The sequence below is a fragment of the Xenopus laevis genome, chromosome 9_10S, assembly GCF_017654675.1.
Source record: "Xenopus laevis strain J_2021 chromosome 9_10S, Xenopus_laevis_v10.1, whole genome shotgun sequence".
NCBI classification, from domain to species: domain Eukaryota; kingdom Metazoa; phylum Chordata; class Amphibia; order Anura; family Pipidae; genus Xenopus; species Xenopus laevis.
The window spans coordinates 96,451,486-96,595,664 of NC_054388.1; the positions used below are offsets into that span (position 1 = coordinate 96,451,486).

The 144,179-nt window shown below is 38.9% G+C and overlaps 8 protein-coding genes across 11 annotated transcripts in view; all 8 read left to right on the forward strand.

Moving 5' to 3' along the window:
• Positions 1–6,022: 6,022 nt before the first annotated feature.
• On the forward strand, positions 6,023–9,609 carry ocm3.S (oncomodulin 3 S homeolog). Its single transcript, NM_001112856.1, is given in 5 exon segments — positions 6,023–6,049; positions 7,017–7,081; positions 7,662–7,794; positions 8,061–8,170; positions 9,277–9,609. Coding segments are annotated over 4 exon segments (330 nt in total). The 5' UTR covers positions 6,023–6,049; positions 7,017–7,020; the 3' UTR covers positions 9,303–9,609.
• Positions 9,610–42,647: 33,038 nt separating this feature from the next.
• On the forward strand, positions 42,648–89,179 carry ocm4.1.S (oncomodulin 4 gene 1 S homeolog). 2 transcript variants are annotated; one of them, XM_041578488.1, is made up of 5 exons: positions 42,648–42,709; positions 44,063–44,130; positions 45,004–45,136; positions 45,914–46,023; positions 88,724–89,179. In XM_041578488.1, the coding sequence occupies exons 2-5, from the start codon at positions 44,070–44,072 to the stop codon at positions 88,747–88,749; spliced, it is 330 nt and encodes a 109-aa protein (XP_041434422.1). In that variant the 5' UTR covers positions 42,648–42,709; positions 44,063–44,069; the 3' UTR covers positions 88,750–89,179. The 2 variants fall into 2 exon arrangements, with proteins under 2 accessions (XP_041434422.1, XP_018094664.1); XM_018239175.2 differs by lacking the exon at positions 88,724–89,179 and adding an exon at positions 46,974–47,410.
• Positions 58,878–63,172, forward strand: ocm4.2.S (oncomodulin 4 gene 2 S homeolog). Its single transcript, NM_001092132.1, is given in 5 exon segments — positions 58,878–58,925; positions 60,100–60,167; positions 61,775–61,907; positions 62,149–62,258; positions 62,822–63,172. Coding segments are annotated over 4 exon segments (330 nt in total). The 5' UTR covers positions 58,878–58,925; positions 60,100–60,106; the 3' UTR covers positions 62,848–63,172.
• Positions 66,877–74,975, forward strand: ocm4.3.S (oncomodulin 4 gene 3 S homeolog). The gene is given in 5 exon segments (NM_001085937.1): positions 66,877–66,920; positions 68,073–68,140; positions 72,966–73,098; positions 73,411–73,520; positions 74,574–74,975. Coding segments are annotated over 4 exon segments (330 nt in total). The 5' UTR covers positions 66,877–66,920; positions 68,073–68,079; the 3' UTR covers positions 74,600–74,975.
• ocm4.4.S (oncomodulin 4 gene 4 S homeolog) lies at positions 84,818–89,179 on the forward strand. 3 transcript variants are annotated; one of them, XM_018237423.2, is made up of 5 exons: positions 84,819–84,924; positions 85,660–85,727; positions 86,581–86,713; positions 87,824–87,933; positions 88,724–89,179. In XM_018237423.2, exons 2-5 carry the CDS (start codon positions 85,667–85,669, stop codon positions 88,747–88,749), a joined length of 330 nt encoding a protein of 109 aa, XP_018092912.1. In that variant the 5' UTR covers positions 84,819–84,924; positions 85,660–85,666; the 3' UTR covers positions 88,750–89,179.
• Positions 89,180–99,903: 10,724 nt separating this feature from the next.
• Positions 99,904–104,651, forward strand: ocm4.5.S (oncomodulin 4 gene 5 S homeolog). The gene is given in 5 exon segments (NM_001086050.2): positions 99,904–99,949; positions 100,693–100,760; positions 102,319–102,451; positions 103,749–103,858; positions 104,245–104,651. Coding segments are annotated over 4 exon segments (330 nt in total). The 5' UTR covers positions 99,904–99,949; positions 100,693–100,699; the 3' UTR covers positions 104,271–104,651.
• An 8,368-nt stretch (positions 104,652–113,019) lies between these two features.
• Positions 113,020–119,156, forward strand: ocm4.6.S (oncomodulin 4 gene 6 S homeolog). Its single transcript, NM_001097114.1, has 5 exons — positions 113,020–113,064; positions 116,058–116,125; positions 117,523–117,655; positions 117,791–117,900; positions 118,709–119,156. Exons 2-5 carry the CDS (start codon positions 116,065–116,067, stop codon positions 118,732–118,734), a joined length of 330 nt encoding a protein of 109 aa, NP_001090583.1. The 5' UTR covers positions 113,020–113,064; positions 116,058–116,064; the 3' UTR covers positions 118,735–119,156.
• Positions 119,157–141,300: 22,144 nt separating this feature from the next.
• Positions 141,301–144,179, forward strand: part of ocm1.S (oncomodulin 2 S homeolog) — an 11,996-nt gene continuing 9,117 nt past the window's right edge. Inside the window, exon 1 of the mRNA XM_018239177.2 lies at positions 141,301–141,347. The gene's annotated coding sequence lies outside the window, so the exon portion shown is untranslated. The remainder of the gene's footprint in view (positions 141,348–144,179) is intronic.

Below are 144,179 nucleotides of genomic sequence, written 5' to 3' on the forward strand. Positions count from 1 at the left end.
GGGTTGACGGACTAAAGAGCAATGATACCATGAGCAGCAGCTGTAATACTTGGCAACCAGTTCTATTTATTTGTATTTTCCCTTTGCAGTGTAAGTGTATAACCATTTACATCCGACGGCATGTTTAATGGGACTTTCTACTTCATAAACCCACTCAAAAAAAGAACCAAAATATTCAGAAGGTCACTGGGGCTACAATCTGGGAAGAAATTCCCTGACTGTAATAATAACAGTAAAGAATACCAGCTGGGAGTCAGTTATTGTACATTCATCTAGTGATTATTACTTCTCTTTCCACTTTTCTACTCTGCCACATTTGTGTCCAAACTCCTTATAGCTTCCTTTGTTGTGCAGCACAGATTACTTAAAGGACTATTACATGAGAATTGGCATGACAACTATTTCTGTTCATTACACAATGCTGCCAATTCCAATCCCATTGCCAATTGCAAATTATAATTCTTGTGTAACCCAAGCCTCTGGCCTTTTGTCTCTAGCTTCCCATAAGGCTCCACATAATACATTGTACATATTCTTGATAAGATCATCAGGAGCCCCATAAACTTGACAAGCATACTCAGAATTAACAGATAATAGTAATACTAGATGTCTGCAATGCTGATAGCGTGTCAGCCAGTTGGTGTTTTTAATTTTTATTCTAGTTCCCTTATAATGAGGCTCTCGAATGCTACCCTTGGTGACATTGGGGCACACGCTACATAAATAACATTGGTATTATTGTATTAGTGTATACATGTGCAGAGGTTAGGGAACGCTGCTTGCTAAATGTAGTTTGTGAGCGATTAGCCCTGCAATGTGATATCATAGAAATGTGATATCATAGTAGGACATGGTATGGATAACTGTGTCAAATTTCATTTCAAAGAGGATTTTAAAAGAAAGACTTTGACCTGCAATCGACTACAGAATTCGCTTCTCCGGCAGTGTTCTCCAGAAACTCGTGTGACCAGTTATATAGAACAAGAATGAGATCAACTTTTATTGAAACAGAATTCAATTATTAAGATCCTTATTTCTGCAGAATTGCTGTTAAACCATTCGGCCTTATTAATGCTGTAAGTGCAAATGGACAGAAAACTGAGCACACATTACCGCCATGCACAACAGTATCTTCATCCAAAAGGTTTGGGAATTGCATCCATGCCAACTTGTGAGCAATTTGCCAAACTGATGCATCACATTCAAATAATAAAGGGCAAAAGATGGTGTTTGGCATCCAAACTTTGCGAATTGCACCATACATGTGGGAAAAGTGGTGTTAAATTGGTGGTGTATTTGTAAATGTGTATATTTTATATAATGCTGCCCAATTGCAGTATTTTACACCGATGACTCCATTATATTCCATAATATTCCATAATACCAGTCAGATCTTGTTTAAGCCATTTATGTCAATGGGGAAAAATACAGACAATTTGTAAATTCCAAGTTGAGAAAATACTATATTTTGTATGTAATCAGATCTGAGATACAGACCTCAACATCTGGGGCAAATACTAGGACATTATTGTCACATTTGACACCTGTACCCTTTTAAGTTACTTAGTTCTTAGGTTTCTGAGTTCTTAAATGGAGCCAGTGGCTGGGCATCGTCGCAGGGATGGATTATATGAACTTTCCCCATTCTCGAGGAAGGGAGAAAATAAATAATTTCGGATTTGTTGCTGAAAACTGTGACTTTTTCAGATTTGATGCCTGAAACCACTAAATCTTCGGATTATTGTACAAAACTCAGCACAGATCAGGATATCTTCAAAATGTCAACAAGATATTTGTCATTGACTTCTACATGAACTTGGCAGGTCTGAGTTGGAGTATTTTTTATTCAGACTTTTAACACCATCGGGGTCTAATAAATCACAAAAAAAATTTGGGTTTTTTTCCCATTAAAAAGTCAGACCAGAAAAAAATCGGATTTAAATGACTCCCTAAATTTCTTTATTCTGCATTTTTATTTTTACTGTGATTTTACTGTGGTAAAACTGATTTGTTTGCTTTAGTGACTCTATTATAGTATATATAGATATATATATATATAAACAAGCTGACGAGTAGCTGTGGAGGCAGCCATTCAACCTGGAAAAAAAAAGAGAAAAGGCACAGGATACACAGCTGATAACAAATAATCTCTGTAGTATACAATGCAATTTTATTATTGTTATCTACTATTTGTCTTGTGCTTAAATGACTGCCACCATGGCTACACCACAGCTTGTTTATATAAACTCTGATAGTCTTTCTGAAGCAAACACACCAGTTTTACTAGTGCAGTGCGACACTACATTATTTATTCATGACTTTAAAACACTTTTGTTTTTTTATGTTACTGTTCCTTTAAATGGGTGGGAAAATGTCAGAAATTTTGTCTGCGAATTTCTTTGAGCAATCACAACATTCTTCTTTACTGACACATTTTAGAATTCTTACTGAATAATCCACTAGCACACCCTGGCCTTGCTCAGAATACGTTTCATGCATGGTGTGCTAGGGATTGGCTCCCTTCCATAATTCAGTAGATAAGGAGATGCCATAGAGAGTTTTAGGCTCCAGTAGGAGCAGTAAGTGTCAGGAAACATTCTGTAATAGTTCACTATAGGAGTGAGAGTCCACTCTGCACCAGCCTGTTGTTTTCTATTATCCATAGTTTGTGGGTTTAGTATCCCACAGTGTCATCTCTATATCCCTGACATCCAGTGTCAGGGATAGAGAGACCCGTTGAAGAGCATCACTGTGAATAACCCTCCATGCTGAGGACTAGTTCATACACAGTAGGGCCAGGCTTATCATGGGCCAGTTAAGCTGCCTGCAGGGTTCTGGAAAGTATCCGGAGACTCAGCACAAGCCCGGACATAGGGAGATTATACAGTAAACGGACTTATTATATAACAATAAAAACTACAAATTGTTTTTCAGAATCCACTAAAAATCTGTTTACACTCCAACATCTGCACAAGCCCGGATATAGGGGCAAATTTACTAACCGGTGAAAATTCGCAGCCATTGCAACACTTTTCCAGGCGAAACTTTGCTCAGACAACGTTAATTTACTAAAATGCGTAGTTTCGTCCTGGGCGTCAGATGCTGGCGAATTTTCGTTCAATTCTGTCTAGCGCACCTTCCCTAGAGGTCTTGTGCTCAGGCTAATTTGCATTTTCAATTTAGGGGCAAATTCATCAAGGGTCGAATATCGAGGGTTAATTAACCCTCGATATTCGACTGGGAATTAAAATCCTTCGACTTCGAATAACGAAGCCGAAGGATTTTTGCGCAAATAGTTTGATCGAACAATCGAAGGAATAATCGTACGATTAAATCCTTCGAATCCAACGATCGAAGGATTATCCTTCGACCAAAAAAACTTAGCCAAGCCTATGGGGACCTTTCCCCATAGGCTAACATTGGGTTCGGTAGCTTTTAGGTGGCGAACTAGGGGGTCGAAGTTTTTTCTTAAAGAGACAGTACTTCGACTATCGAATAGTCGAACGTTTTTTAGTTCGACTCCTTCGATTCGAGGTCAAAGTAGCCCATTCGATGGTCGAAGTAGCACAAAAAACACATCGAAATTCGAAGTTTTTTTACTTCGAATCCTTCGCTCGAGCTTGGTGAATGGGCCCCTTAAAGTTGAATGGACCTCTTTATGTTACATGCTGCATCTAATACATTTCATATTACTACACATGCCAAGGGAACCCTAATAAAGTCAATTAAATTGTTATAATGCCTTACACATGAGCCCAGTGTAAAATAATGTTCCCATATGTCATAAAATGCATGAGGGAACCGGTTACACAAAAAATAATTTTGAACACTTTTGCAGCCTTTCACCCTGAAAAAAGTTTAAGACGCTAGCGTTTTTTGGACTTAGAAGTTTTTCCACTCAAAAAATATGATGTAAGTAACTGAAGATTGAGGAAGTTCTATGCACTCCATTGCACTTGGCCTGGTCTGAGCTGGTGAAGGCAAGTCTGGTGAAAGAGGTAACGTTTAGTAAAATCCGCATTTTAGTGAATTTGCGGAGTAACGTCCATTCACCAGAGCTAAAAGTCTCCTGGCGTTAGAGTGCGAATCACTGCTAGCGTCTGTCTCCTTCGCTAGCGAAATGACGCCTGTGCCTGTTAATAAATCAGAGAAGTCCCTGAAAGCAGTAACGCTGGCGAATCGTCGCCAGCGTTAGTCACTTGGCACCTATAGTAAATCTGCCCTATAGGGAGAATATATGGTAAACTGACTTATTATATTACAATAAAAACTACAATTTGGTTTTCAGAACCCACTAAAAATCTGTTTCAACGCTTCCTTTTCTACATCTGCAGAAAAACCTAACAAGAGCGCTTGCAAGAGCAACAAGGTATGAGGCAGCAAAAAACAGACTGCTAGTCGTTAATCTGCATTGCAGTTTCCGAGCTGAACAGCAATAGCTGGGTAATGTTTGGTATTTATAGAGGTTATGCTAGTCATAACCTGCCCTAGGCTGCTTCTCGTCTAACCCTTGCCCCGTAATGCAAACTGATCTGCTCTGGTGTCTGATAGGCTTGCTTCTTAGTGTTAGGCAAGCATTCTGAGTTACTGATCCACTGACTTTTTGCACTATGAAACAAACTGGCGTTATGTGAACACTATGGAAAATCTTAAAATGTAACCACATCTCTTATTCTAGACCTCTGATTTCTTCATAAGAAACCCATCCTCACTGATCACCCTTAGCAGTCACATTAATTATAATTTTCTGTATTTAATCCCTTTATAGGGAAAAGTCATTGGAATATGTAGAATTAACGGTTGCACCGGCCTATATTAGGTATTTGACACTAAGTTCATTTTAGGCCCTTGTTGGAATACGTGGGGTGAAGTAACTGTACTGCATCAGTCTGGCTATAACCCATGACTTTTGAAAGGGAATAAGTGAACACATGTAATACAAGATTTGATTGCAAGTGGAGGCTAAAGATCAGCACATTTAGCTGGCTGCCTCCGCTCATGCTCTCTCAACAACGGGGACTTGTTAACCCCTTTGGTAAAAGCTATAGCCACTTCCAAAGCAGATATTAAACTTCTATTAACCAAGGTGATTAGATCTGCACTAACACTCCAGTGAAAATAATGCATAAGAAAACATAATTTACTATAAAAGATACACCGTGGTTACATTTGCATTTTCAAAGAACCCCCCCTGTATCAGCTGTTACCCACAACCAGTATAAATGAGACCTTACGCTATTGGGTTTGAAAACAATATCCTCAATAATGAAATGAGTTATTCCATGATCCAATGCATTCCCATGTATCTGACCTAAAAAAATATTTCTCCCCAAAAGGCTAAGTGACTATAACAGTTTCTCATTGCCCTTAATGGATTGAATTGGCAACTACATTTCTGTGTTAACTACCTATAATATGTGCAAGATATGCTGCATATGCCATGTAAAGTATCTGATCCTTATCTTAGTCTTTTGGGCAATAAACCACCCCAGGTACATTAACCCTTTTATTTTACATATCTTGGGTCTTACTCTTAAGACATTTTCCCGTTGCTTTAAATACATAATTCTAATGAGATTATGAGCTGTTGCCAAGATGCAAAATAAATACATAATGTTTAGGTTTAATCTATGAGAAGCATTTGCTGTATTTAGTATTTAGATGTGTAAAAGAGATATTCTGTTGGTCCCGTAGTTGCAAAAGGAATGATAATTAAAATCAATTGCAGACTTCTTTTGAAGGAGAAAATAAAATTCAAATTTGTTGTTAAATTCAACATCAATGTTCAGAATGCAAACCTCTTATTACATATTCAGCTTCTTATCTTGTTTTATTTAATTTGCAAATATCATATGTATTCTCTTCAGATAAAAATAGGGCTAGATGATTAGTTAGGCAAGGTCATTTGACACCATTCCCTCTCCGTGACGCTAAAATCTGTATATGGTATACATCTTAAAGTATATATAAACGGGGCAAGCCCTTGGGGAGACACTCAGCAAGCGAAGCACTGCCCGTTACCTTCCTGACGAGTCAAGCACATCACAAGGTAAGACAACAAACATGGACAGAAGGGGAGATAGCAGGACAAGTGGATTGCAAGAGGCTAAAAAGCAAATAACAGAAGTGGAATAAGGATCTTTGCTAAAGCAACTGCTTTAAGGAAATATAATTTGAGTTTCCAAGCAATGAAGAGCAAATTATATTTTTTTAAACAGAATTTCTTTATTTATTGCATTAAAAATGTATATATTTTTTCTTAACAAAATTACATTTTCATTCAGGTGTGATTACACTTAACCAAAATTATTTGTTTAATTCATGTTTCGTTAATACAGTTCTAATAACCAATGTCGGCTTCTGGGCGTGTATTGCTTTATAATATCTTCTAAGCTTTTTAATGCAACTGAATATCTCAATTGAGCTAAACATATCTTAGACTGAATAAACAGAGAAGTGTAAATGCCCTGTAAGAGGATAGAAAGAAAGAAAGAAAGAAAGAAAGAAAGAAAGAAAGAAAGAAAGAAAGAAAGAAAGAAAGAAAGAGAAAGAAAGAAATATAGATGGATAGATAGAAATATAGATATATAGATAGATACATAGAAAGATAGATAGAAGGAAAGAAAGAAATATAGATGATAGATAGATAGATAGATAGATAGATACATAGAAAAGAAAGAAAGAAATATAGAAAGAAAGAAAGAAAGAAAGAAAGAAAGAAAGAAAGAAAGAAAGAGAAATATAGATGGATAGATAGAAATATAGATAGATAGAAATATAGATAGATAGATAGATAGATAGATGATAGATAGATAGAAATATAGAAATATAGATATATACATAGAAAGATAGATAGAAGGAAAGAAATATAGATGATAGATAGATACATACATAGATATAAAGATAGATAGATACATAAATACATAGAAAGGTAGATAGAAAGAAAGAAATATAGATGGATAGATAGATATATAGATGATATAACATTTGCTTATGCAGACTTATATCTCTTACAGCATCATGTCTATCACTGACATCCTCTCTGCAAAGGACATTGACGCTGCTCTGAGCAGTGTTTCAGGTGAGCTTTACTGACTTTAAATGATGGCACACAAACGCAATGCAAATATTTTCATCTCAATAAGCCTCAAGTACCCATAACATACATAGGAAATGGTGCTTTACATAAGATCCCAATGAAATATTTTAAAAATAAAATACTACTACTAATTCTTTTTTAAATTTCACTTCTATAAGGAGTGATTTATGTTTGGGGGGGAGAATATAAATAATTTTGATGATATATCTGAAAACGTTAACAAATATCCAGTCCTATTATCTATTTGATTCCAATGGCTTTGCATTCATTTGCTGATCATTTAATCAAGACATAATTATATCCAAAGATTGAATAATATAAAATGAAGGATTTGAGAAAGCATACTGGAGCTGGATAAAAGTGCAGGATTTATTGTACATGCCCCATTACATAAGATGTGAATGGTCTCACCCAATCACAGCCAACCATATACTGACCTTTCATTTCTAAATGTCGGTTCTAGTAAGTAGTCTTGAGGTACGAGTAGTGAGACTTTATCTTTCAGACTCCGAATCTGACCTAATGTTGGAGGAAAAACATGGATGTCTTGTTTCTTTTTTAGCTGCCGAGTCATTTCAGCACAAGACCTTCTTCAGCAAAGTTGGTCTGGCAGGCAAAACCAATGATCAAGTCAAGAAGGTCTTTGAAATCATTGACAGAGACAAGAGTGGATTTATTGAGGAGGATGAACTCCAGTAAGGACACTTTCTCTTTTTCTAAACCTGATAATCTTCGTCCAAAATAGATTTGGAGAAAACAATATAGTAGTATATCAGATGACAGAGAGACATGTTTTTTTATGGAGGAACCATCTCAAAGTGTCTTCTGCAAGTAACTGAGCTAAGGAGAACATCATGCTAACAGAGTTGGTTGGAGAACCCTGCAACTAACACTGTACATATTATATTGCTTGTGGCAAGTGTAAACACATTCAGTAACATCATACTCTGTAACCTTACAGGCTCTTCCTGCAGAACTTTAAGTCTAATGCCAGAGCTCTCAGTGCTGCAGAGACCAAGGCTTTTCTGAAAGCTGGTGACTCTGATGGTGATGGCAAGATCGGAGTCGATGGTAAGTTCCCATAAATGTTACCTTTTTATTGTTCAAATTTAATGATTTGAGGGACCTCTGGATGATAGCATCATATACATGTAGAAAAATAAAAAGTCGCCAATGCTAGTTACTGTAGATAGAAGATAGAATATGTTACAGATGCTGTATTCACACTTAGGAATGTGCCATAGCAGCAAATTCTAAAGCAACGACCCATAACTTGTAATAAGATTTAATAGTCTGCCATATATAGCTCATTTGGAGCTTAACACTCTGAGCATAATTTACAAAATGGTAGGAATTATTTTACAGGTATTTTCAGGAATGCATATATCCTATTATGAAAAATTGACTCACTTATTTTGAAATGAATTATTTGCTTAATGTAAGACACAGAGATGTGTCAATTTAAGTAGATGATAGATAAAGAGAGAGAGAGAGAGAGAGAGAGAGAGAGTAGATAGATAGATAGATAGATAGATAGATAGATAGATAGATAGATAGATAGATAGATAGATAGATAGATAGATAGATAGATAGATACACAGATACACAGATAGATAGATAGATAGATAGATAGATAGATAGATAGACAGACATATAGATAGATAGATAGATAGATAGATAGATAGATAGATAGATAGATAGATTAGATAGATAGATAGATAGATAGATAGATAGATAGATATATAGATAGATGATAGATAGATAGATAGATAGATAGATAGATAGATAGATAGATAGATAGATAGATAGATAGAGAGATAAATGATAGATAGATAGACAGACAGATAGATGATAGATAGATAGATAGATAGATAGATAGATAGATAGATAGATGATAGATAGATAGATAGATAGATAGATAGATGATAGATAGATAGATAGATAGATAGATAGATAGATAGATGATGATAGATAGATAGATAGATGATAGATAGATAGATAGATAGATAGATAGATAGATACAGTAGATAGATAGATAGATAGATAGATAGATAGATAGATGATAGATAGATAGATAGATAGATATTATCGTGATAAAAGTCTTTCCTGAAGAATAAGAGAATGGTATATTTTTACATGCTGATGCAAATGTTTTCAATTCAAATTGTACTCTACAGAATTCCAGGCTCTGGTAAAGGCATAAACAGCCCAAGACCAAAGACAACCAAGGACTGAACTCTCATTTCTCACCCAAAAGGCACCTCATCCACGGCTGGCACTTTTTCGTGCATTTTTATACTGTCTCACGGCATTGGTAAAAAAAAAAGCCTGTGTGTTAACTCATTTCAGGACTATTCAAAATCTCATTCAACATCCAGGGATTCTGCCCATTTACTGTTACGTCTTAAGTGTTTTATCGATGGCGTTGTGAGTTTGACCAATAACCAATAATGTTGAAGATGCGGCTGGAAAATAGTAAAAAGAAAAATAAATGACAACCTTTAAATAAATTTCTACTTTTTTTTGTCTCTTTCTAAACGTTTATGCAGAAGCAATTGCATTAGCTTGCAAAAGTCCATATTTATTTTAGGTGCTTTGGAAAAGAATACATTAAGGGGCAGATTTATCAAGGGTCGGATTTAGAGTTCATGAGAGTTTGTAAAAACTCCCATAAACACAAAATTCGAATTAAAAACGACCAATCAAAATTTATCAAAAAAAAATCTAATTTTTCAAACTTGGGTGAATGGGATCGACCCTCAAACTCGAATTCGAATAGAAAAAACTTGAATGTCAGGAAGCCAGCAAGCAACTCCAAATTGATCCTAGGATGTCCCCCATAGATTAAAACAGCAATTAGGCAGGTTTAAGGTGGCGAATAGTCAAATTCAAATTCTTAAAACGATAGTACATGATAAATTTCGAAAACGGAATTCAAATTTTTTTTAAAAACTCGAATCGAATTTTAACTATTCCCTAATTGAATTTCACTCAATTAAACTCAAAAATTCAAATTTTGAAATTTGAATTTTCACTTCAACCCTTAGGGGCCGATTCACCAAGGGTCGAATATCGAGGGTTAATTAACCCTCGATATTCGACTAGGAATTAAAATCCTTCGACTTCGAATATCGAAGTCTAAGGATTTTAGCGCAAATTGTTCGATCGTTCGATCGAAGGAATAATCCTTCAATCGAACGATTAAATCCTTCGAAACGAACGATTAAATCCTTCGAATCGAACGATTAAATCCTTCGAATCGAACGATTAAATCCTTCGAATCGAACAATTCGAAGGATTTAAATCCAACGATCGAAGGATTATCCTTTGACCAAAAAAACTTAGGCAAGCCTATGGGGACCTTCCCCATAGGCTAACATTGAGTTCGGTAGGTTTTAGATGGCGAACTAGGGGGTCAAAGTTTTTTCTTAAAGAGATAGTACTTCGACTATCGAATGGTCGAATAGTCGAACGATTTTTAGTTCGAATCCTTCGATTCAAAGTCGTAGTCAAAGTCGAAGGTTGAAGTAGCCCATTCGATGGTTGAAGTAGCCCAAAAAACACTTCAAAATTCAAATTTTTTTTACTTCGAATCCTTCCCTCCTTCACTCGAAGTTAGTGAATTGGCCCCTTAATAAATCTTTTCTGAACGGATGGAAAAGATATAAAACATATTTTAGATAAGCTACATTTTTGCCCTGTAATTATATTAAAAAAAAATCAGCATGAAAGTTCACATTCTATTTTGCTGTTAGATTCAATTACAACTCATCTCGGTCTCTCATTGGTTTCAGTTACTGCAGGATATCAGATAAACATGCTTTTAAATCCCAGAGGCATGTGTTGCAGCTTCCAGTAATAATCACCCGCCAGCTCTGCCCTCAAAAAAGTGGCTGAAAATAATTGACAAAGCAATAGCAATTATTTCAGGTAGAGGTCGGGGGACTTGTGCAAGTGCTAATAATGCTCACCAATTGAAGTGTGACAGTGTATTTGAGAGATGCAATGAACCCGAAACAGCTCCTTCCTTAAATAGTTCCCTGTACTAATTTAAAGGATTTTTTTTTTTTTAAATTAAGGATGTAGAATTGCAAAATAAATAAATCAATAAGAATAAAATAGTTTTACCAGACTTTTTTTTAACTTTTAGCAGCATTTTATTTCTATATCTCCTTAGATGGTGGATGATTTAATTTTGATTTTATATCAAATTTATTAGGTCATTAGTACTTTAAATAATTACTTCTGGGAACTCTGAGTGGGTCTTAAGTTGCAGGTCATATTACATTTTCAATCCTGGCACGCAGCTGAGACGTTTGGCATATAAACCCAACGACCGCAATGTAAAATATCAGGATGAAGCCCTATCCACTGCCAGGCGGACATACCTAGGAGTCAGCAAAGGAGGATTTTGGGTCAGGGCTGTTGTTCAGTATGTACTACTAATGAAGGAAACAATGGACAAATATAATACAAAGTCAAACTCTACAAGTTATTACTGATATTGTGCTGACAGATTCCACAATGCTTTACAGATATTTTAATCATCAGTTATTTTCTTAGCTAGTGCAGTTACCCCTTCCAATCAATCAACAATGACTTTTAAATCAGTCCAGTGCAAGTTACACAAAGAATGCAAATGTGGTGTCAAATGAATGATAAACAGCAGTTTAGTGGACTCAAGTCAACCGCTTGTAGCCTTGGGAAACTCATTTAATATCAGTCCCCCACAGCCAGTAAACTGACAGCTGGTACCGACTGTACATACTTTGCAGGGCTATAAATGAACAAGATATAACACTCATGAAGCCTTGTAGTAGACTACAACATAGAATTAAACAAGTAAATCTAGAACAGTTGTGAATTCAGGGTTCAATTCTGAACAAAGAGTCCTGGTATTTCTCCCCATATTTGCTGGGCATATATTCCCTTCATCTTCCCCAGTTCCTTCCACAGTTCCCAAATGATAGATCATCAGCCTCATATGAAGCCGGTGCTTGTGGCAGGGAAAATAGACTGTAAGCTCCACTGGTGCACAGACTAATATGAATGGTTAAAAAAGGCAGAATATTTGTTTTCTACTTTCCTTCTTGAGTGTCCCATACTTACAGAATAAGAACTCAGATTGTTTAACTTTCTTTCATTTGTATGACTATATTGCTGAGTGCACATAAGGAGGTGGAATAAAGATTGAATTCATTTGTAAATAGTTTGGGCTATATTACAGCTCAGCCAGCAAATGGTGTAAACCCTTAGGCTGAGGGCACACGGAGCATTGACATGGAGCCTGTGTATTTTCTGGTGAACATTTCAGTGCAGAGAAACTTTGGAGCTTTGGAATGTAGTGGATCCACTTTCTTTTTGGCCTAGAAAAATCAAGCAGACAGGATTGAAGACTGAAGGACTGAAGTTGTGGCCAGACCAGGTGGGAGGCTGATAATTAGGGCTAGTAAGTGGATAGTAGTGAGGTGTGAGGTTGGAGCAGGAGTGAGAGATAGAGAGGTTTAGTCAGCAAGGATAGCATGTTATCCCAACAAGGAGAGAGTGTTTTCGGGTAGAAACCTGGACAAGTGTGTGCCAGTTAGGGAATTGGAGTGTTCAGGTGTAGGGGCCATGATGAGACAGCTCAGGGAAATCTTGTGCACTGTATGTTGCACACACCGCTGGAGTAGTGGGAAGGCACCCTCATTGGCTAATGGCACTCTGATTTGTGGCGAGGCCACAAAGGGGGGGTTTAGTTCTCCTTTAAGGCTAAAGCCAGACATGCTCACCTCTGTTACATGATGTTTTTGCACCTGGAGGCACAGCGGACTGGGCGTAGACACACGCAGCAGATTTCTGTGCCAAAATGCATTCTCAAGCACTCGCAGGCCGACACTTTTATTCATAGAATGAGAATTAGCCACGTCTGGTTTAGCCTTAGCCTGATCTAATTGTGGGAAGGGGTAAGTACCAATGATGTTGTAGTCACTATAGCTTTAAAGGGGAACTATCGCGAAAATGAAAATTTAATATAAGTTTCAGCTTCAGCATACTGAAATAAGAAACTTTGAAAATACAATCAATTAAAAATACTGCACTGTTCCTGAAATAATCAAGTCTATCTTCACTATTCCTCTCTCAGCATCTGTTTCTCTTCATTCTCTCTTCATGCAGCAGTTGGGTGTCAGATAATCATTGACAGTTAGATCCAATATATCTTATAGGGGGGTTTCCTTTCCTAGCAGATGTATTAGAGCTCACTCAAATAACTGATTCCAGTACTAACAAAATCTAACAAAATAACTGCCTCTGCAGAGGATTTCTGTGAGAAGACAGAATGAAGAGAAACAGATGCTGAGAGAGGAATAGTGAAGATAAACTTGATTATTTCAGAAACAATGCAGAATTTTTAATTAATTGTATTTTCAAAGTTTCAGTATGAGGAATCGGAAACTTATATTAAATTTTCATTTTCGCGATAGTTCTTTAAAGTTATAGTGACTTGATTGTATTTTCAAAGTTTCTTATTTCAGTATGCTGAAGTTTATATTAAATTTTCATTTTCCCGATCGTTCCCCTTTAACAGAGGTGGATGGGAAACTGGGCTCAAGAGAAAAAACATACAGTAAACTAGTAACCCACATAAGCAGGTGGTATTTATGAGTCACCTGCTGAAAGCAAAGTTTAAATGATTCTATGGATTAAAGGGGACCCGTCACCCAAACAAATTATTTTTATTTTATCACATCAGTCAAGCAAAATGAACTTTAATTAGCATCAGCTTAGAATCTCGTTTGTGCACCAGAATGGGGGACCCGATGTCCATCCCCATGCCCTGGTTACACAATTAAATGATGAAGAGAACAGGGGAATGTGGGGAGAGCAGCAATTTCTAGGAAGTGCTAAATGGAAAGTGAAAGTAATTATATGCCCCTCCTCTATGCCCAGGGCATAGAGGAGGGGCAGACGATATTTGATTGACAGCCGAGATGTTTAAAAGAGCTTACAACAGCTATGAATGCTTTAATAAAAAATAGAAATAGAATTTCATGTTTAATTTGAAAAGGACTTTTATTATACAGCTTTTTGTGTCTGGGTGACAGGTCCCCTTTAATATAAGCCATACCAAATTTACATCTATAATTGCATGAACTCTTTTATAGAGTATGGGGCAAGGGGCATTGCCGCACATACAAGAAGGGGTGAATGAAACCATACCAACTGGTATTTCACGATGCACCATCATTTTTATCATGCATTTAAAAAGCATTAATATATTTGGCAATACTGTACGTTACAAAGGATTATCAATCAGGCTAACAAATTACATACAAAGGCTGACAATACAAGAGATGAAGACGGACCTCAGTGGAGCTCACAAAATAAATAGAGATGCTGGTATGAGACACATGATGTCACAATGGGTAAGATCAGGAGCAGCAGATTGAAAGATGTGGTATTGCGTAGGGATGCACCGAATCCAGGATTCGGTTCGGGATTCGGCCAGGATTCGGCCTTTTTCAGCAGGATTCGGATTCGGCCGATTCCTTCTGCCTGGCCGAACCGAATCCGAATCCTAATTTGCATATGCAAATTAGGGACAGGGAGGGAAATCACGTGACATTTTGTCAGAAAACAAGGAAGTAAAAAATGTTTTCCCTTCCCACCCCTAATTTGCATATGCAAATTAGGGTTCGGATTCGGTTCGGTATTCGGCCGAATCTTTCACAAAGGATTCGGGGGTTCGGCCGAATCCCAAAAAGTGGATTCGGTGCATCCCTAGTATTGGGTATGGCACTTACCAGGTGGAAGCAGCAAATAGTGTATATGGAAGGAATGCATTTTATATAATATAAACCTGTGGATGTGGTTAAACAATCTATTAATCTCTCTTAAATAGTGAAAACATTTGTATAGCGTCATCTGCTGGTTCTAGCAGGAAACACAATGTAGCCATACAGTTAGTGCCAGAATAGTACCTGTAACGTATACAGTACGTTCCTTTGAGTGTGGTATTTTATTACTTTTGCTAAAAAATGGTTAGGAAAAAAAATAGTAACATGTATTGCAGTATAATCAGTTTGTGGCTGATAATTCAATGAATAAAGGTTTTGCGGAAGCACTCGTGTTACCGTAGGTTAAGGGCGCCCTCTGGTGTATTTTTACATGCAATACTTTTTTAAAAAAAAAACATTGCTTTTTACTGGTTTTCATTCAATAAACAAAACAAAAGCAAAAGGGGGGGGGAGGAAAAGGAGGGGGGAGGGGTAATGGTCCCGCTTGGGGGTCTCCAGTATTTACCAGGATATATATACTTTTCTCAAACTAGCACATACATTTCAACTTTTAAGTTCAGAAATCCAGTAAGGTTAGACCTTCAGCCTCAGTCCATGGCTGCCAAATTTTCTCAAATCTTTAGGGACAACCCTGTGCCAGGTATGTAAGTTTAATCATTGGTAGAATATTATTCATTTGTTGTTGCCACATTTTCAGTGTGGGTGCTCCAGGCCCCATCTGTCTCAGAATGATACACTTTTTTGCGTAATATAGTAGTCCTCTAGTGAGAAGGGTCATGTGCTTGCCCATAACAACTTAAAGTGGACCTGTCAACCAGGCATAAAAAGTTGTATAATAAAAATCCTTTTCAAATTAAACATGAAATCCAAATATTTTTTTTTTAATTAAAGCATTCATAGCTGTTGTAAACTCATTTCAAAATCTCAGCTGTCAATCAATATTGCCTGCCCCTCCTCTATGTCTTAGGCACTTCCCACATTCCCCATCTGTGTTTACCATTTAATTGTGTAACCAGTGCATAGGGATGGGCAACAGGTCCCTCATTCTGGTGCACAAACAAGATTCTGAGATGATACAAGGCTTGTCTTAATAACAGTGTCCACAAAATGGCTCCTGCCTGCTTGTTATAATTATGCATTTCCAGATTGAAGGAAACAAGATGCAAATAGTTTATATAGTGTAATTAAAGTTTATTTTGCTTAACTAAAATAGAAATTAGAGTGATTTTTTCAGGTGACAGGTCCCCTTTAAGTCCCTTTGTAAAATGTATAATGAAGCAATTGAATTCTTAATGAATCAGATGAAAATTAAGCGTAGGACTGGCCAGATATGGGATGACTTTGACGTAGTTGGCCATCTTAAATATATTGCAATATATGGACAAACAATCCCTGTTTTGTTTAAAGGGTAAGGTATTTTTCAGTAGCAGTATGCACAAAATGTCTCAATGTCTTAAATATATTGATAATGGGTTGAGTGCAGAGGACTCTTGTATTTGTCTATATGTATTTTGTGGTCACAGCCTCATTGCACCCCCGCCTAATGGTTTTAAAAATTAGTGGTGAGCACAACTTTCCCTTGTTTGTTATAGTTATACAGGAGCAGTGACCAGCTCTATGTTGTAGCTCCCACCCCCTCCAACTATAGTCAAGTGATCCCACTAGTGTCTAATAAAAGGGCAGCCAAGTTTGGGAGTTTTACTTTGAACGCAGCTAGTAAGTTGCAGGTAAAACTTAGTCCCTGTGTAAAATGTATAATGAAGCAATATAATTCTTAAAGGGATACTGTCATGGGAAAAATTTTTTTTTTAAAAATGAATCAGTTAATAGTGCTGCTCCAGCAGAATTCTGCACTGAAATCCATTTCTCAAAAGAGCAAACAGATTTTTTTATATTCAATTCTGAAATCTGACATGGGGCTAGACATTTTGTCAATTTCCCAGCTGCCCCATGTCATGTGACTTGTGCCTGCACTTCAGGAGAGAAATGCTTTCTGGCAGGCTGCTGTTTTTCCTTCTCAATGTAACTGAATGTGTCTCAGTGAGACATGGGTTTTTACTATTGAGTGTTGTTCTTAGATCTACCAGGGAGCTGTTATCTTGTGTTAGGGAGCTGCTACCTGGTTACCTTCCCATTGTTCTGTTGTTTGGCTGCTGGGGGGAAAAAGGGAGGGGTGTGATATCACTCCAACTTGCAGTACAGCAGTAAAGAGTGATTGAAGTTTATCAGAGCACAAGTCACATGACATGGGGCAGCTGGGAAATTGACAAAATGTCTAGCCCCATGTCAGATTTCAAAATTGAATATAAAAAAATCTGTTTGCTCTTTTGAGAAATGGATTTCAGTGCAGAATTCTGCTGGAGCATCACTATTAACTGATTCATTTTGAAAAATTTTTTTTTCCAATGACAGTATCCCTTTAATGAATCAGATGAAAATTAAGCATAGGACTGGCCAGATATGGGATGACTTTGATGTAGTTGGCCAGCTTAAATATATTGCAATATATGGACAAACAATCCCTGTTTTGTTTAAAGGGTAAGGCATTTTTCAGTAGCAGTATGCACAAAATGTCTCTGTATATATTGATAATGGGTTGAGTGCAGAGGACTCTTGTATTTGTCTATATGTATTTTGTGGTCACAGCCTCATTGCACCCCACCTAATGGTTTTAAAAATGAGTGGTGAGCACATCTTTCCCTTGCTTGCCCATAACAACTCCATCAAGCACTCCCAACAAACAGCAGTAAGGGGACAGCAGTGGAGGGAGGGCCAGTTGCGTTGAAAGATATGCTGTAACTGCTCTCCAAAAGTTTTGTGTGTGAGGACATTGGCAAGTCATGTGTAGGAAGTCTGCCTGGTCAGTCTGACACCTGTGACAGTTACTGTTGTCCCTTCTACCAAATCCATGCAGTTTGGTGGGTGTCAGGTAGACCTGGTACAGAAATTTGTATTGTATCAGTCTATCCCGGGAGGATACCAAAAAGTGTTACATGCAATACTTGATTGTAAAATATGTATTACAGGGTATGGGAGATAGCTCATAGTACAAGTTGATCCAGGGACTGGTCCGATTCAGCATCTGCCCTATAAACTACCTATATATAGCTAATGGCAGGGCCAGATCCAGGGGTAGGCAGAAGAGGCATCTGCTCATAATGGATACAATGCCTACAAGTCAGTAAGGGTGAAATTTGAGGTGCCAGGTCCGGGGCGGATGGCACCCGGGCCATGAAACGGGAATGGTGAGCGGATCCCATATATATTATTAATATTAAGTTACCAGGAATTGGCCTAATAGATGCGGGATTTACCTGGGGACCCCTAGTGGAGCGCTGAATTATTATGATGACATTTGAGGTGAACTTGTTATTAAATATAGCAGTGGTTTTCATTTATCTGTAACCCTGAGAGGGGTTAAAGGGGTTGTTCATCTTCAAACAACTAGTTGTTTTCAGATAGATCACCAGAAATAACGACATATGTATAGCGTGTCAGAGGTTTTCTAATATTGAAGTGTAAAGAGTAATTTTGCACCTTCTAAAGTAGCTCTGGGGGGGTCGCCGACCCTGTAAACTGTATCAACTAAATGTTGCAAAATTGTAACGGGGGGTCACCGACCCTGTAAACTGTATCAACTAAATGTAGCAAATTGTAACAGTTTAGAAACACTAGAGACAGGAACATTAAACTTTAAACTTAGATTTTGGAAAAACAATAAAAAATGAATAATGGAAGTTAATTGGTAGAAAGTCTTTATGTCTGGGGAACAATTTGAAAACAACTGAACTGAAAAAAGTGTTTGGAAGGTCAACAACTGCTTTAACTGGGCTGATTAAGTTTTGGACCTAACAATAGGGTAACACAATTTTTTGAGGAGGGTAACCTTTCTATCCACGCTTTCTCTTTCTGCCTTACTGATAACATTTATATTAGAAATCAGTATTATAGACAAGCAAACCCTAACCTCAAAAGGAGTTGGAACCAAAGCAGTTTGCAAACCCCTGACTTAAAGGGAAACTAAATCCATAAAGCTGTCCCACTGCACCCCCTTGTTCTCAATAGACGTTGACAAAAAAACAATTACACTATAAAACACAACTCACTATTAAGAATTCTACTGACCATTGTACTGTAACATCACCAAACTTGATTACAAGCATTTTAGGCATCTTGATGTTATGTTTCACCCCGTGTAATTGTATTCATAATATTACACTGTAATCAGATATGGGGTTAAAGGACAGACTTGGGAAACGGTGCTTATTGCTTCCAACTACAAATGCAGGTACAAAGGACTTGGAGTCGGATTTACACAGGTCTGGTGGGATTCTCATTGGAGGATTATTTTACAATTTAATGCAGGCGCTGGTTCTGGAGAGCTGGGGAAACATTATAGTAATTTCTCTTTCATTTTATAACTATTGCTGGACTAAAGTTCCCAGCAAGCCTTTATGTTACAATATTTTGAGATGTGTAGTGCAGCAACAACGGAGTAAAGTGTGGCTGAGCAGTGCAGTACATTAGGGGTTTAGTGTCCCTTTAAATGATGAGAACCAATAGTCCATGTGTTTTTGCTGTATATTATATGGTGGTATCAGCAACAGTGACAGTTACAGTAATGATTGCAGAACCTGTAAGCTCCAAATAAAAAAAAAAAATATATATATATATATATATATATATATATATATATATATATATATATATATATATATATATATATATATATATATAAATATACAGGTATGGGACCTGTTATCCAGAATGCTCGGGACCTGGGGTTTTCCAGATCACAGATTTTTTCGTAATTTGGATCTTTATAGCTTAAGTCTAATAGAAAAGCATGTAAACATTAAATAAACCCAATATGCTGTTTTTTAATTATATCTTAGTTGGGATCCAGTACAAGGTACTGTGTTATTATTACAGAGTAATGGAAATCATTTTTAAAAAGTTGGATTGTTTGATTATAATGGAGTCTATGGGAGACAGCCTTCCGTAATTTACAGTTTTCTAGATAACGAATCCCATACCTGTGTGTGTGTATGTATATATATATATATATATATATATATATATATATATATATGTATATATATATATATATATATATATATATATATATATAATCACCCTTAACAGTACAGTGTTAATACACATTTATTATATGTTTAGTAACCCCACACCAGGAGATGTGCTGGGGGAGGCCCATGGGTCAGTGAGGTCCCAAAAGTGAGGGGGGGGGACTCAGTAAATCTTAATGCTGGGAGAACAAGAGACTCTAAGGGGCAGATTTATTAAGGGTCGAAGTGAAAATTCTAATTTTCGTTTTTTTTCCCAAAACTCTCAAATTCAAATTGTGAATTATCCAAAACTCAATTTGAGTTTAAATTCGAATTTCGAGATATATCATACTCTAGCCCAGTGGTCCCCAACCAGTAGCTCGTGAGCAACATGTTGCTCTCCAACCCCTTGGATGTTGCTCTCAGTGGCCTCAAAGCAGGAGCTTATTTTTGAATTCCAGGCTTGGAGACAAGTTTTGGTTGTATAAAAACCAGATGTACTGTCAAACAGAGCCTCAATGTAGGCTGACAATCCACATAAGGGCTACTAAATGGCCAATCACAGCACTTATTTGGCACCCCAAGAACATTTTTCATGCTAGTGTTGCTCCCCAACTCCTTTTACTTCTGAATGTTGCTCACAAGTTGAAAAGGTTGGGGATCCCTGCTCTAGCCCTTTAAGAACTTGAATTAGACTATTCGCCACCTTAAACCTGCTGAATTACTGTATAAGTCAATGGGAGAGGTTCAAGGATCAGTTTGGTGATGTTTGCAGCCTTCCTGACATCCAAGGTTTTTTTTGAGGAAAAACCTCCAATCAAGTTTTTTAAATTTGATTCGAGTTTTTTTTAATTCCAATCAAATTTGATTCGAGTGTTCGGGTCAATTCGTCTTAAAAAAAATTTTGAAAAATTTTAAAAAATTAATTTCGATTGGTCAAATTTAGACTTTATGGGAGTTTAGGGGAGTTTAAAAAAACTCACATGAATTTTGAAATTCGACCCTTGATAGATGTGGCTTTTGGGGGCAGATTTATCAAGGGTCGAATTTCGAAGTAAAAAATACTTCGAAATTCGACCATCAAATTTAAATACTTCGAATTCGAATATCGAATTCAAACTTTTTTTCATGAAATTTGGGTTTTCTGCGGTCGAAGTAAAATCGTTCGATCGAACGATTAAATCCTTCGAATGGAACGGTTGGAACGATTTTATCATACGATCGAACGATTTTACTTCGACTTCAAAAAACTTAGAAAAATGCTGTAGAAGGTCCCCATAGGCTAACATAGCACTTCGGCTGGTTTAATTTGGCAAAGTTGAAGTTTTTTTTAAAGAGACAGTACTTAGATTATCGAATGGTCGAATATTCAAACAATTTTACTTTGAATCGAAGTCGAAGTCGTATTTTTTTACTTGGAAAATTCCCTCAAATTCACTTCGACCCATGGTAAATCTGCCCCTAAAGCTGGCCATAGACGCACAGATCCTATCGTACGAATCCTCGATTTTCAGATCGTGTGTGGAGAGTGCTGACATCTTTCGTCCGGCGGAGATCGGTCGTTTGGTTGATCAGACAGGTTTGATTTTGACCCGGCCGGTCCCGCCAGAACCCATAGCACATCATAACCGGATTGCTCGGCCGTACGGCCGAACGTTCAGATTACCCCCGATATATCCATGCTCGTTAATGGCATATCGGGGAAAGATCCGATTGTTTGGCGAAACAAGCGGATCTTTGCGTCTATGGCCACCTTAAGTCTTTGCATCTGACCATGTTACTGTGCAGGTCAGTGTAGGTAAGAGCCCCTACTCTGGAACAAATAAAATAAAATTTTGATACACAAGATTTTGGTGTGCTGGTCCCCCTTCAAGTATTATATATGATTTATTGACCAAGCACCCTCAAACGGAAAACGGAGAAAGAATGCAGGTACTTTTATATAGCACCTATTCCACAACTGCTTTCACTAAAATACCTGTAGATGGCAACCTTGGAACTGAATTCAGTGATGGCTTGTTCCTCCTCTTTCGTATCTCTAAGGCAATGGCAAGTAGCACATAAATATTTTACTTGAGTGTGCAGTTGTCCCATTTACATTACATCATTGTCAAATATTTGTTGGGGGAGTGTAGCGCAAGTATGCTTTTGGGGTCGCTGTGTTATTAAGGGCCTAATCAGACAAATAAAGGTTCTCTGTCTTCTACAAGCAACCCACGCAAATAACTTCGGATGGAATAGGTTGAATGTTTCTTTTGCAAAGGTGACAGCTGTAGGATAGGATAAATGTATAGAAAATTAAGGCTACCAACATGATCATGGGACCATGCAAAAGTGGAGCTTACACTCTAAGGTCCCTGTTAGAAACTATGGTAAATTTTATCGGGAGCCAATTAACCTGCCTGAAGGTTTCTGGAGTGTTGAAGGAAACCAGAGAACCCAAGAGCAAACACAGGACAAACACAAGAACATAAAATGTCTTGTAGATAGTCAACCTAGGAGAGTCAGTTTGGATAATCGCGGAGACGATTTGTCTAAAATACTTACCAAGAGAGAAGTCTTCTGGATCTACCTAAACACAAGGATACCACTGGGCATGAACTCAGACGTTTCATGTTACTATTGATATAAAATATGCTAAAAACTTAATGTTCTTATATCATGTGCATTTTCTCGCTGTAATCATGCATTCTCTGTTTTTATGGAATATCTTTACTGACATTTTGGATTTTTTATTTTCTTTTAACTGTGTTTGTAATGCTTTTTCCGTTTTTGATTGGTTGTTCATTGTAGAAAGATCCATGATTAAGTACCTTATGGATACGAAACGCATAGGGCCTATGGAGATGTATGTATACTTTTTACTTTGACTAATGAAGTCCCATTTTTTAACTTATTCTTTTGGCCCTGTGGAGTGCCGGATAGCCCTGTTTTTTTCTGCTGTTATTTCGTTAAACCTAGGACCCCAGAAGCAATGCTAACCATGCTGGCCCAAATTTAGTAAGAGACATACTTAAAAAGCTACACTTTCTTCTTAATGCCCATTCTGAACACATTATTGAAGTAAACACGTTGCTAAAGTTCCTTCAGTACATGTCCTAGGGTGAGTAATTGGAAATGGCTTTACATGCTGAGTCTGGTTTTCCACAACATGTAGTCCAGGCAGGTCTGTCACAAATGTCCCCAGCACAAGCCCTGGTAGAAGAGGAACTACTTCCCCCCCCAATACATTATGCAGGTACAGCAGTTGCTACAACCCTACAGGCAAACCAGCAGTTAAAGGACCAGTAACATCAAAAAATGTAATTGTTTTAAAGTAATAAAAATATAATGCAGTGTTGCCCTGCATTAGTAAAACTGCTGTGTTTGCTTCAGAAAAATTACTATTGTTTATTTAAACAAGCTGCTGTGTAGCAATGGGGGCAGCCATTCAAAGGAGAAAAGGCTCAAGTTACACAACAGATAGCAGATAAGCTCTGTAGAACATAATGGTGTTATCTGTTATCCATTATTTATCCTGTGCCATATAGCCGTTTTTCAATTTCCGCCATTGCTACTCACCAGCTTGTTTATATGAACTATAGTAGAGTTTCTGAAGCAAACACATCAGTTTTACCAGCGAAGGGCAATACTACATGATATTTTCATTACTTTAAAACACTTTCAGTTTTTTGTGTTACTGTTCCTTTAATAACCTACCAACACATCACAAGAGAGGGGGTTCTGACCCCTGCAACACATTGTCCAGTCAAAATAGCTGGTAATTACATTACTGACATCAAAATATATCACTGGTAGCATAGCTGGTAATGTGTCCCATAAGCATGTTACCTAAGAAGTCTGGCTACTTGCCATCAGTATGGATGCCAAGCAGAAAAGCCCCTGATGCGCTTCTCCCTACACAGCACATTATACATGCACAACAGCTGTTACTGATCCATTAGCACATTTTACAGTCAGGTCAGATCTGGTAACTCAGCACACGGTATTACCCATGCAAAGGCTGTTGACCTACCAACCAGTACCTCTTCCATGCAGAGAAGTAGTTACTTCCATTTATTTAAGTGCAAGAGTAGTTAATGTGACTCCACATCGTTCACTAGCAACACAGAAGAGTGGTGAATCGCTCCACCGCATTGTCCAGGCATTACAATGGACACTACTCTTCTTTAAAAGAGAAGCAGTAAACCCCACACTCTCCGGAATTCCCAAAATTGATTTTAAATAATTATAAAGTGCCAAAGTTTTTTTTAAAGTGCCAATACAATCTTGTGCATAAATCCCAATCAATTTTGTGCCAGCACAACAATCAATTAATTAATTAATTAATTCAAATGAATTCAATTCATTAAGGGGCAAATTCATCATGGGTCGAATATCGAGGGTTAATTAACCCTTGATATTTGACTGGGGAATGAAAATCCTTCGACTTCGATATTCGAAGTCAAAGGATTTTGCGCAAAAAGTTCAAACGAACAATCGAAGGAATAATCGTTCGATCAAACGATTAAATCCTTCGAATCGAACGATTCGAAGGATTTTAATCCAACGATCGAAGGATTATCCTTCGACCAAAAAAAATTAGGCAAGCCTATTGGGACCTTCCCCATAGGCTAACATTGGGTTCGGTAGCTTTTAGGTGGCAAACTAGGGGGTCGAAGTTTTTTCTTAAAGAGACAGTACTTCCGCTATCGAATAGTCGAACGATTTTTAGTTCGAATCCTTCGATTCAAAGTCGAAATCGTAGTCGAAGGTCGAAGTAGCCCATTCGATGGTCGAAGTAGCCAAAAAAACACTTTGAAATTTAAAGTTTTTTTACTTCGAATCCTTCACTCGAACTTGGTGAATGGGCCCCTAAGTGTATAATGAATTAATTAAGTAGAGTATGTAGTATGTTTCCATTCTTTAACTAGTGAATTGCTGGAACCGTTTTTAATTCATATAATCACTTTTTTAATATTTAACATTTTAAGTGGCCAGGAAGTAAGGGGGCTAATATTCCATCAGTACTCTTTACCCATGCTACATAGACTATATCAAGGTGGTAAGGGGCAAATGACAAGGGGGGCAAGGGATGTTCTGTCTTTGTTCTTTTAGGCGTTGTACTCCATATTTCAGCATTGTGACATCCCAACAGATTGCTGGGAGTCCAGTGGTTGGATAGTAGGGTCCATTCATCATGGTAGACACAGCATCAAATGCCATAAAAGCAGAAATGGGCAAAGTCTTCAGTCCTTCCATGCAGATATAGCACCCACTCATGGGATATCAGCACATTCATGACTTTAGGACAGGCTTGTCTTGTTGAAACCTGTCCCTGTTTCTGCCCCACTGAATTCTCCCTTGCTAAACTCCACCTGGTTAAAATTAATGTTTGTCACAGCCATCTTCAGTGACTTCAGGTTTCATGTGTACAGGTAGTGGTAGTTGACTTGGCTTCTTGCTGTCCTTTATGGCTTGGCTTTTTGCTATCCTTCAGATATGCTGTCTGATGGGTAAAAAGTAAAGCACAAGGTTTTGAAGGCATAGTGGTATACTGCCCAGTCATACTTTATGTTATGCAATGAAGTTCACTCAGGCTTGGTATCTAATTATAAATAGTGATGGGTGAATTTATTTGGCAGGCGCGAATTTGCAGCTAATTTGTGCAATTCACCGCCGACGAATAAATTCACAAAACGGCATGAAATTTGCCAGTGTCCGTTTTTTGGACGCTGGCGCATTTTCGTCCAAAGAAAATGAATTTGTGCCGTTTAGTTTCGCCAAAAAATGCGAGAATTTCTGCCGAAATTTGTGAAACGGCGCAGTCTCGTTTTTGATGCCGGCATCCGTTTTGCAAATTTTTTGCTGTTTCGCAAATTTTTGCGGGAAATGCGCGGATTTTTCAGCAAAGCGAAACAGCGGGGGTGTTATTTCTCCTTTAAGAGGAATGTAATTTACCTCGATGTATATATGATATAGTAAAAAGAAAACAACTGAATCCTTGCCGAGTAAGCTGGGCTCTTTATATCTCCAGATATATCCAAATTTTGTGACCTTTTACCAGTGTGGTTCTAAGAACATCAAAGCTGATGCCTTGTTGAGGTTCATTTCTCCCCTAAATGCATTGTAGTGCCTGTAGTTCTTCCCTTTTCCAAGTCCTTAAGGACTGTTACATCCTCTGAATGTCCTCACTCTATGATTTCTTAGGTTGTTATGTGGCCTTATTCATCTAAGATCACTGGTCATCTTGGTTTCAAGAATCTCAATTTATTCTACATAATTCTGATGGCCATCTTTTATCCAAGATGCTTCCTAACATGTTTCCTTCTGTGTGTGTGCTCAGCAAAAGACCACCCAAACTTTGCTTTGTGGTGTTCTTCAACCTTTGCAGGTACGTTATCAACCTTGGTCTGGCATTACCATGAATTTTCCAATATGACCAAAATTTTAGTGATGGTAGAGAGATTCTCAGGATAAAATTAGGATAACTGGTCCCATTGGTCAAGTTCAAGCACAATAACCTGAATAACATGAATCCTTGGACTTGATGTCCTTGCAGCTGAATCTGTGGTTTGACTTTAAAGCTATCGGACTCTGGTTAAGTCTTCTGCCTATCAGAATGCTGATGATGACAGACAACCTTGCCCTGGTCCTACGTATCAGGTTTGAGACTCTGTTTGCTTTCTGCTAAGAACATAAGCGACATTATTAACTTAGGTTTGTGAAGCGAAACCTTCCTCCTTGCACAATATTTTTTGGCTGATTATGAATCATATTGATGGGATGATATTTTTAGTTACTGTGTTTAATCTAGAGATTCCTCATTAATACACCAAGTTAGTAAACGGTTATGATCATATGTTCTCAATTTATAACATTTTCAGGGTATAATTTAACACATCCATTTTCTGTTCAGTGAATCTGCTGTTTCACACGTTTGGGAGATCTATTAGTATTAAACAATACTGTGATTATTTGGGTAATGCTAAGCGCCATAAAACTCTCCAGTACCTCCAATCAGCTCTGCATAATGCAGAATCTTTGACTCATTATTCTGTCTTCGATGTGTGTGACAATTAGCTTTCAATATTTGTCTTCTAATACCAAGGGGCCGATTCACTAAGGGTCGAATATCGAGGGTTAACCCTCGATATTCGACTAGTAATTAAAATCCTTCGACTTCGAATATCGAAGTCGAAGGATTTAGTGCAGATAGTTCGATCGAACGATCGAAGGATAATTCCTTCGATCGAACGATAAAATCATTCGAATCGAACGATTCGAAGGATTTTAATCCAACGATCGAAGGAATATCCTTCGATCAAAAAAAGTTAGCCAAGCCTATGGGGACCTTCCCCATAGGCTAACATTGACTTCGGTAGCTTTTAGATGACGAACTAGGGGGTCAAAGTTTTTTTTAAAGAGACAGTACTTCGACTATCGAATGGTCCAATAGTCGAATGGTTTTTACTATAAATCCTTCGATTCAAAGTCGTAGTCGTAGTCGAAGGTCGAAGTAGCCTATTCGATGGTCGAAGTAGCCCAAAAAAAACTTCGAAATTCGAAGTTTTTTACCTTCAAATCCTTCACTCGAAGTTAGTGAATCGGCCCCCTAATGTAACCATGAAAAACTTTTTGCAGTAATACAACAAATACACATCAGATCTAATTTGACTCTGCTCTCCTATTGCCTACAGTTCAGCCAGCTTGGAACCTTCTCATGTCCATTATGTATACAACTTCTAATGGAAGGCATGATTGCAGAATGGCTAGGAAATCGATTCATACATTTATTTAAACATTGTATGTAAAGGACTGAGACAAAACGGAGTCAGGTCTAGAAGTAAGGGCAGCTGTTCCTTCAAAATTACGTTTTGAAAAAATAGACGAATTATCCCAGAGAAAAAAGGAATGAAACCAATACACATAAAGCATGATTGTGGATGACACTGTGAGATCATCCTACAGGAAGGTTTCCTTAATTGTATGATTGGGCCTTGAGGCTGTGGACTTTATGATGGAGGCTGATAACATTTGCTGTTCAAGTGGTGACCCCAGGAACAGATGCTCTGAATATCTTGGCACAACAGCAAGGTAAACCTTGACATCTTATAACTTTTGCAGCTTCTGGGCCAATAACTTTTTTGGCAGTTTGCTATGGCTTGTAGTATTGTAAATCAGTCATTTGAAGGAGTGACGATAGTTTTCTCTGCAACCACCCTCAGTTACCTCTCCTGCCAATGCAGATGTCTGTGCAGTGTCCCGAGTGTGTTTTGGACATGAGCCCAGAGGCTTTTAATTCTTGAGTAGCCAAAGTAGGATCTGAACCGCCAAAATAGAAGGCGAAGCAGGAGCAGAAGCCGTAAAAAAGAGCCAAACCCAACATAGGGAGCTGAAGAAGGTAAGGAAACTTGAAAGGTAAGTTCCACTGAACACCATTGGTCTTTATTTATTATTATTATTTTTTTAACCCTTGCTCACCAATTTATTTTTATGAGGGGACTCTAGCCATAAATTCTTTTTAAACTTTTTATGGGAGACCTGGTCACCAACATTTTATTAAAAACTTGTGGGAGGGGCTCCTGGCCACCAATGGGTTGTGGGGGTTTTTTTATTTGTAGAGGGGGTCCCAGAAAATTTTGCCTCGTGAATACTGATGGCGGGCCTGTCTGGCACCCTCTGTAACCCCACAATTTTTTCTTATGATCTACTTTATATGAGTTATGCTGCATGAAGAATCCTGGGGAAACGGGTGTACCTATAAATTGGTAAAACTTTGTATATCATTTTTTCTTATTCATTTGGAAGGAACTGAAAATCGACCTACTTTATATACAGGGTCGGACTGGGCCTCCCCTGGTCTGCTGGCCCAAATAACAGGAAAAAAAACTGTGGCACAGCGCGCGGCATTCGCACATGCATGTGGATGGCCCCCAATGTCCAGTCTGACCCTGTTTATATATTATCATAACATATTACTAGTAAAGTCGATGTTATTTAATACTATCCCACTGAGTATGTTCTACAAGGAGAGATCAAACACTCTATAACTGTTCTACGAAAAATTTTCTGATTGTCCATTGTGATATTTTGTAGTTTTGTTTAACCTACCGCTAACCCTGCCTACTACTGTTTACTACTTCTATCATGTCTAGAACTAAGGTGTCACATTGAAATTAAAGTAGACCATGACATTATTGGCACACTAGGGGGCACATTTACCTAGGGTAGAATATCGAGGGTTAATTAACCCTCGATATTCGACCGTCGAAGTAAAATCCTTCGACTTCGAATATCGAAGTTGAAGGATTTTGCATAATTCCTACGATCGAACGGATCGGATGGATTTTAATCCATCGATCGAAGGATATTCCTTCGATCAGAAAATTGTTAGGAAGCCAATGGGGACCTTCCCCATAGGCTAACATTGACCTCGGTAGGTTTTAAGTGGCGAACTAGGGGGTCAAAGAATTTTTTAAAGAGACAGTACTTCGACTATCGAATGGTCCAATAGTCGAACGATTTTTAGTTCGAATCCTTCAATTCAAAGTCGAAGGTCGAAGTAGCCCATTCGATGGTCGAAGTACCCAAAAAAAACATTCGAAATTCGAACTATTTTTCCTCTATTCCTTCACTCGAACTAAGTAAATGGGCCCCTAGGAGTTAAAAGATGGGCAAGGGTTAAACCTAGATTTAAAACTGTCAGCTGAGTTATTCATGCTTGAGCTCCCTCTTAAATCTACAGAGTATCTGTTAGCAGTCTATGCAGTGTCTATGCTGGTTCTTCAGTGAGGATCAAGTGTTTTGCCTACTTCTAGCATATCAACACAGATATCTGACTGCACATCTACTGAAGGATTTCTTTTCGACTGGTGCGGAGTAAAAATACCCCTTGCTTGCTACCACAATTCAAGTCAACACAGCCTTATACAGTATGTCGAAGGCTTATTAATATATCCCCTCTTTTGCCGTGCATTTTGTTTTTAGTGCTTGGGTCAGGGGCCTGCTAAAGACACTTACATCATTTCCAGTAGTCATTTAACTGTCTCCTGTATTATGACATGAAGCACTGTGAGGGTTGGGGTCAACGCTATTATACTGGCATACTGGGCCTGGGAAAGATCACGTGTTAGATTCTATTGCATTATAGGCCTGAAATTAAAAAAATCAGTAAAACCAAAATGTGAACATTTTTTATACCCAGTTATACACAGTAGACTCTCCTGTCCAAAAAACTGTAATATTAAACAATAAACAGCTGCGATGGAGGTCTACTTCCTTTATAGAGGGGGTCGCAGATGAATCATTCATCTGGTGCGTGGGTGTCCCATAATTTAGGTGGGAGCACAGGGGTCCAGAATTTTTTTCCAGGGGGGCCAGGGTCTACTTCCTCTAGAGAGGGGTCTGGGTGGATTTTGTGTGCGGGGGTCAGCTGGGTGTCAAATTATTTTTTTCTTGGGGGGCACAAAAGGTTTGGGCACCGTTTGAAAAAAAGGAGGTCAACATCAATAACAGAACTATAGCCGCCAGGGCCTGAGTGCTTGCAGAGCAGCTGCCACCTCCCCCTCTGGACCTAGCTTTTAGCATGCATTCAAATGTCCGGAGGGCCCCAAGGGGGTGCAAGCCCTAGGTGCAATTGAACCCCCCCCTGCACCCCTGGTAGTTCCACCCCTGGTCCACATGGTTTTGCTTCAATCCCCGTTGCTGATCTCCCTGGGGGTGGGGTGGGTGGCAGAGGCCCCTGTACGGGGGTGTGGGGGCATGACAGGGGCCCCTAGGGTGGTGAGAGGGTCCCAGGGGTGGCAGTCCTGGTGGGACCTGAGCTGGAGTCCTGCGTAGAACCAATTTCCTGTAACCCGAACCACAACCCGCTAATTTTCCCACTTTGATCCGCTACCCGACCCGCAACTGCCTTATCCGCAACCCGCCGACCACCATCAAACAGGTGATGGTGATGAAACCCGGAAGTGATGTCATCAAAAGTGGGCAGGGACGGAAACATGTTTTGTAAAACTTTAGAAGGAGTAAAATATAGACAATTTAACATGAGATAAGAAATTTAGATGAGACCCACTACCCGCAGACCTGTGGCTATACCCGCACCTGAAAATCCTCCTCTCATTCCGCAAGGTGCCCACTTTTTTTGTGGGTAACCCGCGGGTACCCGACCTGCTTCAGGACTCTACCCTGCGCCCACCAGTTCTCTGTACTACATAGTAAGTTAGGTTGACAAAAGACACACCTCCATCAAGAGTAGGGTGTAACTTGTAGGGCCTGGCATAGTGTGAAAATCTGAATATTGTGCTCAGTAACTTTAATTTCTATATAGTTAGAGAACTTGTGTGTGGTTTCATAACCCTATGAAATCTGCCATCAGTAGAGGTACTGTGACGCTGCCAAATCAAACCCCCAACCTCCCAATGGCAGGAACTCTGCAATACGGCAGGAGTGTGACATCAGACTTGAAAGTGTCAAAAAGGCTACACATACAGATGCTATATTTGTGCCTTCAGTGAGATTGTTCTGCAGCAACTGAACCGCCGTGAAACCAGCACAGAGACAGGTCTAAAGTTGCAGAGCCATAAATACAACTCATAGACTCCCAGCTTTTAACTCATCAGCACAAGGTCCTGAGAGTCTCCTGCAACACTTTTTCCTGTACGTGACTAAAGCCCTTGCCTGTAAAATATTAAAAATGCTATTGATTTATTACAGATTATCTTATGTTAAAATGCCAATACCGGGAAACAACGGTACAAGTATAGGATCTGTTATCAAGAAACCCATTATCCATAAAATTCTGAACTATGGGAAGGCCATCTCCCATAGACAAAAAAGATAAAATAGTTACTTGTACTTGATCCCAACTAAAATATAATTAATCTTTATTGTAGGCAAACCAAGCCTATTGGGTTTAATTAAGGTTTAAATAATTTTTTAGCAAACTTAAGGAATGAAGATCCAAATTATAGAAAGACCTGTTATCCAGAAAACCCCTGTTCCCAAGCATTCTCCATAAAAGGTCTCAAACCTGTATTCCTATCTTTTTCTATACATACTGACAAAGTGCAAATCCACACTCCACAAGGATCAGGGACATTCAGCACTTGGATGTTATAAACACCCCCAGCAATTGCATCAGCACTTTTTTAGATTTCATGCAGCAAATCTCTAAAAAAAAAAAAAGCAAATTGTGGAAAAGTGCCCACACTTAATACAGTTGCTCTTAACCAATGGGTCAGGATACAAAGTTAAGTTCCCATTATTAAAGTGACCCACTTGAATAATAAAATGAAATGTTCTGTTACAACAAGCAATACTAAACGGTTATTAATCTGAAATCACTACTTTTGGTGAAAAGCCCACATTGACTTTGGATCCCTTTGAAAACGGTTAAGAAACCTTGTCTTACTATGTTCTGCATGTATCTTCTTTCCATCCACAGGTTCACGTTAATAGGCCAACATATGTCCTTCATACAAAAAAAGATAATAATGCCATGAGAGCCATGAGTTTTTTGTTGAGCATCCAAAAGGAGATATAATATGATTATAGCATATATATATATTACATAATGCTTTTGTATAGATAATATATTCATGGAAAAATGTATTAATTGGTTTGTCAGCCAAGCTGGCAAGGTGCTTTGGTTTTGTGTAGCAATAATATAATTATTTTAATAGCTTCTGAGCAATTCTTTTTCCTTTACAGTTAAATCTGAAGGGTGTTTTAACTCTAAACTCCTAAATGTTCGTCTACCAAATCCATTCCTTGAGCTGACGAGATCTAGCAAAATGGAAACAGATGGAAAATCAGAGACTGATATTTTAAGGTATTGATGGGTGTACCAATATACCCAATATATATACCCAAAGATATTCAATCTGAGGCATAACTGGTAAATTAGATCACCTGGTATTAGCAATGCTCTTCACTTTTAGCAAACCCAAAATAAGGTGGGGGGGGGGTTGGAATCTACAAGTGAATGGAACCACAATCAAAGGGGGTTATTTGTTAAAGTCCAAATGCCAAAAACTCAAAGAATGCAAGTTTTTTTTACTATAAAATCCGAATCTTTAGTGGAAATTTTTTTTTTCGAGATTTATTATACCCCGAGGATGGAAAAAGTCAGAATCTGAAAATCCGGCATCTCAGACCTGCCGAAGTTGTAGATATGTCAATGGGAGAGGTCCTTATCCTATTTGGAAGTTTCTGAGGTCTGTGCGGGAATTAGCCTAAAAATACAATTATTATTATTATATCCAATATATTTCGGACTTTTCGGGCAAAAATCCAAAAAATGTGGGCATTTTCTGAAAAAATTAGTGCTTTCTATATTAGGGGCCAGATTCAACTGGAGAGAAAAAGGTTTATCATGTGAAAAGTCATGGATAAGATTCAATTGGAGATGCAATTCAATTCGGAAAAACGTATCTCAGCGTTTATCACGTGACAGCTCCTTTTGAGTCTATAGGAAAAAACTGGAACTGAATTTGGAGAAAAGTCTTTTCCCATGATAGAACATGAGATAACTTTTTCTCACTGGCCCAATGGCCGGTAGTAACTGCCAGTTTATTTCCTCCACCTCAAATTCCTATGTGCTTGTATATTTGTTTGTCTCTCTACCCTGCACCCATTATTTCACCCTACTCACATCTGTTGTCCTGATTCTTCAGTGGCGCCTTTTTTTAAACTCCTATATTTCACTCCTAGTAAATGTCAATCACTATCTCTATATACCCGTCAGAGTAGACTAAAATAACATGTCACTCTTGCTAACTGGAGAAGTAGCCATTAAAATCTGTAATTATGTAACAAATGCTGCACAGGGTGTATTCTAGGCTGGGTTGGGTACTGACGTTGCCTCTTTCTTATACTTGCCATCCTACGGGGGGGGGGGAGTTCTTCTGTTCCTGTGTCCAATCTTTTTACTTGTACCCTTTAATGTCCCATTTTCTTAATTTTATTACCACCCCATGTTTCTGCATAATAGTTTTGGATGTTAGCGCTAGGCAGTCATGATGGTATGGGGGGAAGGTACGTGGCGGTTTGTGGCAGGGGTTGGAGAGCCTCAGTAGCTGGAGATTACTGGGGGCTCATATACCTGTGTTTTATTCAGTGAGCCGTAGAACCTAAAAAATAAAAATGTAAACATATATATAGCTATATGGTAAGACCCTCCAAGACAAGGACCTCCCAGCATTGGTGCCTACAACCCTCATGCTCAAGCTCGGACCCTGCCCCAGCAGCCACCCCCCTTCAGCAACCCACATACAGTTTTTAGGCTGCAGCCAGGGCCCGGAGAGAGAGGTTGTGGACAGCAACAACGTATTCGGGCAGGGAACAAGTCAGGGCTCTAGTGTCCCAGTCCAACCCTACCTGTTCTATGAAAGTGTTGCTTATTTACACACATTTACAAACAAACACACATTTTACTAAAGTATTTTGCACATATATGAATACTTACATACACACACACACAAGTAGTATACACACATGCATACACAAACACTTTTAAAATATATATATATATATTTTTTTTTTAAATACGTTTTTATTGTTTTTCCAGCATTTTTAAATACACTTAGTTATACTGTATGTTAAAATAACAGGATGAATAATGTATCATAAATAATGTTACATCTGATATAAATCCATAATAGATAATAATACTGAACATATTCATGGTTTAATCACATAAAACAAACAAAATACAAAAGGAAAAAAAAGTTTCCCCTAATTGGCGCTTGGGCCTAATTCAACAATAAATTTCTCAATTTATTCATTGTTTCTTAGCCCATCACTATTAGACATGTAATGCTGAGAACAATAAGGCATCTTTCTCATGGGCCAGCCAAGGTCTCCAGATTTTATCATATGCTTCCATGTCATTCTGTAACATATATTTAAGCTTCTCATTAGTAGATATATAAATTATCTTAGCTTTCAAAAACATCAAAGGTAGAGTTCTTTTTTTTTCCAATTACTGGCAATAATCAGCCTAGATGCCATTAGGATATATTGACTAAGGGGGTTATTTATCAAAGTCCGAATTTATCTTAATGTTTTCTGAAAATAACTGCGACCAAATCCGCATGGGTTTTTGGGGCTCATTTATTAATACACTTTACCGAAAATTTTGTTTGCAGGAAAAAATCTGATTTTCACGATTTTTCGGATTTTTCATCCGATTTTCAAAAATTTTTCACTCGAAAATTCTGAATTTTGCCCGAAAACTTTGGGGTATTGCCAAAAACCCAGTGCACATCAAAAAATCATTGGGACTTCTCCCATATACTTATATTTTCAGATTCTGACTTTTCCCATCCTCGGGGTTTAATAAATTCCAAAAAAATTCATGATTTTTTCAATATTCCAATTTTATAAAAAAAAATCACGAATTTTTCGTGATTTTTGCATTTGGAGTTTGGTAAATAACCCCCTAAGTGTATATGCTGCGCTAGAGAAGTGTTTTCCTAGTAACATAACTATTCTAGAAAGAAGTTTAGTTACAGAATCCCAATATCGTGAAACAATCTTGCATTCCCACCATATAGTCCCCCTTTCCTTACAGCTCCTAAAACAAAACAGATCACAAACAGAATATAAAATTTAAAATAGATTTAAAATATTTCTTAATTTACCATTTACCATTTTGTCTTTTTTACCATTTTGTCTCACTGTTGGATCAATTATTTGATTATTGAATTGATTTGCACCATTTTATGTAATTACTGGAATTTTGTTGCTTTATCTCTGCATTATTGTTGGTTACATGTTTTTTTAGCATAGCTTTGCAATTTGGTAGTTTGGTGGAGTAAGACATACTTGACCATTTATGATTTGTCATAATGTGCACTTTTTAAAAATATATGGTTTCCTGGAGTCTTCATGTCATGTCTTTATAATGTGCCAATACCAAATATTTTTAGTTTTGTGAGGAGAAATAGAAAACTCCCACATCAATGTTCCCTTTAATTCCTTCTCGGCTATGTGCACAACAAAATGATGTGTGCACACATTTTAAATTTTTGTGCGCATTATTAAAAACTGTGCTGGGGCAGAGTAAATGCAAATTTTTGTGTTTTCATATAAAGGGGCCAATTTAAATTCAATGAGAAAAAGGTTTATCACATGAAAACTCATGGACAAGATTCAATTTGAGATGCAAATCAAATTATAAAAACCTATCTCACTGTATATCACGTGAAAACTTGAAGTCTCTTCTAGTGCATGAGAGCGCTCTCTATACTAGAGATGTGCCCCAAAATATTCAGATATGCGCTTGCACTCAAGTGTCATGAAAATCAATTCAACATGATGGGGCTGATTCACTATGGGTCGAATATCGAGGGTTAATCGAAGTCGAAGGATTTAGTGCAGAAAATTCGATCGAACGATCGAAGGATTATTCCTTCGATCGAACGATTAAATCCTTCGAATCGAACGATTAAATCCTTCGAATCGAACGATTCGAAGGATTTTAATCCAACGATCAAAGGAATATCCTTCGATCAAAAAAAGTTAGCCAAGGCTATGGGGACCTTCCCCATAGGCTAACATTGACTTCGGTAGCTTTTTTCTGCCGAACTAGGGGTCGAAGTTTTTTTTAAAGAGACAGTACTTCGACTATCGAATGGTCGAATAGTCGAACAATTTTTAGTTCGAATCCTTCGATTCGAAGTTGTAGTAGTAGTCGAAGGTCGAAGTAGCCCATTCGACGGTCGAAGTAGCCCAAAAAAACCTTCGAAATTCAAAGTTTTTTTTACTTCGAATCCTTCAATCGAATTTAGTGAATCAGCCCCGATAAGTATTATAATACAGGTACATACCACCCTGATGCAATCACAGGCTAAAGGAAATGAATATACTGACATGAGAATTACCCCAACGTTTCGGCTAAACGCCTTTCTCAAGGGGAATTCTGGTATATTCTGCTAAATTTGCGCTTTAAATACCTTTTAGATTTAGGTTGTGGATAGCTCTGTTTCGCACGCCTCAATTTTTCGAGCATGTGACATTACATCCGCTATCGTCACTTCCGCGGACATCGTGTGCATCAGAATGACGTAGCCGCCTATATATATATATATATATATATATATATATATATATATATTACTAGATATGTGCTCCCCCTGGACCTGCTTTGACGGAAGATAGTAAGAGCATTGGGGGGAGGGGCAGCATCACAGGACCTGCCTCGGGGCAGCTTAGGGGCCTGAATCACCCCCCTGAACACACTCAAAAATGCTTTTAAAGGTCCAATGTAGTAATCGCTGCAGGTAGAATATAAAGTGTTTTTGCAAGAGTGACCATTTCATAAGTCTAGACAAATACAAGAAGTCCTCTGCACTCAACCCATTATCAATATATTTAAGACATTGAGACATTTTGTGCATAAAGCTACTAAAAAATGTCTTACCCTTTAAACAAAACAGGGATTGTTTGTTCATATTTTGCAATATATTTAAGATGGCAACGACATCCAAGTCATCCCATATCTGGCCAGCCCATAAGTCTAATGTCAAACCTGGAGATTTCTCCTCCACTGATGGAGAAAATGCAAATTTGCTCCCGTAAAATGTGCACTTTGCAGTTTCTGCAGAAATGTTGCCTGTTTCCATAAAACTGCCGGCACAACAAAACTACTGAAAGTTTAATTTGACCACCAATCACTAAGCAAATAAAAACAATATTGCTTTGTTTGGTTTTATTGGATTTCACTGCATTGTGCAACACTGTTGATTCTTCCCATGATGCTTTGCACTCCCGGCTCGGGACTTCAGTGATTCATGCACATTTTACAGGAGCAACTTGGCATTTTCTCCATAAGTGGGAAAATCTCCAGGGCTGACCTTAGCCTTAGATAACCTTACTCTTGCAAACTCACTCTATTGCACAAGACTTTTACAACCCTAGTCTGCTCATCAGCATTGTATTTTCCTATTTTTAACTGAACAGTTAGTTGACTTAATTCTTCTCCACATATGGCCCCTAATAAATCTCTACTCTAAATACTTGCATGGTTTCTTGATTCAAACACATCTACTTCCTTCCAAGAGGGTAATTTTTCCCCAAGCAGGTTTTTCCAAAAAAATAAAAAGCTCAGCACCTAAAACCTGACAGTAATTATGCCACCAAGGGCATGTTTACAAAACCCACCATACAAAACTACACATGTGGCATTAGCCTTAGGGTGATAGCAAACCAGAAGATTTGTCACCCAATCAAATCCTAAAAATGCCTCCTTCTTGACTATCATTTCAATCACTGCATGTAAAACCAATTACATGTGGAAATCAAGTTCAATTGTGGGAAAATGTTGAAGAAGGCATTTTCCCTGCAATTGAGCAGGATTGTGTCATTTAATGTGTAACGTGGTGATCCAAGTGTTAGTCAAGGGGGAGGTATTTCCAGGAGACTTGTTGCCGCAGTATCACAGTTTTACAGTGGGCAACAAATCTCCTGGTCTGCCATGAACCTCATACACATGCAAAGTCGGCAGCTTATTGGCCCCCTGACGGGCTTCCCCGACCGATATTTGGCCAAATGTCAGGTTAAAAAATCCCACCCGTATCGGATCCACGATCGGATCAGTCGATATCGCCCACTTCAATGTGGGCCTATCGGGGAGAGATCCGCTCGTTTGGCAACATTGAGAAGTGACCAGAGTTCTCACTTGTCTGGTATTTTGTTTCTTCATTGGAGAATGGAACCCGATCCACTGACCGATGCAGCGTCTCCAACACAACATGGGTTGTTGGGCTGCACAAGATGGCATGTAGAAAATAATTAAAAAGCACATTAGAGCATTATAAAAAGTCTAATGAATTAAGCTGGCTACTGAACAGTTTATAAAACATTCAGCTGAACACTTTGGTAAATCATGTGGTGGGGCAAATCACACTGATCCATCTGTTCAACCCACTGGTCAAAACAAATGGATCCCAAAGGAAACATGATGGAGGAGGAGCCATTAAGCTTCTGGGTCAGTCAATGACCTGTCATTCATGTCAACAGCAAATTTTGTGCCATACATAGTTACATAGTTACATTGTTAGATTGAGTTGCAAAAAGACCAAAGTCCATCAAGTTCAACCCCTCCAAATGAAAACCCAGCATCCATACACACACCCCTCCCTACTTTCACATAAATTCTATATACCCAAATCTATACTAACTATAGAGCTTAGTATCACAATAGCCTTTGATATTATGTCTGTCCAAGAAATCTTCCAAGCCATTCTTAAAGGCATTAACAAAATCTGCCATCATAACATTATCCGGCAGTGCATTCCATAATCTCACTGTCCTTGCGAGGCAAGATTTTCTGTGTATCGGTTATGATGCCACAGAGATCACTGGTTGGGCAACTTGTCGGCAGCCACATGGCTCTGTATATGGTTAGCTTCAATATTGAATAAAACTATATTGTAAAATTTCCCTTAGCCTACATTTTAGACACAGTCAACAAACAGCTTTTCTAAATCACCCTTCTATTTTATTCTTTTCATTCAGATATTTATAATAAGGTTACATAAGAAATATAGTAATATAAAATCAATATAATATTTAAGTAATATTTTCCATGGAACAGAACGATAACAGTGATTTTATGGATGTAGATCAAAACGGGACAACATCACTAAAAGTTGACCTTGCATTAGTAAAGTACCAGTAAACCCCCGATTCTCTAAAGAATCGTTAATGAAAGAATGGTAACAACAGTGAGGCAGCAAAATGCGATGGGTGCTGATTCACTCGGCATCCCCAGGCAGCAACTGGCGACGCTAATTTGTGGGGATGTAGAGTGAATCTGTGCCTATTGCTTGTTATTACCTATCTGCTATTAGAATTCTTAAATTTTGAGTTTATTGGTAGTAAAGTGTTACTGAAAAATTTCTTTATAAACAACATTTTTTGTGAAAATGTTCTCCTGTCCTTGAATGAGTTCTCCCTGGTGAGCTGTACTTAAAATCTTGACTTTAACATCAGATGAACGCTGCACTCTTGAAAATGCAACATTAAAGTTGACCATGACCAAACACAGGCTCAGATAGGTAAATGCCGACTTTATCCAATGTTTGTCCTTGTGATTTGTTGATTGTCATGGCAAATGCAGCCTTAATGGGGAATTGTCGTCGTTTAAGTTTAAAAGGTAATTCCTGGTCAGAACTGGTAAGGTCAATTCTGGGAATCAAAACAGTATCACCGCTATGGGATCCTGTAAGCACTTCTGCCTTGATAACATTTTGTCTCATGCTCTTCACAACCAACCGTGTACCGTTACATAAACCTTGCTTAGTGTTAGGGTAGGGGCACACGGCGCGATTTCGCCGCGATTCTGCGCTGGGCGAGTTGTCGCTGCGTTTTTTAAGCCGAAATAGCTTTGCTAACTTTGGCGCTGGCGTCAATGCAAATCGCGGCGAAATCGCTGCGCTAATTCACACGCGGCGATTCTTTTTCTACTGTCGCCCGGAAACGCTCAGCGAGGCAACTTCGGACGACAATAGAAAACGAATCGCCGCGTGTGAATTAGCGCAGCGATTTCGCCGCGATTTGCATTGACGCCAGCGCCAAAGTTAGCAAAGCTATTTCGGCTTAAAAAACGCAGCGACAACTCGCTTAGCGCAGAATCGCGGCGAAATCGCGCCGTGTGCCCCTACCCTTAAGGTTTCTTAACAGCATGACTATTGTTCCTACTTTGAGTATAAGATTGTGTTGTGGTAATCCAGCATTGTTGATAGTGTTTAAATATTCTAATGGGAAGTTAAGTTTCTCACTTTCGTCTTCAGAATCAATACAGTCAGTACTCAGAAAGACACAGCTTTGTCCAGGAAGTAATGCAATCACTTGGTTGTTTATCATGTCAACATCAATATTTTTTGGAGATAATATAGCCCGTTTTGCTAAAAATGGCCACCCACGCAGGTACGCAACCGGTTCCCCTCCTAGAGTGACGCTAGCGCCGCCATTAGACAAACTTGCAAAGGAGTAGCAAGATGGCCGACGCTTATACAGACTTTAGTGGGCGGATGACAAACTCGCAGAGGAGTAGCAAGATGGCCGACGCTTATACAGACTTTAGTGGGCGGATTTGGCAGTGGGCGGATGACAAAGTCGCAGAGGAGTAGCAAGATGGCCGACGCTTATACAGACTTTCGTGCAGGTACGCAACCGGTTCCCCTCCTAGAGTGACGCTAGCGCCGCCATTAGACAAACTTGCAAAGGAGTAGCAAGATGGCCGATGCTTATACAGACTTTAGTGGGCGGATGACAAACTCGCAGAGGAGTAGCAAGATGGCCGACGCTTATACAGACTTTAGTGGGCGGATTTGGCAGTGGGCGGATGACAAAGTCGCAGAGGAGTAGCAAGATGGCCGACGCTTATACAGACTTTCGTGCAGGTACGCAACCGGTTCCCCTAGTGTGACGGTGAGCGCATCTGCCTCCCTAGATCCTAACCTTCCAGCGGTCGCCGCCTGAGTGAGCAGGAAAGAAGAGGCGGCGGGAGGCAGAAGGAGACGGTGAGCGCATCTGCCTCCCTAGATCCTAACCTTCCAGCGCATCTGCCTCCCCAATCCTAACCTGTTCTGATCCTAACCTTCCAGCACATCTGCTAATCGAAGGCCGCATCTATGTCTTTCGGCTGAAGTTGCGCGCGCATCTCATAGATCCTAACCGAAGTTGCGTGCGCATCTGCCTCCCCTCCACTCGGGACATAGATAGGCCTTCGGTTAGTATATAGGATGGGCACTCCTGAACTACATGAATAAAAATGTCACCTACATGTCCTACTCTAAGGGGTATATTTATCAAAGAGTGAAGTTAATAGTGAAGTTCCGCCACTAGAGTGAAATTCCGCCACTCCTCATTCATTTCTATGGGATTTTTAAGGGCGTATTCATCAAAGGGTGAAATTTCACTTTCACCCATTGATAAATACGCCTTTCAAAATCCCATAGAAATTAATTGAGAGCTGCGGAATTTCACTCTAGTGGCGGAACTTCACTCTTTGATAAATTTACCCCTAAATCCTTGACTTGTGGGAATCTCATCAAACAGATCCTTTTGTATTACTGAAAATTGGTCCTTGTATATAAAGTCCTAGTATATAAATATCAGCAATATTTTCATATATTATGTTTCATGCTTGTGCTTTGCCCCTTAAGACATTAACTTGCCTCTATGGTTTTGCGAGAAAGCATTAAAAATATAAAATTAGAACAATAGTTACCTGATGCCATGTGTAGTAAGAAGGAACCTGCTATAGCACAACACCTAATTCATATGGCAGGTGCAACTATGTAACTATGTTATGATATGAACAGTGGAATAGTTATAGAATATTCTACAGTATTGAAGACTAAGCAATGCATGCAAACACTATTTAATATAGTGTAAATTCTGCATCCAGGCCTTTGCTACAGTATTATGCAGTTAGCCAGCAAGCTAATGGATTTCTGCTTACTGTGCATACAGCTTAAATTAAAAACTAGGCCCACACAACATATGTGATTCCGTTTATAAGGCTATGATATAGGATTGTTGATGAAACCACCATTAGCATTCCAATTGCGATATAAATATCTCAGTCATTAGCTTGCAGGTTTTCTTGCTAACCCTCTGAGGCATTAATCTGTAGACACGATCTCTGGACTTCTGTATATGGTATGGGGAGGTGTTTACAAGATATATAAGTAGGGGTCCACAACAAAGAGTGATGCACATTTCAGTCTCAAGAACATTCATCCCTTTACTTCGGTAGAAAAGGACTAAAGGTGAGTTTTTGGGAGACCCTCTCACTTTTTTAAGCTGATTGCTGCTTGGAATTGAAAAAAACTATTTTTTTTTTTAAAAAAAAAAACCTTTTGGCATAATGGATCCTTCTGCAATCCAAAGCCCTGGGAAAATATGGACTATAATATGGACTCGAATAGAATCAATGGAAAGTCAGTTCTGTGCCAACTCTGAGGCAACTGCAAATAAGGACTTCACATCAGAAGCTGCAATGACCTTTTTATCTTTAAAGAGAAGGATTTTTTGCACTTGGGGGTGCCAAATGTTAGGCACCTCTAAATGTTAGTCACCTCCAAGTTACCTGAAACCCCGGGCCGGGTTTCAGCAGAAAACTACACCGACCCGGGGTTCTTCCAGTGAGCACCATGGATAGATCCTCCTACGTCTTCCTCTTTCTTCTCGCAGCTGCGAATGTGCTTTAGAGTGAAAAGCCAAACTTAAACTAAAAAGTCGGCTATTTCGTTCTCTTGCGCATGCGTCTGCCCCGGGAAATTTGAAGAAAGAGGAAGATGGAAAAAGATCACTCTGTGGTGCTTACTGGAAGAACCCCAGGTCGGTTGAGTTTTCTGCTGATAGGAGCACCTGCCCGGGGTTTCAGGTAAGTCAATACACTGACTTGAGGGTGAGTAACATGTGGCACCCCCAAGTGCAAAAAGACTTTCCTTCTCCTTTAAAGAATACTTACCAAATGTATATCTTTGTAACCTATGGACATATATATTATACATTTGTATTGATGTCAGTTAAGGTCAACATACAAAATGCATAAATGTGATGATATGGTCCAGGCTGGTTAACTTGTTTTAGGCTGGGGGGGAAGTCATTTCTCTGTTCTTTATTAGGTTCATATAGGCACTATTTTTTTTATTTATTTTTTTGTATTTTAAAGCTTAACTATAGGCAGCACCGGCATTAAGACATAATCATTCATATGGTTTATTGTGATTTAACAATCCCTCGGTAAATGATGAATGTCAGGGAAATTGGGGATTTATAATACGCAATCAACACACAGCTAGCTCTGCAAGCAGTCTCTTTTGCCACCTTCCCATTTCACCTTTTATTGCATGGCCTAAAATAAAGCTTTGAGCTTTTTGGATCATCATGTTCAGTATCCACTGACCACGAGGTATATACCATTCAGTGGAAAGTCAACGAAAGGCATGAAAGGAAAAGCCCCACATTTGAGGAACAAATTATTTTGCAGTTGGAAATAATTGAGCGATAAATAATTGTAATTGGAGCTTGCAATGGTTATCTAATTTTGTCATTGTACTTATGCTACCAATTGTATCATTATAGTAACTTTCAGTTGTCCTTCTGTCTTTCCTTAGGCTTACCATGGCATTCGGAGGTATCCTGAGTGAGGCTGACATCTCTGCTGCTCTGCAGAACTGCCAGGGTATCTAATATTTAAATCTTATGCACCCATTACCGTTTACTCACAGAGACAAACAAATAAATACTCCCAGTTAAATGTTCCTATATTATTTTCTTAACCTGTTTGCTTGCTACCCCTGATTATTTAGAGCAGTGATCCCCAACCAGTGGCTCACGAGTAACATGTTGCTCACCAATCCCTTGGATGTTGCTCCCAGTGGCCTCAAAGCAGGGGCTTATTTTTGAATTCCAGGCAAAGAGGATCGTTTTGGTTGTATAAAAACCAGGTGTACGGCCACAGAGAGTCTCTTGTAGGCTGCCAGTCTACATAGGGGCCACCAATAGTCAATCATAGCCTATAATTGGCACCCCAGGACCTTTTTTCACGCTTGTGTTGCTCTCCAACTTTTCGTAATAATTGAATGTGGCTCATGGGTAAAAGAAATTTGGGGATCCCTCATTTAGAGGATTCCCTTTAGTCCAGAAATGCATATCATACACAAAATGTACCATTTATCAAATTCTATTCAATTATTAGTTCATTTTCAAAAATATTTAGAATTATACAATTATAACTGGTGATACAGTTCTTAGAAACAGTAAAGACAGAGCTAGACTATTGCTAACAATACAATGTGCATGGGCAAACTGCACAGTTACTACTTGGCCACAAAGGCGGATTTGGGCACATTGAAAAGGCAGCAACTATTCCTTTATAAATACCCCCATCCCGACACACACAAACAAACTCCACCGAAAGTAAGAAGATACTGAGCTAAATTAGTCTAGAAAAATGTCTGGTTCAGCAGTGCTGTCTCTTTGCTGTTAATGTACATTTGTAATATTAGCACAAGCTTCAGCCCACTCACACTTTATCTTGTCTCTTCTTATCCAGCTGCTGACTCCTTCAATTACAAAAGTTTCTTTGCCAAGTCTGGTCTGAGCAGCAAGTCCGCAGATGATGTGAAGAAAGTCTTTGCCATCATCGACCAGGACAAGAGCGGCTTCATTGAGGAAGATGAACTGAAGTAAGAACTGATATTCCGCTATAATATGCAGCAGGAACACAGAACCTGAACAATAACAAAAAAACACTCAACCGTTGCTAGAACGTGAGCCCCAGCATCCATCCAGTTTTGGAAGATAGGCTGGCAGGTCTAGTTTGGCAAATGCTGCAGAACTATTAGGGACAGTTTTATCAAGGATTGAATTGAAAATTCTAATTTCGAGTTTATTTTAGTATAATTCGACAAGGGAATAGTCCAAATTCGTTTAAAGTTTAAAAAAAAATCTAAATTGAAATTTTTTAATTTATCATGTACTATCCTTTTAAGAATCCGATTTTGACTATTCACCATCTAAAACCTGCCAAATAGGTGTTTTAGCTTATGGGGACCACCTACAATCAATTTGGAGTCGTTTGCTATACTGTTGAAAAAATAAATATTTATTCACCTGAATTTAAAAAATTCAAATATTTTAATAAATTTCGACTGGTCTTTTTTTTCCGAAATTCGGAGTTTATGAGAGTTTTTAGAAACTCCCATAAACTCAACATTCGACCCTTGATAAATCTGCCCCTTAGTTGTCTATCAATGGAATATTTTAGTCATTTATTTTTGCAATCGAAAATCATACCTTGGATCACAAAGATGATTCCTAGGCTTAATCTCGGCCCCCATAGAGAGTCTAAAAAGTCTAAAAAATGTACTTTGTATAATGTTACAATGGTTATTTCAGTACTAGAATCGAATCAAGCAAACCCATTCTAACTTGGGTCTTTCGTTCTTTTCCACCATCTCAAGGCTGTTCCTCCAGAACTTCAGCTCCGGTGCCAGAGCTTTATCTGATGCTGAGACCAAGGCTTTCCTGTCTGCTGGAGACTCTGATGGTGATGGCAAAATTGGAGTTGATGGTGAGTGGATTCATATTTTATATACATTGCTCAGGTGTCCCTTTTCTGGTTCACTTTATTTTCATAAATACTGAATTTCAGGCTCTACATATTATGGGTCTGGCACTGCTAATATTCTTCCTTTTAATGTTTAATTCTTTATAAAACTCAGTATAAATGATATGAATCGTCCAATGTGTGATCGTTGGTAGAAACTACAGTTATGTAGTTCTATACAATCTGTATGGGAAAGACTATAAAAAACAATATAGTTTATACAGGAGCAGTGACCAGCTCCATGTTGTAGCTCCCACTCTTCCCAGCTATAGTCAGGTGATCCCACTGGTGTCTAATAAAAGGGCAGCCAAGTTTGGGAGTTTTTACTTTGAAAGCAGCAAAAAAGTTGCAGGTAAAACTTAGTCCCTGTGTAAAATGTATAATGAAGCAATAGAATTCTTAATGTATCAGATGAAAATTGAGCATAGGACTGGCCAGATATGGGATGACTTTGACAGAGTTGGCCAGCTTAAATATATTGCAATATATGGACAAACAATCCCTGTTTTGTTTAAAGGGTAAGGCATTTTTCAGTAGCAGTATGCACAAAATGTCTCTGTCTTAAATATATTTATAATGGGTTGAGTGCAGAGGACTCTTGTATTTGTCTAAATCTGTATGGTAAAGTTATGGGATGTAGAGTGCTTGGAATCTATGGTTTGTGAAAGAGATCTTTTTGTAATTCGGAGCACCATGCCTTAAGGCGCGTATGAAAAAAACCTTCTCAGTTATTATCAATGTCAAGATAATAGTTTATTGTTTAAAACAGCTTTGTGTAAATTGGCATTCCTATATTCTTATGCTTTTGGATATAAGGTTTCCAGATAACAGATCCCTTAAGGACGGTTCATCATTTTACCCTAATTAAAATAGCACTTTTTCTACTACTAACACTTTTTTCCTTTTTATTATAGAATTCCAGGCTCTTGTGAAAGCTTAAATTGTCAATCCTGCAAGTCATTTTCACGTAAGCTGAAGTTCCAGAACATGGGCTTTTCTTAGTTAAATTGACACAAGTGGAACCTGGTTTAGCGGAACACAGACACCTCTTCAGCATTTTCCCTTCTGCGGACAACTTCTGATTTCACCATCTGCTGCTGAATCCAAGGCATTCACCCTGCAAAAGAAGAAATTCAATCCCATGACCAGCAATTTATCTAAGAGATGCCTACTTAACACGCTATATTTATTTATTATATTTTTTATATTGATATAGCATTTACTGCTGTTTATACAGTTGGGACTTTTGTATATCCTCAAATGTGCAATCCTTCTTAAATGTCTTAATGGATTGAGGCAGCAGACACAAAAAAAAACCTCAGTGCTATCAATAAATTGATTTTGGAGTCAAGTTGTCACATCGTTCTTCTGATGTATTAATCAAGACCATGTTTACCCTTTATTATCACTAGGGATGCACCCAATCCACTATTTTGGATTCGGCCGAACCCCTGAATTCTTCGGCCGAATACCGAACTGAATCCTAATTTGCATATGCAAATTAGGGGTGGGAAGGGGAAAACATTTTTTTGCGTCACATGATTTCCCTCCCGCAATCCTCCGAATCCCTCTGAAAAAGGCTGAATCCTGGCCGAATCACAAACCGAATCCTTGATTTGGTGTATCCCTAATTATTACAGCCCTCACCAACTACAGCTATCTGCATTTTTGGGCATTCGAATTCAAATCAATAGCAGAGGTCCCGTGAACCATTTAAAGATGTAAATAGCCTTCCTGAATTTGATTAGAATTTTTGGGTCGTTCCAATTTGATCGAATGTTAGCCTAAAAGCCTATAAACCTTCTTTATGTTTTCCAATCTCTACTACACAACTATACAGTATAGTCCCTCTAAGGGCAGAGACACACGTGGAGATTCGGGGAGATTTAGTCACCCGGCGACAAATCGCCTTTTCTTTAGGTGATTTGTGGCGACGAATCTCCACATGTGTCTCTGCCCTAATACTTACCAACCTGCTAATTTGGCAAGATTTCCCAGATCACTTTATCTCTTCCAGTATAGAAAGAGATAAGGAGGACAATCATTGCAAATTGTTGTCACAGCTCACACCCTTCCTTTGCTTTTTATCCTCACTTTAGCTTCTTTTATTAAACATCTTCACTTGTTCACCCATATTTTATGCTTCATCGGCCTTCTATTAACAACCAGGCTTTGCACATTTCTCCATCTACAGATTTTAAAATAGCCACTGTGCTCATCATAGTAAAGCTGTTGTGTAACCCTGCCTTCTCATCTCTCACACCAACTCTTCTCCTTTTCCTCTTTCTGGCCTGTCTTATTTTATCCCATGAACTTTGACATGCAGAACTTTCCCTTCTGGTAACCTGCATGGGATTCAATATTCTCGTCAGTGTTCTGATGAATATAGCAAGGATTTGTGTTCAACATAAGTTGTTAGGGCAGAGACACATAAATAAGCAGTGGGGATAATAGTTTATAGGAAAGGACGGTGGCTGTGGGATAACTGGTGTAGTAACATAGTAGACACATAGTAAGTTAGGTTGAAAAAAGACACATGTCCATTAAGCTCAACCATTTTAGGCTACAGATGAAGCCACTTGGATTTGTGAGTTAAATGCGTCATGACTCAGAGTTAATTGAAGAAACTGTGTTATCTAAAGTTATCTTAACTCATTTAATGCATTTAACCTTTTCATTAACATACCAAAGCACCATTGTTCACAATGGTGAATGCTTTAATTAGATGGGATGTTGTGACACAGTTTTCTGTGTTAAATGAGATAAATGGGATATCTGTGTTTAGTTATTCTGTGTCAAACAGACAAACCAAAGTGGCTGCATCTGTACATAACCTGCCTGACTGCTAGCTGATTTATAGGAAGGAAAAAAACCATTGAAGCTTCTCCAATTTGACTCAGAGGGGAAAAAATCCTTCCTTATTCCAAGATGGCAATCGGACCAGTCCCTGGATCAACTTGTACTATGAGCTATCTCCCATAACCCTGTATTTCTCACTTGCTAAAAAGCCATCCAACCTCTTCTTAAAAAATAAATAAATCTAATTTAGCTAATGTATAAATCTATTGTATCAGCCAGTTCCACATCTTCACAGCTCTCACTGTAAAGTAACTTATAGTAGCAGTGGAATAATAGTCTCTGGGAAGGGAGTGTTACTGTGGGATAGCAGGTATAGTAGGGAGAGATGGTATCTATAGTAACAGTGGGTTAATAGTCTCTAGGAAGGGACTGTGGCTGTGGGATAGCAGGTATAGTAGGGAGAGATGGTGTCTATAGTTACAGTGGGATAATAGTCTCTGGGAAGGGAGTGTGACTGTGGGATAGCAGGTATAGTAGGGAGAGATGGTGCCTATAGTAACAGTGGCATAATAGTCTCTGGGAAGGGAGTGTGACTGTGGGATAGCAGGTATAGTAGGGAGAGATGGTGCCTATAGTAACAGTGGGATAATAGTCTCTGGGAAGGGAGTGTGACTGTGGGATAGCAGGTATAGTAGGGAGAGATGGTGCCTATAGTAACAGTGGGATAATAGTCTCTAGGAAGGGTGTGTGACTGTGGGATAGCAGGTATAGTAGGGAGAGATGGTGCCTATAGTAACAGTGGGATAATAGTCTCTGGGAAGGGAGTGTGACTGTGGGATAGCAGGTATAGTAGGGAGAGATGGTGCCTATAGTAACAGTGGGATAATAGTCTCTAGGAAGGGTGTGTGACTGTGGGATAGCAGGTATAGTAGGGAGAGATGGTGCCTATAGTAACAGTGGATAATAGTCTCTGGGAAGGGAGTGTGACTGTGGGATAGCAGGTATAGTAGGGAGAGATGGTGCCTATAGTAACAGTGGGATAATAGTCTCTGGGAAGGGAGTGTGACTGTGGGATAGCAGGTATAGTAGGGAGAGATGGTGCCTATAGTAACAGTGGATAATAGTATCTGGGAAGGGAGTGTGACTGTGGGATAGCAGGTATAGTAGGGAGAGACGATGCCTATAGTAACAGTGGGATAATAGTCTCTAGGAAGGGAGTGTGACCATGGGATAGCAGGTAAAGTAGGGAGAGATGATGCCTATAGTAGCAATGGAATAACATCTTCTGGGAAGCGACTGTGGCTGTGGGATAGCAGATATGGTAGGATGACATTGTGGGAAGGTCTTTGGATAAAAGGTATAATAGGGTCAGATGGCAGCTGCCTGTAACAATTTACAGTATATCTGTGTTTTCCATACCGTCGCTCTTAATTTGTTGCTGAACATACAGATAATGATTGTCAGTGAAAAAAAATGTAATTTTTTGTGATTTATTAAACCCTGATGGTGTTAAAAGTCCGAATAAAAAAGTACTCCAACTCAGACCTGCTGAGTTCATGTAGAAGTCAATGGCAGATGACCCGAAGATATCCTGATTTGCGATGGGTTTCCAAAAAAGTCGGGGGTTTTTGGTCGTCAAATCAAAAAAGTTTTGGTATTTGGATTTTTTTCATGATTTTTGGAGTTTTTTCCCCGCACAAGAAATTTGCCGGAAAATTTACTGATAAATAGGAGGAAAAAATCCATGTGGATTTGGTCAGAGTAGTTTTCAGAAAATTGTGAGAACTTTTCAGGTTTTGATAAATAAACCCCCTTAAGATTGTAGTTCAGCTGATGCTAAAAGGCCTCAGGTTAAAATATTGTTTTATAAATATAAACGAGCCACACCTCGAATCCTGCATACATTATGGGATACGTGTTTGATATTGTTTTGTATTCAGTTATTCCTGACCATTTGACATTCAGTTGTTGTCTAATTATTGGTTACGATCTAAGTTAATAAAGATAATCAAAAGTTTGTATAATAAAGAGATATGTTGTCCATGATATTCCAAATCGAGTGGAGATTTTGTCTGTTGGAATGTCTCTATTGCTATTCAGCACATGCGGAGTAAAGTTCAGTGAATTGCCGAAGGGAAGGAAGAAAATCTGAAGAAGACAGAAGACCTGCTGCCCATGAGCTCCACTGCGTTAAATAAGTGAGCGTGCGTGCAGGGAGACTTTCTGGAATAATGCACTATGCAGATAGAAAGCGGGGGGGGGGCTAGTAGATGGGGCTTTTCTAATTAGGGGGGTTTAGTTCTCCTTATAGCTCTTTAGGCTTTCCTGCTTTTCTCCATATTTATCTTTTTATAATTTTTCTTTATTACTTTTTGCAGGAACGATTCTTCTCTTCGGAAATGTTGTTTCAGGGAAAAACTGCTGAAAAGTCTGTTGAAATCTACCTCTAGGGAAACTTTAGCCATTTAAGTGATACTGACATTTTCTTTTCAAAATGTGAATTTACATTAAAAGTTACCTATAGGTCATGTTGATTTTGCCAACCTTACTGTCCCTTCTTAACCTGTCAGTTAGGGGCAGATTTACTAAAGAGCAAAGTGGCTAATGCAAGAGACAATTCACTATCGTTGGCACCCACAGGGACATCACCAATTCACTAGCGAACCAGACAGTCGCTAGCGCAGTTTAGGACCCTATCGCCAGGCATATTTTCACTCCAACGAATGGGCGCTATTCTGAAAATTGATCTTTCGTTGTTTACTTCGCCACCTCAGACCAGGCGAAGTGCTAAAAAGCAGCTACATCTTCCTCAATCTTCTGTCACTTACATCATATCCTGTGTGCCGAAAATGCATTAAAGTTCCAAAAACGCTGGCGACTTTTCCTTTTCTGAAGCGGAATTGGCTGCAAAAATTCTTTGGGTAACCAGTTTTCTCCAGACATTTAATAACATATGGAACATTAATTTTACAGTGGGCTCATGTGTAGGGCTTTATATTAACTCTCTTGTCTTTATTAAGGTTCCCTGGACATTTGTAATAAAAAGTGGTAACTTCAAGCATTTGCACCAACATTTATAAAAATGACGTCCATTCAACTTTAAATTACCCGCAATATGCAAATTGACCTAAGCGCAAGATTACTAGCGAATTTTCGCTAGGCACAAACAAACGCTAGCGCATCTTCAATATGAAATGCTAGCACTGCCGAAGTAACGCTAGCAAAAAGTCGCCGGCATTCGACGCCCAGGGCACAACTTCACATATTAGTGAATTAGCGTAGTGGTAGCGGATTTGATGAAGTGGTGCGATGTGTGCGAAGCGGTCACTGGCGACAATTCACCCTTTAGTAAATCTGCCCCTTAGAGTTTCTAATGCTAACAGTCTCCTGTTGCACAAATATGGCAGCCCCCTCATAGAGGAACAGGGTAGTAAGAAAGGTCATGTAAAAGCATCAGGCAAATACTTTTATGGCAAAATTATAAATAGCATTCAAAGACAATGTTATGATAGATAATAAAATTGGTTATTTTCTGATGTCAGTATCTCTTTAAGTATCAAATAGGGTTCATTGAAAATATTTTAATATGTGCGATTTCAAGCACAGATAAAACCAGCAAATTGGTCAAGACAGGAAAACACTGCAATCTCAACTGACCACAGAGCAGAGGTTACAGTTTAAGTGACATCGCCAGTTTGCAGCTCAAATTTTCTCTTTTTCTGTGAGCGGGTAATTAGAGATCCGTGTCATTGACACAACCAGCTCACAACCTGAGCCTACACAGTGGCAGCCACATTCCTCCTGTGCAGCATTCCTTATTTGTGTAAGGCTTTTTATAGATGGGGGGCAGCTCTTCCTTTCACTTGTATAAAATCTAGCAAAGGCGGCTGCAATAGAATCCTTTCTGCTGGGGTTGGATTTCTCCAACTGGATGATCTGTACTGATTCTGAAGCGTATATGTAGCCCAATGTTTAGCTGAACACACCAAACCAATTTGTCATGCAATGGGACAAGCCATTGCCTAAAGGCAACAAAAGCCATTTACAGTACTAAGCATTTAGAACACATTAGCACCCACCTTAAAACTTTTTGCAAGGATCAACTCTATTTAACTGAAAATACTTTGGTTTGTGCTACTGCCACATAACAAAAAGTATCTATGGTACCACTCAAAAAATAAATATAAGATAAGTGAAAATACAAAAATGTATAGTAGAAGAAATAATAAGGAGAAAACACTCACAGTTCACCTCAGTCCCAAGGTGCAAAAACCAAAAACACTGTATCCAAAGGGTGTGAGGGTCTCCAAAAATAAAGAGGCAAATATAAAAAGTAGAAAAATTTATTAAATTCACACTTTAGTGAATTTGCAGTGTAACAATTGTTTGCCAGAGCGAAAAGTCGCCTAGCAATAGAGTGCAAAAGAACGATATTGACAGTCCTGATCGCTAGCGTTAGTGAATTGGCGATGTCCTGCGGGTGGCAACACTGGTGAAAAGTCACTAGCGTTAGCCACTTTGCCCTTTAATGAATCTGCCCAATAGTATTAAGATTAATAATTTTCGCTTTAAATTTTTCTGGTGTTTAGAACATTTCTTGATGGCTGAAATCCCCCTACAACATTGTAAACTTGCTCCTCCTCACTCGGGCCAGGGGAACAGTGCAAGAAGTCTCAAGTAGGGAGCGGGTCTGAGTCTTCGGGCCCACCAAGTTTTTTTCCCAATGTATGCCAGCCCAGTTAAACCCTGCATGGATTTAGGGCTCTTACTGACGAGCGTTTTTACCTGTGCTCCCCTGCGTTCCGTTTTTCTGCGTTCAGCCGCAGGGGAGCGCAGGAATAGACGCATTACATTTTTTCCAATGGGGCTGTACTCACACAGGTGCGTGTAGGGGCAGAACGCAGGTTGAGATGCAACATGCTGCATTTTTCCTGCGTTCGGCGCCTACACGCGCCTGTGTGAGTACAGCCCCATTGGAAAAAATGTAATGCACAGGTAAAAACGCTCGTCAGTAAGAGCCCTAAAGCCTAGTTTAGTTACCATTCAAAAAACCAATTGCTCTTTTTTAATAGGAAGCTATTAACTCCCTAATAGCCTGTAAAGAGGGATGCATTTATAAAACTATTTCAATCGGGGTTTGCTTTTAGATGCAACCATACTATTTAAATGGGTGATTTGACCTTTAAAGGGCATGTAAAGGCAAAAAAATAAACTTTCTTTAATGAAAAAGAAACCTATCTCCAATATACTTTAATTAAAAAATGTGTACCATTTTTATAATAAACCTGACTGTATGCAGTGAAATTCCCCTTTTGTTTTACTTGCTCTGACTGCTGCAGATAGGAAACTTCAGACGGTCCCTAACTGCTCTGCTGGGAAACAATCATACTGTCAAAATGCACGGGGATTCCCCTACCTTATTTCCCTGACCTCAAGCAACTTTGTTTGTTTCCCTGTAGAGCAGCCGGCGACTATGTAGAGATTCGCATCCACAGACCAAGTTCAGTCTGTATATTCTGATTATTAATCAGTATTGCTTTGAAAACTTTGATCGGGACAAGAGTGGCAGCATTGAGGAAGATGAACTAAAGTAAGAGAAAATATTCAGCCATTAAAAGGTATATGGCTATGTATAAGACAAAATGAATAGGACGAATGAATAGGACAAAAAAATAAAACAAGATACTCTTATCCTTTCAGTAGTCCCTAATTCATTTGAGTTCTCCCCTCCTAATTCCACCATCTATATCAAGTCTATTCCTCCAGAACTTCAACCAGGTTGCAGAGCTTCAATTGATGCTGAGACCAAGGCTGTCCAGGAAGCTGGAGACTCTGATGATGGGAAAATTGGATTTGAAAGTAAGTGAATACAAAGTTTGCTAAGCCAAAATAGGCCCACAATCAGTCAGTTTGCGCAGTTAAAATAATTTGTAGTGTAAAAATAAAAAATTGGTTAAAAAGTAGGGTTGCCACCATTTATTTTTGTGGAAACTGGGCAGGGTGGATGATGTGGGGGTGGAGTGGAAGATGTCAGGGGTGGGTCAAAGATGTCAGGGGTGGGCTATTGCTATGGGGGAGGGACTGATGACATCAGCGGCAGGACTTGTGAGATGGTGATCAGCTGATCACCATTTCATTAACTTCAATGTCCTACTTCCTGCTCTCTTAGTTTCCACTGATTGGTTACCAAGCAGTAACCAATCAGTGACTTGAGGTAGGGCCATATGGGTCATAACTGTTTCTTTTTATCATGATCTGCTGGGATTCAAGCCAGGGACCTTTGGGTTTCTGTCTCGATGCTTTAACCACTGGGCCAGGTGAGCAACCTGTAGGGTTGCTCACTATATATTACCTGGCCTTTGCAGCCCCAGCCCAGCAGCAGCCTGATTGGTTTGCAGTCAGCCAATCAGGGCTGACTCTGCCCTATTTAAGGCCAGCTCTTAAAACGCTCCTTGCCTGAGCATTGGCTTCCCAAATTAGCACTGTGGCCCCTAGCTAAGGGTTCCAGCTCTAGCCTCCTTGCTGTGCCTTGCCTTTCCTAGCCTTGTCCTGTCTTGTCCTGCCTTACCTTGAACCTTTCCTCCTTACCTTACCTTGTTCTGCTCCAGTCCTTCTACCCCAGTCCTTCTGCTCCAGTCCTTCTGCTCCAGTCCTAGTGCATTCAATCCTTCTGCTCCAGTTCTAGAGCATTCAATCCTTCTGCTCCAGTCCTTCTGCATTCAATCCCCAGTCTGATGCGATCTACGCCTGCACCCTCCTGTACTATATTTTTACTCTGCTCCCGATCTACACCCGCACCATCCTGTCCCATCAGTCTGTTCCTGTTCCACTCCTGCTCCATCCTGTTCCTATCCAGTCTGTTCCTGTCCTGACTCATCGCCCTCTTCATCCTGTCTAGTCCAGTCCTGATCTTCGCCCTCTCCATCCTGTTCTGCTCTGCACCTGTTCCAGTCTGACTCTTCGCCCTCGTCAACCTGTTCCTGCCCTTTTACTGTCTGTGTTTCATGGGTTCAGCCAGCTCTTGCCCAAAGGACTCACCTTCCTCCTGCTGCCTCCACAGCGTCCCTACCTAATCCTTGACACTTTTGAATCTGAGCTGCATGCTAAGGATCAATTGCAAACTCACTGAACCGTTATATCCCATATGGCCCTCCTTAAAGTCACTGACCTACTCATAGAGCTGAAAAGCAGGAAGTTGTGTTCTGTTCTGTGTTAGACATCCAGTCACTCCAGCCTTTATACATTACATTTTTGGCTAACTATATTAGAATATATTATTCTTATATATATTATATAATTTTGATAATTTTTCACAGCCTATTCTATTTACCCAGTTTTTGCTTTTACACTTTATAGCAAAAAAAGGTTCATATTAATATTAGTTTATAAACATTTTTTCCTTGACAAGCAACAATTTCAATATCTACATTTCTTTTCCAACTCCCTGAATAACTTAACCTGATAAAATTAAATGATCCCAAAGATGCCCCATTTTTTGGCCCTTGAAGTCAAGGCCACTCAAGCAGTATCTAATGTGACTTCCTCTAGTGCATATTAAAGTGACTGAACCAGCCATATCTTTCCAACATCCCCTACCCACCCACGCAAATGCGGAGAAAGTCTAACCTTAAAAACGTCAAAACACTTACAACTGCATTTTAAGTAATATGACCACCCTCCTTTCCTCAGTCAGCTGCCAACACCCATCCAGACTTGAATATTTGTGCTGTATTAGAATACTGTTATTGTATCTGAGCAGCAAGGAGGTTTCACCAGTTTTTAATTGAAATGCATGTTCTGGAACTCATAAAAAGAAAAAAGGTGTACAATGCCCCATTCTGTATTAATCATTAACATTAATTAATAAATAATAGGGCCTTATTTATAGCAATATGTTTAGGGTGGATAATTACTTTAAAAATTTTCTTTTCATATGATGTAGATATTCCAACATTTATATTCTAAGAACATTTGCATTTGGTCTTTATTTAAATGTAGTTTTCGTAGTTAAAGTTTTGCTAAACATTTTTGGTTTACAGTTCACTTGTTTAACATTTGATATTGACCCTAACAACCAGGCAATTGTTTGAAATTGCAGGCTTTTGGTGTACAATTCCAGGCTTTGGTGAAAAACTTTTTTTTTTTAAAAAAAAAACCCGAATCTGTCACTTGCAAAGAAGAATTTGGATTTTCTGTGTTAAAATGATACAATGAAACCTGGTTTAGTGGAATACAGACACCTCTTCAATATTTCGCCTCATGGAACAATTTGTGATGTCATCATCCAGTGTATCAACCAGTATATTTATTCTCATTTTTATACTAATAACATTGTCCATTGTTTACACTGTTGAGACTTGGAAACTTGCAATTCTTGCTTCAATTTCCTATAGTTTGAGGCAGACACAAAAAAATAAAACTAATAGTTCTCAATAAATCCATTGTGGAATCAACTTGCCTAATAGGTTTTCTACCAGACTCATCCAACACAGGTGTGTTGTCCCTATTCACTCTCATGGCTCCTGAATTGCAGTCTATTTATTAAAACACGATTTTCCCCATTATTTTAATAATAAAAATGTGACCAAACTCCCATCAACAATCTGGCGCAGTTAGCAGTGTGGACCAAGGAGGAAGCAGTATAGGAAGAACACAGTTTGTGGTACAGAAGGATTAGGCAGAATAATCATCAGTTCAGGCAAAGGTCGGTTCAGGCGGCAAGGTTTCATGGTCAGGATTCAGGCTAGGGTCAAAGATCAGGAATTCAAACAGTAAACACACCCAGGAAGAACCCAAGTAGAAGAACCTATAATCGGGCACTGAATGGATCTTCTGCCGTCCTTAAATAGGCAGATCTTCGTGCTAAAAACGTGCCTGATGATGTCATATGTTGTGCGCCAATTTGCGCGCCGACGCCGCATGTTTTGACTCCAGCGTCACTACGATGCGTCCGAATAGACATGCCAGCGACAACTTGCAGTGCGGAACGTCACGCTGGTGTCTGACAACCGCGTGGCCTCCCCTGGGCGCCGCCATCTTGGATGTGACGCTGACCCACCGGAGGGTAAGTGCGGATAGTGTTCCCTACAAAATCTGTCTTAATTTACTAACAATTCGAATCAAAAATTTTCAATGCGGGAAAAGCCTACACAAAATTGTGCAACAACTTGATTTGTGTGACTTCTTCGAATTGTTGCCTGAAAAACATGAATTATTCGGATTATCGAAGGAAAAAACTTGAATTTATGGGATTACCGAACGAAAACCAGTGTCAAACAGCCCAAAACTTACTATCATCATAAAGGCAAAAAATGTGTTCCAATTGTTAAAGTGACCATCTGCCATTGATTTTTAGCTGGAGTATTTTTGGATTCAAATTTTTAGCAGCTTTGGAGTATAATAAATCTTTCAAAGTTTTTCTCCTTTAAAAACTCGACCAGAAGAATTTGAGGTTTAATAAATGGAACCCTAGTGTCCTTACCCAACTTCAGGATAACTGTGACCCACCTCTGTCCCTCATAATTTCTCATTACAGTACATTGTATCCAATGATTGGTATTTCAGCATGTTCTAAATGTGTCCTGCAACTAGGGCCAATTGATTAAAAATGAATTCACAGATCTCAACTTTTATTTTTAAATGTTATTGCATTTCCCCCATTGACTGGTCCAGTATAGATGGAAAAAAAAACAAGATTAAAATAAAACCCAAGTTGTACATTGCCAAGAGCAACATGTACCTCTCTTTGAATTACGACAGGAAAAAGTAAAAATTTTAAAAAGCATAAAATGCCAATACAATATACAGGATTCTCTTATTTAGGCTTGGGTAGGATTGTTCATGGAGCTACAATTTACATTCCTATGGGATAAAAATACTTTAGTCATTAGCTTGCATTTTTTTTTGCTATCCAGCTGAGAAACTGATCTGGAGGTGGTCTCTGAACTTCTGTATATGGTTAGGTTAAGAGTTTACAGGATATATAAGTAGGGGCCCCACCAAAAAGACAGGCACACATCATCACAGGAAAACTTGTATCCCTTTACTCCAGCTAAAGAGAACTTCGGGTGAGTTGCAAAACCTTTCTGGTCTGGAATGAACTGCTCACTTTTTCAATCAACTACTCTTTGGATTTGAGGTTAAAAAACAAAGCTTCAGCTTTTTTAAAAAAATGGAGCAATATGATCCAGAGACCTGTAGGAATGTGGACTATAATGGGGATCAAGAAAAAAATCACTGGAAAATGGTATTGATACAAACCACTGGCTCAACCTGGGCACAGGCCAACACCTGCTAAGAAGGACATCGGTTATCAAAAGCACCAATGGCCTTTCATCTCAAAAACAACTGGAAGAGTGTTTAATATGTGGAGTCATTTCATTTTCCTGTTTAAATATTTTTTTTTTGGTTTCAAAATATCATATTTCATGTTGAAATGTACTCTGGACTTGATATTGTATGTTGCATGATATCAGTCTGGGTTGACATATATTTTTTATTTGATTAAGGGCTTAGTGAAGCTTGTGTTTCTTCTTGTATTAGTTGTATCATATTTTGGGTTAGAGAAGGGAATTCAACAGGTGGCTGGCAGAACAGTTATCCCTTTTAAAAAAGATTGATGCAGGGTGAGTGTGGTGCCTGTTCCAAATGTAGCAACGTTGGACTTTTCATCTATAGAAAGTCCCACTGTCAACATGCACCAGCAAAACGTTCTCCATGCATCCCAAATAAAAAGGATTCACCTGAGCTAGCCTCCAGCTTAAGTTTCTATAGCTGACAAAATATGACTGGAGCTTGAAAAATGCTCTAAGAAAAAAATATTAATAAATATTTGCTCAAGGATATGTAGTCAGCCACTTTAACGGAGGGGTCAAATACTCCTTCAGTAGACATTGTATGCAGAGACATTTCTTTTCTTTTGTAAAGCAGTAACTAAAACACATTTTTAACTGGCTTATTGCATTTTGTTTTATAATCTGATGTTTTTCATTCTGATTTTAAACAAAAATGAGGTTTTTTTTATGTTAGGCCAAGGGTTCAGCGCATACATTTGTATCAGCTAAAAACTTTTTATGAATAAGTGTATGAATAATTGATCATAAATAATCATAAATGTATCTTTATCTATTCCACTATTATCCAGTAAAACTTACACGTGCTTCAGTTATTAGAATTCTTTCATCTCTCTTTAGCCTGTTGTGTTCCTTCACTTTACCTCATTATTTTGCTTGTTCTCCTTAGACTGACCATGGCATTCGGTGGTATCCTGAGTGAGGCTGACATCAACTCTGCTCTGCAGAACTGCCAAGGTATCTTAAAGTCCTGCAACTTTATTTTTCTCTCTTGACACTTCCTTATATTTAATTAAGGGGCAGGTTTATCAAGGGTCGAATTTTGAGTTGATGGTAGTTATTTCAAACTCCCATCAACTCGAAATTCCAACAAATAAAGACCAACCGAAATTTATTTTAAAAAAAACGATTTTTTTTTTTAACTTTAACGAACGTTCAAATCAAATTTGGATCATATTCATTTGAATTCGATTCTAAAAAACCTAGATTTTTCAAAGTTCACCAAATGATTCCAAATTGGTTCTAGGAGGCCCCCCATAGGCTAAAACAGCAATTCAGCATGTTTTAGATGGCGAATAGTCAAAGTTGAATTTTTAAAGATAGAGTACATGATAAATTTCGATAGTCTCATTTTCTAATTTTTTTCAAATTCGATTCGAATTTGGACTATACCCTATTCGAAGTATACCATGGGGCAGATTTATCAAAGGTCGAGGTGAATTTTCCGGAATAGTCCGAATTCGATTCAAATTTGAAAAAAAAATTTGTAAATTCAAATGTCAAAATTTATCATGTACTGTCTGTTTAAAAATTTGACTTCTACCACTTGCCATCTAAAACCTGACAAATTGATGATATAGCCTATGAGGGACCTCCTAGAACCTATTTGGAGTCAATTGGTGGACTTTGAAAAAATCTAACTTTTTTAGAATCGAATTTGAACGAATATGATCCAAATTTGTGTGATTGGAATGCGCCATTACTTTGATTCGTACAATTTGAAAATGACCAAATTCAACCCTTGATAAATCTGCCCCAAAAATTACCTCAAAATTCAAATTTAAAAATTCAAATTTTCACTTCGACCCTTGATAAATCTGCCCCTAAATGTCAGTAACTCTCAGTACCCCAGCTGTAGCCAAATTTAATATGTCAAAAATATGTCTACAACATTAGGACTGAAGCGTCAAAAGTTGACTATTCCTACTGTAGAGGTTTACATGTCAGCTGATCATCAAAAAGAAATATGGAGGGTCTTTCCTTTAATTACCATCAAGTAAACCAATCATGTTTTGGGTTTATTTAAAATAAGAAGCTATTCAGGCCTTAATCAGTTGGGGATATTCATTTGGACGTGGCTTAATTCATGGTTTGCTTTTAAAATGCAATCATATTATTTTAGGGAAAATGTGGATATGTTTTCCCTTATTTGTGAAAAGTCAAAGGGGATACATTTATTAAAGAGTGAAGTTAGAGATGGCTACAGTGAAATTCCGCCACTATCCATTCATTTATATGGGATTTTTAAAAGATTATTTATCAATGGGTGAAAGTTCATCCTTTGATAAATATGCCTTTCAAAATCCCATAGAAATAAATAGAGAGTGGCGGAATTTTACTCTAGAGAACTGTAGCCATCTCTAACTTCACTCTTTGATAAATATACCCCAAAGTGAGAAATCTCCACTTGTGACATAGCCATAGAAGCTATTTCATTTTTATGCATTATAATGAAGGCCCACTAGAGATATTATATGCAGATGATTATTTTTAGAAATGTTCTTGAGAAATCTGAATTTGACTTCATACTGCTTAATACATATTCTTCTTCTCCTGTTATCCAGCTGCTGACTCCTTCAACTTCAAAACTTTCTTTGCCCAGTCTGGTCTGAGCAGCAAGTCCGCAGATGATGTGAGAAAAGTCTTTGCCATCATCGACCAGGACCAGAGCGGCTTCGTTGAGGAAGATGAACTGAAGTAAGAACAAATATTCAGGTGTTATACAAGTGTATGGAAATTTAAGGTTAGGTGAATATGAATGGGAAAAAAAACAGATGTCAGAACAAATAGCAAATTTTCACTTTTGTAAAAATAGGACTAATTACTCAGTGTGGACTCAAGACTTGAATTAAAGTGGGAAGATTACTCTCCAAATAAGATACTCTTACCATTTCAGTAATTTGAGTTCTCCCTTCTTTATTCCACCATCTATCTCAAGGCTGTTCCTCCAGAACTTCAAATCAGGTGCCAGAGCTTTAACTGATGCTGAGACCAAGGCCTTCCTGTCAGCTGGAGACTCTGATGGTGATGGCAAAATTGGAGTTGAAGGTAAGTGAATACAACATTTACAAGGCCAAAATATAATAATCAGTGAGTTTGTGCAGTTATGAATATTTCTGTAGGATAATAAGTAAGCTATGGGATCCGTTACTAGGAAACCCGTTATCCAGAAAGCCCCGAATTACGGAAATCCCGTCTCTCATAGACTCCATTATAATCAAATAATCCAAAATTTTAAAAATGATTTCCTTTGTAAAAATAAAACAGTAGCTTGTACTTGATCCCACCTAAGATATAATAAATCCGTATTGAAAGCAGAACAGCCTATTCGGTGTATTTAACGTTTACATTAAGGTATGAAGATCCAAATTACAGAAAGATCCATTATCCAGAAACCCCCGGGTCCCGGATAACAGGTCCCATACCTGTACAGCTTTTTTTTTAATTTTACAGCACAGTGCTGTGTACATAAGTAGCACTATATAAATAAAACATATATACATCCTTAGCAAGAACTCATTTTGATATTCTTTCTTTTCCAACCCTCTGAATAACTGAAACTAATAAAACATTTAAGCATTATTTAATGACTGTTTTTCCCATCTTTGCAGAATTCCAGGCTTTGGTGAAAAATTAATTTTTTTTAAAACCTGAATCTGTGAAAAATCCCAAACAAACTGATACAAGTGAAACCTGGTTTAGTGGACGCCTCTTCAATATTTCTCTTCATGGGACAAGATGTGATGTCATGATCCAGCGGCGGGATTCATTTATTTATCCACCAGAGAAGAATGGTTACCCTTGCCTACAGTTTATCTAAGAGCCCCTTAGTTAAACCAACATATTTATTCTCATTTTTATACTAATAAAAACTGTCCAATGTTTACACTGTTGCGACTGTTCATTTTCCTATGGATTGAGGCACAAAAAAACTAATTGTTCTCAATAAATCAATTTTGGAATCAACTTGTCTGATATGTTTCTACCAGACTGAGTTATCCACATTCCCTTCCACCACTCCTGAAATGAAAATTCTATTGTCCTCACCAAATCCAGGTTAATTCCTTCATTACTCTACCTTTCCCTTTCCTGCCAAAAGGCAAAATAGTTCTCCAACACCCTGTCATTAACTCTAACCCATCTCTGTCCCTCTTAATTTCTCTGAATACTCATTCCATTCCATTTTATCCAACGATTGGTATCACATCTTCCATACATTCTGTACTTAAAGAATGACCCAAAACTACTCATTTTCCCGCACCACTCCATCAAGTTACTAATTCTGTAAGCAAAATGCCATTATGAAATTAACATAGCTTCTGTTTGGTATTCATTGAATCTGGGAATGAATGGTTAATTATTGTTTTGGGGCTGCAAATGTATCAGTGTTGATTGATTGACAGCCTATTTTGTTGCCTTTTCAATGCCAAGAAATTCTATTGTCCTCTGATACTTGCATTGCCAGATAATTTTTGAACATTTTGGGGGTTATTTACTACACTCAAAAAATTCATGATTTTTTTTAAGAAAATCGAACTTTTGAAAAGATCACACATTTTTCGGAATTTTTTAAATCCCAAGGATGGAAAAGTCCAAATTAGAAAATCCAGCATCTCAGACCTGTTGAGTCAATGGGAGAAGTTCCAAGTGTGCTGGGCTTTGTGCAATACCCCAAAGTTTTCGGGCAAAAAAGCATAAGAAATCTGAGTTTCGGGCGAAAAATCTGAAAAAAATAAAATTTTCGGGGAAATGTAATAATAAATAGTCGTAAAAAACCTGATCGGCGTTTGTAGCAGAAAATGTAGAGATAAAATTGGACTTTGATAAATAACCTCCTTTGTGTTCTTTCACTTTGGAGGGCATTTTACGGAGGGGGGTTGGCATTTGTAGTTTACCAAGGAAAATTATATATACATTTTTTTCAGGGCAACCTAAGCTGGAAATTTGTACGAATTCTGTAACAATATAGTGGCTTCTAAATTCGTACAGAATGGTAAAAATACGTTTTTCCATAATATAGACACATATATCAGAAACAGGTTTTATTTTATGCAAAGTCCCATGTCTCCTGTGGCAATACCACTTTTATATCGGTTTATAGAAATTTCTGACTTACAAAAACTTACAAAAACTCTCAGCAGCACATTTTCAAAGCACCATTCTAGAAATCAACATTTTAGATTTCAAGGCCAGAAATTCCACAAACAGTAAGTTTACTCCTGGAAACCATACATTTCTGGAATGCACACATTCTGACTAATCCAAAATGGGTAAATACAGTAGAACCCAGATTAATGTTTCCAGGGGAATGCACCAAACTGCATTTCGTGTGTGAGAAAGCCATAGAAATACAGCCATATGTTTTTATAAAGTGCACATTCTCACAAAAAATATTGGCATATTTATCTTGCCCATTTTCTTACATATAAAGGTAAAACACCTTTAATATGGGTGTCAAGGGTCTACTGAACAGTTTGATGCCCAAGATTTAAGTATGTGGCATGGGGACCCTAAAATGAAAGTAGTGCAATTAATTTTCTTGGCTTCCAATTCACCTTATGGGAACAAAGCCCCCTGCCTGTGTATCCCTCAGCGTGTGTATTATTGGGCAGATTTATCCATGTTTGAATTTTGAAGTCAAGTCAGTTTTTTTTTTAAATCCCATAACTTCGAAATTCGAATAAAAAAAGACCAACCAAAATGTATTAAAAAATCTAAGTTTTTTTTTGCGCAGTGATTCGAAGTAAAATCGAATTTGGTCGAATTCGATTCAAAGTATTTTAAAAAAAAAAATAACTTCGATTTTTCATAGTCCACCAATTGACTCCACATAGGTTCTAGGAGGTCCCTCATAGGTTTAAGATGGCAAATTGTCAAAGTTTTAAAGAGACAGTACATGATAAATTTCAATGTTCCAATTTTCAAATTTTTTTCAAATCGAATTTCGACTATTCCCTAGTCGAAGTACACAAAAATAGCTCAAAATTCAAATTTTTTTACTTCGAATTTTCAATTCGACCCTTGATAAATCTGCCCCTTTAACAGTACAAAGATCCCTAAAACAAAATATATTTTGAGAAAGAACACATTTGGATAAAAACATCTTTCCATAAGGACAATTCTAAATTTACTTCATCCTATTTCTTATTCTAAACAAAAGTTTGCCTTTTCATTTTTTAACAGCACATTTAAAGCAATACTGTCACTTTCCTATAAGCTATAAATAGGAAAGTGGCAATTTTAACAAACGTATATGACTTTGCTCTTAGTTTAATTTTAAAGTGCTCAAAGCCACCCACATGCAAACCCCACTTACCCCCTGTCAATGTGCACTGTGAATGACAGCCAGCTTTCAGGCAACATTAGATTGGTCTGCGTGTTGGGATGGGAAAAGTGCTTTGGGGCACTAACAGCAAAGTTGCACGCTTTTACTAAAACTGATACTATGGGGGTTATTTATCAAGGTCCGAATTTATCTCAGTATTTCTAATATCCAACTCTGAGCAAATCCGAATTCCCAAATGGACCTTATTTATGAACAAAAAAGCCCGAAAAAAAATAGGGTCAGGCAAAACTTCTGAGCTTTCCCTGAGAACTCAGAATTGTTTGGAGTTTTCCGCAAAAACGACTATTTTATCTGAGTTTTTGCAGTTTTTTGTGCAGAATTCCCGAAATCATCAGATATCTGTACCGACATCAGCGCAGACACTGGGACCTTCCCCATTGACTTAAGGTGGCCATACACGGGCCGATAAAAGCTGCCGACAGACCGTGATGGCAGCTTATTGGCCCGTGACGAAAAATCCCGTCGGATCGCGGCCGCATCCATTTGTTGATGCGGTCCCACGATCCAACCACCCATTGCTATTCGTTAGGATCCGATCGTTGGGCCCTAGGGCCCACGATCGGATCAGCCCGATATTGCCCACCTCAAGGTGGGCATTTCGGGGAGAGATCCGCTCGTTTGGCGACATCGCCAAACGAGCGGATCTCTCAGTGTATGGCCACTGTTATACAGGACCTTGAGAGCTTTTAGATGCCGGGGTTTCGGATTCGGATAGACCATCGGATTTTAATAAATCTGGAATAATTCTGAGGGCTTTTTTTGCTCTGAAAACTACGAATTATTTGAGGTTCGTATATTCGGAGCTTGATAAATAACCCCCTACATGTTCATTATAGTTATAGGAACAAGTCAGTTTGGCTTTTATTTGTAAGGAGTAAATATGCCAAGTCTATGCTTTTATTTGATATATGTCACAGATTAAAGAAATAATTAATTAGTAACTCCTTGACTGGTCTAGAATAAATGAAAAAAAAAACCCCAAGAGGAAAATAAAACAAAACCCAGGTTGAACATTGACAAGCGCAAGATGTACCTCTCTTTGTATCACACCAGAAAAAAGCTAAATCTTTTAAAAGAGCAGAAAATACCCATACAATATATAGGATTCTCTTCTTTATGCTTGGGTAGGATTGTTCATGGAGCTACAATTTGCATTCCTATGGGATAAAAATACTATAGTCATTAGCTTGCATTTTTTTTTTTGCTAACCAGCTGAGAAACTGATCTGGAGGTGGTCTCTGAACTTCTTTATATGGTTAGGTTAAGAGTTTACAAGATATATAAGTAGGGGCCCACCAACAAGACAGGCCACATCTGTCACAGGAAGACTTGTATCCCTTTACTCCAGCTAAAGAGGACTTCGGGTGAGTTGCAAAACCTTTCTGGTCTGGAATGAACTTTTTCAATCAACTACTATGTGGATTTGAGATTAAAAAACAAAGCTTCAGATGTTTAAAAAATGGAGCAATGTGAACCAGAGACCTGTGGGAATGTGGACTATAATTGGGATCAAGAAATAATCACCAGAAAATGATATTGATACAAACCACTGGCTCAACCTGAGCACAAGCCAACAACTGCTAACAAGGACATCAGTTATCAAAAACACCAATGGCCTTTCACCACTGGAAGAGTGTTTAATATGTCAAAAGTCATTTAATTGACCTGTTTATATGCATCACTTTCAAAACTGTCTTATTTTATGTTGAAATGTGGGCAGATGTTATTATGTTGCATGAGTATAAGTTATTGTTTTTTTTTTATATCTATATATATGGATTAAGGTCTCAGCAAAGGAAGTGTTTCTTCTTCTATTAGGTAGCTGCTGTGTCATATTTTTGGGTGACAGAAGGAACTTCCATGGGTGGTTGGCAGAAAAATGTTCCCTTTTGATAGGGATGACTGGATAACAAATATAGCAATGTCGTATTTGTATAACTTTGCTTTACCTATAGCAAAACATTATCCCCACATCCCTAATGAATAGAATTCTGAGGTAGCCTTCCACTAAAGATCCCATAGTCAACCAGTTTACCTTGAGGAGTCAAATACTCCCTCAGTAGATACCGAATTCAGAGATATTTTTATTTGTTAAACTAGTTGTGGTAAATTGAAATAATGGAAACAACACCTTTTTAAATATTGGGTTATTTCTATTAGCATTTTGTCTTGATAATAAGATATATTTTTGCATTGAGATTTTAAACATCAAGGAGCTTTTTCATGTTAGCCAAGGGGTTAAGCACCTACCTTTGTATCAGCAAAAAGCTATATAAAAGCATTCGTTTATGGATTTTTAAGTCATGAATATAAAGCAAATGCACACAATAGTTAGTCCAAGGTACTTAAGCTTTATCTTTTCCATTGTTTTTAAAACAAAGATATCAAGTTAAACTTGCATGTGCTTCATGTGCCTAAAATATTTCTTTTGCATGGCTATTACAATTCTTTCATCCCCCTTAACCTGCTGTGTTCCTTTAATTTACTATAACAATGATTTTGCTCTTTCTCCCTAGACTGACCATGGCATTCGGTGGTATCCTGAGTGAGGCTGACATCAACTCTGCTCTGCAGAACTGCCAAGGTATCTTTAAGTCTTACACCATTATTTTATTTTCCTGTGTTTACATTTTCTTTTTAGACCCTTTTTAGACTATATATATATATATATATATATATATATACAGTATATATATATATATATATATATATATATATATATATATATATATACTGTATATATACAATATCAAAACAGGGGGGTTGTGGGAGCACTCTAAAGGCTTTAAAGTATATATATATATAAGTATAATAAATGCTATTGCATATGTACCCAAAACAGGGGTTATTTTGTTACAAAGTTATGATCATAAAATTGATAAGCCACCATACCACGTCAAGGTAAACCCCGAATGGCGGTCCCTAACTTGTTTTATATTTTATGTGCATTTTAGCATTACCTGTAATCAATGTCCGTTGAACGCTGTTTTTTCAGTGAGGGCTAAATCCTCCCCAGCCAGCAATCAGGCTTTTAAAGGAGAGATATTCCCAAAACAAACGCCCAATTTTAAAAGCATAGGATCACCACTAGTTAAAAGGGGGGGTATGGGGTGCTACAACCACTGAAGCTATGCCACAGCTCCTGGCTAAATATACAATATCAAAACAGGGGGGTTGTGGGAGCACTCTAAAGGCTTTAAAGTATATATATATATAAGTATAATAAATGCTATTGCATATGTACCCAAAACAGGGGTTATTTTGTTACAAAGTTATGATCATAAAATTGATAAGCCACCATACCACGTCAAGGTAAACCCCGAATGGCGGTCCCTAACTTGTTTTATATTTTATGTGCATTTTAGCATTACCTGTAATCAATGTCCGTTGAACGCTGTTTTTTCAGTGAGGGCTAAATCCTCCCCAGCCAGCAATCAGGCTTTTAAAGGAGAGATATTCCCAAAACAAACGCCCAATTTTAAAAGCATAGGATCACCACTAGTTAAAAGGGGGGGTATGGGGTGCTACAACCACTGAAGCTATGCCACAGCTCCTGGCTAAATATACAATATCAAAACAGGGGGGTTGTGGGAGCACTCTAAAGGCTTTAAAGTATATATATATATAAGTATAATAAATGCTATTGCATATGTACCCAAAACAGGGGTTATTTTGTTACAAAGTTATGATCATAAAATTGATAAGCCACCATACCACGTCAAGGTAAACCCCGAATGGCGGTCCCTAACTTGTTTTACTGTATATATATATATATATATATTTATAAGTTTTATAAGTAATATATGGTGTTGCTTTTAGGTGGTGCTAAAAATTATTATTATCTTTAAAAATAGCCCCTTTATTGGAGCTCCCTATAGATGTTCTCTGGTCCCTGTCTGTTGTTTCAAATGAGGCGTGGGCGTGTCCTAACGGTCCCTGCCAGAAGCACAGTAGGAGGGGGACAGCCAATCACAGCCCTGCAGTCACACAAGCACAGAAAGGCTTCAGTTCCCTATTAGGTCCTGCTAGCTACTGATTGGTTCCTGACCTACAGTGCAGTGAGCTGAAAGCCGCCGGCTCCCCTGCACAGCCTGGGAATTCAGGGAGCAGGAAGTCGAAGAGAAGGAAGGGATTATTAGGGTTTTTGCAGAAATATTCAATAAATCAGCCTGAAACACTACTTTTTAAAGCACAATTCTTCTATATCTAAATGAGTATAATGCACGGGTAAGTTCTTATTATTTACACAAAATGTCTCCTTTAAAGGGCAGCAATTTTCCGCACTCCAGTTTTAGCAGAATTTAAGTCCCACACTAGCAGAGCTGGCTGGGTAAACTGGGAATTCTAGCTATATTAAATCTACTACATTAAAGCCCACACCACAATGGAATGGGGGGCAGGTGTTTATAATTTAATTATAATCAAAATACATATATTATATGAATACATTTAAAAACATCTCTCCAATTTTACTCTCATTTTTTCTTTTTGTGCCAAGATGAGATGCTGTATAAATAAAAAAGCATAATTTCACAAATTACAGAGAGTGCTAATCCTTTGTTTTGTTTACATAGTGAATAAAGTACCCCCTCTTGTAAAATATAAGCATATTAGAAGTTACCGAGGAGTTCCATGACCATATAAAATCACGAGGCCGAAGGCTGAGTGTTTTTATACAGGTCATGGAACTCGGAGGTAACTTCTAATATCCTCGTATTTTGCAACTGGGGGTACTTTATTTATTATTAGAGATGTCGCGAACTGTTCGCCGGCGAACTTGTTCGCGCGAACATCAGGTGTTCGCGCTCGCCGGAAGTTCGCGAACGTCGCGCGACGTTCGCCATTTTGGGTTCGCCATTGTTGGCGCTTTTTTTTGCCCTCTCACCCCAGACCAGCAGGTACATGGCAGCCAATCAGGAAGCTCTCCCCTGGACCACTCCCCTTCCCTATAAAAACCGAAGCCCTGCAGCGTTTTTTCACTCTGCCTGTGTGTGCTGAAGAGATAGTGTAGGGAGAGAGCTGCTGCCTGTTAGTGATTTCAGGGACAGTTGAAAGTTTGCTGGCTAGTAATCGTTTTGATACTGCTCTGTTATTGGAGGGACAGAAGTCTGCAGGGGTTTGAGGGACATTTTAGCTTAGGTAGCTTTGCTGGCTAGTAATCTACCTTCTACTGCAGTGCTCTGTATGTAGCTGCAGTGGGCAGCTGTCCTGCTTCTGATCTCATCTGCTGACTGCTGCAATAACAGTAGTCCTTGTAAGGACTGCTTTTATTTATTTTTTTGTTGTTTTACTACTACTACTACTACTATAAGAGCCCAGTGCTATTAGTCTAGCAGTGTTGGGGAGTGGGACTGGTGTGCTAATCTGCTGCTCCTAGTAGTTCAGCAGCACCAACTTTAATTTTTTTTTTTTAATATTCATTTTTTTTTTATTTTACTTTTTTTTATTTTACTACCGCTGTAGTAGTGTATAAGTTGACCTTTTAGGCATTATTTGCCCTGTAGGCATTATTTGCACAGTGTTTTCTTCAACCCGCCATCTAGCTGTGTGACCTTGTTCACATTCTGTCTAAATATCCATAATATTACCGTCTCCAGAAAAAACACCGGAGTGACTTTTTTCAAGCAGCCATAATATATTTTACGTAATCCGTATCCACCGCTGTAGTAGTGTATACGTTGACCTTGTAGGCATTATTTGCACAGTGTTTTCTTCAACCCGCCATCTAGCTGTGTGACCTTGTTCACATTCTGTCTAAATATCCATAATATTACCGTCTCCAGAAAAAACACCGGAGTGACTTTTTTCAAGCAGCCATAATATATTTTACGTAATCCGTATCCACCGCTGTAGTAGTGTATACGTTGACCTTGTAGGCATTATTTGCACAGTGTTTTCTTCAACCCGCCATCTAGCTGTGTGACCTTGTTCACATTCTGTCTAAATATCCATAATATTACCGTCTCCAGAAAAAACACCGGAGTGACTTTTTTCAAGCAGCCATAATATATTTTACGTAATCCGTATCCACCGCTGTAGTAGTGTATACGTTGACCTTGTAGGCATTGTTTGCCCATTTTTTTTGGCCGCAGCCACTGAAGCACAGAGGCCAGAAAAAATATGCCATATAAATGCTGAAAATAGTCATTTTTTGCCATACGTTGACTCAACGTATATGGCAAAAAATGACTATTTTCAGCATTTATATGGCATATTTTTTCTGGCAACTGTGCTTCAGTGGCTGCGACCAAAAAAACTGGGCAAACAATGCCTACAAGGTCAACGTATGGCAAAAAATGACTATTTTCAGCATTTATATGGCATATTTTTTCTGGCAACTGTGCTTCAGTGGCTGCAACCAAAAAAACTGGGCAAACAATGTCTACAAGGTCAACGTATGGCGAAAAATGACTATTTTCAGCATTTATATGGCATATTTTTTCTGGCAACTGTGCTTCAGTGGCTGCGTCCAAAAAAACTGGGCAAACAATGCCTACAAGGTCAACGTATGGCAGTTGTTTAAAGAGAACAGTAGATTACTAGCCAGCAAAGCTACCTAAGCTAAAATGTCCCTCAAATCCCTGCAGACTTCTGTCCCTCCAATACAGAGCAGTATCAAGCAGATTACTAGCCAGCAAACTTACTATCATCTGTCCCTGAAATCACTAACAGCTCTCCCCCTACACTATCTCTTCCAAGCACACACAGGCAGATTTTTCAGATACATTTTTGCCCTTGATCCCCCTCTGGCATGCCACTGTCCAGGTCGTTGCACCCTTTAAACAACTTTAAAATCATTTTTCTGGCCAGAAATTTTTTTTTTAGATGTTAAAGTTCGCCTTCCCATTGAAGTCTATGGGGTTCGCGAACCGTTCGCGAACCGCTCGCGTTTTTGCGCAAGTTCGCGAATATGTTCGCGAACTTTTTTTCCGACGTTCGCTACATCCCTATTTATTATAATACACAAGTTTCAGTGAGTCAAGTGACAGAAATGACATCAGAACTCACCGTTTATAACTGATGACATCAGTACTCACTATTTATAAGGATATAATTTACACAATATTCATGGCTTTTGTGTATTATATATATAAATAAAGTACCCCCAGTTGCAAAATATGCGGATATTAGAAGTTACCTTGGAGTTCCATGACCTGTATTAAAACACTCGGCCTTGTGTTTTTATATGGTCATGAAACTCCTCTGTAACTTATAATATCCATATATATATATATATATATATATATATATATATATATATATATATATATATATATATATATATATATATATATATAATTGATGTTAAAGTATGACATAAGTGACCTACTTTTTCCAGTTTCTCTGCTCGCGGCATTTGTGATAAGTGCATACTGTTCAACACAAATTCCTCTTGTCCTCTTCTCCAGCTGCTGACTCCTTCAACTTCAAAACTTTCTTTGCCCAGTCTGGTCTGAGCAGCAAGTCCGCAGATGATGTGAGAAAAGTCTTTGCCATCATCGACCAGGACCAGAGCGGCTTCGTTGAGGAAGATGAACTGAAGTAAGAACAAATATTCAGATGTTACACAGTATATGAGAATTTGGGGATAGAGATTAGAGAGTGCAGAACACATACAGTATTTGCTGTCATCCTAGGAAAAATATAACTGCTGTAATTATACTTGGGCACAGACCAAAGTTGCACTTTCATTAGAATAGGACTGATACAAATAATTATTCACTATGACCTCAAGACTTTAAATTTAAATGAATTAAAGTGGGAAGATCACTCTACAAATGAGATACTCTTACCCTTTCAGTAGTCTCTGGCTAATTTGAGTTCTCCCTTCCTTATTCCACCATCTATCTGAAGGCTGTTCCTCCAGAACTTCAAATCAGGTGCCAGAGCTTTAACTGATGCTGAAACCAAGGCCTTCCTGTCAGCTGGAGACTCTGATGGTGATGGCAAAATTGGAGTTGAAGGTAAGTGACTACATAGTTGCTAGGACCCAAAAGAATAATCAGCCAGTTTGCACAACTGTAAATCTCTTTGTGAGTAGAGCTATATAAATAAAAAATATACATGCATAAACATATATCCTTGGCAAGCAATAATTTCAATATTTAAATGTATTTTCCAACTTTCTGAATTACTGAACCTAATAAAATTAAAGGACCCTTAGCATCAAAAAGAGGCAATTTGTCCCAATGCATGACCCTTTAGAGGAAATGTATTTTCCTCTAGTACATGTTAAAGTGACTGTGCAAGCCAAAATGAGTTCTCTCCAACCCCCCAACAACACATAGGGGGTTATTTACTAAACTCTGAATGCAAAAATCTCTAAAATATTTTTTATATGAAATCAGACTTTTAAAAAAATCACGATTTTTTCTGAATTTATTAAACCCCACGAGGATGGAAAAGTCAGAATCAGAATATCCAGTATCTCAGACTTGTCGAGGTTGCATATAAGTCAATGGGAGAAGTCCCAATGATTTTTTGATGTGTGCTGGGTTTTTGGCAATACCCCGAAGTTTTCAGGCAAAATTCTGAGTTCGCTGGGTGAAAAATCCGAAAAAATCGTGAAAATCTGATTTTCATGATTTTTGGGGATTTTTTTCCAGCAAACAAAATTTTCGGGAAAAACACGTGAGGATTTTGTCTGAGTTTTTTTAAGAAAATATTGAGATAAATTCGGACATTGATAAATAACCCCATGGTGAAAAAGACTAATTTCTCTCAAATGTATCTGAACTCATCACCAAGGCATCAGTAGTAGGATTGTACAAGAATACTATCATTTCATCTTACAGTGAGAACAGCAAGGAGTCTTTAGCAGTTTGAGAACTGAAATGCAGTACAGTAAAAGAAAAAGTTAAACAATGTCTTGTTCTATATTGATCAATAACAATAAATATTAGGACCTTATTTAGAGCAATATACAAGGGGGGTGGGTTGATCCCTATAAAATGTACTTTTCATATAAGGTTTAAATTAATAACGTTTAATTGCTGTTTTTTCCATCTTTATTGCAGAATTCCAGGCTTTGGTGAAAAACTAAATTTTTTTAAACCTGAACCTTCGAAACATCACAAGGTTTTTGCATTAAACTGATACAAGTAAACCTGGTTTAGTGGAACACAGACGCCTCTTCAATAATTCTTCTCTTGGGACAAGTTGTGATGTCATCATGTAGTAGTGGGGTCCTTTTATTTATCCACCAGAGAAACATTGTTACCCTTGTCTACAGTTTATCTAAGAGTCCCTTAGTTAAACCAACATATTTATTCTCATTTTTATACTAATAATATTATTCATTGTTTTCACTGTTGAGACATTTGCAAATCCATGGATTTGCAAATCTTGCTCAAGTTTCCGTTGGACTGAAGCAGGCATAAAAAAAGTAATTGTTCTCAATAAATCAATTTTGGAATCAACTTGTCTAATGGTTTTGCTACCAGATAAATCTAGCACAGATGTGTTGTCACCAAACCATCTTCATCAATCATCATCAATCATCATTCTGTTTTCTTCCAAGAAACACTTCATTCTCCATCATCCTTTCATTAATTCTAATCTGTCTCTGTCCCTCTTAATGTCTATTATTTCTTATTCTAGTACATTTTATCCAGTGATTGTTATGATTCCTTAAATACACCTACTGTACTTAGCTTATACGTCCTTCAGTTTACTGACATAACTCTGCCTTTTGTGGCATTATTCAACAAACTAAGATATATGTTAAAACCAACTATCTTTCTATTTACTGGGAGGCATTAGAAATATTTAGAATCTGTAGACAGTAAGGCAAGATGGTAGCATCAAGCTAATATCAGCTGAATGAAATGAATTTTAGCTTCTTAAGGGCTGCCCTGCAGAGAATAGATTGGGGCATTATGTTTTCTGCGAAAAACACAGAATAGCAAAGGTTGGCATTTAAAATGATATTAAATTGTTGCTGTTCTCAATGTATTCCCTTTACGAAGTAAATGTAGAAGCACCAAGAAACACCCTATGTGGCTTAATATATAGGTAAATTAATAGGAATAAAGAGAAAGGCATTTAAAAAGACAAGTCTGTGGGGACAGAAGCTGCATTTAACATTTTAAGATTGGAAATGAGGAGCGCATTGCGGCAGAGGCTAAAACTAATCCCATAAATTATTTTAAGTATATCAATAGTAAAAAGATGCATGTTGAGAGTGTTGCCCCTTTAAATAATGGTAACATATACTGAAAAGGCAAATGTGCTAAATCAGTTCTTTTCTTCAGTTTATACAATAGAGGAGTCAGAGTTCCCAGAACCAACTCATAGCTGCACTGTTGGCTCTCCTCAATCTGGTCAGTGACTGACTTAGGATATGGTTCATAATGCTTTACTAAAAATGAATGTGAACAAGGTGCCAGGGCCAGATGGAATACACCCAAGGGAGAGCTTAGTTCAGTTTTAGACCGGGCTCTATTTCTGATTTTCTCAGACTCTCTTTCATCTGGTATGGTACCTATGGTTTGGAGGAAAGCTGATGTCAGTCCTATATTTAAAAAGGGCAAACAAGGTCTTGGGCTCTATTAAAAGGGGCATAGATTCGCAGGAAGAGGGGGTTATTCTGCCACTGTACAGAGCACTTGTAATGCCCCATCTATAGTATGCCGTACAATTTTTGTCTCCAAAGCTTAAACAGGACATTATTGAATAAGAGAGGGTCCAGAGAAGGGCAACTAAGCTGGTAAAAGGTATGGAAAATCTTAGCTATGAGGAAAAACTGGCCAAATTGGGGATGTTCACACTGCAGAAGAGGCACTGAAAGGGGGGATTTGATAACTACATGTATGCATAACTATATTAGGGGATCGTACAGTAACCTCTTAAATGCTTTATTTACCAGTAGGTCCTTTCAGCTGACAAGAGGGCACCCATTCCAGTTAGAAGAAAGGAGGTTCTTCTCTAAATATTCAGAAGGGGTTTTTTTTACAGTGAGAGCTGTGAAGATGTGGAATTCTCTCCTTGAATCTTAGCTATGAGGAAAAACTGGCCAAATTGGGGATGTTCACGCTGGAGAAGAGGCGCTTAAGGGGTGATATGATAACTATGTATAAATACATACAGGGATCATATAATAATCTCTCTAATGCTTTATTTACCAGTAGGTCTTTCCAGCTGACGCAAGGTCACCCATGGCCAATATCGTTCTAGATTTATTGCTTTTAAGAGAAGGTATATTTTAGTGCCAGGCCTTAACTATAGTAGGTCCCTTTTTCATGTCTTAATATTAACTATTTCTTAGCTCAGAGGTTGCACCCTAGTTGGAGAAGTGCTTGGAGATTTCCTTTTTATTGTAACAAAAATGTCTAGCACTGGTCAGACTGGAATAATTAACTATCGCCTGTCCTCTAACAAAGGAAGATCATCTTTAATGTCCATATCTGCACATTGTGGAAATTCACTAAAATGGTAATAGCTGCTCACAGACTTCCTGACCCACCCTGCTAAGGGGTATGTTAAGCTAGTTCAGCCATTCAAGTCACATCTTTCTCTCTCTCCACAAGTAGACACCCCACTGGAAACCTGCTCATGGCTAAGCAGCAACGTGAGCTCCACTGAAAGTGAGGACCACACTGATGTCCCCCAGTATCCTGGCAGGTCAGTTTGACCCTGTGTAGCTGTGTCCGGAGCGTGTTGTGTATGTATCAGAAGTCCAGCAACACTTAGGGGCAGATTTATCAAGGGTCAAATTGAAAATTTTTACATTTTTAATTTTTTTTTTAATATAGTCAAAATTTGATTTGAGCTTTAAAAAAATCGAAATTCGAATTTGAAATGTATCATGTTCTATCCCTTTTAGAATTCAAAATTTGACTATTTACCATCTAAAATGTGCCAAATTGTTGTTTTAGTATGGGAGACCTCCTACAATTAATTTGGAGTAGTTTGGTGGGTTTTTTTTTTTTTTTTAAATGTTTTTTGGTGAAAAAAAAATGAATCAAATTCCAATTTGATTCAAGTTTGGGTTTTGATTCCCCGAATGTAAATTTTTTTAATAAGTTACGATTGGTAGTTTTTATTTTCGAATTTCGAGTTTTTATAAACTCTTATTCGACCCTTGATAAATATGCCACTTAAAGGGGAACTATCGTGAAAATGAAATTTAATATGTTTCCTCATACTGAAGTAAGAAACTTTCTAAATATAGGGAGTCTCCCTTTCCTAGCAGATGTATTAGACCTCATTCAAATAACTGATTCCAGTACAAACAAAATATAACAAAATAACTGCCTTTTGCCCAAATTCTGCATGTAGAGAGACATGATGGGGCCGATTCACAAAGGGTCGAATATCGAGGGCTAATTAACCCTCGATATTCGACTGGGAATTAAAATCCTTCGAATATCGAAATCGAAGGATTTTAGCGCAAATAGTGCGATCGAACAATCGAAGGATTATTCCTTCGATCGAACGTTAAAATCCTTCGAAACGAACGATTCGAAGGATTTTAATCCAACCATCGAAGGAATATCCTTCGATCAAAAAAAGTTAGCCAAGCCTATGGGGACCTTCCCCATAGGCTTACATTGAGTTCGGTAGCTTTTAGATGGCGAACTAGGGGGTCGAAGTTTTTTCTTAAAGAGACAGTACTTCGACTATCGAATGGTCGAATGGTCCAACGATTTTTAGTTCGAATAGTTCGATTCGAAGTCGTAGTCGAAGGTCGTAGTAGCCCATTCGATGGTCAAAGTAGCCCAAAAAACACTTCGAAATTCGAAGTTTTTTTACTTCGAATCCTTCACTCGAAGTTAGTGAATCGGCCCCGATGTCTGGTAATTTTAATAGAGTGAGCTCTAATACATCTTCTAGGCAAAAGGAGCCCCTCTTTAAGATATATAGGATCATTCATTTGACACCTAACTCCTGAATGAAGACAAAATGAGGAGAAACAGATGCTAAGAGCGGACTAGTGAAGATAAATTTAATTATTTCAGAAACAATGGGAAATATTTAATTGCTGAAGCTTATATTAAATTTTAGTTTTCACGATAGCTCCCCTTTAAAGAGATAAGGCCTGATCTAATGTTATTTCTAAGCAATCATAGGCATAGCTAGATGTTATGTTGCCCTTCTGCAAAATGAGTTTAGGGTTTTCTAAAACTTTGCGGCATTGACCTTTTTTTAAAACATGAAATTTAAATTAAATTGTGCATCTGTCAGGGCTTAAAGTGGCCTTTTACACATTTTGGCCCTACATCAGTCCCTGTGAACATATTTTTCCTCTCCTATCTGATAACATTTGCCAAGTTTGCAGCAGTAACCAATAACAACTAGTGATGGGTGAATTTATTCGGCAGGAGCGAATTTGCAGCAAATTCCCACGATTCGCCAGCGTAAAAAAAATGTATGCTGGCGCAATTTCACCAAAAATGGACAAAAACGAGACGCTGGGAAAGTTTCGCAAATTTTTCGCCATTTCGTGAATTTCGCTGGAAATTTGTGAATTTTTTGGCGAAGCAAAGCGCCCCAAATTCGCCCATCACTAATAACAACCAATAAATCACATTCATAGTTTTAGAGAAAATTAAGGGCTGGACTCCACAAGCGGTTTTTGTCGGATCAGCGACAACAAAAAGTCGCAGGTAAAAACTACATTACATCCGATGTCGGATGTGAACACAGATAGAAGCGTCTGACCGAGTAGTTTTTACCTTTTCGAATTGGTCCAATTGTATCTTGACGCCTGCAAGTCCGTCCAACTTGTCGTCTGTGTTTTGTCGCTGGGCGTTGATCCGACAAAAATCGCTCGTGGAGTCCAGACCTAAAACGAGAATGTTGTTATATGGGGTAGTGATGGGCAAATAAATTCTGTAGGCGCGATTTCTAGGTGAATTTCTGCGTTTCACTGCCGGTGAATAAATTTGCGAAACTGTGGAGAAAATTCGCCAGGCAAAAAATCCGCTGTGTTGGAAAAAACTGGGCGCGGAGCAGAATTATTCAGACGCCCTTTGACTTTAATGCATTTGGACAAAATAGGCATGCATATAAAAATTGTCGCAGGCGGCAAAATTGACGTGCGTCAAAATTATTTTGACGCCCATTGACTTCAATGCATTTCGCTAATTTTTCGGATTTCACGGGAAAGTCATGAATTTTTTGTCTAAGCGAAACAGGACAAATTCGCCCATCACTAATATGGGCCTCTAAGTGTGCCCAGGAGCAGTAACCCTTAACAGCCAATAAGATATTTGCTTTTAAACAGGTGCTCAGTAAATACTACCTGCTGAATGGTTGCTACTGCACCTGGGCAAAAAGGGGTTATGTAATAAAAGGCACTGAGGCTCATTTATAAACTTCACGCAGGGCAGATTGGTTTGCACAGTGAATATCTAACAATTACTAGAGGGGAAAAAAACAAAAAAACTCTGAATGGCTTAAAAAGGTCCAATAGGCTCGGTGTAGCTCCCATAAACTTCTATGGGACCTTCACTGCTTTTAATTGAAGAAGTTTTGCATTAGAGTTTTAGAGAAATTAAAAAAATGTATTTTCAGTGGAAAAATTCAATTTGTGAAAAAAATAGAAATTCAACTTTTAGTAAATAGGCCCCCATAGTGCTTTTTATTACATAATGGCCATAGTCTGAAGAGCACCAGACTGGGGATGGGGGAAGGGGTAGTATACATTTAATAGTATGTGATAAAAGGTGAATGTCTACATTACATATGGGGTTTATTTCTGTGAAGCTAGGTGTACTTGTGAATGCAACAGTTAAATATGTATATGGATGAAGGTTAGAGACTTGTTTTGATTTATCCATGTGCCTACGCTGTGAAAAACAAACCAAGTGCCGCATCAGATTATCCTGTAATGCCTTAACATGAAGTTAAATGGTGGAAGGTCTATGCTATATTCTCCTTTCCTGTGTGGGGTAATTAGAGAGGCACGTCAGTAAAAGAACCACTGAACTCTGACTTCCGCAGACAGGCAGAAACATTCCTCCTATGCAGCATTCCCTATTTATGTAAGGCCTATTTTAGATGGAGAGTCAGTTCTTCTTTACACTCATGTATGGGCTGGATCATTGTGGGAGCAGGCTATAACATATTGTGGATACTGCACACAGCTGCTGCAATACTAAGGAGCATATTTATCAAAGGTCGAAGTTAAAAAACCTTTGAACTTCGAATTCAAAAAGACCAACCGAATGGAGGTCGAAGTTTTTTTGGGGTCGAAGTGGGCCGAATTCGGCCTACTTCGATTCTTCTTCGATCTCCGAGACTCCCCCAATTGCTTCCATACAGGTTCTAGGAGGTCCCCCATAGGCTAAAACAGCACTTCGGCAGCTTTTAGGTGGCAAATGGTCGAAGTCGAAGTTTTAAAGAGACAGCACTTCAAAAAAATTCGAATTTCGAAGTTTTTTCAAATTCGAATCGAAGTTGGACTATTCCCTTGTCAAAGTACACAAAAAATAGCTCAAAATTTGAAGTTTTTCAATTCAAAACTTCACCTCGACCTTTGATAAATCTGCCCCTAAATGTCCTTTTCTGGGTGAGCTCCTTAAATAAAACATTTCCAGTTTTTCTTATGATTTCTTATGACACGTCCGTTTAGTCCTACCCTTAGGGGCAGATTTATCAAGGGTCGAACTTCGAATTCATGGGAGTTTTTTAAAATTTGGATCAACAGGATCGACCCGAAAACTCAAATTGAATTCTAATCATTTTTCAAACTCCATTCAAATTTTTTTGGAGCAAAAAGCTTGAATGTCAGGAAGGCTGCAAACAACTCCAAATTGATCCCAGGACATCTTCCATAGGGTAAAACAGCAATTCGGCAGGTTTTAGGTGGCGAATAGTCAAATTCATGTTCTTAAAGGGCCAGAGTATGATTAATCTCGAAAATCGAATTCAAATTTTTGAAAAAAAAACTCACACAGGATTTTAACGATTCCATAGTTGAATTTGACAGATTTGGCCATAAAAAAAACTCGAAAATTATAATTAAAAATTTAATTTATATTATAATTAAAAATTTAATTTATATTATAATTAAAAATTTTAATTTTAATTCAACCCTTAATAAATCTGCCCCTATGTGTTGGGAAATGAAACCAAGCATTATTCCTTTCTTGATTATCTCCACATCTCCTCTCACCTACAAATCCTGTTCGTTCCTCTACTTAGTTCATATGTGTCTCCCTTTCAAATCCCTTCGGTTATTCATCTCTCTTCCCTGCATGGTATAACATTTTAACAAATAGCTGTCCAACTAGAGGCCTGCACACAGGGCTGTCATCAGGGAGGGATAGTCAGGAGTCCTGTTAGGGAACCAGTCAATACAGGATCCATACTGCAACCATCAAAGAGGTGGGGATTCATGCTACAGGCAGAGAGTTTCTATGGATCAGGGTTAGTTTTAGAGAGGCATATGTATGCTAGTTGGGCATATATGGTCCCATGATGCAGAACTTACAGTAGTAAATCAAGCGTTTTTGCCATCTTAATCATCACTGCTGCAAGTTGGGCTGAATAGTATATTTTCTCTACTACTTTGCCCAGCACTTCCTCTCTCTCTTTTTCACACCTGATGGACGTTCGCTAACACACACACAAACATGCCAGTCACTTGCCCTCTTTGAATTGTGGCCCTGTCCACTTTGCCATAGGTAGGTGTCTCTGCTTCCTATCTTCAGCCCTGACCAAACAACCCAGCACCAGTTGCCTCAAAAGAAGCACTGACAAAGATTGGGAAACTACAATTTTTAATGCAGGTTTGTCATGTAGGACACCCAGTCCCCCTTGGAAATCTGGTTTCAATGAGTTGTTTGGCCTCTTACACTTTATTACATATGGGAACCATTGGTGGCCACCAGGAATTAGGCTCATGGATCATGGAATGTTTCAAGTGCTGTGGTCCTCTTAGAGCAGTAAAAATGCATATTTCTGGACTCATTTTCAAATGCTAGCATGCATACAAACAAAAGGGAAGGTGTTAATCTCTAAATGAGACTACACGAGGGATGAGGCAAAAGAATGTTTGTTGTGCTCCCTTTAATGTTGCAGCCCAGACTGGGAAACATTCTGAGTTTCTGAGGGATGTGGTTTAGGATGATTTACAGATGAAAGGGGATACACATATATATTCTGTGTAGTAGGGCTTGACCTGACCTGGGCAGTATTGTAGCTTGGTTGACCTAACAGACTAAGTCAAGAAGGCCCTGCAAGACGTTAATGCCTTCACTGCCAGTGATCGTCATAGATAGGGTCTAGGTATCACCATTAACTAGTGATTATAGCTCCAAACTGAGTGCGTTAGGTCCTTGGTAGTAAATGTGATGTATTCATATTTAGAAATGTAGAACATTAGATGCAACGACCCTGGTGTATGCAGGATGGATCAAAGTGATTAGGGGTTAAAATGCAGGTAAAAGTAATAGCCACACAGTATTTGTATGAGCAGTTTCTCACTGCCTTCTAGCTAGTTGAACTTTATGGGGCAGATTTATTAAGGGTCGAATTGAAAATTCGAATTTGAATTTTCAATTTTTTTTTTCATGGTCAAAACTCTCAAATTTCAATTGTGAATTATCCAAACTCGATTCGATTTTTAATTCAAATTTTGAGATTTATCACACTCAAATACTCAAATGCAACTATTCGCCACCTAAAACCTTCATGTATAAGTCAATGGGAGAGGTCCAGGGACCAATTTGGACATGTTAGTAGCTGACATTTTCTGAGAAAAAACTCTAATCGAGTTTAGTCTAATTCAATTCGAAGTCGGTAAAATTTGTGCGAGTTAAAGATAATAGATTTTATTATTAAATAACCCTCCAAACAGATTTCGACTATATTCAAATTTAATAGAGTTCAAAAAAACTGAAATTGAAATTTGACCTTTAGGGTAGGACTACACGGCCGTTTTCGGCGGGATCGGACGCAATGCGACAAAAGGCTGCACGCTACGTCTGCATCCGACAGTCGTTGAGAGTTCATCCGACATTTCTATCTCTTATCTTATTTTCGTTGCATGTGACTTGTCGCAGGCGTTTTGTCGCAGTGCGTCGGATCGTGCCGAAAACGTCCGTGTAGTCCTACCCTTAGGGGAAGATTTATCAAGGGTCGAACTTCGAATTCATGGGAGTTTTGAATGTCAGGAAGGCTGCAAACAACTCCAAATTGATCCCAGGACATCTTCCATAGGGTAAAACAGCAATTTGGCAGGTTTTAGGTGGTAAATAGTCAAATTCATGTTCTTAAAGGGCCAAAGTATGATTAATCTCGAAAATCGTATTCAAATTTTTTTTAAAAAAACTCAAACAGGATTTTAACGATTCCCTAGTTGAATTTGTAGACTTGGCCATAAAAAAAACTTGAAAATTATAATTAAAAATTACATTTATATTATAATTAAAAATTAACATTTTAATTCAACCCTTAATAAATCTGCCCCTATGTGTTGGTAAATGAAACCAAGCATTATTCCTTTCCTAATTTTTTCCACATCTCCTCTCACCTACAAATCCTGTTCGTTCCTCTACTTACTTCATATGTGTCTCCCTGTCAAATCCCTTCTGTTATTCATCTCTCTCTCTCTCTTCCCTTAATTCAAGGTCAGACTGGAGCCTTTGGGGCCCACCGGGGCTGCACAACGACGGGCTCCTGGTAGTCCATGGGGGCCCAGTCTGACCGCTAAATTCTCGGCATGTGAAAAAACCAAGTTGAAACAAAAATGCATGCACAAAAAATGCTGAAACGTGCCTATGTGCTTAAAAGCACACAAGCAGGCCAGCAACAGGGGGTAAGGTCTGTGCCAGGGGGGGCCCATTAAGGTCGGGACCCACTGGGTTTTTTCTCGGTATCCCGCCGGCCCAGTCGGACCCTGCGTTCATAACTCTATAAGGGTAGGAGGAGGCAGAAAGGCGAGTATGTAATGTAAATGGTGAGAAGAGTATACCGGCATGGGTGCAATTAGAAATCTCGTTCCACGTGGTTCACAGCTATGTGACTATGATTATACAGGCAATAAAGGTGGCGAGAGAAGTAATTACTTCTGCAGAGATTTCGTCCACATTTCATTGCCAGAATCAAGACACGAAATTGCCTTGAACTAAATAAAGATTTTGCACAGCACTCATATAATAAATGGTATTAAGTTCATTAGGCTATGGTATTGGAATGCTCATGAAACCATTTGCATTCCTATAGGATATAAATACCACAGCTACTAGCTTGCAAGTTTTTTAGCTAACCCTCTGAGAAATTGATCTGGTCAAAGCCTCTGGCTTTCTGTATATGGACAGGGGAAGAGTTTACAAGCTATATAAGCAGCATCCCACCGCATAGACCCGTGCAAGCAGCATTAAGAAGATCACATCAAGTCCAATTAAAGAGGAATTAAGGGTGAGTTGCAATGACTGTTTTGGAATATTCATCCATTTCTAAGATCTCTGCCTACATGAACTGGAAAAAGGAAACATCTAGATCCAAGATCATGTGAATGGAACAAGAACAGATCCCTGTGTGAATAAGGACTATAAAAGGCACAAAGAACAAAAATCAATGGAAAAACAATATTACTGCAAAACTCCACCATCAGGCCTACAGCTGTGAACAAGGACTTTGCATTGTTAACAACTACAGTGGCCTCTAATGTTTTAAAAGGCTGGCTAAACGTTAAAGCTGTATCATTTTGGTGTAACGTAATTCCTATTGCATGCTTACGACACATTTAAAGCAGAATGTAATGATGTGGATTTTTTGACGATGCATTACCATGATGAAGCCTATGAAATAATCCATGACATAACAGATGTTCTAAAAGTTGTTATGAAATACACATGTCGCTGTAGTGATTTAACAGCCCTTTAATGAATATTGCATGGAAATCTTCTATTTCCATTGTTTCTGTGCCAGCAAATAGCCACGTGCAAAAAAAAAAGAAACAATAGCCTTCTTCTTAATACTGAGAAGTTGTTCTTAAAGACAAAAAACGATAGTTCGGTTTATGGCAGATATATACTAAACATATTTTAGTTACATGGCTCAATCTTTGCTTTGTTTGTAACCCGTTTCTAATGTATGTTCCTACTGAACCTCCTTAAAAAAAACTTAATATTTCACTGTATCTCTCCCCAGATACAAAATGGCCTTCGGTAGTGTCCTAAGTGAGGCTGACATCTCTGCTGCTCTGCAGGCTTGCCAAGGTAACTTATTGTTAAATGTTATCCTCCTCTTTAGACTTTTAATATGTTATAGAATGGCTAATTCATAGCTGCTTTTCAATTGGCCTTCATTTTTTCTTTTTTTATAGTTTTGAATTACTTGCCACCTTCTGACTCTTTCCAGCTTTCAAATAGGGGGTCACCGACCCCATCTAAAAAAAACAAGTGCTCTGTAAGGCTACACTTGGGGAGGCACATTTATCAAAGGTCGAATTTCGAATTCATGGGATTTTTTAAAAACCTCCCGTAAACTCCCATAAATTCGAAAATTTACTAACAAAATAAAATTTTACAAACTCAGATGAATTAAATCGACCTGAAAACTCAAATCGAATTTGAATCAAATTTTAAAAACTAAAAACGTTAGGAAGGCTGCAAACAACTCCAAATTCATCCCATGATGTCTCCCGTTGACTTAAACAGCAATTCGGCATTTTTTTGGTGGCGAATAGTCGAATTAGAATTCTTAAAGAGCCAGAGTATGATAAATTTTTTTAAAAACTCGAATTGAATCTGAAATTTTTAATTTTATCCATGATAAAGCTGTGCCCATCCAGCAACTGCCAGTATACATGCCCTGATTTCAACTCCCTAGGAATGGTAAAAGCTAAGGGAAGGCGACTGGTGTTTTATACATTAGAACAGAATTGTAAAGTCCCAACCTCACACCCAGACCAAGGTATATAGACTAGGCTGCGGAAATGTATCCAAATGACAATGGTTAGGGTGTTCCTTGAATGTCAGCTACATTTTTAATAAGTTTAAAGCTGATTATTATATATTATTATTCTTCCAGCATTGTTTAAAATGTATTTATCTGGCCTTTGTTATGCAGCTGCTGACTCCTTCAACTACAAAGCCTTCTTTGCCAAGTCTGGTCTGAGCAGCAAGTCCGCAGATGATGTGAAGAAAGTCTTTGCCATCATCGACCAGGACAAGAGCGGCTTCATTGAGGAAGATGAACTGAAGTGAGTAAGAGCAAAATGTTCAGTCGCATAGAAATATATATCCTTCTCTCATTTACCAAGTGATGCGTTGTTTTCTCTCCACGATGAACATTTGAACCTACAATTCATTTTAAAAAATACTGAAAATAAATTGACCTCCTTAAATATTAGACCTTCCGCCCATCCAAAAACTAACTGTAATATAAAATGATGATTTGTATGTGGTCTCAAAGATCAAAGCAATTTTGCACAGCAACTGCCTTGATGGCATCATATAAAAAGTGGCTGCTGCTGGGGTCCACAGCAAAATAATTTTAGGGACCCCAAAATATCCAGAGGCTGTCCGGTTTTACCAATATATACCAATCCTATTGAGGTACTACATGATCTGACTGTCTCATACTGTATGTATGGGTATAACTGAACATATCCGAACTGATCAACTCACTCCTTGCTTGGTCAATTTACACTGATAGTGCTGTCTGCTATTTTTAGACATATCTGGATCATTTACAAACACTAAGCAGATCTGCAATTGGGCAATAACCTATGGCAACCCATTAGATGTTTGGGTTTTTTTGTTCTAACTGAAGCTTTCGGAAAAAAAAGATGATCACAGATTGGTTGCTATGGGTTAGTGCCCAGGTGCAAATTTGCCTGTTTCCCCCAAAACCATCCTAGGCCAGCAGGGGACAGAGAGCAGAGAGCTTTGTGCCACACTGGGCTGGGAGTGGTACAATCCTTCCATAGGCTAATTACAAATAAAAACAGTCCTCCAGCCTATGGAAGGATTGCGCCACTTCCAGAGTATTCTTATGTTGAGTCCGAGTGTAACACTGGGCTAGGGTGGGTTTGGCGGATTTTTGGTAATACTGACATGTTCTTATGGATTTTCAATTCCTCAAAGGAATATTTGTAGGCTAAATCCTGTACTTCCAGATTAAAATGATCCTAGAAATTGTTGCTTTTTAATATTGAAACTTCTCTTGTATCCTAATTTGAGGGCAGTACCAATGTTTCACATTCTAGAGACTGGATAACTAGTACAATGATGACATTAGTATAAGACAAGCATTACCTGTCAGTAGTTTCTTGCTAACATGATTCTTTTCTTGATGATCTTCCTCAAAGGCTGTTCCTCCAGAACTTCAGCTCCAGTGCCAGAGCTTTAACTGATGCTGAGACCAAGGCTTTCCTGTCTGCTGGAGACTCCGATGGTGATGGCAAAATTGGAGTTGATGGTAAGTGGACACACACACACTTCTGTGGTCAGCTGAAGTAGAGGGTCATTGGTTTGTTTTCAATAGTTTTAGCTGGAAAAATAAATGAAAAAGTTATCTATTGTGATATCTTCTTGAAGGCAAACTAAAGCCTCACAAAGAATAAGGTTTGATCTAGGCTTACTGTACCAGTCAAGTACAGCACCCCAAAGCTGTAAAAACTAGTGCCTCCAAAATATCCCTAGCAGCTCTATATCATTCTTCTCAGTTTACTAAAGCACGTGTTTAGCCAGCTTTGGCTGTTGTCAGTCATTTGAGCTAAGGGATAGACTCACAGTATACTAAATACACAAGTGAAACTCTCTTTGTTTGTTTAGTATAGCAGCTGCCATATTAGCTTGGTGTGCCATCACTTACTGCCAGAGTCTCTCCCTGCTCACTCATAGCTCTGTGCTCAGATTACAGCAGGGAGAGAAGGAGGGAGGGGGGAATAGGGAGCAAACTGAGCATGCTCAAGCCCTAGCCCTGGGGTTTATGCTAAAACAGGAAGTCTGATACAGAAGCCTATGTGTACACAATAGAAAGAAAATAAATTATGTGTTTATTTTGACAGAGGACTCAGAGCAGCATTACTTTGAGGGTTTACTGGTGTATTTATATAGACCTTTCTGATAAAGCTTACTTAGTTTTAGCCTTTCCATCTCCTTTAATGGGTTAACTGCATAAAGTGTGTAAAGTAGCAATGCCATGTTCTGTTTTGATGGAAATAATTTGTCATTTATTCAATAAACCTTTTTTTTTTTCATTTTAGAATTCCAGGCTTTGGTCAAGGCTTAAACATTCTACCACGTCAGTCTGTGAACTTTACTAAACAATAACGATCCACAATTTTGACTTTTTCTAAATAAACTGAAATAAATGGAACCTGGTTTAGTGGAACACAACCATCTCTTTGCTGTGTTTCAATTCCTGGAGGACAAGTTTTGAAAACATCACCTGCTAGCGGAATCCAAGGCATTTATTCTGCAAAAGAAGACATTTTTGTTACCATTAGCCAACAATGCAACCTATGACCAGCAATGTGTCCAAGAGTCGTATAATAAAGATAACTTGTTATTTTTGTAAATGGGTAGAGCGTTGAGCAATGTTAAACCTGTCATGACTTTTGTAAATCCACAAACATAATACTTCTTTCAATGTCTTCATGGGTTGAGGCAGCAGAATAAAGAAAACTTGGGGGCTATCAATAAATCTATTTTGGAATCAACTTGTTGTATGATTCTTCTGTAGGATAATTACAACAAAGAATTATCATTCCTTTATCATTATCATTATTCATTATTCAGCTTTTGCTGAACAGCATCTTTCGATATCCTCAGCCAGCAACCAGCTTACAGTGGATGAAGAAAGAAGTAGTTTAACAGTGGAATGACATGAGACTTGCTAGGCAAAGTCTGAATACAGAAGAGCTGACAATCTGAACTAGTCTCTTTTTACTTATACATTGCTCTTCTTTATTTCCCATCTTTCCCATAACTTCACTCTTTAATCATATTGTAAAGCTCTATAGTCAATCAAGCCATTATTTTTTTTACCATTACCATAACCTCTCAACTGGTCACTAAAGGTGACTCTCAATTACTTCCAACTTCCCTTATCTCTCTATTTCCAGACTCTGATCTCTAACAATTGTCTTGCTCAGCCCCTTCATCCCTAACTCATTCAATCCTCAATCTTTCAATATGCTTCCCATTTGTCTTAATTGATTTAGCTCATTATACTTTTTCACTTTTTAGTCTGGTGCACACAGGTCTTTGAAATAGGGCAGCACATAATGTATGACGTTTATCTTAAATAAATTGTTTACCTTTAGGGCAGAGACACGCATGGAGATTCGAGGAGATTAGTCGCCCAGCGACAAATCGACTTCAGGCCGCTAATGTCCCTGCAATGCCTTCCCGCCGGCTAAAATCGAAATCATCGGCGGGATGGCACTCGGAGCCCTTCGTTTTCCGAAGTCACCCAAAGTTTTCTCATGAGGCAACTTTGGCCGACTTCGGAAAACGAAGCTCTTCCAGTGCCACCCCGCTGGTGATTTAGATTGTAGCTGGCGGGACGGCATTGCGGGGAGATTAGTCACCCGAAGAAGAAGCGATTTGTCACCAGGTAACTGAAACTCCCCGAATCTCCATGTGTGTCTCTGCCCTTAAATTAACTTTAGAGAGAATGCTATTCACAGACAATATGCATTTGGTTTTCATTTTTTTTTATCATTTGTGATTTTTTAATTAGTTATTAGTCATTAGTTTGTTATGAAGCTCTCCAGTTTGCAATTGTAGCAGCTATATGCTTGCTAGGGTCCACATTATCCTAGCAACCAGGCATTGATTTAAATACATTATGAATAGGAGAGGGGCTGAACTAATTATTTTCAAAATATGACCTCATCATGACCAAATCATGATATAGTTTTAAAAAGATGATTTTAGCATTTTATATATATATATGATTGTTATTTCTTGTTTAAAATACCTTTTTCACAATACAGACTTAGGTGCAACTGTGATCGAATAAGTACAGACCAAGTCAGTTTAATGTACATTCATTTCTATGTGTTACTCTACACAATAGATTCCTTTATTGAAGAGGTATCTGTCTTGGTCAGACTTGCCAACGAACCTTCAAAAAAAGGGATAAGCAAGCTCAGCATCCTTTAGTCATCTAATATATAATTAAGGTGTCACAGCTTTTACCATAATAGATAGGACAGTGTACTGTAAGGTAGGACAGTGTATTGTAAGGTAATGTTACATAGTAAGTTAATAGTGGGAGTAGCCTCGCACCCTAAGGCAATGGTGTGTCAAGCATAAAGGGCATAAAGCTGCCGTGCTGTTGTTTCCCTTTAGCTTCATATGGACCATCTACTAAAGCCATCCCTTACAGCAATAATACCTATGGAAGTGGCAATTAAAGGAGAACTAAAACTTACTGAAGTAGCTAGAAATGTTATACATTATGTTTTGCACTTCTGTACCAAGCCAAGGCAACCACAGCCCTTCAACAGGGAAGATCTGTGTCTCCAAAGATGCCCCAGTAGCTCCCCATCTTCTTTTCTGCTGATTCACTGCACATGCTCTGTGCTGCTGTCACTTACTGAGCTTAGGGACCCACTCACAATATCCAGTACACATAGAATAGAAATGTCACAATATAAGGCTGATTAGTAATTAATACAGATAATTACTACATGGCAGCACAGAAACCAGTGCAATTAGCATCAGAATTTAATAATCAGCCCTGTAGCATCATCTTATATTACAGACCAACCTCATTTTCTGCTGGATAATTAGTGACGACCCCTAAGCTTAGCTTCTCAACAGCTGCTCAGAGCCCACTGAGCATGTGAGTGTCACAGACACTTTCCAAGATGGTGACCCCCTGTGACAAGTTTGAAGTCCTGGATCATTGCTGCTAATGAGATGCTGGTGCAATAAGTTCAGTATATAAAATATGGCATTTTTAGCCCAATTAATTTTTAGGGATTACTTCTTCTTTAAAGGGCCAGTTTAATATGAGCTAAAAGAGCACTACACAGTATCGAGCACTTATGCCTGTAATGTAGACTATACGGCCCTTCCATTTGCACCACAAGCAAATGATTGTTTTGTGTGACTCAAAAACATACTTTTAAAAAAAATCTATGAAAGTTTATGTGATCCTCTCTTACATAATACAGATATGGGACCTGTTATCCAGAATGCTCCGGGACCTGAGGTTTACTGGATGACAGATCTTTCTGTTATTTGGTTCATAAACATTAAATAAACCCAATAGGCCTGGTTTGCCTCCAATAAAGATGAATAATATCTAATCTTGGATCAAGTACATAGTAATGTTTTATAATTACAGAGAAACAATAAATATTTTTTTTTATTATTTGGATAAAATGGAGTCTATGGGAGACGTCCTGTATAATCCATTGAATTTTCAGTCTATCGTGTGACTGTGTTGGGATTTCTAGCACTTATACGGCAAGATCATAACAACCAAATCCTCTAACAAAGCACACTGTCATTTGGCCTTTATGCCTTTGTCAGGGGCCTATCGGCTCCTAGCGGAGAAGTCCGGACCCAGGAGGAAGCTTCAGGACAAAGTTCAAGTTCACGGTAATCAAAAGTCAATTCCAGGCAGCAGTTTAATTGGCAGGCAGCAAAGGAAATAGGTTCAGACAAGAGTCAAAGTCCAGGAATACAATCAGGAACAATTTAGGAACGCCCAGGAACCAAGGTACCAATTCCTATAATTGGGCATTGAACCTGTGACCTGGAAGTCCATTTATTTTCAAATTTTGCCCGGGGGCGTGACGTCATTGTTTTCGGCATCAAGGCGCCGGCAGCATCCACGTGGGTCATGGGTGCCGCCATCTCTGAATCGACGCCGCCGGAGACGGGAGCGCCAATGGGCACTCCTGACAGCCTTAAAATGAAATTACATGACTGTAGTTCTATATTTTTTCCTTGTGTATAGGTAATTAGAGAGGCATGTCAGTAACAGAGCCACCTTACAGGCCTGACCTTCATACAGTGGCAGCAACATTCCTCCTTTGCATCATTCCTTATTTGCGCAGAGCTTTTTTTAGTTGGGGGGCCCATTCTTCCTTGTATATTATAGTCTAGCTAAGGCTGCTGTAGATATACCCTATTTATTGATGGGGGGCAGTTATTACAAACTGGAATATTTGCAGTTCTTGTAAATTACAAGTTGTTGGCACCCAGACTGCTTTAGAACTACAAATCACATTATCTCTACAACCACCAATAATTTGACACAAATATGTGTGGAAGATGTAGTGCCACAGCAGCTGGCGTGCCAAAGGTTGCCTATCTCTGGTGTTAAAGATCATGTTGGGTTCCAGTTGCTTTGATGAGCAGAAACAGCATATATCTATTAGGAAGAAAAGAACATGATCAGCTGTCACAGTAATTCTTGTTTATCTCAGCAGTAGGTAATTGTATCTGCCTCTGAGTTTTAAGTCTTCAGACTAGGGGTCTGGATGTGTTCTTATAGCTACTTTCTTATATCTGGATGGAGTACTGCCTATGAGAAGTAAACATCTCTGCTATATAATGTTCTTTTTTTGGTTCACATTCTTTCAACCACCTCGGTAGTGCCTGATTCACTTACTGTATTATTTAATATGCCTCTGTAGACCCAGTGCTACAGGCATGGAATCCATTATCTGGAAATCCATTATCCAGAAAGCTCTGAATCACGGGAAGGCCGTCTCCCATACACTCTATTTCCTGTAAATAATTAAAATTTAAAAAAAAAATCTCTTTGATAATCAAACAGTAGCTTGTACTTGATCCCAACTAAGGTATAATGAATCCGTATTGGAGGCAAAACAATCCTATTGGGTTTAATGTTTAAATTATTTTATGATAGTATGGAGAGCCAAATTACAGAAGGACCCCTTAACTAAAATAAAACTCATTCTGGACCATATATGTTTTCTGCCATCTAAACAATACCATTATGTTTTCAATTTTCACTGTTCACTCATATATTGCTTTTTCAACTACTCTATATCTTGCCTCCGATAATTATGATTAAGAAGCAATTTACATGAACTATAACCATGCACCTTGTATAAAGACCATATCCCAGAGGGACAGGCCAGGGCCGCTACTGACATGAGGCAAGTGAGAACCTTGCCTCAGACGGTATTGAGTGGGCATTTTCTGGGTTTTTTTTAAATTTTAAATTCGGCTCTGCTAGTGCAGTTCTAAGAGCAGAGCTGGTGATGGAAATGGCAGCCATTCTGCTTAGGGAATATCCCAGGGCCAACTATCAGCACTAGGGATGGGTGAATTTTTTCACCTTGTTTCGCTACGGAAATGACGCACAGCCCTGAGATATTCCATAAGCATAATGGATGCCATTTCCACCCCCCACTCTGCTCTTAGACTTGTTTGGCATCCTGCATAGGAAAAGATGCATCACGTCAAAAAAAATTAGACTCTTTAATGGGCGTTGGCAACATTTTGCCGGCGGCAAATTTTTGACGAAACGAAACTGGTCAAATTTGCTCAAGCCTAATCAGCACTGCTATTTACAGGAACTGCTTAACAGGGTGCATAGGATTGCATCACCCTAGCATGCCAAGAAAACATGGCTTGCTGTAGCAGAATGATATGGGTAAAACTAGCACTCCATTAATTAACTCTGTCTTGTTTTTAGTTTTTAAATCTATTAATCAGCTGGCTTTCTGCTACATTATTCAGGAGTAGGAACCAGTAATGCAGCCATACGGCTTTCAAGAGCATTTACAATTAACTTTAGAACCACTGTAGATGTTTAATGAATATATAAAGGCACATTGCTTAGAATTATATTTTCTTTCATATGGATTTACTAGCAGCAAACAGTTCTAGCAGATCCAACCTTGATGGATCATTTTTCCACCTAACTTACTATGTAACTATTTTACTATGTATGGTTAATCACTGCAGGTACCCATTTGTTAGGCATCCCACCCCCCAGTGATATTAAATTATATTATAATGGCTTTCCACAGACCCGGCACTCTTCTTCACTGAAAAATGCTTGAGCCAGGGTGCTATAATAGTGAGCACTGCCATCTCCTTTACTGTCCTGGGATCTTTGCTGTGACCCTAGGCTATGTGCATGCTTAGCAGGGCAAAAGTTAAACCCCGGGAATTGTTCCACGTCCAAATCTGAAAATACTCCATCTAAAACTTGCCGAATTCATGTAAAAGTCAATGGCAGATATCCCCTTAACCATTTGAAGATGTTTTAAACCTCACTGAGGGGGTTATTGATTAAAGTCCGAATGCAAAAAGCTTGTGGTTTTTTTTTTTACTATAAAATCCGAACTTTAAGTGGGGGGGAAAACTTTTCTTTTGATATTTATTATGCCTGGAGGATGGAAAAAATCAGAATCCAAAAATCATCCATCTCAGACCTGTCGAAATTTGTATATAAGTCAATGGGAGATGTCCCTATCCTATTTGGAAGTTTCTGTGGTCTGCGCTGGAATTAGCCTGAAAAGCTGATTATTTAAGGCAAAAATCCAAAAAGTTCTAGCATTTTGGAAAAAGCCCGAAAAAAATTGCGTTTGTCCCCAAATCGGATTTTTGCTCGATTTTATCGAGTTTGTCCCCAATCCGATTAAATCTTGATTTTTAATAATAAATACGGTCCAATCATTGATTCTAGTTTGGGCAGACTTTTTTCTTATTTAAATAAAGTTTCGGATTTTGATAGATAAAGCCCGAAATGTTCAGAGTTTTCGGCGTAAAATGCAAACAATTTGTGTTTTTAGAGCGACAATCTGAAAAATCTGCGGTCACAGTTCATTGCCAAACCCCCAGTCACACAAATGGAAAGCATTGAAAGTTCGTTTTGATTGAGTGTGTACAGATTAATTTTTCTGATTGGATGCATTACATAGAATGGAAAGCTTATGATTACAAAGCAACCTTATGCAAGCTGTACTGATTTCATCACACGTGCATGTTCAGCCTTTTTCTGGTCCAAATTAGCTTCATAGTAACCTGAATTTGAACCTCGGTTAACTTTTATCATTGTTGTGTTGAGGACATTGTATACAATTGTCCTTATTTTTTTCAAAAGGCCTTTTAATTGTGAAGGGATGACACTGTGCTTGGTGCAATTATATACATATAGGGCAAATTTACTAAAGTGCGAAAATTCGCCAGCGTGACGTCATTTTCGCACTTCGCAAATTTACTAACAGTGACCCTGGCGAAAATTCACTAGCGAAATTGCACTCTGGCGAAGGGGGGCGAAATTATGCAAATTTACTAAGATTGCTTTTTTTTCTGAACGTTACCGCCTTTGCCAGAGTTTACTTTGCCAGGTCAGAGCAGGTGAAGTTCAATAGAGTAGATAGGAGTTTGGAAAAAAAATGTTGAACATTTTTCTAAGTCCCATAAAAACGCTGGCGTTTTTTGGGTGATAGGGTGAAAAAGAGCGAAATTTTTTTTTAGGGTGCCCACCTTCCCCCCTACATTTGATAACATATTGCACCTTAAACTATACTGTGGGCACATGTGTAGGGCATTAGAAAACCCCTATATACTTTTATTCACTTTCCCTGGGCTTGTGTAGTGTAAGGTATGTGCTGCAGCATACACGTCCATTCAAATTTAAATTTGGCGCCGTATGCAAATAAGCCTTCACTAGCGTAACTTTGGACCGATGATCGTAACATCGCTAGTGCAACTTCACTAACGATCAGTAACTTGTGCGGAACTTCGGATCTTCGTGAATTTGTGATGTCCTGCCGAATCTACGCCTGGCGAAGTGCAACGAAGTGCAGCGAAGACAACGTTGGCGGATTTTTAGAGGTAAGTAAATTTCCCCCATAAAGTCACAAACAACCCCACACAAGCTCAATATAAAGTACCAGTGCCAGATTTCCTATTCATGCCTGGCATACAAAAAAAAGCTGTGATACTGGCCTGAGACGTCTCTATCTGGCCTGGAACTGGTAACAACCACTATGGAAAATCTTTGCCAGACACAAGAGTCCCTTATTAAGAGTGGATGGACAAATGTCAGAGGTCAACAGGATTATTTCCCTTCCTAACCTCTAGAGCAGCTCCTCATACTTGGGAAGCAGGAAGAGGAAGAGATCGATGGGAGGAAGTTACATCACAAATAAGGAAGGGGAACATGAAGGGTTACAGACAAGGAAATAAACATCTTGTAATAGGACTTTGGCATACCTCCCAACATTTTGAAAATAGAAAGAGGGACAAAAAGATTTGCCACGTGGAACGCGGCAAACATTTTTGACCACACCCATTTCATGACCATGCCCCCCTAATGACCATGTCCATTTTTACAAAATTCGTCAGGTTATGGAAAGTTTGAACACCTTTCTTGGGGTTTTAGGGTCAGGCTTTATGTGTTGTAACAGTTTTGCTAATGATGGTGAATTGCCCTTTAAATTTTAAGTCACCGTTTCCCCCAAGAGACCTGCTTATCTCAAATTGTTTCTTTGCTTATCTTACAGGGGAACTATCGCGAAAATGAAAATTTAATATTAGCTTCATCATGCTGAAATAAGAAACTTACTAAATATAATCAATTAAAAATTCTGTACCGTTTCTGAAATAATCAAGTTTATCTTCGCTATTCCTCTATCAGCATCTGTTTCACCTCATTCTCTCTTCATACAGGAGTTGGGTGTCAGATGAATGATCCAATATATTTTATAGGGGGGGGGGTCCTTTTACCTAGAAGATGTATTAGAGCTCACTCTATTAAAATCACCAGAAATCCTGTCTCTCTACATGCAGAATTTGTGCAAAAGGCAGTTATTTTGTTAGTTTGTTTATACTGGAATCAGTTATTTGAGTGAGCTCTAATACATCTGCTAGGAAAGGGAGCCCTGTTTGACCTTGCTTGAATTTGGCCTGGCATGACCCTTGCCTGTCTGACCTTGCTTGAACTCTGCCTGGATTGACCCTTGCGTGTCTGACCTTGCTTGAACTCTTTCTGGACCAATCTGCCTGTAGCTGACTATGAGTTTTCCTGTTTCGTCCATCTATTTTTCGGGGTGCTAGTGTATTCTCTTTCTTCCTATCCGCTATGAACCGGCCCCTTTGCTCAATCAGAACTGTTGTCTTGCTCCTCTCACACAAGACCTGGCGGCATATGAAAAGCTGAGGGCTCCTCCTGAAGCCAAAGACAGTTGCTTAAGACATAAGAGTGAACCGTTACCAGGAGTTTGACATTAGTTCTGGGTTTAGGGTGCCAATCATGAGAGCTGAAAGGCTTTCATACTGTTTAAAGCAATTTTATAGAGTCTGAGTCTCAAAAGGCATGTATTCTCTTGAGCAGGTTGATAGCCTTTTGATCTGTAAGTAAAGATTTTAGGCTTTATCCATAGAAAAGTTAAATTCCAGTGGTGCTCTCATACAATAAGAAAATGGAACATCTGCTGGATAACAGCTGTGATGGCAACTGGCTCCTTTCTGAACTTCACAACTCCAACAAGGTAGTTAGTTTGGTTGGGACCATCTTTGAGAGACATACCTTGATACTTGGCACCTGAGTCGAACACCAACCTGATTTGTTTTGGTTTACTCAGGGGATAAATGTCAAAGGAAGGTACTGTCTGTAACGGCATTCATCATGTTTTGTAGTGGTGGGGCTCGTTCAGCATGATCATTATCAAATATTTTCAACATAAAGGCTACAAAGTGGTTTTTCATTTCACTCTCTGTAGTGAGGCAAATCTGGACATAGTTTGCTCACAATTGTTTGAAAGTGTGGTTCCTGTAATGCGGAATGGAAAGGGCAAAGCCCAAATATTGCCTTTAAAGAATTCAGTGTCCATTATTCTGATTAACGCTTTGTCTTCAACAGAAGGGACAATGTTGTTATAACAAAATGTTGACAATGTTGTTATAACAAAAAATAGAAGTGACACTCGTATGAGGGCATGGTCTGAAGTGAGTTATCCGGCCACTTCTCAGCTATTACCCAGCATAAGTCAAGTCTTTGTGCATAGGGAGCATCATAAGGACCACTGCAGGGTTGACGTACCTTATGAACTCAGAGAATATCTTTCCCCAGCAGAACTAGAATTTCAGCATTCTTAATGGCAGGAATCTGATTAGCTAGATTAATCAGGGGTTGGTGGTATGGAGCTTCTGGTGTGAGAATCTCCTCCCTGTTATTAGATATCTCATAACATTGAGATAACATAGGTAAAGGTAGACGAATGTTACCTTTTATTGAGGAGACAACGTACCCATAAACCCTTCTGCTGTTGAAAATCTCAAATTACTATGGTCTTCCTAGAGATCTTTTGCTTTGAACATCAAAATTAAGCGGGCAGCCCCACAGGAGAGATGCTGCTGTAGTTTTTAATGGATTTATAATAAATTTTGACTTTTTTAACATATTATTCTGGCTCTGCGGTGCTCCGTTCCTCTACATTGATTTTGCTCTGGATTGCCGTTTGTGATAGCGGTATGGACGTTGCAGCACGCAGAAGCTTGGCTGTGTACCGTTAAGTGCTCCCACTATCACTTTGTTGCCTTTGAACATCAAGCATGACATAAATCTGTTTGTCCTTCAGGATATACCTGGACTAAGCAAACCTTGGCACAGCACTTGGCACTACAGCCTGCCTTGCAGACTTTAGTACATGCCATAGACCTAAAATACAAGCACACATGAAATCTGCACTTTTCCCTAAAGTTTATCTGACCAGCTTCCTATGACCATGCCCTTAGTGGGTCCTGTAACTGCAATATGCAGTTAAATACCTATACATTTTTCTCTATCTGAGGTTTTCCCTGGGATTTTCAAGTGCCCTACTTGCAACCCCGCAATGCCCCTGCCATTGTATCCCATAAACTCAGTGCAAACTTCTTGCTTCTGGCCATGATCTAGCAAATTTGAGTTAGCAAAAAACATACAGGGGGAAGACATAGCATGCCAGAAAAAAACATAGTTCATAGTACCATAACAATGATTTATTAGAGCAGCAGGCCCAGTGTGGTAGGGGGTACAATCTTTAAAATGTTGCCATGCATGGACATACCTAGATGTTCTATGGTTATACAGTAAAATTAATGTACATAAAGAAGCTTGGTTATATCACTCTAACTCAAAAAGGATGCCAAGAATAGCCATCACCAAAAATCAAGTTGCATTAATTAATGACGTTTTAAGAAGCTGGCTCACAGCTATGCATATATAATGTATTGGATTCCCTTGTTAATCTGTGGTACAGGAATGTTCAAGAAACGATTTACATTGCTGTGGGATATAAATACCTCAGTTACTAGCTTGCAAGTTTTTTAGCTAACTGTCTGAGAAACTGATCTGGACATGGTCTCTGGGTTTCTGTATATGGTATGGGGAAATACCTACAACCTATATAAGTAGAATCCTACTGCAAAGACTTTCAAAAGCATCAGTACTGAAAAGATTGCTCATTGCCCTTTGCTCCTGTTAAAGAGGAATCCAGGTGAGTTTTTGGGAAAACCCTCAAAGTTTATATCTGACAAGTAGGAGACGTATGAGAATATAGACTTAGCAATGGAAAAGGAAATAACTGCTAGGAAATAATGTCTTCCCAGAGCTACTGCAAACAAGAGGACATCAGATGTCAATAGCTTCTAAGGATTTGTATCTTACAGCTTATGTCGCACGTGAAGTTTTGTCATTATAATAAATATTGCCAAAATATGTGCATTGTCTAGGGTTGCCACCACGTCAACAGGCCTGATCAGAAAAATGTGTTTGATGACAGTGTTATTAACAGGGAAAAAACAAATTATAGGAAGGTTGATTGCAACCCTAGCTCTTTCATGGATTGCTTTTTAGAGTGGTCAGTGGCATTTTGTATGGTTAAGTGCACAATTGTTTTTATTAATCAAACAGCCATTATGAGTATGGTATAGCTGCATAATTGTTGCCCATGTTGGCAGCCATGTTTTTTAACTATAAAAGTTAGTGGAAAGCACAGTGGAAAGTTACCCAACACATATCATATATACAGCTTATTATGGGATGGTGCTATTCTAGAACGGACACGCAAAACAACATAATATATAAAAAAATATAGATTTTTATTTATAGCCGCAGTTACTTTTGGGTGGTAAAAGTTCTGAACCTTAGGTAGTCAATGTTTTTAATTGGTCTATTGTAAGTTTCTGTGTCAATTATTCTATTCTTTATCATTACAATTTACAATGTATTGCTCCATAGTTTTACAATGGCATTCGGTGGTATCCTGAGTGAGGCTGACATCTCTGCTGCCCTGCAGAACTGCCAAGGTATGATACAATGAGTTATTTAGCAACTATTTTACTCTCTTTAAATTTGAGGTCTTGCATCCCTCCTGTAAATTTTACAGTAGAAATTTGATTTAAATAAAATTAAAAGTATGTCATAGATGGGCCCGATATCAATAGCGTTCAAAATCTGGTCTGGAAAAATATATTTTTATATTTTTTCTTAGAATTACAGTATAAGCATATTTATTCCTTTTTCCAGCACTATTTGGTGGCTGGAACACTGTCCCCAACCAAAGAAACCGGCAGCGAGTCTATAGCTTTTTCAACTTTCTTAATTTTTTTCCCTAATTTTTTGATTCAGCCCAGCAGTACACTACAAAGCTATTGTCCACTTGTATGGATTAACCCTTTAAAACCAGATCATTTAGCTTTCAAGCCTCCAATAGTAAAGCAATTTATAATAAATCTTGATTTTTAAGGTACAGTATTTAAGGTATTATAATTAATTGCACAGTTCTGTGAAAACTTGTATATTTTCTAACATTTAGTAGGGGTGATTATGTTGTTTGGTGTTAGTTGACAAAGTTATCTCAACATTAATCAAACATGACAGTTTTTTTTATAAGTTAGCAATCAAAAGTGTACAAAAGTCACAGAGAAATTCGCTAAACGCATTGAATTCAATGGGCGTAAAAATTATTTTGATATGTGTCAATTTTGACGCCTGCGATTTTTTTTACACGCACGTCTATTTTGTCCGAAAAAAATTTACGCGCAACAATTTTTTTTGATGCGCTGGATTTTTCACCCCTGAATTTATTGACTGGCAGCTAAACGCAGAAATTCATAGCAAATTCGCACCTGGCGAATTTATTCGCCCATCACTAGTCTGGTCATTACAGGTACAATAAACAAGAAAGGGTTCTGTTAACTCATGAGATGCTGTGCAAAGGAATTCATAGAAAAAAGCCAACGCTTAGTAATCACTTGTGTGTTCAGGCCCTAAATCAGTGGCTGTCGGAAGATGTTATTAAGACACTGTAGATCAGCAACAGCTGAAGGGCCAAGTGTTCTAGAATCACACTCTGGGGTCACTGGTGATAGAAAACAGCTTGTATGTAAGTGTATAAAGGCATGGCTGTAATGTTCAGAATCTTGTAGATCCATGACCAGTATGACCTTCTTGTATACGTCTTTGTCCTTTGTAAATCAGTTTTCATTCATTTTTGCTGCACCTTAACACAATGTTACCGAGACAGGGCCCTTATAGGTAAATCAGTTTGAGTTTCCTGATACAGATGTGGATTATGGATATTAAGAAGTGGCTTTTTAGTTCTTGGTAAAGTGTAAATGAAAATCATGTGTTTCCAATCCCTTCAATTAATATAATTTATTAGAAACTGTACAGGGCATGGGATGAATGATTCAGGGGGGTCTCATCTCTCTTCCAGTGAGGAAGAGAAGTGGGAGCCCCAAAATGATAAAAAACCTAGTTCTTTAACAAGCAAATGGTTTTAGTATTACCTTAGTTATATTTATAATGGCACAATGATGTAATCCTCTCACGCCGCTTAACATTTCTTGTCCTGTTATGCAGCTGCTGACTCCTTCAACTTCAAAACTTTCTTTGCCCAGTCTGGTCTGAGCAGCAAGTCTGCAGATGTTGTGAAAAACGTCTTTGCCATCATCGACCAGGACCAGAGCGGCTTCATTGAGGAAGAGGAACTGAAGTAAGTGAAAGCTAATACCCAATGTTCATATTAGGGATAATAATACAGTATAAGTAAAAATATAAGCCGGTAGTTAAAGGAGAACTAAAGCTTAACTAAAGAAGTAGGCTAGAAGTGTTGTACATTATGTATTGGGCTACTGTACCTGCCCAAGGCAACCACAGCCCTTGTCCCATGGATCCCTTGCAGCTGTCCAGGGCCCTATGCATGTGCAGTAGAGTAAAAACCGAATTAAAAAAAAGAGATTAATATTCAAATGCGACTGTACATGTGCACTGTCAAGGCAAGAAATTTCATGGCTTGATGTTAGCAATTTAAATCAAAGTTAGCAATTATAACGAATTAACAAACTCATCCCCCCCAGTGATCAAACATTTCCTTCTCCTTAAAAATTAAAGGAGAACTAAAGCCTAACTAAAGAAGTGGGGCAGAAATGTAGTACATTATGTTTTGGACGTCTGTACCAGCCCAAGGGGACCACAGCCCTTTAGCAGTAAAGATCTGTGTCTCCAAATATGCCCCAGTAGCTCCCCATCTTCTTTTCTGCTGATTCACTGCACATGCTCTGTGCTGCTGTCACTTACTGAGCTTAGGGACCCACTCACAATATACAGTACACATAGAATAGAAATGTCACAATATAAGGCTGATTAGTAAATAATACAAATAAATATAACATGGCCGCACAGAAACCAGTGCAACTAGCATCAAAATTTAATAATTAGTCCTGAAGCATCAGTTAATATTGCAGGCAAAACTCATTTTCTGCTGGATAATTAGTGACGACCCCTAAGCTTAGCTTCTCAACAGCTGCTCATAGCCCACTGAGCATGTGAGTGTCACAGACACTTTCCAAGATGGTGACCCCCTGTGACAAGTTTGAAGTCCTGGATCATTGCTGCTATTGACAAGCTCAAACTTTAGGCTGGGCCAAATAGTTCAGTATACAAAATGTGGCATTTTCAGCCATATTCATTTTTAGGGTTTGCATACTGATCATGCTGCTCCAAAGTCCAGAACATCAACAGATTAAGGCAAATTGAGAGGAGAGTGCAGCCAATAGGCTGGTTTTGCATCCAATAAGGATTAATTATAACTTAGTTGGGGTCAAGTACAAGGTATTGTTTTATTATTACATAGAAAAAGGAAACCATTTTTAAAAATGTGGATTTGTTTGAATAAAATGGAGTCTATGGGAGACAGTCTTTCCGTAATTCTAACTAAATACTGCTAACTGGCACCACCTTGTAGTATGTAGAATGTCAATAACTAAACAACTCTTTTTGCACTTCTCAAGGTTGTTCCTCCAGAACTTCAGCGCAAGTGCCAGGGCATTGACTGATGCGGAAACCAAGGCCTTCCTGGCAGCTGGTGACGCTGATGGTGATGGCAAAATTGGAGTTGACGGTAGGCAATCAGCTGTTAGGGCCAGTAAAATTGATCCAGTTTGTGCTATAGTCATGCACTAGACAATATAACTATCGATATTGGGCAATCACCACCCTATAACATTAGTATAACAAGTGCTAATGTTAATTTGTTTTGTTCAGCACTGCATCAGTTTTTTTGTGATCCCTAAGGAGTGCGTTGGCCTTCTTCCACATCATAGAATGACCCCTAATCTGGAAAATATCATCTCTCAAGCATTCCAGATAACAGATCAAATACCTGCAATTCAGACAAATGCATGAAATACTTGTGGAGAGCTCTCTTATATAACCAAAGAGTAAAATAAACAATTTTTGGATATAAATCCACTTTTAGATATTAAATATTTTTCTTCTTCATTTTAGAATTCCAGTCCCTAGTCAAACCTTGAAAATGAAGACCACAAACTTTCAAGAAAGATGAAACTGCAGTAGTTTGGCTTTTCTTAGTTGAATTGAAGGAAGTGGAACCTGGTTTGTCGGAATGCAAACACCCGAATAAGCAAAAGAATCCAAGGGCTTTGTGCTGCATAGAAGAAACATCGTCTTCTCTTTGTTCAGTACATTGGAACCCTAACACGGGTCAGGAAACCGTCAATTTATCCAAGAGTTGCCTAATTAACCCTACTGATTTAACAGTTTTTTTACTTATATTCCACTGATCTCTGTTCATCATATCAATATGACTTTTGTAATTATTTATTCAGTGTGTATTGGACTGAAGCAGCACCATTAAAAACTCAAAGCTATCAATAAAATGTTTTTTTTAAAAATCATTTTGTTACATGGGTCTTTTGTAGGATTGTTCCATCAACCAGATGTCATCCCTTGAGTCATGCATACTAGTGCTTATATGAGATTTTCCATATTATTTGTCAGTCATTGGTTGTCAATGCATGTCAGGAACATAAAGTGGCATGTTGCAAATATTGGGTTGGCACCTTTCCTCTGTGTGACATGTGGATAATTAGAGGGACGTGTGACTTTGTGGGGTGGTGCAAGTGAAGTCATGAGCTGGGTGAGTCATGTTGTGGGTGGGACTATGATTTGGCGATCAGCAATCAAGGAGAAGAATGCCTAGTTGTACTAAAAAACACTGTAATTTTTTCTGAACGATTTTGAATTGTTTACATATAATTCTTACGGCTTAATGTCATACCTCATACCTCCCATCCAGTAGTTCAGCTATCTTTCAATTCCACATGTAAAGGGAATGTCCATTCATGTACAATATCACATAAATAAAAGGTTTATACGTTAGTTAACAACTTTCCCATACCCCATGCCTTGCAAATGTATTTAGACCCCTGACCAATTTTATTATCAAAAGGTGAAATTAAGTCTGAAAGTAAAATAAATATTTTGGAATGTTCTCTCAATTACAGTGAGATGTTTAGAGGCATATTTATAAAAGGGAAAAGGGGAGAAAGTTCTCCCTTTAATACATATTATTTTTAAAATCCCATAGAAATAAATATGGAACAGCAAAATTTCACTCTGGTGGACTACAGCCAGCTCTAGTTTTACACTACAAATTAAATGGCCTGAGACCTTTGACTGGGCCTTTAAGGACATTCATCTATTTCTACTTGCTCCACTTATGTTACTTGACCTTGTGTTTTAGATAACTTATATGGCGTGAGCAGAAAAAGAAAACTCTGACATTATCTCCTCTGACCACCTGAGTATTTGGATCCCAATTATGGCTTCCACTGTGCCACTCTCCACTCCAGTATAGGGCAAGGTTTTGCAATAATCTTTTGTTTACAGTGAAGTATGGTGGTGGTTAGAATTTCCACCAAAAGACTTGAATTCGTTTTTGCTCCAACATGGCTCTACAAAATATTAAAGCGTGGAGTTAAATATTCATGCATATTTCTCAGAACATATTTGCTGTTTTTTCTAGGAGTTTTTAGTGTTTTGAAATAGAGCCATCTCAGCAAACAAAATTCTGTTGCAGGATTGAAAACTTTTAAAAGGGACTGTACAACTGATTTAGTTACCTGCCCTTTGGCAATCTTTTAATTAGAACGCCAGTTTGAATATGTAGCAGACAGAATGCACCCTGGCATTGACTTGTGGTTTTGGTCAGTGATTGCCATATTGTTTGTTCATACATGGCAAGAGGGCAACAGATTGGACAAATCTCAGGCACAGGCTCCTCATCAACAAATTGTGAGTAATAATGTAGCGGCATCTCTGATCAAAATACAGGGGTGGTGGCAGTGATGGTGATGCCACTGATGCTTTAGACTCAACTTTTTTTTTTACACAAAAATCAAATGAATTTAAACAAACTTAATTAAACAGTTGAAAACATTATGACATAGAATATATACATTAAACTGTAATAAAATCACCTGAAGCCGGTGTTTATACTAACTGGATTAGATTTGTGGTTGTAGAGTTTTGGTTGGTAGGTGGCAGCCCCTTTACCTCGTAATTGCTCTATTTCACCAATTTGTAATACTCTTTCGGGCAGCTGTTCCAGGAGGGTACTACTGACCAATGGATAATGATACTCCAGCAGAAGGTGGAAAACCTTTAGTGGTTTCAACAAAAAATTTGCACCATGAAAATTTCTTCTTGACCACTTCAACGCCATCTGTTGCAGAAACCCCAGAGCACCTTCTCCTTGTAATGATCTTGACCTTGAGAGGGAGTGTGGTAAAAAAAAAAAAAATACAGTTAGTGAACATGCACTAAATTCAATTGTATTTCCGTAAGAACCCTGTGCAGGTAACCCAGCACCCCTGGCTCCACCACCACTGACCCTCTTTTTCCCACTGCTAGGTAGCTCTCCACCTCCTACTATTATTCTGACCTGGGTGGGAGTGGCCCTGCCGAACCTCATATTAGCCATAATTAACTATGAAATCTGGGTCCGACCAGGGGAGGATAAATGCACAGGCTACCATAAGCTATAGCCTAGGGGCCCAGTGTGATCAGGGGCCCATTTCTATTTTCTTTTAATATTTATTTTTATTTGAACTGCTCGGACTGGTCAGGCTCCACCTGCTGGCAGGTAATGTGTGTGTAGTATGAGTGCAGATCCAGTGACATCACTAGTGCACGCTGAACCCAGCAGAAGCCTAGATGGAGGCCCTGTGTGGATGTAGCCTAGGGACCCACATGTCATTAATCCGCCACTGGGTCCGAATGCCCACTCTGTGCCACCTTGGAGCATGGAACAAATGCCCTACAGTTGCCACCTTTTATCCTTCACTAATACCAGCCTTCTGGTTGGCCTTTGGGTCTTTCTTTACTCTAGGGGGAAACAATACCTCAAATTGCTTCTATGGGTAATGTTTGACCAGTATACATGCAGAACAGGAAATAGGAACAGGAAACTGCACTCTTTGGAAGTTTTCAGCTTGGGATATTACCCCATTTATTATGCCAGTGCAGCCATACAGATCAACATTTCAGTGGGCCACTCCATCCCTTCATCAGTGCAATGCAACAGTGTAGTTATAGTGCTTAAATCTGTACCCTAGACCCACCGCTAAACCACAATGAAGCTTGGTCAAGGTTGTGCATCACTCCAAACTGAGGCTTATTACACAACATTAAACAGCTAAAGGATGTAGCCCTGGCTTTACCCCTAAAACGATGGGCCATCCTGATGGATTAGCCAAAGTTTTATGAATTTTTGGAAATAAATATATGACAGGGACCCTTGGACTGTATCCCCTGTAATTCTGAAGTAATCACCCTTCAAGGCATGCTCCTTCTATAAAAAACTTTCTCTGATCTCTTTCTCTGATCCCACCTTTCTTTCACCTTTCATTTCTTTCTTTAAAAATGAGGTTGGATCAGAGATGATTTTTTTTATAGTGTGTTCCATTGCCCAGCTGTCTCTCGGCTTCAGATAAATAGTCACATTTATTCATCACTACAATCCTTTGTCTCCTTTTTTAATTATCAATTCAGGATAATTTTGTAAGTGGCATTTATCTGAAGTGAGTTTGGGCAAACCTTTCTGAATCTCTGCCTTAACCATATTACAGAATGTTTCTAGTGATGCATTTTCTATGTAATGCCTGAGTAGATGTAACTTCCATAGTATGGCCTCTATTTTCTACATGTTCTGTTTGTTTCCATATGTCTAGGGAACTCTGCCCACAAAATAATCAAAAGGGTCAGTGACGTAACTAGATATCACTGAGCCTCTCAGAAAATTATTTTTCAGGCCCCAACATGTCTAGAGGTTGAACTGTATTATCAATATTTATTGAAATTGTATATGCATATTAGGGCTTACCTCCTGGGCCCCCCCTGCAACTGCAGGGTCTGCTTCCTCTGTAGTTACGCCCATGAGAAGGGTATGTGCAGCTGTGAAACCTTTGTGTGTGTGATGTTTGACCAGGCCACACCCCCATTTTCAGTTAGATCTGCTCTTTCATGGCTTCAATGAGTGTGAGGGTCTTATGTGATGTAAGGTCATTACCAGTCACTTTTGATGATGACCAGGTGTATGAAATTAAGAGATGGTGTGTCCTACTCAGCCATTCTCATTTCAGTCCTCTCCTACCCAGCCAAGTGATCTCCATGTGTTCCTCCGTTATCCCCATCTGTTGACCTGCTGTGTCTGCTTCAGGATTTTTGGCTGCCCAAAAAATAAATGAATGACCCAAGATCAGGACACGTTTGGCCTCTGCCACAAGACAATTCACATGTATAGTTCCACCCCAGTTCCATTTATGGGTCGTATATCAGGGCCGGAACTAGGGGTGGGCAGAAGTGGCACCTGCCTAGGGCGCAAAGATGTGGGGGCGTTGGGCAGATACCTTCTCAAACAGTTTTCTGCCTACCCGCTACTCCAGACAGCTTGCTCCCCAGCTGTTCTCGCCCCCTCCTCTCTACCCTCTAGCATTTCCCCCTACGTCTATCACTCCGCCCCGTACCCTTCCCCTTCGTTATTTGCCTTGTCTTTGTGGCTCGTGCGCATTCACGCATGTGCACAGTTGTGAGCTCGTGCCTGCTTGCACAGTTCCGAGCGCACGCACGTGCAAGCTCATGGGTGGGGGTATCCTGCTGGGTGCCTAGGGCGCCCTGTCAGCATAGCCGGGCCCTGTTGTTTATATATCTTGTATGCTTTCGATTTCATCTACCTAGCGACTAGTGATGGGCGAATTCGCAACGAATTTGCGCGATTCGCCGCCAGTGAATACATTTGCGAAACGCCAGCGAAAATTCGCGGCAAAAATTCGCCGGCATCAAAAAATCTGTTTTAGAAAAAACAGACGCCGGCGTCAAAAACGGGCGCCTTTTCGCAAATTTTTCGGCAAAACGAAACAGCGCAAATTTGCCCATCACTAATAGCGACCTTATGTATTCGATATTTTTACCTGCCATGGCTGCCTCAGTTGCTGCCCCTATTTTAAAAGAGTGTGACCCAAATCTGTTTGGATACCAGCCATTATAAATCAGCACTTTCTTCCGTGCCTAAACTGGAAAGCTGAAGGGGGGTGGCAGTCCCTAGACAATGAATCTGCCATGGTGTTCTTTACACCTGGAACATGTTGAACTCTGAACGAGGTATTAAACTGCTTGCAGATTAGCACTAAATGTCTCAGTAGCATTATCCCTGGGGCAGAATTTGACAAGTTAATGACAGCATGTACTTCTCCCATGTTGTCAGATAGCCTTGTTTTGAAACACTTTTGCCCATAATTCTAATGCTATGAAAATAGGAAGTAGTTCCAAAAGGTTAATTTGTGAGCAGCTCCAGTTCCTGGTTAAGATTCCCAATTTCATATCCTATTAAAGTTTGACAAGAACTTATCTCAAGCTTTAAAGTCTGCTTTTCTGTCTCTGCCATGCATTTTATAAGTCTCTACTCTACAAGCAAAGTTTAGTAATCCTAGAAATGCTTGCATTTCTTTCAAGGTTAGTTGTTATTATCCTTTGGACTGCTTGCTTTGTCCTCCACACTTTCTCCTTTTGTACCCCTAATTGTAAACCCATTTGTAAAAATTGTGTAAGGGTTCACTTGCAAAATCAAATTAGGATGGATAATTAAAAATCATCTAAATTGAGCTATAGCTGTATTACCAGCTTTATTGGACAGTAACCAGTGCAAAAAAATGTGCTGTAAATCTTGAAATATGCACAGCTGTATTAATATTTCTGCTTTATTAAAAGCATTCTTTCCTCTGCCCTGTCAAACTTATTTTTTTTTATATTTTTTTATTAAGGTTACATTTATTTCCTCAATCAGGCTCACTATCACACACATTAGATACCAAATTACAATGGTAGTGGAACTCACCAAATGGCTGTAAATCCCTGATTTGTGCCACCTGCATGGAAACTTGGTCACTTGTACCAACTGGAACCAGACCCCTTGCTGCACTGATTGTGTGGCTGCCAATGTTGATGTTGTTATTTTTCTTTCTGCTGCGCTGTGTGTTGACCAGGTGCTCTCTCCCTTCTCCATTCCAGCCATCTCTCTTCCTCCTCTTTATTTATGAAGAAGAAATCAAGTTTACAATAGTAATCCTGCTCACTTAAAGCCCCTTTGGGCCTCCCGTGATTATGCCATGACCTATGTGAAGGAATCAAGTCATATTAATCCTCATTATGATAAGTGTTACCATCAAAAGCATCAACATCCTCCAAATAATCCTTACTAACATATTATTCATATACTGTTATGGTGCTTTATAGCTAGTTGAATTTCTGTATCCAGTGTATACCTGTCTGTTAACCCTTAGCCTAAAACGTCCACCTTCCCTTGTGGCTGAATTATCATGCCTGGGTACAGATTTTCTTTAGTAAGGGCTTTAGTTCCCCATTCACCTTCATCTTCCTCATAATTTTCCTCCTCCCTATTTGAATTACCATACTGAACAGTGGTGGCACTGGCGCTTCCCTCATGTGAGGCTCCATACCTCTTCTTTCTTTGCACTGTTACTGTAATCAGACTCAGCACTTGTATCTTGTTATAATTGTTCTCTAATCTACAGTCCTTTACTAGACATTTCGCTCGTAGTGGCGGAAGTGCCCACAAGCACTACGCATCACTTCTTTGCCAGAATCAACAGTGCAACCCCTGAGCATCGGTATCTGTGAAGGATTCCTTGGTTGGGATTGGAAGTAATTAATGAATGTGACATTGGTTGGCAAAGTGTTTTTTGGAGAATATAGAAATTATGACGGTGCATTGATATTTGTCCTAAACACAAATGACATATATCTTGTTAATGTTTAGTAATAGACTGGTATACTGTAACATTTTCCAAGTTGAGGAGAATATTGTGCCAATTTATACAGCATTTGTGCCCTAGTGCCCACTGTCATCTTATCTGCTGAAGCTCCACATTTTATTTAGAGCACTGTTTAGACCTGGTGAGAGAAGCTGCTGACAGGCAGTGTTCATTTACTGCATATTTACTGTAAGGCTAAGAAAGGTCCTGTATAAAATTTTAAAAGCCAATGGACAGGCTGCTCCGCTATTTATGCCACACAGTCACATAAGATCCTGCTGTGCATGGTAAATAACAGCTGTGCCTTGACAGAGTGTTCCCAGCCTTGTTCAGTCAGTGCAGGTAGTGACCAATTGTAGAAGTAGTCAAGAAATCTGCCATTTTTTTACTCTTAAGTTGAGTTCTATGACTCCCGGCATTCTTCTACAGCTGTTGGAGGAGACTGGGAAAGCTAACAACAGCTGAAGGGCCACAACAGCTGGAAAGAAAGCAAAAGCATGTAAATTGATAGGCACTCACTGACCCTGAAACACTGAGCAGGAAATTCTGCATAGTAAGCAGTAATATATAGTCACCAAAATTGACAGGTATGGATCTATTTTCAGTTAGGATAGATTGCTATGGTGATATCTCCCTTCTGTTGATATTAATCTACAATAGTTTGTTTTTACTGAAAAATGACCTTTTTCGATGATCTTCCACTCAATTTTTTTTTTTCGTTATAAAGGAAGAGGTATGTATTAAGGTGGTGGCAGACGGTAAGATTTCAGAGAGATTAATCGCCCAGCGACAAATATCCTCTTCTTTGGGCGACTATTGTCTTAATAATAATTGTAGTTGTAATTGCAATTTAATCCTAACCTGAACCCTGGATGCAGTTCCTCCCTAATTGCGCTACTCTTACCCCCACTTCAGTTTCACTTGCAGTTGCCTCTCCCTGTTAAAATCAATAATACCTTGTAAAAGGTACAGTACTTACTTAAAAGTATTTACTAAAGTGAAATGCGTTATTTGAGGAGAGGTGGCTGTTACAGGGATCTGTATTGGACATTATTAGGGCCCTGAGCTCAGTCAATCTATTTTTGAGCACAAGGTAATGTGACAGTTTTTTGTTTTTAGCTTCCCATCCTCTGCTTCCCACCCTACACTGTTACTGGTTGCTAAGTCTATGAATCAGCAACTAGAAGAACTACAGAAAAAAATCATCAATACAGCCTGAGAATTTTCATCATTTTATTTATCATTTGGTCTTTGTAGTAAAGTGTATAATGAGGTCACTACATGGAATAAAGTAGAGCTCACAGAAAACCCTGATATTTCCCCTTGACCTGTTCATATTTTGCAACGAGAAAGAGTGGACACTTGGAGCTTGATTTAATAATTCTAAACCCTCATGGCTTGAGCATTCATTAAGGAAACCCTGCTGGCGTTAAGGTACTTTTTTGGGGAAAAACCTTGGTAGTTTGAGGTGATAAACTTTTTTTCATTAAAAGTTTTTGGGTTCATGCCTCCCAGCATATACTATAGTTGCTGATATAAGGAAACCATGGCATGGTAGTCAGCCCAGCAAAATTGAGGGCAACAATGCAGCATGCACCCCAAACTTCACCTTCAGGCTGGGCATTGCATCAACTGTTTGAAGCCTCTTAGAAGGCAAAGTCCCACAGTAGGAGTTTCTCTGCAATAGAATGTCTATATTATACACAATGTATGGGGTTTAGAACATTAGGCTATGGTACAGGATGCTTCAAGAAAACAGCATCTGCATTCCTTTAGGATATAAATACCTTAGTCATTAGCTTGCAAGTTTTCTTGCTAACCCTCTGAGGAACTGATCCGTGGACCTGGTCTCTGGGTTTCTGTATATGGTTAGGGGCGGCGTTTACAAGATATATAATCAGTGCCCACTACAAAGACAAGCAGCAGTCCCAGAGGATCCATTCTATCTCTTTGCTCCAGTTTACGAACACTTAAGGTGAGTTGTTGTATTAACAGTCTCTGTTTTAACATACCCTTTTGCTTTATAAAGCCACCCCTGTTTCTATGCTAGCGCTTAAGATAAGACTCAAGCCCTGGGTGACTCTTAAATTATAATACAGTGTATTGATTAAGATATAAAATAAATCTTAAAAAATGGATTTATTTTAAATATTATTAAATATCTATGCAAAGACAACAATTAATGTACTAAATGGGCGCTGGGATTTCAGAATATCTAATGACCTTTTATCATCAACAACATTTTGTAAAGGTCTCTTCCTGGAATTTAAAAGCTATAAATGACATATCACTGATACAATGATAGCGTATTTATATTATTGGCCCACTAATCCCATTGAACTGGAACTTTGCACTATGGCACACATTTGTACCATTAAAGCAAATATAGCTTAGGATCCGTAGCACATTTCCTATTATTTAGAATGTGATAGGGCTGCTGATTTGGAAGATCATATGGTTAAGGATGATCAAAATTCCCAATGTGCCTTCTTTTGAAGAAGGAACACACATTATTATATATAAAGTCTTAGGAGAATATGCACTCAATAATTATATATCAATTATTCTGAGACCAGCACTCCCTGTTGTTAAAGCCAATTTCTTTATTGTGTCTTTTTTCAAAAGGTCCCAATCGGGACCGAAACGTCGGGCACAGACACAATAAAGAAATTGGCTTTTACAACAGGGAGTGCTGGTCTCAGAATAATTGATGTATACATAATTACCGTGCACCCCTCCCTTTGCTGAAACTATTTGCCTTGGAGTGCGGATACTCACTTGGAAGGAGATATATATATATATATATATATATATATATATATATATACATATATGTCGGGGTGCACAGTCACATCAAATATATAAAAAATTATCTTAACACTGGCACACCCTTTTAAAAGCTTAAACCTTTTATTTTCAATACATTATTTTGGTACAATGTATTAAAAATGAAAGGTTTAAGCTTTTAAAAGTCTTAATATTATACATACATACATATATATATATATATATATATATATATAAAAAAAGCACAAAGTTTGGACAAATTAAACTAACTCGTAACAACCCATGAGCAAATCATTTAGGGGCACATTTACAAAGCTCGAGTGAAGGATTCGAATTAAAAAAACTTTGAATTTCGAAGTGTTTTTTTGGCTACTTCGACCATCGAATGGGCTACTTCGACCTTCGACTACTACTTCGACTTCGAATCGAACAATTCGAACTAAAAATCGTTCGACTATTCGACCATTCGATAATCGAAGTACTGTCTCTTTAAGAAAAACTTCGACCCCCTAGTTCGGCAGCTAAAAGCTACCGAACTCAATGTTAGCCTATGGGGAAGGTCCCCATAGGCTTGCCTGCGTTTTTTTTATCGAAGGATATTCCTTCGATCGTTGGATTAAAATCCTTCGAATCGTTCGATTCGAAGGATTTAATCGTTCGATCGAACGAATAATCCTTCGATCGTTCGATCGCAGGATTTGCGCTAAATCGTTCGACTTCGATATTCGAAGTCGAACGATTTTAGTTCCTGGTCGAATATCGAGGGTTAATTAACCCTCGATATTCGACCCTTAGTAAATCTGCCCCTTAGTGTTAAATAGTAAATAAGTAATCTGATCATTTGCTTTGGTTTAGCAGACCTGGTGCAAACTTTGTGTTTTGATATTACACCATATTTCATCTGGAATTAATATGAACAAAAGGAAAAGCACTAGGCCTTCAGCCTCATGATTTCATATGGTCATGGAACTCCTTGGTGACTTCTAATGTCCTTATATTTTACAATAGGATGTACATTACTACATTTTGGGGTTGTTTATCAAGGTCCGAATTTATCTCAGTATTTCTAGGTTAGAAATCCGAGCAACTCTGATTGCTCGAATGGACCTTATTTATGAAGAAAAATAAAGTCGGCAAACTTTGGAGCTTTCCCGAAAACTCAGAATTGTTCGGACTTTTGCGCAAAAAAAATGTTTTCCCATAGTTTTCTGAGCTTTTTAGGCAGAAACCATAAACTCATCGGATATCGGTACAGACAGCAGTGCAGTCACTGGGACCTTCCCCATTGACTTATACAGGACCTCGAGAGCTTTTAGATGCCGGGGTTTCGGATTCTGAGTTTTAGACCATTGACTTTAATAAATTTCGAAAAATTCTTCCTTTTTTTTTTCCTCCGAAAACTACGAATTATTTGAAGTTCAGATATTCGGACCTTGATAAATAACCCCCTAAATATGTATAAATATATATATATATATATATATATATATATATAGTTTTTTGCTTTTTAAAGGAAAACTATACCCCCAAAATGAATACTTAAGCAACAGATAGTTTATATCAAATTGAATGACATATTAAAGAATCTTACCAAACTGGAATATATATTTACATAAATATTGCCCTTTTACATCTCTTGCCTTGAACCACCATTTCGTGACTCTATCTGTGCTGCCTCAGAGATCACCTGACCAGAAATACTACAACACTAACTGTAACAGGAAGAAGTGAGGAAGCAAAAGGCAGAACTCTGTCTGTTAATTGGCTCATGTGACCTTACATGTGGTTTGTATGTATGCAAAGTGAATCTTACGATCTCAGGGGGCGGCCCTTATTTTTTAAAATGGCCATTTTCTATTTATGATTACCCAATGGCACATACTACTAATAAAGTATATTATGATGATAATGGTTTATTTAGATGAAGCAGGGTTTTACACATGAGCTGTTTTACTCAGTGTCTTTTAATAGAGACCTACATTGTTTTGGGGGTATAGTTTTCCTTTAAATTTAGTATTATCTAACATCAACAATAGGTCCCATGACAAGCAGATATAACAACTGTATGCAGAGTTCTTCTGGCACAGTGTGTCTCTTGCATTTAGAATGTATTGTCTGTTTGATGCCTGACATAGCCAAGGCTACATCTCCAAGCATGTAAATATTCCGTTTCCTTTCTAGATCAACCATGGCATTCGGTGGACTCCTGAGTGAGGCTGACATTTCTGCTGCCCTGAATGATTGTAAAGGTAACATAGTAGCATCTTATCCCCTGCTCCTTTTAAACTTACTTATCATTTTGAGTTTTTCATTTTCTAAATGATTTCTTAATTATGTCAGATATGTAATTCTATTCATGAGTAGAATGAATGTGTTTTCCTTGCTTTAGACTCAGCAAAGGGTTATAAATGTCCTTCTCCTTGCTGGTCACAGTTCTTGATTGTCCGTTTTATTCTCAGGGGTGTTAGAGCTCAATGGCAAATAAATAAGACATGCAGCAAAGGGTTATAAAAAAACTTCCTTTTCCTTGCTGCTCACAGTTCTTGTTTGTCAATTTTTTTCTCAAGGGTGTTAGAGCTCAGTGGCATATAAATAAGACATGCAGCTAAGGATTATAAAAAAAACTTAATTTTCCTTGCTGGTCACAGTTCTTGATTGTCCATTTTATTCTCAGGGGTGTTAGAGCTCAATGGCAAATAAATAAGACATGCAGCAAAGGGTTATAAAAAAAACTTCCTTTTCCTTGCTGCTCACAGTTCTTGTTTGTCAATTTTTTTCTCAAGGGTGTTAGAGCTCAGTGGCATATAAATAAGACATGCAGCTAAGGATAATAAAAAAACTTTATTTTCTTTGCTGGTCACAGTTCTTGATTGTCCATTTTATTCTCAGGGGTGTTAGAGCTCAGTGGCAAATAAATAAGATGTGCAGCAAAGGGTTATAAAAAAAACTTCCTTTTCCTTGCTGGTCACAGTTCTTGTTTGTCCATTTTCTTCTCAGGGGCGTTAGAGCTCAGTGGCAAATAAAAAAGACATATGATGCAGCAAAGGGTTATAAAAAACGCCCTTCTCCTTGCTGGTCACAGTTCTTGTTTGTCTATTTTTTTCTCAGGAGTGTTAGAGCTCAGTGACAAATAAATAAGACATGCAGGCTCATTTTACAGTGGTACAGTTGCAAATGCAGAAGCACACACTTGTGCCTGAACCATTTAAAAATGCAAGTTGCATTCAGAAAAGGGCAGGTATTAATTATAGGTCTCCCGGATACTTTGCATGCCCCAGTGCACCCTAGCTTCCACACTTTGGATTGAGGTGCAGCTCTTTACCCACTCATTCTGGAAGTAACAAGAAAATCCAATAGTGGAAAACATTCTACTTTACCAGCTTCTTGATAAACGAGCACCTTTAGCTTTACACAAAGCTGTTGCCTTTACATTTCTTAAGACTTTGGGAAATACCAACCTCTTGTTTCTAGTATAAACTGCAGAGTTGTGAGAACCTCATTTCTTTGCTCAGAATCTCAAATATGCCAACCAGAATATTTGATTTAATTTCATAAGTGTTGGCTATATTTCTAGTGATAGTTAAGCTGCTGTCTTCTCCTACTCGCCTTAATATTTACTCCTCTTTGTTTTTTGTTTTTAATCCAGCTGCTGACTCCTTCAGCTACAAAGCCTTCTTTGCTAAGTCTGGTCTGAGCAGCAAGTCCGCAGATGATGTGAAGAATGTCTTTTTCATCCTCGACCAGGACAGGAGCGGCTTCATTGAGGAAGATGAACTGAAGTAAGTATTTGCAGACAGTATATGGGATAAAATCACAACATTCCCACAAGGACCGTCAGACATTGATCTTCAAATACATACTGTATTTTCTAAATCAGTTTTTAACTTGGGGTTTTCTTTCTTTTCTTTTTCAAGGTTGTTTCTCCAGAACTTCAGCTCCGGTGCCAGAGCTTTAACTGATGCTGAGACCAAGGCTTTCCTGTCAGCTGGAGACTCTGATGGTGATGGCAAAATTGGAGTTGAAGGTAAATTAATATATATTGTTGGGTCAGAATGGAGGATATTGAGTTGTGTTCCATAATAAGAATAAAATTGGTTATAGATTTTAATTTATTTAATACTAATGCATTTTAAAAATGATGAACCCTAAGTCATGGGGCACGTAATGTGTAGCCAAGTGTGTGGTGTAAGGCTTTCAAAGTGTTACCTTAATAAAAAGCACAAAAAAGAAGTTTTTACAGAGCATTTTATACTAGTTTACCATAGAAAATAATAAACTCCAAAATAGTTTGAAGTGGTGCAGTTTGAGTTGGTGTTAGTAAAACATAGCTATCCCTATATTTACGTACAGTATATGTCCCTATATCTACTACTTGCTTGAGATTAAAAAACATAAGGATTATTATAATTTGTGTGTTTATTAGATATTTATATTAGATATTTGTATATTGGTTTGTCAGGAATCCGCCTCCCTTATGACACCCTGACATGAGTCATTTGGTTTGAAAACATAATTTCAATAACAGGTGTGAATATGAGCTTTGAAAGAATTGAGGTTTTTAAGTCAAAATAAAATACAAAGCAGAATTCTATCCTAATCCATAACGGGCAGCCTGCATTATTCTAATGGTTGCATTTGTAATTCACATATATCCATCCACATGTTGGATGCTGATTTCTCAATAAGTGGTTCATAACCTATGAACAATTGTAAAATACATTAATTAAGCATATTATTCTCGATATTATTACTCGTCTCGAGTAGTATTCAGAATGCGTTGTTCCTGTGTTCATCAAATGTTTAGTATGTTTCTTTTTTTTTTTCCATTTCAGAATTCCAGTCTTTGGTGAAACAGTAAAACTGCTGAAATCATTCTTAATGGACTTTTTCAAACATCAAGTTCCATAATTGTGGCTTTTCTTAGTTAAATTGACAGCCGTGAAAACTAGTAAAGTGGAACAAGGACACCTGTTCAGACATTTTTCATTCTGCTGACAAATACTGAGTTCTTTATCTACAAGCAGCATCCAAGGATTTTACCATGCAAAGAAGAAAGGTTTTTTTCTTTAGTCAAGTCAAGTCAACAATGGGTGCCATGACCAGCAGTTTATCTAAGAGTTGACTAATTAGCCCGGTCTATTTATGTATTATTATTTATATATTGATACTGCATTGACTTTTGTAAACCTACAAATGCATAATTTTTGTTTAGATGTCTTATGGGTTGAGGCAGCAAGCATAAAATAACTCAATGCTATCAATAAAGATCTTTTGAAATCAGTTGTGTGGTATGGCTATATTTGGCAGACAAGATCATAACAAAATGAACACATACAATGCTGCCAAATTTTACACATTTTTTTTGCTTCTTCTCTATTATCATCTATTCCTTAAAGCAGTATCAGTGTCAGACATTAGTTCCCACCTTGGAGATTCAGCTTTGTTTAGGGATCCCACAGTTACAGAATAAGGAAATCATTTAGTCATAGGGGCACATTTACTAAGGGTCGAATTTCGAAGTTAAAAACTTCGAAATTCGACCATCGAATTTGATACTTTGATAGTCTAAGTATTTTTTCGATCCAAAAACTGCAGTTTTCGTGCAAAGTAAAAGATTTAATACTTCGAATCGACCGATTCAAAGGATCGTACCAAAAAAAAAACTTTGACTTCTAAAAACGTAGCCAAAGACTCAGAGAGGTTCTAGGAGGTCCCCCATAGGCTAAACAGCAATTCGGCAGGTTTAAGGTGGCGAAGTGTCAAAGTTGAAGTTTTTTAAAGAGACTTTCGAATGGTCGAATTTGTGAAGTTTTTTCAATTTGAAACTAATTTTGGCCTATTCGATGGCCGAAGTACCCAAAAATTACTTCAAAATTCGAAGTTTTTGAATTCGAAAATTCACTTCGACCCTTAGTAAATGGGCCCTATAGTGTTAAGAATATCTAGGACATGAAATACATTTTCACTTCAAATCCCACCCTAACTGACTTTCGAGCTGGGATTTTAGGGATATCTTGGAAAGAAAGGGGGAGTCGTTTACTATTCCCCTTAGCCTTTGTTTCTTTTCCATCTTACCGTATGCTCTTTATCCCATAGTTTCTCATTGTTTAAATGGGATGATGTTATACAGATAACCTCCAGTAATGTCCAATAACAAATAGTACTCAATTCTGTGTTCACTTTGAGGGGCAGATTTATCAAGGGTCAAAGAGAAAATTTTAATTTTCGAAATTCGAATTTCAATTTCGAATTCAAATTGCTGCCGAATTGCTGTTTTAGCCTATGGAAGACATTCTGGGATCACTTTGGAGTTGTTGGCAGGCTTCCTGACAAGCTCTAAAAAACTCTAACTGAATTTGATTTGAATTCAATTCCAATTTTCGGGTCGATCCTATTCACTCAAGTTTCAAATATTTGATTTTTAGAATAAATTTAGATCAAATTATTTTATTATTTATTAATAGGCCATCGGCTGCCCTTCAGATGTTAAACTACAGTGCTCACTATCACCCTAAAGAGATGCTGGCTAGACATTCACGCATTTTTTGCCTGGTACATTTTCAACCGCCAAATTCACTGTTTTGCCAGCAGCAAACTTTTTCTGAAACCCTCCTAGAGGGACACCATTAATCTGCCCCTTTTTGCACTCTAGAAAGGAAGCATCATTCAGTACAGTGCATAATTAATGGAAAATGAATTATCAGGTTTGGTCATCCTGATTTGGAGAATTTCTGGCCTGAGCAACTGGGAGAAAAGATATCTAGATGGTATGATATTGATGGAGAAGACCCATCACGGTTGGAAGAAATTGGTAGTATGAGAGCCTTTTTTTCCTATGAAAAACAGTTGCAGCATAGGGAAAGGAGCTTCTCTGACAATGCAGGGCAATGCATTCCAGAGTGAAATACCTTAACTTCACTGTTATTTCACCTTCCCATTGACTTCAATGCATTTTTGCAAAGTGTTGCCTTGAGTTCAATTAGCACCAACAGGGCCAACATCAGGGGGGCACAGGGAGTACAAGTGTATCGGGCAGGGGCCTGAAGGGGGGCCTGGCTGTGCTGCACTTTTTAAAATAGCTGGGCCCCCCTTGACAGCGCCAAAGCCGTGACACCTCTCCTGAAGTCCCAAAAAACCAAAGTACCGAACAGCTGAAATCTCAAAGCTCCAAAAAGACCTGAAGTCAAGAAAACAGCCAAAGTTGAAGTCCTGAAGTGGTAAAAAGACCCAAAGTCACGGAGCGAGCCGAAGTTGAAGTCCTGAATCGGTGAAAAGACCCAAAGTCACGAAAGGACCTGAAATTGAAGTACTGAAGCCACGAGTTCAGTTCTACTGAACACAAACGTGTTTTTTTTATTTTTTTGAACCCCTGGCCACCAATGTATTATTTTAATAGTCTATAGACCCCTGCCACCAATGTTTTTTTTTTTTTTTAAACTTGTAAGGGGGGCCCTCATGTCAATGTTTTTTTAAAAAAAAACTTTTATTGGGGGACCTGGCGCCAATGTTTTTTTTTTAACTTATAGGGGGGCCCTGACCAACAATTTTTTTTTTTAAAAAAATGTATGGGAGGGGCCCTGGCGCCACAGGTTTTTTTTAACTTATAAGGGGGCCCTGACGATCAATAGCTTATAATAACTTGTGTGTGGGGGGGTTACTGTTTTTAGCACTGATGTCTGTGTGGCCCCGTGATTTCTAATGGTGGCCCTGAGCACTAACGCTGGGTCTTGTAAATGTTGTATAATAGCAACTATGAAACAACAGCTGCTGCAGTATTTTGTAGCCGGCCACAACACTTTTATGTAACCTATAAAGGGCTGAGCTTGTAACTGATATGGTGTGTGGTCACTTTAGGTGAAAATGTTTATTGAAGAAAAAGGAATGGAGTTGTTAACCCAGCATGACCCTACTAAAATGTACTCCTGCAACCCATAAATACTGTGTAGAGAATCAATTAGCACCTATTTAGTCAAGTTGAATAGGGTCACCCTTTTAGTTAACTGTGCACAGACTAGAGGTAAAGTCAGAAACGCATTTCCCAAGACTGCTACATGTCATTTTACCAAATCACTTTGATTCTTGCATTTCCCCCTGTTATGTCTGCATCATTCAGTGTGTGCTTAATGCAAAGATTATACATCCAGCATGCAGTGGAGATTCAGTTTTATTCATTGTACAGTTCTCATTCCCAGTGTCAGACTGGGATGTCAGGGGCCCACCAGAAAGCCCTAGACCTTGGGCCCACCAGAAAACCTAAAACCCTGAGCCCACCAGAAAACCTATAACAGTGGACCTTTTCAAACTATTATTCCTCCTCTACTCACTCAACCTCTTTATTTTCCTAGTCTTTTATATATACTTACAATATATTAAGTATTACATTATTAAGCATTTTTCCCATAAAGAAATAGGGAATGACCATGAAATAAGCCAAATGTTTAGAGACAAGAAGGGCCACTGACACCTGGGCCCACCAGGAGTTTTCCTGGTATCCCGGTGGGCCAGTCCAACACTGCTCATTCCTTCCTCTGCTTTCTCTCTTATGCTATTCCTCTTACTTCCTATTCCTGCCTCCTACCCAGCCTGCCTTATGGCTTAGTCCACACCAGGCGATTCCGGGAGATTTAGCGCCTGGCGACTAATCACCTCTTTATACAACTTGTGTAGATCCAGGCTCAGCCTCTTAATGGCGTCTTTGTGGAATGCCTCAATCCTTTCACACGGATGTGCCAAACATCCAAAATTATCCACTTTTTCGATGAACGAAAGGAGAGCACTCACTCACAGATTAACTGCTGATAATTATATATTATTCACACTGATAAGTCGCCTTCTTTGAGGCGACTAATCTCCCTGAACCGCTTCCTCTTCTCCTGCGCTGGCTCTAATGATAGTCGACTTGTTATGCATCTTCAAACAACTTCGGAAAATGAAGCGCCGCATGTGTCATAACGCAGGCGACTATCATTACAGCCGGCGCAGGAGAAGAGGAAGCGATTCGGGGAGATTAGTCGCCTCAAAGAAGAGGCGATAAGTCGCCAGGCGCTAAATCTCCCCGAATCGCCTGGTGTGGACTAAGCCTAAAGGTACACTGTAACCTAAACATGCAGACATTATACCCCCAATCTGTTTAATTTCTCTTCTTGTTTTCTGTATGTATACAGAGGATTTCTATCTGACCAAAATTTACATATAATGCATTTCTTAGTGGACACATTAGTGTTTTGTATCGTGTAAGAATTTGAGCAGTGAGCTCAACTCCTAAGAGAACAGGAGAATCGTGCAAAATCAGGGTTCTTACATCTTGCCCCCTGTACCAAATGAGCCCTTTGCTGAATGAGCCTAATGTTTATAAAACCCTGCATGTAATTCCTCCTTGAACCCGGTATTAAATTTAGAGCTCCTATATATACATGTGCCTTTCACATTATTATGGTACTCAGCAAAACAGACTGAACACCTATATTAGTGCAAGGGGCTTTTATGGGGAATAGTGTGAGCAGTGGTTGATTGCAGATGATATTGTGTGCTTGAATTTATAAATAAATGTATTATTATTATTTCACCTGGACAAATTCATTGCAACCATAATGAATAGTACAGCGGCATTCTTATGCGACTATTCAGCGTCAAAGGTTCTTCAGCAGTAACATCTGTTATTCCACACTGCAAGCAGAGTGGACCTCTTATTTTATGTTTATGTTCCTACAATACAAGAGAGATAATAAAAAAAAAATAATTCATTTGAGAACAGCTATTGTTTATGTTTATGCCGACGCCACCCATTCGGTTCAGACAAAGTTTTCTAACTTTCATGGCAATTTCAGGAAGAATGACAATGGCTGAAACTGAAAACATTAAAGCATGAACCATTCATTACACTTCCCAAATCATTCCAAATACCTATTATTTTTCCTTATGGTCAATAATACCAATGTAATTCACCTGCTGTTTTTTATTTTATATAGAATTTTTCCAGTATATACTTATACAACTGCTTGTCCCCACTTTCTGTGCTGTGCTATTGCTAAAATACACCCAGCTTTTTCCTTCTCAATATCCAAACTGTTCAGTTATAGTCTTATCCTCTCACATCTTGACTTCTGTTATCTACTATAGGTAGGAGTGCCAACAATCCAAATTTGCAGTCTTTAATCCATTCAAACCCCATTAAAAAAAACACAGTAAATCCTTTTTACCTTTTAGCTGTATTGAAGGAAAACTGTGTAAACTATGTTTCATTGCTGTCAGTGTGTTGGTCTGTTTTGATCATTTCATTTTACCTAATTGTTGCAGCAGGGAAGATGTGTTTCAGATGAGGAGCGTCTTTTATAAATAAATAATGAAAGTAACTTTAGATTCCCTCTTGCTTCAATATACAGTGACATTGACTTCATTCTGAAATACAGGTCTTTTACTCTTTTGTAACTTATCTCTCTGTAAGGACCAGCATCACTTTTGGCCATGGAATTGAATTTCAAACATTCAAGATCTTCCCTTGAACAGGTTGCATAATCAGAATATACTTTGTGAAGACAATTTGTGTCATGACCTGTAAAATTTGCCATATAATTTCTAAAACACTTTCCCATAAAATCATTGTAAAGTGTCCTCAGTTATGGACTGAAATTACATTATAAATCCAAAGATATATTCCAAATCATTCTCTCAAAGTTAAAAAATCACTCTTTATTCAGCATAAATATTAAAAAGTAGGCATACAGACCAATTGATGTTCCGCCTTACGCGTTTTGTGCCCACAGGCACTTATTCATGCCTATGAATAAGTGCCTGTGGGCACGAAACGCATAAGGCGAAGCATCAATTTGTCTGTATGCCTACTTTTTAATATTTATGCTGAATAAAGAGTGATTTTTTAACTTTGAGAGAATGATTTGGAATATATCTTTGGATTTTTGACTTGGGTGCCCTTTGGAGTTGGGGGCTATATTCCAGTATCTTTTGGCCCCTTTTTTGACAGGCCTTTATAGATTGCAGCAGCTGATTAGTAATTTTTGAAATTACATTATCTTCTGTTAAGTTATTCAGCATCAGACACTCCAATAGCAACTAACAACTCAATAGCTGAAACATTATTTCAAGAAGCAATCATCAGTAGTGATGGGGGAATTTGCGCCGTTTTGAAACGCGAAAAATTAGTTAAAAGTCCGTTTTTGATGCCGACGTCTGTCTTTTTGACGACGCCGAATTTTGGCGGGCGTTTCGCAAATTTATCGCACAAATTCGCAGCGAATTTGCGCCTGCCGAATTCGCCCATCCCTAGTCATCAGTGTTCCCGGTAATCTTTTTTTTTAGGGTTATGTCCACAAAATAATAAATGTCTGTTATATTTAAAAACTTGATGGTGAGCACTTTTACGTATTCTTGAATACGTGCTTTATTGTCCTTTTCCTAGTGGAGCTTACAGTCTACGGTAGAGACAATTTCACCAGAAGCCAATTAACCTGCTTGTTTATTTTTGGAGTGTGGGAGAAACCTGGAGTTCCCATAGGAATGCTATGCAGACACAGGAAGAACATACAAACTCTTTGCAAGACAGGGCCCAAGCCAGAATTAAACTCTAGACCGTAGAGCTGCAAGGCAAATGATCTAACCATGAGCCACTATTAATGATGGGTGAATTTCTCTCGTATCGCTTAGCCCAAAAATTTGCGAATTCCCCACGGAATTGACAAAACGGCAAAAAATTTGCGAAACTCAAAAATGTACTCCCGCATCAATTTTGACCCAGCGTTAAAGTCTATGGGTGTCCGAATAGTGTTGACGCACAATGGTTTTGACACGAGCGTCTTATCTGACACTCGTCCAAAATTTTTTGACGCCTGTGAATTTTGCAAATTTATTTGCCGCAAATTCGTGCCTGCCGAATATATTCGCCCAACACTAGCCACCATGCATATCTATCAAAGGAAGGATCCACAGTTAATATACTTATACACAGTTATATCCTTATACTATGGATTAAAACTTTGGTCTAATTTTGCCTATTATATGTCATTTACTGGCAATTGCGTTTTTATTCGCCGGCGGCGAATCGCACAAATTCACAGCGAATTTGCTCCTGCCGAATAAATTCGCCCATCCCTAGTCATCAGTGTTCCCGCTAATCTTTTTTTTTAGGGTTGTGTCCACAAAATAATAAATGTCTGTTCTATTTAAAAACCTGATGGGGAGCACTGTGGGTAGGATCAGAGCATTAATGTAAAAGTTTCTTTATAAAATGTATTGAACATTCTTGAATACCGCTTTGTTTATGTTTTTGGTTATGTCTTCTGACAATTTATTCCAGGTACCTACCACTGATTCTGTAAATTAAAGGAATTGTTCAGTGTAAAAATAAAAACTGGGTAAATAGATAGGCTGTGCAAAATAAAAAATGTTTCTAATATAGTTAGTTAGCCAAAAATGTAATGAATAAAGGCTAGAGTGATTTGATGTATAACAAGTCAGTCAGAAACTACTTCCTGCTTTTCAGATCTCTTGGCTTACACTGACTGGTTACCAGGCAGTGACCAATCAGAGACTTGAGGGGGGGGCCACATGGGTCATATCTGTTGCTTTTGAATCTGAGCTGAATGCTGAGGGTCAATTACAAACTCACTGAACAGAAATGTACCATGTGGCCCCCCTTCAAGTCACTGACTAACTCAGAGTTAGAGAGCTGAAAAGCAGGAAGTTGGATTCTGGCTGTTTTATTAGACATCTGTTCACTCCAGCCTTTATACATTACATTTTTGGCTAACTAACTATATTAGAAACATTTTTTATTTTGCACAGCCTATCTATTTACCCAGTTTTTAGTTTCACACTGAACTGTTCCTTTAAAGGGGTTGTGTACATTTGAGGTAACTTTTAGTATGATGTAGAGAGACAATTTTCAATTGGTTTTCAGTTTTTATTATTTATGGTTTTTAAGTTTTTTTTTTTTAATATTTATGCAATTTCTGCAATCTGGTTGCTAGGGTCCAAATTACAATAGCAACCATGCATTGATTTGAATAAGAAACTGGAATATGAATAGCAGAGGGCCTGTATAGAAATATGAGTAATAAAAAGTAGCAATAACAACACATTTGTAGCCTTACAGAGCTTTTGTTTCTTAGATGGAGTCGGTGACCCCCATTTGAAAGCTAAAAAGAGTCAAAAGAAGGCAATCATTTAATTATAGAAAATAAATAGTGAAGACCAACTAAAAAGATGCTTAAAATTGGCCATTCTATAACACACTAACAGTTAACTTTAAGATGAACCACCCTTTTAACATTTTCCCAAATGTTCAACTTTTCATGGCAAGATCAATAATTCTTGTTTTTCTCCAGCCCATTTACACAGTGCTTTATTGTCCTTTCCCTAGTGGAGCTTACAGTCTAAGGTAGAATCAATTTCACCAGAAGCCAATTAACCTGCTTGTTTATTTTTGGAGTGTGGGAGGAACCTGGAGTTCCCATAGGAATCCTATGCAGACACAGGAAGAACATACAAACTCTTTGCAAGACAGGGCCCAAGCCAGAATCAAACTCTAGACCATAGAGCTGCAAGGCAAATGATCTAACCATGAGCCACTATTAATGATGGGCGAATTTCTCCCATTTCGCTTAGCCCAAAAATTTGCGAATTCCCCAAGGAAAATTGACTCCTGCATCAATTTTGACCCGGCTTTAAAGTCAATGGGCGTCCGAATAGTGTTGACGCACAACGGTTTTGATGCGAGCGTCTTATCTGACACGCGTCCAAAATTTTTTGACACCTGTGAATTTTCACCGGAGTTTTGCGAATTTATTTGCCGCAAATTCGTGCCTGGCGAATATATATTCGCCCAACACTAGCCACCATGCATATCTATCAAAAGAAGGATCCACAGTTAATATACTTATACACAGTTATATCCTTATACTATGGATTAAAACTTTGGTCTAATTATGCCTATTTTATTTTACTGGCAATTGTGGATCCTACCTTTGCTATAAAGGTATCCAAGATACCTGATCTGCCATTATCACAAGCCTTAGAGACAGATTCTAGCCCTTAATACAGCAATGTCTTTCCTCCTTTTATCTTTGAGTTGAATTCTCAAAATGAACACCAGAAAAGCAGCTTGGCACATGGCTCTTCATTTTTATAGCACCATTTCTATATTAACCTCTGTAACGAAGTGGAGAGTAGTAATTATCTATGTACTTTTTTTTAAATGTTCATATATTTTACAGAAATAATATCAAAATTATTATATAGGAACATAAAAAGCACAAGAGAAGGAAAAAGTGGATGGATTCCATTTTAGGATGATTTGTTTCTTGGCATAGTACATTAAAAGCTCTAGTAAAGTCCTAGGTTATCTAATCGTAAGTCCCAGCAGTGCCACATCTTAACAAGGTCCTAGTGTAAGGGCCATAACCATAGAGATAATTGCAAAAGCTGAGTTTAGGGCAAGTCCACACAACATGAAACAATTGTAATGGAAACAGAAGTTTCTCACCTACAAGATGGCGACGGCGTCCAAGATGGCGACGGCGTCCAAAATGGCGACTCCTTCCTTCCCCATGTGGATCCTGCTGGTCTCAGTGTGATGACATCGGCTTCCTCTCGCCCACCGATTGGTCGCCGGCGACGGAATGGTCGCCGGCGTCAGAACGTGCGTCGGCGTCTCAACGTTAGTGTCTTGACGCCGGCGTCAGCGTCATGACGTCATTGCGTCCAAATCTTGGTGCCAAACTCTGCCTATTTAAACCCCTTGGACATTACAGATCTTGCCCAAGTATAGGTTCATCTTCGTGATTCCTGGGTGTTGTATTATTGACTGTGTACCTACCTTGCCTGTTATTCGGATTGACCCTTTGCTGCCTGGATTGAACCCTTTGCCTGTACCTCGACTATTCTCCTGCCTGATCCCTCTGTACCACGAACTCGGTGATTACCTGCCTCCTCCTTGGTCCGCACTCCTACTGCGCCTTCGGGCCCTTACATTATACTTGGGCCATGGACCCATCTGAGGAGGCCGCGGCTCAACCAGATTTCGGAAGAGCCTTTCGTGGGATAGCCTCATGCATGGAGGCCTATGAAGCTCAGCAGACGCACTTCGGCCAAGCCCTTGAGGCCATTTTGGACAAATTGTCGGCTCTCACTCCTACGGCTCAGGTTCCTGCCTCTGCTCCGGCCACTATTCCAGTGGCGCCGTTTCATGTTTCCAAACCCCGGATCCCGGCACCTCCGCTCTTCAGTGGTGATTCTGAGGCTTGTAGAGGGTTCATCAATCAATGTGAAATCCAGTTTACTCTGCTACCTCATCAATACGTCTCGGAACGTGCCAAGGTGGGATACATCATTACCCGCTTGACTGGTAAAGCCTTGGAATGGGCATCACCGTTGTGGGAGAAAGAGGATCCCCTGATTGATGACTCGAAGGCCTTTATTCGTGATCTGCGCACTGTGTTTGATGCTCCTGGCCGGTCTGCGTCTGCCTCTTCCCGCTTGTTCCAGATCCGCCAAGGAACACGTTCGGTGCCCGAATACGCCATCGAATTCCGCACTCTAGTTGCCGAGACCAACTGAAACAACGACAGTTATCACGCTGCCTTCTACAATGGGTTGTCCATGCGCCTGAAGGACGATTTGGTCTCTCGTGAGTTGCCTACTCGTTGGGAGGATCTGGTGGCCTTGGCAGTCAAAGTGGACACCCGCCAAAGAGAGCACCTTGCCGTAAAGGATCGTGTGAGGAAGTTTCAACCTCCCCTGGCTCCTCGTTTCCAGAGACCTATCCTTCCCAGCACTACTTCTTCTTCCTCGGCTCCGGCTTCTTCTCCCTCCACCTCTGAAGAACCTATGCAGATTGGTTGTGCCCGTCTTTCCGAACAGGAAAAGTTAAGGAGAAGGGCTGCTGGACTCTGCTTATACTGTGGGGGCAAATCCCACTTTGCCCATGAGTGCCCTGCAAAGTCGGGAAACGCCAATGGGAAACTTACCTGGGCGGAATTGATCAACTTCCCCAAACCTCTGCTCATCGTTTCCTTCTTCCTGTACAGTTCCAGTTGGCTTCCAAGACCATCTCTACCCAAGCTTTCCTTGACTCCGGCGCAGCTGGGAACTTCTTGGATAAAGCCTTCGCTGAACGTCATGCTATTCCTCTCCAAAGTCTGGCTGTACCACTTCGTGTCCTTGCCATTGATGACCGGCCTCTTTCTTCTGCCTTCATCTCCAAGTCTTCACAGGAACTATCGTTCCAAGTGGGCACCCTGCATACCGAAAGACTTTCATTTTTGCTTATTGAATGCCCCTCGACTCCAGTAGTCCTTGGACTCCCTTGGTTGCGCACCCATAATCCAGTAATTGACTGGTCCGCAACTCAAATTTCTCTTTGGAGTTTCTTTTGTCAACAGAACTGTCTTCCGGCCCAGTCCCTGGTCAAGGTATCCTCTGTTGTTCCAAATTCTTCAATTCCTCCTGCCTATCAAGATTTCTCTGATGTCTTCAATAAGAAATCTGCTGAAGTTCTGCCTCCTCATCGGCCCTATGATTGCCCTATCGAGCTTCTTCCTGGTACTATGCCTCCTCGAGGACATACTTACCCGCTCTCTCCTTCTGAAACCGCAGCGATGAAAGAGTACATCCAGGAAAATCTGCTTAGAGGCTTCATTCGTCCTTCTTCTTCTCCTGCTGGGGCGGGCTTCTTCTTCGTTGAAAAAAAGGATGGCAGTCTACGTCCCTGCATCGATTATCGCGGATTGAACAAGATTACAGTAAAAAAACGCTACCCGCTCCCCCTCATTGCTGAGTTATTTGATCAGCTCAAAGGTGCCAGCATTTTCACCAAGCTTGATCTCCGTGGAGCCTACAATCTCATTCGGATCAGAGAAGGAGACGAATGGAAAACCGCATTTAATACTCGTGATAGGCACTACGAGTATCTCGTGATGCCCTTTGGACTTTGCAACGCCCCTGCGGTTTTTCAAGAGCTGGTTAACGATGTCTTTCGGGACTTACTTGGCATAAGTGTGGTCGTATACCTAGACGACATTCTAATCTTTTCTTCAAACCTTTCCGAGCATCGAATCCAGGTACGGGAAGTTTTATCTCGTTTAAGAAAAAATAATCTGTTTGCCAAGCTGGAAAAATGCTCCTTCGAAGTTTCCTCTATTCCCTTTCTGGGGTACATTATTTCCCAACAAGGCTTCAAGATGGATCTGGCTAAAGTTTCAGCGATTCAGGATTGGCCCCTCCCCACCAGCACTAAAGCCATCCAGAGGTTTATTGGCTTTGCCAATTATTACAGACAGTTCATCAAGGGCTTCTCCTCCAAGATTTCCCCTATCCTGTCTCTCATTCGGAAGGGTGGGAAACCTCAATGTTGGTCTCCTCAAGCTTTAGAAGCTTTCAAGATCCTCAAGGATTCTTTTTCTTCTGCTCCAATTCTTAGACACCCGGATCCTCTTCTACCGTTCTTCATTGAGGTGGATGCCTCCGACGTTGGGGCTGGTGCTGTGTTGTCTCAAAGGTCTTCTAATGATGGCAAACTGCATCCTTGTGCTTTCTTTTCTAAAAAATTTTCTTCTCCTGAGCAGAACTATGATGTGGGAAACCGTGAGCTGTTGGCAGTCAAACTAGCTCTTGAAGAGTGGAGACATCTGTTGGAAGGTTCGTCTGTGCCTGTATCTATCTTTACGGATCACAAAAACCTTGAATACATCCAATCTCTTAAACGCCTTAATCCCAGGCAAGCTAGATGGGCACTTTTCTTCTCCAAATTCAATTTCGTAATCACGTTCCGCCCGGGATCCAGAAACAAGAAAGCTGACGCTCTTTCTAGAAGCTTCATTCCCGAAGATTCGTGTTCCGAAGATCCTGAACCCATTGTGCCTCCCGTCAAAATTATTGCTGCCTTATTTCCCACCATGGCCTCTCAGTTATTATCTGCACAGTCCTCTGCTCCTGGTGATACTCCTTTGGGAGTCGCTTTTGTTCCTCCAGATCTCCGTCATTCCATCCTTGCTCAGTCCCATAATTCCAGACAAGCAGGCCATCCTGGAATTAAGAAAACTACCGAACTCCTGTCTCGCCTAGTATGGTGGCCTTCTCTTCGAAAGGACGTCAAAGATTTTGTCTCTTCTTGTTCTGTTTGTGCTGCCTCCAAGTCTGGTCACTCTCCTCCCAAAGGATTACTTCTACCTTTACCCATTCCCTCTCGTCCATGGACTCACCTGGCGATGGATTTCATTGTGGATTTGCCTGTTTCCCTCAGTCATACAGTTATCTGGGTCGTGGTTGACAGATTCAGCAAGATGGCCCATTTCATTCCCCTGCGAAAGCTACCTTCTGCTCAAGAACTCTCTAAATTATTCATCCAACATATCTTTCGCCTTCACGGATTCCCGGCTGAAGTGGTGTCTGACAGAGGTTCCCAATTCGTTTCCAAATTTTGGAGATCGTTATGCAAAGCACTTCATATCTCTCTCCAGTTTTCCTCTGCCTATCACCTTCAATCTAATGGAGCTGCCGAGAGGGTCAACCAAGCATTGGAGCAATTTCTTCGTTGCCATGTATCTTTGTGCCAGGACGACTGGGCAGATCTTCTTCCTTGGGCAGAATTTGCTCACAACAATGCTATGCACGCCTCTTCCAAGAAATCTCCATTCTTTTGTGTCTATGGCCAGAATCCTCTAGCATTTCCTCAAGATCTTCTTCTCACAAACGTCCCTGCTGCCAATGATCAGGCTGCTCATATGCTTGCTATCTGGGTTGCCACCAAAGCTAATTTGGAGAAAAGTTCTCTGTCTCAGAAGAAATTCGCGGACAAGAAAAGAATTTCGTCTCCACAATATTGCCTCGGTGACAAGGTCTGGCTTTCTACACGGAATATTCATCTTAAAGTCCCTACTCCCAAACTCGGCCCCAAGTTCATCGGTCCTTTCCCTATTATTGAAATCATCAATCCCGTGGCAGTTCGTCTTCAGCTTCCTCCCGAAATGCGGATTCCTAATGTCTTCCATGTATCTCTTCTCAAGCCGGCAAAAGATTCTTCTTATTCTTCTCCTACTCCTGTTCTTATTGATGGACACCAAGAGTTTGAAGTCAAAAGAATTCTGGACTCTCGAATTTCCAGGGGTAGGTTACAGTATTTAATTGAGTGGAAGGGCTTTGGTCCAGAGGAGTGCTCCTGGGTGAAGGATTCTGACGTCCATGCTCCTCTTCTTATCCAAAGATTCCACAAACAATTTCCTTCCAGTCCCGGTTTTGGTGGTCCTGAGGCCCCCCCTAAGGAAGGGGGTACTGTAATGGAAACAGAAGTTTCTCACCTACAAGATGGCGACGGCGTCCAAGATGGCAATGGCGTCCAAAATGGCGACTCCTTCCTTCCCCATGTGGATCCTGCTGGTCTCAGTGTGATGACGTCGGCTTCCTCTCGCCCACCGATTGGTCGCCGGCGACGGAATGGTCGCCGGCGTCAGAACGTGCGTCGGCGTCTCGACGTTAGTGTCTTGACGCCGGCGTCAGCGTCATGACGTCATTGCGTCCAAATCTTGGCGCCAAACTCTGCCTATTTAAACCCCTTGGACATTACAGATCTTGCCCAAGTATAGGTTCATCTTCGTGATTCCTGGGTGTTGTATTATTGATTTCTTGTGTACCTACCTTGCCTGTTATTCGGATTGACCCTTTGCTGCCTGGATTGAACCCTTTGCCTGTACCTCGACTATTCTCCTGCCTGATCCCTCTGTACCACGAACTCGGTGATTACCTGCCTCCTCCTTGGTCCGCACTCCTACTGCGCCTTCGGGCCCTTACAACAATGTACCAGAGTGCCCGTTGCATCAAGTACATCTATTGTCTCTTGTTGGGTTTATCCAGTGAAGTCGCTCAGGGGTCATATAGAAGCGGTGAAGGAATTTGATGTGGATAGGTTTGTCTTTGAACAATACACTTATGGTAGCAGTTTTTTGTCCTATTGGCTCATATGTTTCTGGTAAATAGTGGAAAGAGGATTAAGGACGTCTTGAAGTGGTTTCCAGAGAAGTGTCGGTGAGTTTGATCGGAGGTTTGGAGAACTGGGTCCAAGCTACGTGTTGACGTTTAAGGTATCTAAATTAAGCATTAAGGCATCTACATATTTCTGCTTGCATGATTCTATTTAACATCATAAGCTATAGTTGCTAATATAGTATACTATGTATGTAAGTACATCTTTATTTATATATCAATACTTACACACATTGATGTACCTCATTGCAGTACATTAGCTGTAGACAGGGTGAACAAACAATTGTTACAAAGAGTGGCATCTTTTAGAAGTCACACTAGGAAGGAGATCCCTGTCCTCCTAAAGATCTTTCAAACTACACTTTTCTCTCTTTGCTTTCATGCATTTCCACTGTGTACTGGCTAGAAAATGTAAATAGCTCTTCAGTTTGCAGTGCTATGACATACATCACAAGCCAAGTGCACAATGTAAAAATATGTATCAAATGGCATGCATTTAAATGTTTTCTATCCTTGCACCTTGTTCGAAAACACTGGTTGCTTCACCCTTTCAGAATAAGGTGCAAGGTATAGGGTGCACAGATGTAGGGGAGCTTTTATTAATTTGTTTGTTAATTCCAGGGTTCCAATTGTGTCTTGCCCCTACACATGCAACTGAATTCCATGTTAATGGCATTGTGCAGTTCCCATCCCTACCGATGAAAGCAAAATGAGAACACAATCTGCTTTAGCAAAGTGAATGTAAACGAGCAACCAAATTAGTAAACTGTATGCAAGGCTTTTTGTGGGTGCCAGCTATAGTGCCGGATTTTAAGACAACGTTGCATAGATATTTTACATCTTCTCACTTGCATTTGTAAATGTGCTTTTTTGTTTTAAGTGTATCAGTTTTACAACTTACCTGTTGTACTTTATTTATATCCACCTTTAGTAGCTCTCACCTCCTAGGAATTCTAATTTATTATTCCTCAGGGTCAGTTTCTCCACTGGGCACTCCTAGGCCAGCTGAAACCATGCAATCACGCACCCACCCCACCTGGCAACCCAATGCACCTTGTCCTCACTCGCACATGTTCACCCACTTGCTACTTTGTTTGTTCTTCCAGCTGTTGGGGACTTTGCACTCCTGCTTGCCCAGTGCCTCCGTAGGCCCGGGCCTTTGTGGCCGTTTCACAACTCCAGACCTGTTATGCCTTAAATCCCCTTTAGCTCTTGAGAATTAATCTTGGCTACACACTTAAGGATCTTGCATGGCTTAAAGAGTGGGTTCATGGGTATAAGGCAGTAAAGGGTATTCACCCTAGGGAAGAGCAACTAACTAAAATAATATTTTTGCTCTCCTTCATTTAGTTTTGTTAACTTACCACCCTAAGAAACGACTTTAAGGGAAATATATTTTAGCTGAAACAAGGACTATAAACTGAGGTCTACCAAGATGTTGCATCTACAACCTGCCTGATCCATTTATTTGGTATTACTACTATTGTGTTATTTGCCAGGGGATTGCAATGGCCACAAAGTACATGCCATATATTAGGGTGGTGGTACAAGGGGCCCAGTGACAAATTTTCTCTACTGCAGGCGACTAATCTCCCAGAAATGCCTCCCCCCCCGGCAAGAATGCGAATCCTTGGCAGGATGGCATACATATCTATTTGTTTTTCCGGAATCACCCAAAGTTTCCTACAAGGGACATTGAGCTAAATAAGCCAGAAGTTTGGGAAAGGCCATTTAGACCAGGTCAAAGGGTGGCAGAAGAAAACTGTTTCCCTTCAAAAAGAAACAAAGTTTTAATGTTATTGTGCATATACCAACAAAATTAGGACTGGAAGCTAAAAAGTGTTCATCATGAACATTATGAATGTTTTTTGTATTCTTTTTTGCAACCATGATGGTCTATGATATGAGGGAGGGTATCACTAAGTGGTTAGGGGGTGTTCAAGCAAATCCTGGAAGACTGGCACCTTCATTGGTGGAGCTTAACTGAAAATATTAATAATTGGCAATTTCCAATCTGCAACACTGCTGAAAATCCAGACTGTCAGCTCAAAAGTGATACCATAAAGGTTAACATAATTAGGTAATGAATTCTTAAATAACCATCATGTTTTTTTTTCTGATCCACCATCCTTTGTGCCTTGATATGAAGCCAAAATGACTGTTCATGAATCATTCACACACTCCTGGGGTGCCAATACCTCTCCACCACCCATCATGGCAGATGTATAGTGTGCAGACTTTGTTGGCAGAGAGTTCAATTGACATGACTATATTTTGTGAAATGGATACAGTAGAGATATGACTAATATACCAAACAGAATAACTGTAATGGAAATCAACACAGCAGCTGGTGACTAACATGGGCAGATCTGCATCTGTGTTTTGGCCACTGTTGCTAAATTGTCAGGTACCCTTATAGGAAGCAGGTTCTCAGCTGAGCACAAAGGAAATGACAGTGATCGTCTACTGTTACCCCCTGTCAGTCAGATCAACTTTCAGTGTGCTCTGTTCTAACAAAGCCAATTCACTATCAACAGGGGAGTGGTTTAGTTGGATTAGAGAATGACTTTAAAATAGGAAAGACTATTCCAATTTCCATCAGCTCCATCTAACCTAACTTTATATCCTTGATCTTCAGACATCGGAATTAGATTGCAAGCTCTGTGGAGTAAAGGCTGTTGAAAGTGATTCTATTTATTTGGCAGGTCATTATTAAAAAAGAAGACACTCAGAAGGGAACCACATTAGTTGTGAGAAGGAATTAGCAGGGTCAGTTTGTTGAAGTAATAATGGTGACCATACACAGGCTGAACCTATACAATATCTGACCAACAGGCCCATAAGCCAAACGGATGGATAACATATAAAGGGTTGTTAACAGTATGTCCACTTTTCTATTACTCCCTCATTCAGTCTGACAACCGAATGATCAGAGCAGGAGGAAGAAGAAATGAGCCAAGTCTCCTCTTCGATTCCTTATTTGCTAATGAACAATGTATCCGCTGAAATGTTGCACAGCAGAAAATGTTTTTCCGACCTGTCTTATCTACAAACCCACCAATATCCACAGTATATAAATATCAGTTAAGGTCATTGTACCACCGTACACGTATTGAAAAATGTACAAAACAATATTGTTTGCTACATGCATGGCAGGGTTTGGCCACTTCAGATTACGAATGGCCTTTCTTAGCCAACTATAAAACTTGATAGGATTTATATAAATTATCTTTTGACTGTAAGCCCTACAGGGTAGGGTCCTCCATCCTTTTGTCTCCTTGACACTGAGCACTTAATCTGTAGTGTAATTATAGCATATATATGTGAATTGTATTTGTAATAATGCACTTGTCGTTACTTATTATTGCAGTGACCCCTTGTTTGTTACTACTAATTTATTGTTTTGCTGTAAAGTGCTTTGCCCTCAAAGAGCACTATACAATGAAAATTTACATACATACATCAATTTTGCCAGAGTATATAGCGGCTTGGACTCTAAGGGGCAAATTCACTAAGCGCCGAAGCACCGAATGAAAATGCCAAACGCTAGCGAAGTAACGCTAGCGTTTGGCATTTTCGTTACTGCACAAATTCACTAACGAACGCTGGCGTAGATTCGCTAGTGTTACTTCGCACCCTTACGCCTGGCGAATTATCGCTACGGACGTAACTACGCAAATTCACTCCCCTGAATTTGCGTAGTTAATTGGGGCAAATTGGGGCTCCCCTCCTTCCCCCCTACATTTCCTGACTCATGGCAACTTACCTAGACAGTGGGCACATGTGTTGGGCAAAATAAAATTTTTATTTGATGTTTTGAAGGTTTTCTAGGCATTTGTAGTGCTGATACGTATTCCTCCATTGAAATTTGAATTTGGCGCCGTATGCAAATTAACCATCGCTAGCGTTACTTCGCTTCGCTTAGCGAATCAACGCTAGCGCAACTTCGCAACCTTATGCTACCCTTGAGCGCAACTTTGGATTTTAGTGAATTTGCGAAGCGCTGGCGAAACTACGCCTGGCGAAGTGTGGCGAAGTGCGGCGAAGTTACGCCTGGCGCAACTACGAATCTTACTGAATTTGCCCCTAAGTTCATGCCATAATGATAGCTTAATAACATAGCTGAACAACCTTGAGCAAATCATCCTGGAAGAATGGGCCAAAATCCCTCCCAAGCAATGTTCAAAGCTGGTACATATTTACCCCCAAAAGAATTTGTTCTTGAAGCAAAATGTGGTTCTACAATATATTAAAATGTGGGGACAGAATGCTTTGGAATAAAATGTGACATAAAACCAAAGGCTAGTATTTCCTTAAAGAAAGGTAGTGTGCAAAGAGTAAAAAATGGGTGCAGTCTGCCTTTTTTTGCAATTTGCACAGATACTTTTTTTGATGCAGAATTGCAGCAAGTCTTTGCACTCTAAAACCTCTGGCTACCCCAATGAATGAATGTTGCCTAGGTTCTTCAGTGCATTATTATTGCAGGGAGGGGACACACACACATTAAAAAACCTTCGAAAATTTGACCACTCAAAAATCAAAGTACTGTCTCTTTAAAAAACTTCGACTTTGACACTTCGCCACCTTAAACCTGCCGAATTGCTATTTAGCTTATGGTGGACCTCCTAGAACCTATCTGAGGCTTTTGGGCAAGTTTTGAGAAGTCAAAGTTTTTTTTAAAAAAAATCCTTCGAATTCGAAGGGTTAAATCATTCGATCGTACGATTTGACTTCGATCGTACTTCGATCGAATACGGCCGTTTTTGCTGGAAAAAATACTTCGACTATCAAAGTACTCAAATTCGATGGTCGAATTTCGACGTTTTTTTACTTCGAAATTCGACCCTTGATAAATATGCTCCTTAGTGTAGGGTTTCTCATTTATTAAAAGGAGGGAATGGATGAATTATTTTGTAAATGCCTAAGACAGAGGTGTCCAAAGGGTAGATCGGGATCTACCAGTAGACCTTTAGTTGGTGATCAGTAGATCTCAAGACACTGTCAACAAACAGCTTGAATTATCCTTCTGTTTTATTCTTTTCATTCAGATATTTATTCAGTTACGGTTACATAAAAAAATAGTTATTTTTTAAATATAGTAATATAAGTACTCTTATAAATCAATAAGTAATATTTTCCATGGAACAGAATGCTAACAGTGATATTATGGATGTAGATCATCATCATCATCACTTAAAGTAGACCTCGCATTAGTAAAGTATAGGAACTCCTGGACTAAGACTTATGGGGCAGATTCACTAAACGGTGAATTGTCGCCAGCAACTGCTTCGCACAAATCGCACCACTTCGCCAGGCGCAAATTCTATACGAATACGCTAATTCAGTAATATGCAATGTTGCGCCCTGGGCGCCGAACACTGACGACTTTTCGGCAGTGCGAGCATTTCATAGCGAAGATGCACTAGCGATCATTTGCATATGCCAGGTAATTTAAAGTTGTATGGAGGACTTTTGCAGGCAATCTCGCTTAAACAAAGGAAAAGTCGCCAGCGTTTTTCTCAATTTTAATGCATTTTAATGCACACAGGATATGATATGAAGTGACAGAAGATTGAGAAAGATCTAGCTTGTTTTTAGCACCTCGCCTGGACTGAGGTGGTGAAGTCAACTCTGGCGACTCTGGTAACATTCAGTAAAATGCGCACTTTACTGAATTTGCAGAGTAACAGCCTTTCGCCAGAGCGAAAAGTCGCCTGGTGATAGAGTGCGAACGAACGCTAGCGACGGTCTATTTCGCTATGGAATTGGCGCTTGTGCCTGTTAGTGAATTAGCGATGTCACTTTGGAAAAGTCGCTAGTGTTAGCCACTTTGCCCTTTAGTGAATCTGCCCCTTAGTGGATTAGTAACTGCAGGAATAATGATTTCAGACCTTAAAGCGCCAACCTATAATTCTTAAGTAGCTTCCATTAGTGGGCTGACTATAACAAGTTACAATAGTTGTTGAATTACATTGAAACAGTTTTGCAGGCATTGTATAAGTGAGAATATTGTTGTTTAAGAACCGGTGTGTTTTGTTTTTGTATCTCAATAAATAAAACCCATTTGAACCCTGTGGAGCGATAGGAAGTGGCGGCACAGTGCTTTAAAAATACTGCATCCTAGTCTTTCCTGACAGAAGCACTGATCCCTCAAATGTTGCCTGAACCCAGCAGATGAGGCAATTTAGAGCGACTTTGAAAAACGTATCGCCGCATGTGAATAGGCGCAGACGACTTTAGCGCTAGCGGGTGCGAGATATCAGCAAGCCATTCAGGGAGATTAGTCGCCTCAAAGACGTGGCGATTAGTCGCCAGGCGACCAATCTCCCTGAATCTTTCCGTGTGGCCCTTAGATTTTTGAAAATAAAACATTTTATTTCCTCTAAATGGTAACACCATATTCAGTTATCATGACTGCAGTGGAGGCTTCACCTTCTGTTGTTTTTAAATAAGACTATGCTATTAAAAAGTGGAATACCTTACCGCTATTCAGTATCTATGGCCACAAAAAATATTTACATTAAGGGGCCGATTCACTAACTTCGAGTGAAGGATTAGAAGTTAAAAAACTTCGAATTTCGAATTTTTTTTGGGCTACTTCGACAATCGAATGGGCTACTTCGACCTTCGACTACAACTAACGAAGGATTCGAAGTAAAAATCGTTCGACTATTCGACCATTCGATAGTCGAAGTACTGTCTCTTTAAAAAAAACTTCGACCCCCTAGTTCGGCATCTAAAAGCTACCGAAGTCAATGTTAGCCTATGGGGAAGGTCCCCATAGGCTTGGCTAACTTTTTTTGATCGAAGGATATTCCTTCGATTGTTGGATTAAAATCCTTCGAATCGTTCGATTCAAAGGATTTAATCGTTCGATCGAAGGAATAATCCTTTGATCGTTAGATCGTACTATCTGCCCTAAATCCTTCGACTTCGATATTCGAAGTCGAAGGATTTTAGTTCCTAGTCGAATATCGAGGGTTAATTAACCCTCGATATTCGACCCTTAGTGAATCGGCCCCCTAAAAGTAGATGATTCAAAAATAAAACAGCAAGGCTGAAAAAAAATCCCTATATTGCAATGTAGTAATTCATAAGCTGATAGTATTCAGACTTCCTAGTGGCACACTTTTAGGTCTGAAATATTCCATATAATATGTGTGCTTGGAAATAAACTTTCATTATAAAGGAAGTTTATTCCATAATATTGCCTATAGGCTTCTCTGTATTATAGATGTGTGACTTTATCTAAAAACTGATATTCTTATGTAAATTTCAGATAGTTAAAAATTGATTAGTTAGGCAAGAAATTTGAGACGGTCACCAAATAATGCACTTGATCCCTGAATGGGAAACCCAAGTAATGCTTATTGTCACCTTTAAGATCCTATATAAACCAGGCTGTTTCACCCCTTGTCACAGCTCTGTCACCTTACATGTCTGCTGCTTTTACACCTGTATCTTCTTCATCCCCTACTCAAGGTAAGAGCTTTTGGATTCCCTCATTTAGTTTCTGCACGTAGTTTGGGGGTCATTTCAAGAATATCATTTTGCCATCCTGCTCAAAGGTAAGACAATTAATGAGATACAGTTCCATCAAAGAGGATGCTGGAACAGAGGAAACATAATATTAGACAGTGGAGAGCAAACGTCTCTATCATTATAGAGGTGATCCTCTAAAGCCGTAGTTTGTCTCCACTACAAGATCATCATTGTACTGGGCATGCAGCAGTAGGTTAAAAAGAATTAGACATTTTTGGATCATTTCAATCGAGGCTATGAAGATATACAGTAACTTTCGGTAAGATCTAGTTATATAATAAAGTAGTTACGTTAGGATCTGTTTGTGCTTGCAACTTGCACTGCTTTCATTTTGCTCTGAGAAAATGCCTTAAAGTAAAATATTCAAATTTTATTTCAAATGTATGGGTTTTTTTAATAAACAGGCACTTAAAAGGGTTGTTAACCTCTGAGTTAACTTTTAGTATGATGTAGAGAGTGATATTCTGAAACAATTTGCCATTGGTTTTCATTTTTTTATTATTTGTGGTTTTTGACTTATTTATCTTGTTATTTAGCAGCTCACCAGTTTGCAATTTCAGCAATCTGGTTGCCAGGGTCAAAATGACCCTAGCAACCATGCGTTGATTGGAATAAGAGCCCGGATTATGAACAGTAGAGGCCTGAACAAAATGAGGAGTAATACAAAGAAGCAATAACAATACATTTGCAGCCTTACAGAGCATTTGTTTTTAGATGGGGGTCAGTGACACCCTTTTGAAAACTGGAAAGAGTCAGAAGAAAAAGGCAAATAGTTAGAAAAATATAAAAAATAAATAATAAAGACCAATTGAAAAGAATTGGCCATTCTATAACATACTAAACGTTATCTTAAAGGTGAACCATCCCTTTACAACAACAGCAATTAAAGATCATATTTATTTTGTGATAATGTCAATGATCATTTCACTATATACATTGCCTGACTGATTAACATCATAATAGGCATGTGAATGTCTCAAAGTATTTTATATTGGCTTTGCATTAACCAGTCTATATGATTATATATCTCCTATAATGAAACATTCCATTGCAATGGATTGTTGCTGCTAAATGATGTCATATGAGTAAAACATTACCTAAAATTAGAATGGGACCTGTTATACAGAATGCTCGGGAACTATGGTTTTCTAGATAATGGATCTTTGCATAATTTGGATCTTCATACGTTAAGTCTACTAGAAAATCATGTAAGCTTTAAATAAACCCAATAGTACAAGCTACTGTTTTATTATTACAGAGAAAAAGGAAATCATTTTTAAAATTTGGATTATTTCATTTAAATGGAGTCTCTGGGAGACGGCCATTCCGTTATACGGAGGTTTCTGGATAACGGGTTTCCGGATAACAGATCCTATACCTGTACTAACAATACAGGCTGTAGAACATGCATCTAGTTTCTGGCGAACCAGCCCAAGTGAATAGGAAAGCACTCGTGGGTGAGCAGTTTCAATAAAAAACTTAAAATTCAAATTTTGTTCTATTAGCCAATATATGCAGGTTATTACTTTGCAAACAATAAAGCAATATTAACCTTAATCTATATGTGGTATAGAGACATTATATAGAGTGTAGCTGCAGATCTATACCAAAGGTTGACGAAGAATACTCTTTCTATCTACAGAATCTATCAGCAATAATTAAATACAAAATTAAATGATTAACTTTAAGTAATATAGCATATTTCCTAGTTCGCCCATTGAGGGCAGGGGCTTATATCAGTATTTATTTGCCTTCAAGCTAACCTTGGCACCCATACTTAGGGTGCTTGTGCCAAGGTAAGCTTGAAGGCAAATAAATGTCATCTGTTCCTAGGAAAGGCAGGGGCAGCACTGAAAGTACATGACTTAACATTAATAACTTAAATTAATTCACAGTTGGGTAACTTTTGAAACCTACCAGTGTTGCATAGGCTTTGTTTGGAAGAAGCTCAAGCACTAAATCAAGGATGTCCAAGCTGTGGCATTCCAAATGTTACTGAACTACCCTATTATTATTCCCATCATCCCACTGAGAGATGCAGGCTTTTGGGTGTGCCGGGAGCTGTTCGCGAATGTTTAATGCCTAAATATTCGGCATCATAAAATCCCCCGTTGAAAATCACGTGAAAATGTCAGGTATGGTGATTTTCATGTGATTCTCTGCCAGCAATAAAAGAAGTAGGGGGTGATTTTTGGATGTTTTGAAACTGCAGGGCTTAGACTTTTAAGCTCTTTAAAGGTCCATTTTATATGGTACAGAAAACATGCCTTCATTTCATATTCATATTTTATTCAGTATTGTAATGATTTGAAATGATTTTCAGCCAAATGTCTTATGCTAACATTTTAGGGAGAGCATAGGGAAGGGAATTGTCTTGCTTTGTCTACAAATTACCCAAAAACTTCTTGAGAGTAAGTGCTAAGAAATCTGTTTCCAATCTTATAAGCATTCAGGGGTAAATTTACGACAGCTTTGCACCCTTTGAAACACTTTGCCCGGCGAAAATTAACTCAGACAACTACACTAGTTTACTAAAATGCAAGGTTGAGTCCAGGCTGCCAAACACTGGCGAATTTTCTTCGGCAATGCAAGTAAATCAAAGTGCAGATGCGCTAGCTTTCAATTCTGCATAGCGCAACTTCGTTAGAGGTCTTCGCTCAGGCTAATTTGCATACGGAAATTTAAAGTTGAATGGACGTGTATGTTGCAGCAAATTCATTACATTACACAAGTCCAGGGAACCTTAATAAAGAAAATAGAGATGTTATAATG

Excerpts from the sequence above, each read along its gene's own strand:
- ocm4.4.S (XM_018237422.2), top strand. The coding sequence starts at position 85,667 with ATGGCCTTCGGTAGTGTCCTAAGTGAGGCTGACATCTCTGCTGCTCTG. Across the intron at positions 85,728-86,580 it reads TGCTCTGCAGGCTTGCCAAG|CTGCTGACTCCTTCAACTAC; the intron begins GTAACTTATTGT and ends TTTGTTATGCAG. Across the intron at positions 86,714-87,823 it reads ATTGAGGAAGATGAACTGAA|GCTGTTCCTCCAGAACTTCA; the intron begins GTGAGTAAGAGC and ends TCTTCCTCAAAG.
- ocm4.1.S (XM_041578488.1), top strand. The coding sequence starts at position 44,070 with ATGGCATTCGGAGGTATCCTGAGTGAGGCTGACATCTCTGCTGCTCTG. Across the intron at positions 44,131-45,003 it reads TGCTCTGCAGAACTGCCAGG|CTGCTGACTCCTTCAATTAC; the intron begins GTATCTAATATT and ends CTTCTTATCCAG. Across the intron at positions 46,024-88,723 it reads TGGCAAAATTGGAGTTGATG|AATTCCAGGCTTTGGTCAAG; the intron begins GTGAGTGGATTC and ends TTTTCATTTTAG.
- ocm4.6.S (NM_001097114.1), top strand. The coding sequence starts at position 116,065 with ATGGCATTCGGTGGACTCCTGAGTGAGGCTGACATTTCTGCTGCCCTG. Across the intron at positions 117,656-117,790 it reads ATTGAGGAAGATGAACTGAA|GTTGTTTCTCCAGAACTTCA; the intron begins GTAAGTATTTGC and ends TTCTTTTTCAAG. Across the intron at positions 117,901-118,708 it reads TGGCAAAATTGGAGTTGAAG|AATTCCAGTCTTTGGTGAAA; the intron begins GTAAATTAATAT and ends TTTCCATTTCAG.